This window comes from Calonectris borealis, chromosome 4 (genome assembly GCF_964195595.1).
Source record: "Calonectris borealis chromosome 4, bCalBor7.hap1.2, whole genome shotgun sequence".
Lineage (NCBI taxonomy): Eukaryota > Metazoa > Chordata > Aves > Procellariiformes > Procellariidae > Calonectris > Calonectris borealis.
Window position 1 is genome coordinate 49,182,068 of NC_134315.1, and position 144,179 is coordinate 49,326,246.

Genomic DNA, 144,179 nt, shown 5'->3' on the forward strand with positions numbered 1-144,179 from the left:
CAATTATTGATTTACAAACACAGGCCGATTAAATTTGAGCAGCTGATACAGTTATCACCTTCCAGTTTCCTTCCTTGCTCCTTTCCTGGTTGGGTCCCTGCCAGAAGGACAGCTGAATTGGCACACGGAGCTGCTGTGGGAGCACCAGAGTTCATTGCCTTGCATAGTGGAGTAGAGCAATGCCCACGCAGGGTTGCCTGGAGAGGCAGGGCTGGAAACTTCAGTGGTTTGAAAGTAGATTCACATGCTGTTCACCTGCCTACGAAATCAGAGGTGGCCACCTCCAGGAAAGGGGTGGGAGGACAGCTGGAGAAGTAACTGTTGCTGCTATCTGGCCTGAGCATGCTGGCTCACAAACAGATGATCCCTTCTAAACTGGAATGCACAGGCATTTAGCAGGCTCTAACCAACATCCCTTGCCTTCAAACAAGGTTATGCTCCTGTCCACTTTTTACATTAGAAGACTTGGTAGCTCTAAAGAGCTGGCAAGTGTCTTCACTACGAGAGTGACCTTTTGAGGATGTAGGAGGTAACTAGTGCACTAAAACTTTGCACCCTTGCTTCCTTTGTGATAATGTCATTGTGGCAGCTTCCCTCCATGTCTTATGTGATGCCAGTTCTCTTTTTCATGTAGGTCAGCATGTCACTGAGAAGATGGGGAACAGCAGGGGTAGCTAAATATATCCAGGAGACGGCAAACAGCTCCTCAAGATTTAGAAACTTCTGGTTGTGATTTGTGGAAGAAAAGGAATGAGGTAATGAACATGGCAAAAGAGAGGGAGAGAAAAAGCCTAAGAAGGGAATGGAGGAAAGAAGAAAAGGCTTAGAGAAGGCGGAAAGGCGAAGAAGGTGGAGGAACACTTACAACGCAAGGCTCACGCTCACGTAGACAGAACATCTGTAGTGTCCCAAAGATGTGGTATTTCTGGAAACATGCTGTAGTTGGGCAGTGCTTTTATACAACTTTACTTGTTATAAAACTGTTAAAGTGCCCTGGTCTCACAAAATACACGGATACTGCCAGAACCACAGATAACTACGTCCATCTCATTTTTTCCCCTGCTACCTTCATGCATGCTGTATCTGAATACAGAACTTTGCTCTTTAGGCACTATTTGACCTTGGCAACAGAAGGTTTTGTTTAGTTTTTCAGTGAATGTGCCTGATTGAACATGATTCACATGTTTTCTTAGTGACTGCATGGGCTGCATGGGACATGGCTGTTTTTCCAAACTTGCTGTGATTCAATGGAATTCAGGCATTTTCATATTGAACATCTGTGACTTGGGGAGGATCCATGTGTTTTCTCAATGAATATGAATGAAACTGGCAAGGGCCTCAGCGTTTCCTTCTTGCTTCTATGCTTGTAATTATCACAGTACATAAATATACAGAGACTTTCTCAGAATGTGCCTAAGAAGATCCGACAAAATCTAGCTTTTGCTCAGCCCTGTCTCTCTATGTAAGGAGGCAAGCCAGATACAGTGGATACAATCTCGTGTGTCTCCCCTCCCGTGCATCCAGACACATACGCGCACTAAGACTACTAGACTTCTTTAGAACCTAATTCTCCCTCTTATCTGGGTATGTGGAATTGTGAGGTCCTCACGGTGTTGGAAAAAACACTTCTCTTCCCCTTCTCCTCCCCTTCTCCTCCCCTGTGTGAAGGGCTGTTACAGCAGCTTTGCCCCCTCCTCAGGGAATGGGTGCTCTGGCAGCAGGACTTGGGTAGTTCTTCCGTGACTTGGAAAAGCGGCAAATAGCAAAACAGCTGCCCTCTCAAATGCCCCTTCGTAGGAGAGGACCGAGCTACAGTAATGCCTCCTGCTACGATATTGCCTTTGCCCTGATTTTATTTGTCTGTCCTAGGATGAATTTACTTTTCTCTGCCCGACTGCCAGACTCTCGCCAGATAGGTGAAATTAAGTTTGGTAAAGGACCAGCGGGAACAGCAAGAGACTGGTAACTGTTGAAGTATCGTACTTAGCTTTCATGGAAAGATGGATGGTTGGTACTTAGCATTTATATGATGCTGTATATTCTCAGGGTCACCGAAGAAACACTAATTCATCCTTAGACCATTCCCAGTCAGATATGGGAGGAATAGTGAAAAAGGAAGGAAATTCTGGTCTCGCTGAAACTGATGGAAGTTTCCACTTCAAGCTTATTTCTAGTAAATGCTTCCCTGCCGTGCTGAGCACTATTTAAAGACCTAATGCTAGGATAACGAGCGAGCCTTTTCATGGAAAACGAGGACCAGAATACTAAGGCGAGAACAATCCTTGCTGAATTGAGCAAACCCGTTTATCCTCCCAGATTTCTGTCTCATTTGAATTCTCCTCCTTCGCGAGGCATGCCTCCGCACCTAGAGGCAGCCCGTGCGCTGGTCACCGCTTTCCCCCATCAGCAGCTAAGCCAGCCGATTCCCCGAGGAATCAGTTTCGGCGAAGACCCCTCCGACTTCAGGGCGGCCCTAGAGCGGCGCCGCGCCACCCAAACCCGTGTCCGCGCGTGGGGGACGCCAGCCCCCGGGCGCGGGGTGGGCGGGCGGCGGCCGGGCAGCGCTGCGGGGGGTGGCGGGGCCCGGCGGGGCGGGGGCTGCGCGGGGCGGTGGCGGCGGCGGGGAGCCGCCCTCCCCGCCCCCTCGCAGAGGCTCGTCCTTCTCAGCACCGGCGGCGGCGGACAGGATTTCCTCCCGCGGCGGCGGGGCGAAGCCACCTGCCCGGCGGCGGCGGGGAGCGGCGCGGCGCAAGGCTGCCCGCGATGCCGGCTTAGCGGCGGAGCATGGCGCGGCGGCTGCGGGGCGGCAGGTGCCGGGGCGGGCGAGGCGGCGGTCCCCCGACGGGGCGGGCGCTGGCGCTGCTGGTGCCGCTGTGGCTGTGGGCGGCGGGCGGCGGCGCGGCGGCGGTGTATAACCTCAGCCTGGCGGTGGACGAGGGCCTGCCGGCTGAGACGCTGGTGGGGGACATCCGCGCGGGGCTGCCGGCGGGCGCGGGGCCACCGGGGGGCTTCCTGCTGTCGGAGGGGAGCGGCGAGTCGGCGGTGCTGGCGGACTTCCACGTCCAGCCGGAGACGGGCATCATCCGCACGGCGCGGCGGCTGGACCGGGAGCGGCGGGCGCGCTACAGCTTCGCGGCGGCCACGCTGCGCGGCGAGGTGGTGCAGGTGGAGATCGCGGTCACCGACGTGAACGACCACCCGCCGCGCTTCCCGCGGGACTGCCTGCAGCTGAACGTCTCCGAGCTCAGCCCGCCCGGCACCGCCTTCCGCCTCCCGGCCGCCCGCGACCCCGACGCTGGCCGCTTCGGCACGCAGGGCTACGCGCTGCTGGAGGAGGGCGGCGCGGCGGGGGAGCCGCCGCTCTTCCAGCTGCGCTACGGGCCGCCGGAGCCGCTGGAGCTGGTGCTGCTGCGGCGGCTGGACCGCGAGCGGGCGGAGGCGCACCGGCTGGTGGTGGAGGCGTGGGACGGCGGCAGCCCGCGGCGCCGCGGGCGCCTGCGGGTGTCGGTGCGGGTGCTGGACGAGAACGACAACGCGCCCGCCTTCAGCCGCGGCGAGTACCGGGCGCGGCTGCGGGAGGACGCGCCGCCGGGCACCGCCGTCTGCCGCCTGCGGGCCACCGACCCCGACCTGGGCGCCAATGGCGAGGTGCGCTACGCCATCAACCGCCGGCAGAGCGACCCCGACGGCTACTTCGCGGTGGAGGAGCGCAGCGGCGTGCTGCGCCTCCGCCGCCCGCTGGACCGCGAGGCGCGGGCCCTGCACCGCCTGGTCGTGGAGGCGCGGGACGGCGGCGCCCAGCCCGAGGTCTCCAGCGCCCTCGTCTCCGTGGCCGTGCTGGACGTGAACGACAACCGCCCCGCCATCCGCCTGCTCTACCTCACCGAGAGCGGCGGCCCGCGGGTCTCCGAGGGCGCGCGGCCCGGCGACTACGTGGCCCGCGTCTCCGTCTCGGACGCCGACGAGGGCGGCGGGGCGGAGGGCGGCGGCGGCATCGCGCTGGCCCTGCTGGGCGGCGACGGCGCTTTCGCCCTGCGGCCGGCCGGCGCCGGCGTCTTCTTCCTCTGCGTGGCTGGGCCGCTGGACCGCGAGAGCCGCGACCTCTACGAGCTGCGGCTGGTGGCCACGGATGGCGGCGCGCCGCCGCTCTCCGCCGAGGAGCCGCTGCTGCTGCGCGTCGCCGACCTCAACGATGAGGCGCCCGCCTTCCCGCAGCCCCACTACCGCGCCGCCGTCTCCGAGGCCGCCTCCCCCGGCACCGCCGTCCTCCGCCTCAGCGCCTCCGACGCCGACGAGCCGGGCTCGCCCAACGCCGAGGTGCGGTACGCGCTGGAGGGCGAGCCGGCCGCCCTGGCCCTGCTGCGCATCGACGCGCGGAGCGGCGCCGTCAGCACGCGCGCCCGCCTGGACCGGGAGCGGCAGGCGGCGCTGGAGCTGCGCGTGGTGGCGCGGGACGGCGGGCGCCCGCCGCGCGCCGCCGCCTGCCGCCTCAGCGTCCGCGTGGAGGACGCCAACGACAACGAGCCCCGCTTCGAGCGGCAGGTCTACCGCGGCCGCCTGCCCGAGCACGCCGCGCCCGGCCGCTGCCTCCTGCAGGTGAGCCTCCGCCCGGCCGCGGCAGCGGGCTCGGCCCCGCTGCGGGCCCAGCGAGTCCGCCGCCGCGTCGAGTAATCCAGCCGCTGCGGGGAATGGCGGCGCGTTTGCCGTCTGCCGGCGAGCGCCCGCAGCTGCCGCGACACCCAGCGGGCCTTGGTTTCAGCTCCCTGGCGGGCGCCCTGCGTGGCTTTCGGGCTGCTACCCGTGAACACGGCGGTATGGCCGCCGCCACTGCGCACTTCGATTGAGCGCTGGAGCGCGACCAGGGGCGCTCGGTTGCCCGGTGCATCCGTAACTCATCTTCACAAGCGCCCTTAAAAGGTGCATCCGTAATACTGTCATCTTCACAAGTGCCCTTAAAAATGTGTTCCTCATCCCGTAAAACTTGTAGCATGGATAATGAGCAGAGAAGTTCAGATCTTCAGGGAGAATCACGTATCAGCTCTCCTTAAATCCCAGGGAGAGTTAAGCAGCCTGTGACACTTTTGAGGACTTGTGGTGGTCCTCGGAGTGAAATCAGTAAGACCCATGTCTGGGGGCAAGTGTGACCCACGCTGAAGCGGAGAGAAGGGCAGACAATGTAACACAGAGGGACCTGGAATTAAAAAGCGCTTCTGGGGCTTTGTAATATTTCCAGAGCTCTCTGGTAACGAAGAGAATCAATTCAGTTGCCTTCACAGAAACTGATTAATGCTAATAGGAAAAATGTTCTGCTTGTCCGTCAAAAAAACCCTTTACTCTTTGCAAGTGAGATCGAATGGAGGCTTTGCAGGGCCAGGAGTTGCCAGATAGCGCTTCTGCTCTTATCTTGGAAGGACAGTTCAGAATTTATACCTTTGAACTGAGCAAAGTCTTTTCCATCAGTAGAAAATTCACAGCAGTTGTTCCTACGTGAAGGTACAAACGTTTCAGAGTTTGTGCAGAAACTTAACATGAATTTGGGGGAAAACCGTGCTTGAAGAGGAGACCTAGGGAAAGTTGCAATCTGTTTTCTCAGTACTTTTGAAGAAAAATCATTCTGTCTTTATCTCCGGGTGGCCTACTTAATTTTTTTTTTTTTTTAAGCCGGGAGTCATTGATGATGTTTTGGGTCTAACAATCATTGATTCAACAAAAAGCATTTTCCTCTCTTTTTTTTTTTAATTGCACTCTGAGCTCAAAACGTACACAATTTGCACAGCTCTAATAAAAATCAAATCTATAAGAAGTTTGGGAAGGGTGAGCTCATGGAGCTTGTTATTTCGTATCCCAAACTGAAAAGAAAATCCTATCAGTGCCCTTTCTTTTTCCTTCATCCCTGGGGAAAAAAAGGATATCCTGCATCGGTGGCCGCAGGAAAGCCCAAGAGAAAGTTAATAACGTAACTTCAAAAGTTCACCTTCTGCCGGGGAGGAGCGAGGGGCCTTACGGCAGCCCCGGCCCCTGCAGGTGGGCGCGGGCGCGGGCGCGGACGCGCCGCCGGCGTCCGTGGTGCTGAAAGGCAGCGGGACAGAAGCCGTGGGGGTGCACTGCCACAGCCTGATGCCGCGGTTGGAGTTGATGAATAGCGATTTTTTGCTCTTGATTTAATCAGATAGAAGCATCCTGAAGGATTCCTGACGCGTTTTAAAGAAAATAACCTGTGATGGTGGTTGTATTATTTTTTTCTTGTAGGTTTTGATACACTAATACTGCGGATTTTCTAGCAGGTCAAAGATGTCACGAACTGCAGATATCATCTGTGGTGTACTGAATTTTGAAAGTGTCACTGTGCTGCCATAATCCTGTTCCAAGAATAGAAAGAAATAGTGAGGTCCTGGTGGCTGAATAATCAAACCTGGGACATTAAAGCCAAAGGTGAATGAGAATGAGGCACGAGAGACGTGTGTAGGAAGAACAGCAGATGAGCATCCCATGGCCTGCCAGGGAAGGAAGCTGGTGTTTCTACTTGCAGGTTAATCCTGGATCATCATAGTGATGTCCAAGTTTCATATTGCATTGCATAATAGGCTTAAGCTTTAAACATACCCAGCTTTTAAACTTTAAACATACCCGCCTTTTGAAACTATCCTCATACCTTTTCCCCCATTTTCCTTCTACTCAACCATTGTGAGCAGGAAAAGCTGTCGTGAAGCAGGTGGCTTCATTTATGTTGCTCCAGGAGTTGCAGCTAGTGATAAGAAGGAAGAAAATAGTTTTTGGTTTGGCCAAGCCGTTTTTCAGGGTCTGTGGTATGAGTCCTGTCTCTAACTGGGCTCTTGAACTTACAAGCTAGCGTGAAGAGGAGGTAACCATGGGCTGTGTTATTGCTGCTGGAACTGGAAATGAACCAAAACACTGAAGGAGGCTGATCATGCCACTTAGCTTCCTCTGCTCCACAACCCAGGGGGCAGCAGAAGAGGACTGCACTGTTTTACGTTTGGATCACAATCATAGTAGCTGGAAGTCTTCTAAACCTTCCAGTCTTTCCCCTCTGCAAGCAGAGGGGCTCTTGCAGTAGTGCATCACTGAAATCTTCTTCATTAGTAACCTTTGCTTAGGGACCACAGGTGACAAACTATCGCTTTATAAATCGTGTGTCTAGAGCTTTCTGCCCTAGTGCTTTGCTGTAGCTCTGCCAGCCACTAAATACTGGGCAATTTATTGCCTTGTGTTCTTGACTGCATGTTGATAATAGGAGATTTCTTTTACTCCTGCTGTGATTATTATTTAGGTTATCTTCATTCCACCCCTACTCTCCACAAATCTAGCCCATAATGTGGGCTAGATTTATGAAGTGGATCAACTTGCATAAAAGTCTGTCTTTTACCAGTTTCTCATACTCTGTAGGAATTCACTGGTTAGAAGAATTAGCTGTGTGCTTAGAAGACACAGTTTTCAGCCGCTTCTGGAAACACTGCTTTATTCCAGGCATACGACACAGAAAAGCTTCTGTGTTGACAAAAGACTCTCCCTTCCAGTGCAGATTGACCAGTAAGGGAGAATCCGCATCCTGAAAAGTAAGTGGAATGTGTTTGCATCAGCTATTATAAGAAAGAACCATGGCAAGGTAATGATTGCATCACTGGGGAAAATAACACAGGTGGAGATCAGAAATCTGAGCAGCCAAATGGGAGAAAGTCTAAATGAAGAAAAGGGAAAATCAATGGGAAAGTAATGGGTTATCGGACTTTAGAAAGTAGAGCAAAGGTATGCAGACACATAAGTAGATTTCTGAAGATGTTAACAGCGTTTATCACATTTTTGTCCATTTTTGGATACTGAACTTCTGGTTTATTACCAGTTGTTATAGACACACCTTTGTTAAAACTTAAGCTTTACTGGTGGGATGATTAAAAAGAAGCAAAACAAAAAAATATGTAGGCACAGGGAGGAAAAGGTGAACATAGTTGGAGAGAAATTGTAGAGCAAGGCAATTTGCAGTAACAAAAGTGGAAGCAGCAGAAGCACTTGTGTGGTGTGATGTCAGCACACGTTTTAGTAACGCTTTGATTTTTGCGGATGTGTCAACATCCCTCTTTCTTTGTGTAGAGGCACTGTATGTTATTTTTGAGTGGTCACTGGCCTTATTGGTGACATTTCTTATTCAATTATAATGATGAACTTTCAGCATAATATGAATCTGTTTCCTGAAGATCTTCAGCATGACCTAGAAAGGGGATCAGATGGAGGAATGAGTGAGAGCACCTTGGGCTTTCTCCTTTTTTTCTTACTGTACCTTTCATCCCATTCTCAAGGACCAACGTGATTACAAATGCCTGTGGACTGTTGAGTGATGGTGATGATTATGTCCTATTTCTGCACTCCTTGGTGTCAGCTTGGCAGTTTTAGGTGGATTTAGCATCTGATGATGTATACCTCTGTGATGATTGCACCTCTGTGGCCTAAGAGTGAGGAGTGTGACAAAGTGTCTCTCTTCTGAGCCATTCTCTTAATCCTATGAATGAATTAAGGAATAAAGCTTTGCCGTAGACCTGCCTTGCTAACATGGGTTTAATTCTGATTACAAATTTTATTTTCAAGCTTTTTAGGTGATTGCAGTGCTTCTCAATACTTATTGTTATGGTTCTCTTTAGGACAATATGTCTCCAAATTATAGTACTGAGTTGCCAGGTTTGTCAGGTTTTTCAGTCTTCTAGCTGAAGCAGCAATATATTGTATTTCTCTCTGTCTCATGGAGCAGGCTAAAACTTGATCTAAAGGGAGATAATTGAGCACATCAGGTTGGCACCAGTGACCGTGGCAGCTCTTGGCTGAACTCATATTTTGAACTTGATGAAGGTGTTTGTGTTATACAGCATAGTACATTCTGTATACGTTTGGGGCTTGTAGGTTAAACTTGCTTCCAGGGTAAACTGACTGCCAGGGTATGCTGTAGCTTGTAAGGTACTCTGTGGCATAAATGTTGTTCACTTTATACTGCACATGCATTCTTATGAAAAGTATAACGAGTTACGTAGCTGTAATTGCATCTTGAAGAGAACATTAATTGTCATGAATTAGTGACAGTCATGTCAGTAGTTTTTTACTAAATTTATTTTCTTTTATGGTTTATTAGAAAATACATGTTTATTGGCTCTAGAGTCCTCTCTGACAGAGCAGAGGAAGAGAAAAAACATATGTTATCTGTCAAATGATAAAGACCCATACGCATTCCACTGTTATGACAACTTGCACTTTTCTGGTCCATTAAGGAGGCTGTTTTAACTCACTGGTTAGAGCTCCTCGGTTCCTTTTATTTAAAAATAACAGACTTTCCGATGCTGAGATTGTGGGAGGTTTGTAAATGCAATGATAGCAAAGAAAGATTTTGTTTAAAACTCTTAAAACTAACCTAGGTGTACCAGAAATTATGCAATAATAAACCTGTGGATTTTTAGAAAATAATATTTAAAGGTATAATATGTGTAAGAAGGATGCATGGGTTTTGAGGATTTTTTTAAGTGCTCAGTATACTCGAGAGAAGTTTTTCATTCTTGCTTGAAATACACATTTCCAAGAGGTACTTGCAGGATGAGAGAATTCTAAAAAAGATATTTTAACATGCATCTTTTCCTAATTTTTCTCTGCCTTCTGCAAAAGAAAGAATAAAACTAAGAGGACAAAAAGGAATGGAGGGTACATCCCTGCTGTGAGGGACGGAGACTTAAGGACTGTAATCTGTCATTGAGCTGCTGAGCAGGTAGCAGCATTGGCTGCAGACTGCATTTTTCTTCCTTTTCTTTCCCTGAATGTTGAAGCAAGGAGCTAAAAGGACAGTCCTTTCTCTGATGGTTTTGGTTCTGGATCATTTAGTCCACATTGCAATTACTGAAACCAGAAATTAAGGCAGCAAACTAGGTTCACATAAGTTATAAAGAGCTATAAAATCCAACTCATCCTAGATAGAGGTAAGACAAAAAGAAGCTAGAAGAGATCAGGCCATGTATTCCTTTGTTGGCTTCTTGAGTTTTCCAGGTCTAATTCTCACTGCATCCGATTTAAAGAAGTCAGCTGCAGAAAAGACAGGTTTTGTTTGTTGACTTGGAATGCTACTGTGTTTTAAAACTAATACAACTGACAACAGGAAGGCCAAACCCCAGACTGAACTACAGTTACAGCAAAGAAATTTATCATCTAACCTATAACTATAATGCAAAACTATTTATTTGTTAATCCAATATGTATTATTGTTTTACTGAGTCTGAAAGCAGTTAACATGTCATCATTTATCTGTTTGATACATGATTTTGTAGCACTTATTTCTTTCTAAATTCACAACAAATATCCCTTTGCACTCCAGAAATCATTCAGTAGATTCTCAGTAGACTATCATAGCTTTGTGGCTATAAGATCACTTTTCATGGCTATGCATAACTTTTTGTAATCTGTTAATATGTAGCTTTAGAAGTATGAATGGTCTGGGCTCAGAGATTAATAAATGTCTCTTTGAATCTGTGCAGTAGTCTCCTGATTGCAGTGCTGAGCTGATTGCATGAAGGGAGAAAAATGAAAAAAAAAACAGAAACCAAAATATATTATTTAATCATTATTATTAAGTAACTTTAAATTAATAGGATTTCTACATATTCTTTTGCTTAAGAATTCTAATTACAGTGCCCGTCTAGCTTTTTAACAAGAGGAAAACCATTCCGTTTAATAATTGAAATGTTTATAAGAATGAGAGTCTGTTCCTTGATGCAGTCCTTTCGGTGCCAGCATCCAACACCAAATGGATGCTTTGCAGATGCAAGAAGCTCTGATCCTGAAAATGCAAGGATGTGAGAAATGGGAGGTGGAAGCCCTTGACTTTTGCTGCTCTTAGTTTGTAGTTACTCTTAAAATGTATTTTCAGTGTCCAACACCTGCAAAAAACAGATCTCTGGAGGTAAGTAATTCCCTCCCGTCCAGGGAGGGAGTAATTCCCTCCTCGTCCTGTACTGAATCTACAGCTGTTTGCTAACTAAACCCACCACTGGGAGAACATATGAAACATTGAAACATCAAAAACATTGACGTGGAAACATTTGGCTTTTATTTGAGAATTAAAAATTATGTGAAAGTTTGAGAACAAAAACATTTTTAAAATTACTGCAGAAAATGACCTTTTTTCCCAGTTCTCAGGGAAGTCTTAATTGATGTCAGCAAGCTGGGTCTGGGAAGAGGGAAAGTTTGAAGGCTTGCGCGTGGCTAATTGTCTGCACACTTCAGTCTATAGCCATGATGAGAAAAGAGACATGCATGATAAAAGTATTGTTGTTGGAGAAATTAAACATATCCCTAGCTTTGGGGTAGTGGAAGAGGAGTAATGATATTAAATAGTCTTAATCATGTGCTTTATATTGCAGAGATCTCTGTATTAAAATCTTGGCTAAAAGACTACTCGGAGCACCAGTGACAAACATAGAGTCCTTGAATACCTTTGGCTGCTAAGTTTGTAGAGTTTTATGCAGCATAAGGAATAAACAATCAGTTAAGTGTCCAGCAAGTATTCATTCATAGCCACTGCCACTGACCTTCTGGAGTAATGATTGTGAACTACTTTTTTAGATGGAAGGCGTTCCAATTCAGAAATATAGTGGTTTTGCTGGTGTTCACCTTTATACAAAGAGCTGACTTCAGCAGTTGTCTTATAATACACTTGAGCAAATTATTAATAAGCTGTAAATGGCTGGGTATGGCCTGTCTGTTCATTTATCAAATATTAATGTCAGTTTATCATCCATATAGATTTTCATAAATTGCTAGGTCAGCAGAAGGCTTAGTCTTTCCTGGAAGGTTTTAAAGCATTGGGAAATAGATGAGTTAGGAATCTCGTAAGTTCCAGCTTACTATGCAAACAGATTGACACACTACAGAATGAGCCTTTTTATTTTACTTTGCTGCTCAATTCATTCTTGAAAACAAACTTCTAATTGCATGCTGAAAAAACATCAATGATTTACAGAGTCTGCATTTCTCTTTTAAAATGCACGAGTTTGATTTAGAACCTAGTCAGAAGCTTTATGGCTTCAGTGTGCATGTAGATAGCTTGGAGAAACTTGTTTGGCAGTGCATTAATGATCGAGTTTGTCTGAACAATCCCTACTCCACATTCAGTGTGAAACGGTGAGTAATACGAACACTGCGGTAGCGAGGAGTGGGGCTCTCTGTCCAACTGATGATCCAAATCCTGCTGCAGGTGTCAACAGCACGGAGGCACAGATGTCAGCTAACAAAACACTTGGGGGAAAATATCACACAGCTCACTTGGCACAGGTGTTAGCCTGTGTATGTGTTGTATCGGACCAATATCCCATCTGGCCCCATATCCTTGTTCTCATAGACGCTAAAAGCATACGCCCTGGACGAGTGTCAGAAGAGGGCAAACATACGTGTATCTTTCCCTCATGGATTCTCGGTGTTCAACCATTTTCAGCTCAAGGACATCTCAAGCAAGACAGAGTTTCTATGTATTTGTAACCCTGAACGGATTTTTTTCTGTGAAGCATACCTAGCCCTCAGCTTTTCCCAAGTATCATCAGCCACAACGTACGGTGGCAGGGGGTGTGCCAATCAGCTACCTGCTCCATGAGGAATCGCCCCTTTGCTTTGAACCTGGGGAGAGAATGATCGGTCCTGACTACTCATGATTTCACACATCTGTTATATCACCTCTCCATCTCATTTCCAGGTTACTAATCTGTGTAAAAAGGCGTTTCTTTTAGGAAGAGTAATAGCTTTTTAAAATACTACGTATAAATCACAGTTCATTCAATCAGTTCTAAGCTCTTTGAGACTCCTCTGTAAGAAGCTGTATAAAATCAGGAGCTTTTTAATTTCATTGGCACTTAGGTGAAATCATTCTTCTCTGGTGAATGTTGCATTACAAGGGATTTACGTCATGCCTGGAGAACATATCCAGCGGTGGTGTATTTAGCATTGCAACAGAAGAGGTGCAGATACTTCTCACCTTTTTGTACTGAACTGCTCTCCTATATAAATTTGTATATATCATTTTATATATATATAAGAATGTGCAGCAGATTCAACAGTTGAATCCTAACACACACACGACCAAATGTAGTAACTCTCAGCATTTACTGTAACTGCTAATGCACTGTAATGCAGAAGGGATGTTTGTAAGGAGCCGTGTGCTGGCTGGCAATGCTTGGATGTAAAATCTCTGCCGATTCCTCTTGATAATTACTTGGTTAGGGTTTTCAGGGTAGATGCAGGAACTATGTACCAAAGTAGGCGGATTACTGATGAAATTGTGCTGTGTACGAAGTCAGTTCCTATTCCTCACTCAGTCCCATTTAAATCAAGTAGCGTAAAGAAAGTTTTAACTAAGCTTTCTTTACGTGGGTAAACTTGACAGTACAACCCAAAGCCTCCCGCTTCATGGTAGCATCTGACAGTGAGAGTTAGCAGAACACATTTTAAGGGACGATGCTTATGTTGCAACCCTTTTTTGTGCCTATTTCCTCACTTCCGCAAGCTTCCCATTGATACGTAGGTTACTCTAGATGGATCAAATGTATGGACTTCGAAGTAGTCCTTTGTTTAGAAGTGGGTTTTCATTCTGTAACTGAAAGTATAGCATTAGAGACGCAGCTCTAGGTTCTGTGTCTTCTCTCCTTTGCACTAAACGAAACCAAGCATTACATTTATGCCAGACTCTACTAGCTCCGTTTCCTGCTGGATATGACTTAAAATAAAAATCTCGATACTGTCATGGCTATTTACTTGTGCTCACAGGCTGCACTGCTTTAAGCATAAAACTGTTGCAGTACCAACAATATTTGCTGTAATAAAAGCAAATGTACTAACTTCCAGCCTTGACAGATGTCTCAATCTCCTGCACTGACCTTGTGTAAAGTGGTTTTGTCTCCCCTTCCCCCACCCTGTCCCCAGCTACTTCCCTTATGCAGAGAATTAGGTTGTCATGCTTATGTCTGCTCCGCTTCCACTGGCTTGTGCCTACATCTGGTACTGGGAAAGGGGTAACAGGAAGGGCAGTTTTTTAACTAATGTCTGACTAAACATATGCGAGACAAACAACTTGTGTATGCTCTGGTTTTCTTAACAGTTATAAACAAACACATATGGTGTAATGCAGTGTCCAAGGAACTGGATGTATCTTACCAGTCAGAGAAACTGCTGGAGACGACTGCACTCAGCCTCTGGTACCTTACCTTCTACGTGACCTTTTGTTTTCAAACGTGTAAAACCCCAATTTATTGTATTCAGTTTTGTAGTTGCTTTGAATTCTGAACTCATGTGCAGACATACCAGAGTAATGATTTACCAAAGCCTTTCCTCCCAAGTGTCCTGTGGTGTGGCTACATTGATGATAGACGTATTGTTTGTATGAAACGATGTTTTCTTATAGATTGTTACAGTCACAGATGTATTGATATCTTTATCTCTGCTTCCGTACACAAATTGGGTTACATATTAAACATTCTCCATAGATATATAGGCACCTAATTATTTTTACTGAGGGATACATTATTAATCTTTTGATAGGCTATTGCCTTGAACATCTATCCAGTTTGATTCTCTAAGAAATTCCCAACGTTTTTATTAATTAGCTGATTTTACAGATACATTTCAGTTTGGTATTTTTATCACTATGATGCTTAATGACATTTCTGTAGGATCGATGTGCACTTACATGGGCATGGACTCAGTAAAGCATGTCCATCGTTCTTTTCTGAAAAGATTTTCAGTTGTCTTTAGATGCTCCCAAATGGAGGACAGTAAGCTCTTTGAGACAAGGATTATCCCTTTGTTAATGCTTACGCTGTACATTGTACCGTAAGTGCATGGGTATAGAAAAGTTTCTTAGTGTACTATAAGAAAATATTTTAATCTCAAGAATGTATCAACACAGAATTTAAAGCTTAAAATTTGCAGTTACGTTTGGGGGAAGGGGAGCAGTAGCCTGCATGTCCCAACTCAGTGCTTGCTCAGTTTTCAACAGGTTGGTTCCTGTTTTGAGTGTTTTGTGGGCTGTACTGTTACTCTTGCTCATGAAGACATCGAATAGAATTTGATTTTACAGCGTTTTGAGAAATCAAATCACTGAAAGCACTTCAGATTTCTTGGTACATGCTGTAGTTACTCTAGTGTGGCTCTGGGGTACCTTTTTAGCACAATTAGTACCACAAGGGTCAGTCGGTGTTCGGAGCCCCGTCAGGATCCAGTCTCCAGCTCATGGTGCAAAAATAGGACGGGGCAAAAATTGCTCACATTGAAGGTTGGCTGTTTAACTCGGAACACAAGATTCGGTAATGCTGGATTTTAAAAATGACCGAACCTGGTAATCCCTGCCTGCCTTCTGCTTTGTGTAGATCTGTAAGCCTGTGCAAAGTAAGTGTAAAATGCTACCATATGTTAATACTATACAACAAAATTGCGCCAATTGATGGCTGCACAAGTTGTGAGGCAGTGGGGAACTGGGAGGCTCTTTTCAAAAAAGCTTTTGTTGCACAAGCGTACAGGGACCTTAGGAACATAAGCTGCAATGAAATCAGCCACGACTTGTTCTTTGGGGGGGGTTTCAAGTTCTCTGGATTTTGAAAATCCCAACTAATTTAATGTGTGTCTGTGGGTTTCTGAGGGGGAGAGCGAGCTCTGTATGCATGATGCTGTAGGAGCAAGGGGATGAAATGAACTCCAATACAAATGTGACCTGCTTTCTCAGAGCACAGAACAACTTCTTAATGTAACGTACTTTAACACAATATGTGCTGCCATCACTAGTAATAGTAGCATAATTATTTTCCCCAAAAGTTTAATTTGAAAACAAAGTCACAACTTAGAAAATTCTTTTTCCTTTAGATTTACGTTTGTATAAATTTTAAAGAGGATCTAAGAGAGAGCGTTTCATTCTGGTTTTAAAAAGAAAGAAGAAAGGCAAACCCCCATATATTTGGCCTCACTTGTTTGTTTGTTTGTTTGCTCCATTTTGTTACTATTAAAGTAAAACTCCATATCCTGGAGTTTGTTTCTTCTTTTCTTTTTTTAGCTGTCTTTGAAGTTGATGACTTTAGCAATAATTTTGGCAGTGCTGCAGTCTTATAATGATTTTGCTCTGATACCAGGCTGCTTTTGTGTTCTCTTTCCATTGAAAAAACCAAACCCCAAATCTCTTAGGTTTGTAATTTGCAATTAAAGGAGTAAGGTTTAAATTTTCATGGAACTAATCAATAATTACTTTTTTTTTAATTTTAATCTCCATTTGTGCCTGTATCTGAGGATGGGGAAAAACCTGACAGTTGAAACACAGTTTTTGAAAGGCTGACTGCTTTTAATTTTCAGAAATGTTTGTCTGAAGGGAGGATCCAAGCCAATATTTGGGAGTTAGACCAGAACATGTGTTACATTTCCAGAATCCTGCCGTTTTGGGACACAAGTTATCCCGCAGTTTCTAAAACTCTGTTGTTGAAACGCCATGTTGAAAAAAATTTATATTTCTTGGAGATTTCTGAAGTCTATTTTATCTTATTGGAGGCCACTTAAAGTGTACTTTTTGAGACTTTGATGTTATGCTATGGCATTATTCTTACTAATTGCTCATAATGGAAACCATGTTTTAGGCCTATGAGCATGCACTAAATCGTGGTTATTTTTCCTAGAAAGTGTGGATGAAAGTTAGAAACATTGCTGGGGATTATCAGGTACAAATCTCAGGACCCGTCATCCCCAAAGGCTCCCAGTGACTACACCTCCCCTCGCCCACCCCGCATTTCTGGGAAGCGGAGCAGAACTGCCGCACCTTCGGAAATGCGTGGGCAGGCAGGTGGTGTTCATCAAGTCTCTGGCTCTAGCTGGACCACTGGACCTCTCTGTCCCATCACCTGTACTCAGTATTTTCCAAATGACAAGTTATTTGCACAGGAATGTTAATACTTAACTCGTAACATCGCACCTAAATCAGTTTGCATTTGTCTTTTTTTAGGCTGGATCACTTTGACTCATAGTCATCCATGTTTTTTTTTTTCTCCTCTTCAGTTTCCAATGAATAAATTCCCAGCTTACAACAAAAAATATTAGTTTGTAATTTCATATTTTGACATTCTATTTTTATTACTTCAGTCTTCGATTTCTTCTCTATAAAGATCCTCTTGATCTTCTACATTGACAGCGCTTTCTAGTTTCAAGAACTGGTGAATGTTATTGAAGTGCTTACATTCTGTTTTTTTTCTGGTTAATGAATAGACTTAACAAGCTGGTTATCAATACAACCAACCCATTTGTTACTTCCCTTTTTCAAGGCATCTTGTTTTCATTTCTTCTTTATCTGGTTTCTTACCATATGATTCTTTGACTAATAGCTGTGTTGTCTGTACTAAATAAAATGTAAAGAAATGTGATTTCCATTGGTTGCTTTACTAAATCCAGATCAACTTACTTGTGTGTCTAGAAAAATCCATTTTCAAAAGGATACTGAGGTACTTGGCAAAATGTTTTATTTTATCTTCTTTTCTCTCTTCTCTTTATTCTTTGAAACTTGTTCTAAAATTTGTATCTGTTTAGGTCAGGCTGATAGGATTGTAGTGCCCACATTCAGTTGTTCTCCTTTTCTAAATGTAGTCCCTCCATTTGATATTTTCGAGAGAGATGGTTTTGTTAAGGTCTAGAATGGTTATGGCTGCAAGCTTGTAGTTTTATTTGTCAGTTCTTTAATAGTTCTAGGTTGGGTCCTCCCACTTTGAATGGTGTTTGAATTTTAATTTTAAGATGCGTAACTTCCATTCCTGTATTCTCACTCTGGTTATGATGGCCACGATCATTGTTGATGGCAGAAGCGAGGAAGGTACTCCTTCAGCTCTAGCACAATGGCCAATTTTAACAGCGTGCTATCTCCTCATCTCAGCACACCTTATTCTCTTCTGTTCATGAATACCTATATATTTTTATCATGATTGACTGAAGTCCCAGATATCCAAACCCCCAAATCTCTGATATCCAAACCCCCTTTTTTGTCTTTGTTAACTGTTTATTTTTAACATTATGTATTTATCACTTAAAAACTTTGAGATACAGACTAACTTGTTTATTCCTCCATTTAATTTAAACTTAAGTTATAATTACATGGTCTGAAGTATTCATGACCAATGGCTTTATTATTTTCACTGATTTGTTAGTCTCTGAGAAGTTAAAGCTCCTCATAAAGAAATGATTCCTGGTGATATTCTTTCTCCAAGAGCATTATAATTCTCTCTGTATATCTTCAAATCTAACCCTGGGGCCGAGGAGGCCTATAGCAGATACTCAGCTTTATTCCATGTGAAGTTGGGGAAAAAGTCCACCGAACAACATATCCTCTGAGCATTATCTCAACACTTTACAGCTGTTAAAATCTCATCTTCTTGCTCTGAGGACTAACCATCTATGTTTCTCTTGGCTCATAGACTTGCACATGAATTCATTCTGTTTTTTTTCTTTTTTTCAAAACATACAGGTTAACTGGGGTTGCTAGTAGAGTTCCTCCTCTGGTGGGACATTTCACGGGCTAATGTGTTAGGGATTTATTACATTAGGCTATTCATTCTTTAAGCCCCTGGAATCTGTACCTCCGTGGGGTCTCTAAGCACCTTCTGGAGATACCATAAATCTTTCAAGCGACTGTTGGGATTCAGCCCAGCTCCTCTTGGCTTCTGCACCTTCCGGCTTTTCTTCATAACAAAGCTTTTCTGCATTTTGTTCTCATGAGAATCTTACCCATCTCCAATTAAGTAAGACCACATCTTCTCTCTCCTCTCTGAAAATTACTGAGATTGCCCCCTATGTAGGCTCTTCTTTCAAGTCTTTTTGAGCTTGTGTTTTATCCGCTCTTAGTGAATTTTTCTTGCTTGGGTATTCTCCGCTCTCTCCAATTCCTCCTTGTGGACAAGCAGGACAAAACTCATTCCTGACTCTAATCAGCCTCACCCAGTGAAGCAACTGTTGTTCTTAGCGGCCAGTCATTCTGTCTGGTTGGGGTGGTATGGTTGGAAATGGTGTGTATGAGAGTTATTTGATGAAAAAACAATATTTATAAAACAGTTTCCAAATGTCAGACAAAGTTCAAGTCAGACAAAGTTCCCTGAGTCGTTTACAGGGAAGATTCTTGGACTGTCACAGCGAGTGTGGATATTGTCACTGTGCAGTACTAAAATTGCTTTTCTTGGGTGGAATTGTTAATGAAGCCTGCAGAGAGCCTCAAAAGGCAGACACTCATCTGTCCTATTCCTCATCCTGCTTTTATAAATGCTCTAGAAAATTCAGGACTTCTGAATATTTAGAATATCTGTAATCCCTTTTAGAATTAATATTTACTGAATTAAATAAGATGCATCCCTAAAAAGCAAGAAGTAGGAACTGTGACTGGGGAGAATAAACATCTCAGTCCTATTCCTTTTGCATCTGTGAAGTTCTTAAGTATGAGTATGAGATCTTTGGTGGCTATAATTCAGCCTACTTTTGTTTATAACTTTGCTGTTGCATGTACCGAATGGGAGAAAAGAAGAAGATCCAAGTAATTAAAGTACTGATGGAAGATAAAAACAGTCGTAAGGTATAAGAAGGAGAGAGACTAACAGAGGCAGAGATGAGTCTGGAATATTAAGCTGCCATCAGCAGTAGCCAGGAAAAAAAGGCATTTTGTCATTATCATGACATGGTGGTCAGAAGAGGAAGATGACCAGAGCCAAGGGGAACATGATGAATTGTCTCTGAAAAGAGTCCTGCGGAGTGTTTAGGTTTGTGTGAGTTGTGTTGCAAATGTAGGCGATTACTGTGCTTAAAATACTGGAAAGGAAAAAAGAAAGAATTGTAGTTTGGGGATGAATGCTATTGTGAGAGTTTCACATGGCAGACAGGATTGAAGTAGAGTCTTACAAACTGCCAGAAATTCAATTAAGCTTTCAGAGCAAAAGGATATATCAGTTTTCCTTTTGTACGTAATTGAACACTGTCCAAGTGAAGGACGCTCACCCAGAACAGTTGTGTTACAAAGTTAAGGATTTGTGCAAATGGTTTTGTAATGACATGAAGCTACATATGATTAGCATTAAATATACTGGTCTCCAGACTGATCTACAGGAACACTCTTCTAGCTGTGAGACAGGAACTGACCATAGTTGCAGCCGCATCTCTCGGAGAGAGTCACAGTTACAGGCACTTATGTGCTCAATATGTTCTGGTCATTTAGAACACAATAATGTAAGAGTGTATGTATACGAGGCTTCTGTTTGACACAAATTTCCATTGTGTGACAAACTGTGATCTAAAAACAAATTCTGCAGTGAGTGGGTGGGGAAAAGGAGAGTAGCACATTTCAGGGAAGAGATCTCCTCTAAAGTAGTAAATATTTTTGTTGCAAACCATAGAAGGGGACATGCTGATGAAGTGATAGGCAGGCTGGCTTATTTTTGTTTCTTGCTGTAAAAAGGTCCATTTCCAGAGCTAGATGTTAAGCTGATAGCCCCATTTAATACCATATACATCTAGAACAATTTCTTCTCTTTAGGTATCTGCGTGCTTTTTACCAAGATTTGTAATAATGGACCAGTAATCTGTTCCTTCAAGATTCTTGTCAAACTCCTTTGCAAAAATAAAGTGGTAGTGTTACTTCTCCTTTAAAAGATAATGAAAATAGGATTCAGTCAGATACAGACGCATAAGCCAAGCTCTAGTTATTTGGATATTCTTGTTTAAAATGTGAACTTCAAGAACACTTTTTTGCATATAACTCCTCTAGAATTATTCAGCTTGCTGGAATAGTGCACGCCCTCCTCATATTTGCAGTCATTGTAGACCTTCTTGCAAAATGTAATGTAGTACACAGATTTAGATATTGGGAACATCGTGTGTATTTGTGACAATTCCAGGAAGATTTTATATCTTCAGAGAGTTAGTAGGCTGTAAGCGTATTAATCTCTTGTAGCTGCGGCATCAATAATATGGATAATCTTTATGGGATAAATTATTCAAAAACTTAAAATACAAACATTAATTTGGTAGAGCCACCTTTAATTTGCTCTTTCAATCTATGTCTTTCAGGGTAATTTATCAATTTTCAGTAACGCCAGCACCATCAGTCAGAAGTTCTTTTACGTGAATTTTTTGGATCATCAATATGGTTTTGACATTTAGACCAGCAGGACAGAATAAGTAGTAGCAGGATTAGGTTGTTGTTGATATCTGCTCTGGTTCACATCCCCAGAGCCGTGGCTTCTGTTAGCTCTTTTATCACACTTATTCTGGTTCAGTGCTTCAGATCTCATCCTACCTTGTCTGAGCTGAAAAATTAATACAGGCTTTCAGTTAGAATGAACCTGAAATTTATTTTATTGCTTTTTCCTATTTCAAATCAAATATGAAATTAACAAGGTGTTGTGTTGCAGGCTGAATGAAACATTGGTATTCTTTGGAAATAAAGCAAATTTTTTGATCCTCAAGGAAAGCAAAGAAATTAATAAAGTAAATGTTCTCTCTTTTTTTCTGATAGCTCAGTTGTTAATTCATGCAGACAGGGACTGAGGCAGAAATCGAGCTCCCATTTCCCATTTTCTGGAAGGGTGTGTGTGATATCTATAAGTGAAGGCTTTTCCTGATCATTAAAAACAGGCACAATTCAGACTATGTTTTCCACAGTCACAGCTTGTGGTGGTGCATTCATACCCCCCCTTTCTTCTCTGGGCCGCTTGTTGATCTCAGAAATTTCCATGAAACCTCGGCCTCGGTGTATTGAAGTCTGGCAGCTGAGCGCTCCTCGACTGTATCAGAAACTCTGCATGGCTGAGGCTGGGAACATGCTCCTACTGCCTGGCCCAGGTGTCCAGTAGAACAACACCGAAACCCTGAGAATTTTTTAGTAATTGCCACCTGGGGCTGTAGCCAGGATGGAAATTTACGGATGACTAAAGCCAACCATCTTGCGAACCTATAAACAGTGGTCCTAAGCGAGGCCCTTTGAGCTCTCCTGGACCGCAGCGGCTGCACCCGGCATCTCCCTCTGAGTGGGAGCCTCTCAGAGCTTGCCATCTTTCAGGCCTGCGATATTTGGAGGACCGCTGGGTCCTGGGTGAGTCCCTTTCGAAGCTCAACCCTTCGCCCTTTGAGAGGGAATGCCTAGACATTCGACGTGAATATTTCTTCACTGAAATCGAGGGGAATTTTTAACAGGTACCTTCTGTATATTTTTATATATATATAGGTTTCTCTGTGTGTGTGAACTAATAGTAAGCATAATCTGTAATTAAGTTGTGATTGTAGTAGACTTACCAACTCACTTTGCAAATATTGAATTAGTTAATGATTAATTGTTGCTAAAGTTTGTAAATGATTAGTTGATAATTGTTGCTAAATTGTGAATGAAACCTAGACTGCTGCCGAACACATATAGTCCCTGAAATATAAACCCTTAGATGATTTTCCTTTATATGTTTCATCCATGTAATAAGTAATAAGAGTGAACCTTGCCACCGAATTCTGTTAGGTCGCACCTTTATAAATCTCTGTTAAAATCACTTTCTGCTAATATCTTTGATGGTGATTCTTTAAGCGGCCTCTAAACCACTCATTCGCGACACAGCTGTAGACTTGTGCTTGGAAAACACTTCTAGTCTTGAAGGTGTTCTTAATCATTGGGATATTATTCTGGTGAGACACTGTAGCATGCCAGGATGTTTCCCAGGGAACTGATGATAAGAAAACCAGAACATGGAATTCATCTTGCGGAAAAAAGACATAACAAAGGAAAGTTGAAAGAGAAAGAAAAGTCCTGGACAGTAAAGCAAGGTTCTCCTTCATCAAGGAGAGGTTACCGTGAAATTTCAGTTTCTTTCTTTGTACTGCCACCCTGTCACTGCTGTTGGTTTATTTCCCCCAGAGGCCTCTTTAATACTGAAAGCCTGACTTAATTACCTTGAATTAATTAGTTCAATATAAAGCGGAGGACACTGAATATCAGTGGTTGACTTGGGAGGCACCTGGGAGGCAGTGAAGTTGTAGAAACAGCATAAAAATGTGGAAGTCTTCAGGAACGCTTCTGCAGGAGTACTTGCTAGGAATGGTAACGAGTTACTTTGGAGCCTAATTGCTTTGTCCAGGTGTTAACAATCTTAAAGGGTACAGCCTCAGCTGCATTCACTGTAGTGGGATGTAACACTTTAGGAATTTAATTGATTTAATTTCTGCAGGAGAGATTATTAATGTATTCATTCCCATTCTCTAGAAATTTCACCTGTTCAGCATTTAATGTGCCCCTTGCCTTTGCTTGCCACTTAGTGGAGTATTACATCACTGACCTCTGTGTTACGTGTTTGTCGTTCTTTGGTTAGTGTGTGCTGTGAGCAGGAAAAAGGGATTACTGGAAACTTAAACCAGTGTATTGCAGTTAAAACCTCAGTAAGTTTAGATAGCATCCTGAATGTCTGTTGCTAACAAAGCTTTGCATTTTGGTAGTTGTATGTATTTTTAAGTCTCGCAGACGGTATTTTCCTTTGACAAGGATCATATTTTAGTGAACTCTCTTTACTAGAGTTCATGCTGTTGTTCCCTGTGATTAGAAATAGATGGGTTTAAGCAGTTAGCAGTAGATGTCTTTGTCATCTTTTTGTCTTTATTTAGCCATTTTGATGGTATCTGAAAGGTATTCTTAAGATACTGAGATGTGTAAGTGCATGCCCAATTTAAAATCCCTGGGTTAGGCTATAGAGATCATTAGAATAACATGTTACAATAAGCCTGCTACCACATGGGAGTAGTCAAGTATTCTGCCATTCACAAGCTTTATTATTTGATTGGAAAGTCCCTTTACATATAAATGTCAGGTTGTGGTGAGCCTGCACAGCAAAAGTTAGGGTTTTTTTACATCTTAGCAGAGGTGGTACCTAGAAAACTTCTAGAAGTCCAGCAGATACTTGAAACAGATCTCTTGGTGAATTTTAGTCATCCATATTTTCCATAGGAATTGTGCAAAAAGATACACTGATTCTTCTCTATGACATTGATATTTGTAACAAAGGGAATTAAAAATAATAATTAGTTGCCTTTCCCACTCTTATCTATGCCAGGGTCCAGCTCTGACACACATCTAGCCTCATTTAAAGCTTTTGGCCTCTAAACCCAGCAATACAGAACATAGAGCATGCCCAGGTTACCGAGGCTTTTCTGCAGTCGTGCTTTCAGGTAAGCCAGCGTTACTGAGCAGTGAGCGGGATGATGGATAGTGCTTAAATTGGAATGTGAGGGAGGGTTTTTTGCTCCCAGTCCTCTACACAAGCTACAAAAACTGTTTGTTTCTTTTGTATTTTTAATATTTTATCAAGGTGTGTAGTATTTCTACCCTTTGACCATGTGACTAGTTTATTTTTCTTATTTGATATGCAAATGAAGCTGTTTCAGCTTCTTACATCTGTCTTGTACATTCTGGACAGATACTTTCCTCCCAAAGTCACTCACACAAAATGCATGTATTGCACTGTGCTTTATCCTATGAAACTCTTCATGTTGTAAGCAATAGCATAGTAAACTGAGATACATGAACTGTGAAGATCTTGATAGAATAATGTTTCCAAGTATATAAAGAGATTTTAGTTACGTGGGTTTCTTTCTAGTTGTTCATGTTAAGCTTTTGCATTATAATACTCATCAGCTCAATAGAATGTTAGAATTTTTCATAACATGAGCCAGGATGGTGACTTGTTCTCTGTGCTGCTAACGAACTTGCTCATATGAAAAATGTGCTTTTAATAATACAGATGGCAGCAGATTATTGAAGAAGCTTTTATGTTTGTCAGCAACATTTGCATTTTCATGCTTTAACAGTCAGGAACACTTAGTAACATCAACGTGACAAATGCAGAACATTTAGTCCTGTCATAATGCATTTTTGGTGTGTGGCAGGGTTTCTCTTTTTCTAATTAAGTCAACCAAACACCCTGTTTTGTTTTTCTTGTCCTTCTGCAGCGTGGTGGGTAAGTCTCAAACAGTCTTATCCAAGATAGTGGTCAGTCTGTTTCATTCCTGCAGAGAATTGCTGGCATGTATCAGCAAACTTTTCCAAACGTCAAAGCTTAGTCTATTAACCATCACACTTCTCTGGTTCTGTCAGTGTTGTTATATTTTTATATCAAAAGTTACATTTTTTCCTGTGTTTCCTGGCCATGATGATTCTCTACTTCTAGTTCAGTAATTGCGGAGTTCAGTATAGAGTCCTATTTCTGAATTCCTTGTCCACTCAAGTTGAAAGCTTTAACTGGTAAAAATGGGGTGAAAATAGGCACTCAAGGATGATTTCTCAGCCATTTGTTCCTCTTACTGCTGTCGTTCTTCACTTTCCCTTTTAGTACTGTCTGACTTGAAAACAGAGCAAGTGTTTTCTGTCGAAGCTGTTGATTACCCTCGTTGGACAATGCTGTCCAAAGTTTTAGAGCAAAACAAAAAATTTCTCTTTCAGTCTAGTCCTGTCATATGCCCTTGAAAATGGCTGGTGCCCAGGGCTTTACTGAGACATTTAAGTACCTGTAATTATATAGTAATCTAGGCTTTAAGTATAAAGATGAAGACCAGTTTTAATTTTATCACTATCGCTTCTCTGTTGTCTGTTATAATTGTACTATTCCTGTTTATTTAAGTCTAGCTTTCGACAGTGTACTCATATAGCAGTTTAAGCTATCTCATTGACTACAGTGGTACCAGCCATGAAGAACAGCAAAATTTAACAAGGTGGGGTCTAGCATTTAGATTTTCATTTGTTTCTGGGACTTGACAGTACCATTTTCATTAGCATTATAGTATAAATTCCTTATAATTTTAAGTTACCTTTGTAAGGTTTTCCACTTTATCGTTTTTGCCATTGTGAATTTTTCTCTACATTTCTGTGGTATTGTGAAGAGAGCTACTTTGAATAAATTTTCTGATTCATCGCAGCCTGTCTTTAGATGCATATATACATGAAGAGCAGCTTGATTTCACTGAGTCCAAGGATGCTTAACATAAGAATCAAAGCTTGAATTCTTTGATAGCAGTATTTCAGCAGGAACTGAAAAACTGTGAGATTATTTTAATTGACAGTAACTGTCAAATTTCCAGGTGTCTTTCTTGCAGAAAAATTCCACCCCAGCTGTGTAGACTGCCTGTGCATCTCACAGATACAGTTCCTCAACAACTGTCCTAAAACAAATTTAAAGCTACACATTTTATACCTTCAAAATGACCATGGGCAGTATTTTATTACAGAATGAAATTTGCTTTCTTCCGGAGCTGAGCAGCTGTGGTGTGTCCCACTGCCTTCAGACGAGGAGCTCCAGAACCACCAGGTCAGGTCCTATCATGAAAAAGAAACCAACCTCCCACTTTCTTTGTAAAACAGGATACTGGCTCCTCACTGTGAAATGGAGGCTCAAAGGAGAATGAGAAATTTAACAGCTGCTTTTTAGCTTCTCTTGAGAAGGCTCACATGCTTCCACAAGGCTTGTGTTCATTGTGCTTAGGCAGCAAGAAACCTGACTGCTTGAAAAAACTCTCATTCCCTCCACTTGTCTGGATATTATTCTCTGTACCCGGGTGATGACTGTTTCCACAGCTGCTTATCCTCAGCTCTGACTGTAGAGGTTGCGTAGATGTGTAGATGAGTAGGTGTGAGTAGACTTGTTTTCACAAGCAACGTTGTTATTGCGGCTACATGACAAAAGCAACCGCGGATTTCTTGGGGGGCAAGAGAACTCTGCAGGGCAGAACTTGTGATAAACCATAAAGAGTAGCTGGCACTAGAAGCATGGAAGATGTAGTTACAGTAAAGAAGGAATTGTGCAGGCATTATCTTCTGGGACAAAAGCAGCCAGTGTAGCTGAGCTGCTGCTTCTCAGGAATAGGAAGTCTTTACGGAGCATGGCAGAGCTCTGGTGCCACCTTGGACTGGAAGCCTGGCACTGCCAGATGACATACACGAAGAAGTTATTAACGTGTAAAATGAGACACTACTGGGTAACATTAATGACTGGAGAAGGAGTACATTAATTTATAAAACTTGTCAATGTTCTGGGGTTTTGTTGGTGTAAGGAAAAAAAAACTCTTATTTTTCTTAAGTATGTTGAATAATAATACTATAAAAATAGTTTTCATAATACGTCCTTGTGAGATTTTCATTTAGTAGTTACATAAATGCTTAGCTTGTTGAAATTGCCATATTGAAAAGATGCACTTCTGACTTTCTGTGTAGTGAAGTAATATCCTAAAAAGTTTTAAGCTCTCCTTTTCAACTATGTTCAATTCAATGTGGTTTTGAAAATGAAGGTTTCTTTATGTATATCTGTAAGAACACATGAACTTCATAGGTAGATAGAGTAGGATAAATAGTGTTAAAATTCTTCTCCTCAACATGGCATCAGATCTCCTTCCTATAATGGATGTCGGCAACATCTTATCTTTAGGCCCCAAATAGCAGTAATTCTTTCTTTGGCTGTAACTCTCCTTCAGTGATTCTGTTCTTTCCTTTCCCTCTCTCCCACCTGCTTGTTTAGAAACCTGTGTTATCCCTGAGTGTCCCCCAGACGCTCCAGAATCTGCCAGTGCTTCTGGGAGCCACCATCCTTGTAGGACCTGACGGAACCACAGCTGCAGATTCTTCCTGCTGAACGGCTACTTCAGTGTGCATTGCTTTATTGAGAAGAAGGGAAGTTCTGTAATCATCTGGAAGGAGCTTAGTTTTGTTCATGGGAAGGTCTTATACATAGGTTTCTTCCAGAAACTAGTGGTGCCTTTGGCCATGGTGCTTGTTTGCCTAAGGGAACGCAGATATGTTTCTTTCTCCTTTCTTTTGGTGGTGCTGACCAAATATGGTTTACTTTAGCTGTTACTGTCAGAAAAGCAGTTTAAGGAAATGGGTTTTGCTTTCTGTTTTGATTAAGCTAGGGTTTGCTGTTGTCCTCATCCCTTCTGGAAATGATCTCCAAATATTTTGTGCCCATCATGGGGAAAAAAGCATTTGAACAGGTAAATTGAAAATGATGGTTGTGTCATTCTAGAAAACCAGTTTCTCCAGTAGGTGAGCCATTTCCAATTAAGGGGTCTGAAGATACGAGTAGGAACCTTGAGTTTGACCTCTTATTTAACGGAGAGTTAGTCAAAGGAACAAACTGAGAGGAGGTGTGCCGAGTGACTCTGTCTGCTGAGCAGCTGCCTTGCTGCGTTTGGATCTGGTTGGAGCCTTTGCAGGATTTGAAGCCATGGTGTGTTCAGTTATCTGCTCCATTGCAGTTAAAGTTGTGAGGCCTAAAGGTGAAAAAACTTGTGATCATTGTGATTAAGTCCAACTGTGGTAGGAATGGGACCCTGTGAGTTGCTCTGGCCTTCTGAGTGTTTGGGAAGAATGATAAATTCAGATGAATACCAAAGTGGGTAGCCTAAGGTTCTGTGGGGAGATTACGTTTGATATGGGTGATACTTGAAAGGTGGTAGGGTTTTTTAACAACTTTTCTTTTTCACCAGCACCACCTTAGGATTGCTAGGGTTCAGCCAGCTCTCTAGTATCCGTATGCAAATCTTACTCACATCTTGGATACCTAGGAAACAGTGCTTTTATATGTGATAGCAGAGAGGGATGTTAGCAGAACATAAGCCATTATATTTAATTTTTCCCCAGTGGTTTTGTGGAGAGGAAGAGCAAGGATGTTTTATGATTTTCTGAAAAGAGCTCTGAAACCAGCTCAGTGCAAGCCCCGTAACCCCTGCGAGGTGTTTACAGCAGCAACGTCCCCAGCCGGGAGGAATCCCGCTTCTTGGCAGTTCCTGCATAGACTTGGAGGCAATTCTCGTCAAGTCTTTTATTTGGCTTCCTCAGGAATTGGGAGGTATATTACAGATGGTAAGTAAATAGAGGAGTTGAATAATGGACAGTCAAATACGGTATGCTTCAAAGGAGACCCTTCTCAAGAGAGTTTTGAAAGAGAATATGACATAACTGAAAAACAAGGAAGAATTTAAGTTTGTCCTTATCTTAAAAACCCAGATTGTTAGGAATAGCTTTGTAGCATCTTACTAATGAATATTTTTACTATTTGCTCCTTCTTAGCCTTCAGGAATGGGACTGAATGTCTCAGGCTGGTTACTGCTGCTTCATTTGTCTTTGTCACAGAAGCCACTGTGAAAGAAGCTGCTCCTTTTGGAAGCCAAGAAAAAAAAGACCAAGAGTGTACAGATCGTGAAATCTCTGTACTAAGAGTGTGTTCCTTTGTGGTTGGCACAGATGCACATCAACAGGAACTTGTTCTGTCAGAAGAGAGAAGGGTTTTCATTTTGCCAGTGCTATTAGTTTGGGGCTTTTATGGGAACCAAATGTATGTTAAGGAAATGTCTGAGAGTTTCCCACAAAACTAATGAAGTCTTATTACAATTGTTTACATTAAAAGGTCCAAATGCAGTTGTTCACATGACATTATCTGGTCGCACACAAAATGACTGCTGTATGACCTTTCAGACTGGATAAAAGTAGTATGTAATTGTGGACAGGTTAACCCAATAGACAAAATAATCACTCAGTAAAGTAACTATTATTAAAGCCCCCAAAAGAGGGAAAATAGATCTGTTTAGATATTACCCAGCCAAAGCAAATAAGGATCGAGACCTCAACAGTAGCTGAGATTTATGGGATTCTGATGCTTACTGAAAAAAGGGCTTATATCGACCATATACTAGTTTAAAATTAATTCAACATTTGTAACTTTACATTTATACTGTAACTGTATTTATTTGTTTAAGCATGTTAATGTGAGACAGATGCTACAGCTTCATACAGAGATGAAGTCCACATGATGAGCCTTTTTGCAGGCAATAGAGAGGATCTAGTACTATTCATACTTCAAAATGTTGTAGCAAAATGCTGTTTCACCGCAGAACTTTGTCTTGGCACCAAGCACGCAGTGAGTTGTATCTCGCTGCAGGTTTTTCTGATTTCGACTGGTTCGAAGTTCAAAACTGTAGGTGCTTGTTATCTGCAAACCAGCAGAGGCAGCTTACTTTCCTGTCTAACTGCTATTGCTGACATGTGTGACGAGGACAAGCTTTTAAAGATTACAAGGTGTCAATCAATGACCAATGTGCCTGTGGATGAAGTCAGATGATCTTTGGAGTTATCAGTAGTGCTAATTCTTCAAAGAATGCAGAGGGGCTGCATGTAGAGTAAAGCAGATGGACATACTGCAAACACGCTCATCACAGGACTTGTTCACTAAAAACTGCTCTTCTACACTTATCTTTTCAGTTGTGTCATTTGCTATCGTGTAATTCTTGCTTTTCGAATTATGAGTTTGTTTTGAAGGGGAGTTCACTCTGACAAACACGCTTAGATGATGAGGGAGTATTCATTAAGGATTTACTTATTCTGCTGAGTTCTGTGCTAATTTTATGTGCTTGAAGAGCGCTTTGAACCACTGTATTTTGCAGCAAGAGACATTTCTCACTTCAGTCATAAAATTACCCCATTCAGTACTGATATACCCTCTTTGCTTTTATTGGTGGAAGTCTAGAAATAAATAACCATAGAATTGAGTTTTAGAAAGGGAGTGTTTATACTTAACACACGAATCCTACAGCTTGTTTAATTCCTGAAATGCATTTTTTCTCTCCCTGTTGCATTCGATATTTGGGCATTGGTAGCCTGAGCTCTGGGCAGGGCTCTTTGTCTGTGGTATTACCGTCCATAGCAGCAGTCATACCTGCCTGCTGCTGCCTGAAAGCTGAGTGCTCTCAGGGACTTTTAGTCCAAAAGACCTGATCGTTCCAGGCTTCCCATAATTTGTCTTTATCCCTTTATTTTGCAAAACATTGTCAATACTTAGTAGTAATTTATTTTCATTGTCTTCGGGGAAAATTATCTCGACATGATTGATTTGGGCGCAGTATCAGATGAATACATGCCAGCATGACTTTGCTCACATTTTATCACTGATACTATTGCTGTGGAGTGATGTTACTTTCTGTACTGGGTGTGAAATAAGCCTTGATAAAGGCACAGAGTCTGCATTCCTTTTCCTTTAAATGCCAACGTGGTGAATTATAAAGCTAATGATCACTCTCCTGAAATTTCCCAGTCTATTGCTAGCATATTAAAAAATAGTGGAATTCTTTGCAAGGGGAAAGATTATTAAAGGAGGGTAACTATACCACAGAACAGTTTGCCTCGAATTTTGAATTAAATATATTTTTTTTATTATTTATATTAATACTTATATTATTCTATAATAAACAAGAAATCGTGTAAGAGTGTTTATTTGTGAAAAATTGTAGTTTAAGAATCTTGAAACACTGAAGGTGGCATTGAGACTGAAGGGAAGCTAAAGCTAGAGTAGTTATTTTTCATCATGCTATAGATGTTATAGATTAGATGGCGGGACAGAAAGGAGACACTTGCAGGGGGGAAAACAATACTGAGAGTGAGACCTTTTTCTGCATGCTGGCCTGCATAAAAGGCTTTTCTTTTGTCTGGAACCCACAGGTGGTGGCAGTGGGGCTAGTTTCAAAATGTGTTGGAGTGCAGTCATGGTCAGTTCAAATCAGTCCCTCAGGATTTCATGCTGTAATAGAGAATACTGCCTGTGCTGGGAAATGGATTTTGACATACATTTTGTAAATGCCTTTGCTTGCTACTATGATAGTGTTATTAAAATCCTGAATTCCTCGTGCTGCAGAACAGCAGAAATTCACAGTTTTTTTAATCTTCGGCACAGAAACTATCATGTTGTTTTTATCATTTTTATCTCTGTAGTATAATTTTCTATTAATTTTACAGTGGAATTTTATAACTTCTTTCCTGCCCTTTCTTAGAGCTGGGTGAAAAAAACTTTAACTGTATTTCTTTCCTGTCCTGTCTCATGGCTTTAGAAGGTGTTTCTATTTTTTTCTCCAGAGAGTTTCCACAGTTTTCTTTTTGTCCTTTCTTTTGTCCTATCCTTCCTTTGCTTTCTGTTCTATTATGTACTTTAAAAGGTATTGGCATGTGGCCATATAATTACAAAACAAATATTAACTTGAATTTACTCCTGGGATTTTGAGTTTGCTGTGTGTGTGGAGCTGCACATCTCCCTGGCATACAATAGCAATGCTTAATCATGTCGGTGTCTTTACATGAAAGCTCATTCTTTTTCCCTTCAGTTGTTTCCGTTCTTTACACACCAGCAAAATTTGAATGGAATTTGCCCTTTTGACCTGTTCTATTTACTCTATTCTTTTGCTTTAAAGTTGTCTTTCTAGGGTAATTAATTTAGGCTGCTAAACTTTCTTTTTCTCTTGAACTAGAGAGGCTTCCTTCCCCTCCCCCCCAGTAGGCTGAGATGGAAGAACATAATGATTTCAGAAAGAGTATTTTTTTGGCTCTGAAATGATCTTCGAAATTGATACTATTTTTTATGAATGGATGAATTATTCTAATTTGGTGGAAATGGATCTTTATGGGATCAGAAAAGAAAGACCTTTGCATTGTGTGCTGTGAAAAGCCTGATGCTGTAACCCATATAGTGTTAGTATTGAGGGCAGTTTTAGTACCAAGGACTGTACCACGTGGTACCCATGATCTGTCTCTGTTGTTTTCTCTGAAGGCTGAAGACCTGGATTCCTCTGATCATCTCATTTTCCCGGAGTTTTGTGCTGAGTTTCCCCTTTGCTCCTTTTTTGCTTTTGTAATGAAATTGCACAGCATTATGCTTCATAGTGCTCAGTCCATGGGTTGATGTTCTCATAGTTTGTATTCATTATCACCACTCGTAGTAACTCAAGTGTTGGTCTGTCCTGCAGAGTATGACTAGGCAGCTCCCGATTTTGCTGTATTCCCTAGCTGTTTACGCACTGGCTATAGAAGGTCCCTGTGGAATTTAGTGGAAATGGAGTAAGTACTGTTTCACAGAAAAGAGGGTAAAATACCATTTAGTAGAGGATCAGTTTGCAGTTCTAGCTTTTTGAACTGCCATATAGAGTAGCTTTTTATAATTACATAGGAAATTATATAAGAAGTTAGAAGATAACTTAGAGAAGAAAACCTGATTTTTGTTGCATTCTGTAGTTTTATTCTCATTCTAGATTTTATTCTGAAAATAAAAGGAAACATTATTTTAGCTACTTCTTAGTCATGTCTTTCCAGGCCAAGTATAGGACAACATGTGTGCCATGATCCTGCTACGATGTAGGAGGGGTGGGAACCATTGGTGACCCAAAAATCCCACTGCGCCTTCTCACCATTATTTGTAAGAAATAGAAGAAAGGTAGAAGAAGAAATTAGAAGAAAGGTAAATTCAGTTTGTTACGGAACAGATGAACTGGCTCTCAGTACTTGCCTGTATTGTCAGCCATTCTACCTGTCATAACGTACAACACACAGCGCTCCAGCAGATTTAAACTTGACCAGGGGTTCATGAAGAACTGCGTGCATACAGAGCATTAGTGTTGTCACAGAGTTGTGCAGCCAGTGGTATCAAGCTTTTGTCTTTAACTGGTGTGAGTAAAGTAGTAAACCAAATCCTGCAGAGGAGGAGTGGGTGAAAGGGAGAAGGCTGCAGAAAATGAGACCATGATATCGGCATTGGACCAGTGACAGAAGAACCAGGAGATGATGTGGAGAGTCTTTTATTAGTTATGTTTAACTAACGAATCTATCTCATTTGGCCTTACTGGAGACTGCTTAAATAGTTTGAACGAGTTGACACAGTCAGCTTCCATTAGCCACAATTGGGCCTTCCCAGCACAACAACTAGGCGAAAACTCTAGGCACTTCCTTGCCTTAGTCAGCTTGAATTTTGTATTACAAAGTACAGTAGTGCGTGTATGAAGCAGTGCATTTATTTGCCTGATATTCTCTCCCGATGATGACAATCTTTTGTGAGTAAAGAATGCCTCAGTTCCTATGCACAGTTCTCAAGACACAGAGAAACCGTTTTAAATTGTCACTACCGAGAGAAAAGAAATGTAAATCTTACTGTTCCATATTATAGTACTTTCGGAGACTGCCTCTCTGGCAGATGGAGAATGCATTGTAACTTCGAAGAAAGTTCTGCCACTCAGTGAGAACATAAAGTATTGGTTTTTGTTGTTTGGTTTTTTCCTCTATAAATCTTTTCTTTACCTTCCTTACAAATCTTTTTGAGCATATTGCACAGCTTAGCAGATAATTATTATAATCAAGTACTTGGAAAGCATCCCCTGCTGTGTGGCAATCCTGTTTAGCTCAGCTGCTGTCAAGAAGGAGCAGTTTCTTTTTTTCCATGTAGGCTATTTATGAGTGTGTGTTAATGGTAAAGTAGCTCTACCAAGAGTTATTAAAGACAGCTCACTGTTCATGATCTTCGGCTGCTACTTACATGGTCACTGTGTTCAATTATTTCTAGATGTACTTCCAATCCATTCTGCGTTCACTTCAGAACACACTAATTTTATATCATCCCACCTGTGTTCCTGGTGCATGCAACGTGCATGACATTACCAGATGTATGTTCAGGCTGGGCTGCTGGAGCATTAGGTTACAGATGTGAAAGGAGCTCAAATGACAGAGCTGTGAATCTTAATGGAGCACAGAGCATGGTGGCTATGTGGAGATCATGTTTCTGTTTCCTGTCACAAAATCTGCGTCTGTACAACACAGCAGTTGACTGCTAAAGTGGGCAGACTTCTCTAATTCTCTAAGTGCGCATGTGTAGAGCTGGTGGGTCAGATGGACTATACTTACTTTGTGGTAGAGCAGGTGCTTTCCCACCAAACCCCATCACTCTCAGCATAATTTATTCTTTCATAAATTTCTGAAGTGTCTTTTTTAAACACCTTATAAGAAGAATCACATTTAAAAATGTTATTTCCCTGCCTTTTTCCTGTTAAGATTGCTCTCCTCTCTTTTCATTCTTAGTTTTCACCTCTTTCTGAAAAGTCTAGTTCTTTGATGGTAGCACACATATATATATTCACAGTGGGTTTTTCCCCCCTTGGAACTGACTTTTTAAAAATGTCAGTTTTTAATTTTAGCTTTGCAGTTAAGACAGTGGGTTTCCTCCAACTGCATGCGTTTCCCTGCCCTCCTCCCCCCCGATCACTTCTCCGCTGGAGTTAATTTGAGCTGCACTGGTGCCATGCTTGCTTTAGGCCATACGTATTCTTCCATTATTCTCTAATGTCAATTTGTATTCCTTAGCCTTTCTAGCAGTTGATTTCAGTTCTGCTCCGTGCACCATTATTGCATCCTACCTTTAAATCTGCCCACTGAATGCTTCTAGTGTTACAGTAAATGGTGTATTTCCAAACTTGAAATATCTGCCAGTTAAGCGAGTTCCATACTTTATGGTGAACTGAATCTAAATGTGAGAAGTTGTTGTGAAGGTATGTGTCTGTTGATGCCAACTCCCATGATGGTAAAGGTCTGAAGAAGGTACACCAACCAGCTCCATCTTCCTTCTTGGCGGAGGACTCTGGCACATTGATTGGGGTCTTTGTTTTAACAGATAACTTCATGCTTTTTCACCTTTCATGAGTAAGTGATCATTAGCAGTGATTAGTTATTAGTCATTATCAGAGTTCCCACAGGCTCAAGAGACCTGACTGCAATCCCTGTGGACAGAAGCTTGGATGGACATCAAGGATTACTAGAACATCATCAGTGGAGAAAGATCTTTACTGGCACTGCTCCACCATTTTCTAGGCCACTGTCAGAGGCCGAGGTTTTTCTTTTCTACAGTGCTGACCAATGCCAGCTTCATACTCGGTCAAGGGGATGGGTTTTTTTCAGTGCTGAATGATGGGAGTCTGCAGATCCATTAGCCCAGCTTCTCAACACAAAGTCTCCCATTGGAGAAATGGGAAAGAGAAAAAGAAAGATTAGTATTGTTTATCTTGGCCAGAAAATGGACAAAGGGAGACTGTAAAGGAATTATGAAATAATGAATAGTTCAGAGTAGGTATTAGGAGCTTTTCACTCCTTGTCTTAACAACATAAAATACTCCATTAAACTGAAAAGGCATAAATTAAAAAATGATGAGAAAATCCTTCCTGAGCAGAAAACTTGTAGCCATGGCTTCTCTTGGCGAATAGTTTAACATCTCTAGAGAAAGCTTGGACATTTATGCATGTAACACAAGTAAAGGCAGTTCATTCAGAAAAATTTGGGAAAGAATAAAACCCTGACCTTTGCTGATTAGCCTATTTAACGATTAAACTTATGTTGAAACCTTCATGGGGGAGGGGAAGAGAATAGTTTTATCAACTCTGAAGTTCCTGCATCTTACTCTTCAGGCTCTGGCACTGGGCATTGTCCAGGAACAAGGTCCTGGACTAAAGAGTCGTTCTGCTCCAGTCTGGAAGTTTTGTATCTTTAATGTTCCTTCAAAAGCTAGTTTCACTTGGGAAAGAAAGAAGGAAAAAAAATAAGGTTATAACGTGGCGGGACAAACTAGGAAACAAGGTCTGATTCTGTGCAGTGGAACAAGATCTTGAGAATAAAGTATGCTGGTGTATTTACAAGCGAAGTGGAAACAGTACTGCAAAGTGGGAAGAGCACACCCTGTAGCCCAGACATCCCAATCTCTCTACTGTATATTCTCCAGTGTCTCTTGTGTGGCTGAAATATAATAGTTCTGTTGTGAAATTTTAGCTGCTGTGATTCCTCTTTGTGTAGTTTAACAGGAGCCAAGTCTCTGTAAGAAACTGTTTGTTTAAGAAGTTTAGGAAAGAGACTGTTGCTATGTGTCTGCTGTATAGCTGCTGGTGAGGGGGAGCTGCCACTCTCTGTACGGGAAAGGATGGGACCCAGGCTAGGGATGAAATGACATGGCGAGGGTTGGGAAAAACAAGCAGTATTTTGGCCAGATGGTGAAAAGCTCCGATAAAAGCAACTGAGGTTAACTAGCATCATGGGCAGGTACCAATAGTATGCATGAGAGATGGAAGCAATTGAGAGCAGAATCTCATTATTCAGCAGTTCCCTATTCTAATGTGTCTTTGTAGTTTCTCCAGAAAATGGAGGAACATTACACAACAATGAAAATTAAAGAGCTACAAATTTAGCACATAGATGTGACAACACTGCAAGGATCCTTTTGGCTTAATAAGAATATCTGGTCTGTTTATAGTTTAAAGACTCTGCTACAAATGGTCTCATCCATTAGTTTGAGAAAAATGTAATGAGGAAATAGGGAAGGGATCATCTAAAAGTAGCACATGTGATAAAGTGATTTAGTATTAGAGACATACTGTCTGAATATTCAGGGAGGCCTCAGTCCTCCCTAAACATATGGATGTACAAATTCTGCATACACCAAGTTGGACATACACTTCTTTTTGGAGTTGCTATGTTTTTAATTTTTGTTTCTGCAGAGCAGATACTGAAGAGTGCTTCTACTTGCCAGCACCATCTTGCTATTCTGATCGCTGAAGCTGAAGTTCATTCCATTTAGCTGTTTTGATCACTGAAGGGGCTACATCCAAAATGTTCAGAACTAGTCCCCAGAACAGAGTATTTCCTTTTCCTAAGAGAAAGCAAAACACTTCAGAGAATTCTGGAGCTGAGCAAATGGACCTAGCCATCTGGTTTTCATTATCTCCCACTTCAAAACAGCTCTGACTACTTCTGCTGTGCAAGAAGTATAGGAACTGTGTAGGATTCCAGTGTCCTGTTCGTGGGTGAATTCCTTATCAGAAGAAAAGGGACGCTTCTGTCTCTATCAGTGGTGTGGCCAAATTATACCCTGTCAGCCCTTCTCGTTTCCTTCCCGGAACTTAATCCATCTGTTGCTTTTCCTAATTAAAATTTGCTGCTGGTACACAGTGTATTTTCCTTAGATGTTATGCTATAAAACTTAGCTGCGTTCTGTGCTCGTAGATGTGCCTGAGCTACTCTCACATGCAATGTTCCTTTTGTTATGTGGTATATTTTTCAAAGACTTAAGGTTCGTCAGGTATTAGCTCATGCTATTTAAAAGCTCTCAACTCATGCAGCAAAAGGTGTTGATGAATAAAGTAACTGGACTCTGAAACGGATCAGCTGGAACAGCCCGGGATCCACTTGTGCTGCAGGTTCGTGGCTATGGTATTGGTTATTCTCGCCCCTTTCTCTTTGCTTCGACTCTCTGAGTTGGCTCTGGACTGTTCTGGCCTGGAAACTTTTGTAACCTGGCGTTTCTCAACTTCTCAGCTGTGCAGTGGGTATGGCCCAGCAGGACAGTCTGCTCCTGGGTCCCCATCTGATGAAGGTGCATCTGTCAGGTTGTCAAATGAAACGTGCACGTAATGCACCATCTGGCTGTGTATCCTGACCTGCATGCATGTAACATGCTGGTCTCGTGGCCGTCACGTAATTGGGGTTGTGCACGGAGGCTGTGTGGACGGAGGCAGATCATAGGAGAAGGAAGGCTGGTGGACCTCACGGTTTCATTCAGACATCCAGCCTGGTCTGCAGAGGGGATAGAGGTACTTCTGGCCCTGTAATTCTGAGATGGTGTAGTTAATGACCCGGATGTTACTGTGCTCATTTGAAGATCTGTAGCTTGTGAACACACCGGGTGCGTACACACAATTATTTTCATTATTGATATGTAAGGCTTAGTTGGCATTGTAAAGTGTATCAGGTGAATTTTACTAGCCCTCCACTGAACAGGGTTTGCATTGTATACATTATACGCATAATTCTCATAATACTAATTAGAATTTGTAGTTTGGGAGCAGGAAGTAATTTATGGTAAGCTCTGTTGTAGATATTGAGAGTGTTTAAAAGCTCTGTCTTTAGAACAGCTTGTGTTAACTTTAGAGTGGTGGTGACTTTATGGTGCTTCTGCATATCATTGCTTAAACATCGTGGATCATAGGTGATGTCCTTTAACTTTTTGGGAACGGCTCTGCCACCTCCACATATTCAAAGCTGGGCCATCTGAATCATATTTGTAAAATATATAGCTAACTTAAATTGAAGAAATTGCTGGCTTACTTACACACATTTATTGCGCACTTGGTGGGTTTTGTATTTCAGACCAAATAAAGAACTAAAGGCTTCTTTTTTGTTAGACAGTATCCCAGATTTTGCTTTGTGTCACGCGATTGAGGTTAAGATTTTGCATGTTCTGTGCCTTTTGATCTTTCTGATGATTGCTTATTGTTGTGCATTGTAGTCTGCTAGCCTCTAAATTGTGTGAGTGTGAGACTTGTATGGAGCAAAAATAGCTAGAAACTTAGGCATGCAGTGTTGGAGAGATGGGAAACAAAATTGGTGTGTATATGAAAAATTGGTTTAGAAGGAAGGAGGGGAGAAGGGTCTCTACAGTGTGTGTCAGGCTTAATTTCTGCACCAATCATTAGGAGATATATAGATCCCTTGCTATTTTTTTGTCTACAATGAACAAAATACAAAAATATTTTTTTGAAGTGCTATGAATACATTATTCAAGCTGTGAGTTTGGCCATGTTTTAAATTTTCCATAAAAGCAGAAATGAACTAAGAGACCCCTCATCTGCTTACTTCCAAATATAAATTGGCTATGATTTATAAGACTCCAGTTACACAAAATAAATGCCTTCCTTAGGAGAGAGTTTATTCTTCTCTTTAATGCTTAGGGACACAACTTTTACAGGGAATAACTGAAAGTAGTGCAGGCCATATTTCTGAGAGCCAAGCTAAGGTGCTCGATGATTAGAAGATGTTATTAATAGTGTGGTTTTGCACGTAAGCACGTTAACAGGTATTCATACGGGGACAAGGCAGTAGGGGCCAGCTTTCTGAAGAGATTCAGGTGCCACAACCTGCAGATCATTCCCCGTGGGATTTGCAAATTTCAGTGACTTCTGTGGACACACAAACACCTTAAGAATTAAAAAAGAAAAACAAACCATCACACCTCCCCCCCCAAAAAAAAACCCCCTCAAACCAAAAAACCAACCAACCAAACCAAACCCGTACCCCCCTGATTCTAAATGGCATCAGACTCGACTCCTTCAACAAAATGGTGAAGTCACCACCTTGCAGAGCAAGGAGCTGGAAACAGAAGCTCATCTTGTCTGTCATCCTAGCTGCAGGAGGACATGGGAGGATAGTTGGGCTCCAGTGTGTACAGGAGCAGTGGTCTGAACAAGTGAAAGGCATTCGCTAGTTGTTAATATTTGGCAGACTATTTGAACAAGCAGTCAGATTCAGAGCATTAGAGGTGCAAAGTGATAGAAACCTCTGTCTACCTATGCTGATGTGTCCTGTAAAGCCTGTCCTGAAGTGGTGGTGTTGGACCTCACCATACTGATCAAAACAAGAAACAAAAAACCACAGGGTGATTATAATAATATTTCTGTTATCTGACCTACATTAGTACCATGGACTACAGTCATTACAAAACCTGATTTTTAATGAATGTAAACAAAATACCTGTTTTTCAAGGGTGTGCGGATGAGAGTAGGTAAATTAAACAAATTTATTTTCACTTAATTCATTGGTTCAGGAAGCAGTCAAAAGGATAAATACTTGTAAAAGAAGTATGGGTAGAAGGAAGCCCACCACTAATTGAAGAAATAAGCAAACTGGAACGGCAGGTCAAAATCTGATGCCATGAGGAATGCAGAAGAACCTGTCTAGCTTTGATCAACTTGTTTGTTTTGTTTTTTTTAAGGAGGACTCCTTCCTGGTTTATGGAAAGGCGGTAGCCAGTCAACTCGCTGCTTCAGCAAACACTCACGTGCAATGCATAGAATAGCCACAGCTTAGTACGAGCGCGGGAGGGAGTGGGCTCTGGATGGACCCTCTCTGAGACCTTCTCTGGGCTCAAGCAAAGCTGTATGTTTTCTGAGGTAACCTTCTGCTAGGGCTCTTTGGGCCAGTAACGATATCTCAAAAGTTGCTTCTCCAGTGACAGCAGCCCTCCTGTTGGCCTGCCACGCTACCCTTTTCCCTATGTTAAACCACCACATTTACCTAATGAGTGCAGCAGTTTACAAGTATATTTGTAAGTGGCAATTTAGGCAGCCCACGCATGATCTTTGTTTACTCTAAAGGTGCAATAACAAACCCTTTTTCTCTGACAGTTAAATCAATTTAAGAGATTCCTACCCTGGCTACTCATTGATCCTCGCTAGTGTGACTCTGAAGTGAACTAGGAAAAGAATTTTTGCAATAATCTGGCTAAATACAAATAAAGGTTCTTGGGTTTTATTCTGTTTTCTGTCTCTTTAAGTGGAGGATTTAATTTCTGCTCTTAGTGATCTTGTTTACAACATGGTTCCATAAATAGTTGTATCAGTCTAGCCAGAGAATTGGTTGGAGCATTGTGGTTCGCAGGCAGGAATTAGCAGCTCAGACTGGTTTTAGGGTTGGAAAATGTTTGCACAAACACGTGTAAGTGTGCAGTCTCAGCCTGTCTTAAGTCCATGCCACTGCTGAAAGAGCTTTTAGGCTCTACCTGAACTGCACTTTCCTGCCACCCTCCTACTATTTGCCTTGGGGTCAGCTGCATCACAAACTGACTTGGCTGAAATCTAATGTTGCACCAATAACAAAGTTTTGATGATGAGCTTTTACTGGATCATCTCCCTGACTTGGCTGAAATCTAATGTTGCACCAATAACAAAGTTTTGATGATGAGCTTTTACTGGATCATCTCCCTGATCTGACTCAAAGTCCAGTTGCACAAACCTGAGTGCCAAAAGGAAGGGGCAGCAGATGCAAAGTTGCTTATCCACTTCTGCAGTTCTTGTTTCCCTCCTTTGTAGCATCTTTCTGTAATTTGTCTGTTAGAGACACGAGTATAGTCGAAAGATCTTTTTATCATTAGTGTTCGGTTTTAAGGTCACACACTGCATTCAGGATATGTATTGATCATTTAGGCTCAGTTAGCTAGTCTATCACATTACAGCTTTATAAATATAGCAATTATGTTGATTGATCTAAGCCAAAAATTGAATTCTAATTAATTTTAATTAATGTAATAATACATGCTGCCAATAAAAGTCATATTATCGATGTAGCATTCATAGTAAGGCATTCTAATGGGAAAAATGTCCTAAGCAACAAGATAGCCAGTACCTTGAGTTATGCTTTCTAAACCGTCTTGTTAAATATAATTTTAAAATTAATCCTGCCACCAAAAGTTAAAACATGCTCCAGTGCAAGATCATTAAAATAACATATTCTATGCAAAAATATTTCCTTAGTTGTGTGACAGATACTCTAAGATTATTAAACCCATGACTCCTTGCTTTGTGCAGTTAGCACAGAATATTGCACTCTGCTGTTGCTTGGCAGACGTACTCAGTCTTGGAGCTCTGTAGCTTACTGAAGTTAATGAATAAAAATGGATTTGTACTTAAACTCTTAACTGTGCATAGCAAGGTTTAGCATGTTATAAAATCTAAAATTATAGCAGAGTATGTGAGCAGCATTAATGAATGGATGGAGCTGCTTTTACTGAAAAGTAGGGGTCTTGACTTTGATTAAATAAGGCTTTAGTTCTGCAAGTACTTGCTAGTCACTGTGAAAATTAATTTTCCTTCCTCAGAAATACGTTCTCTTTTCACTTCTGTTCTTCCAGTTTACATAGGCAATAAAAATAAATGATGTTTTATTTGGTTATGTTTGCACAATAAGATGGAAGGCAATTGTAGACCAAATAAACTGATCAAGTAGATGCTGGACTGCTAGCAGATGTTTTCGGTGCTCGAACCTAAGCATCCTGCTCCCCAAATACATTTTCTAACCACTATTCTACTATGTAATAAGTAGGCATTAGCAGCACTGCTGCTTGCTATGAATTCAGGCATCAATAACTGCATTTTGTGACGGTCCGGATCCTGTTGGTGTTAAGTGTGATAAGGGCATGCCTTCCAGATTGGACCTGCCTCCCAGGCTTCTGGATCCTGGCTAGCATCAATGGAATTTAGCTGCTCGTGCTGTTTTCGGGGAGGCATAGAAACAAAACTGAAGGCATGTCAGGAACTTGTGGGTTAAATAGGAGTGAATTCAGGCTCCGGCTAGCATCAGAGCAGGGATTGCAGATTACTATATGGACTGACATGCCCAGTTCTTCCTGGATCTGCACTTGGCTTGCTGGATGATGTCTGGTTTTTAGAATGAAAGCATGATGCTGTAATGTACTTATGCTGTTTTCTCCTCTGATGATTTTAATCTTTCTCACTTTCTGTAGACTAACTGAAAGCAGTAAATCAAAGATATGTCAATATTTTTATTGGCAGGTTTGTTCATTGTCATCAGTTACATACATAAAAGAGCAGAGAAGACAAAAAGCTAAAATCTCATAATCATTCATCAAGTAAAATATGCTTCCTTTCATTTACTTGTCTCAGGGAAGATATAGAATGTTACAAAAAAAAATCAATGTGTTATTAAAAAGATAAAAATCAGTGTGATCTTTTATGAGAGAGTCATATGTGAAATGGGATTAGTCTTATCTGATTTTAAAACCTTGCAGTTTATTAGGGCACCCACAAGCAAAAAAAATGCAGGTAAGCACAAAATGCATTTGCTGAACCATTTCATAACTGTTTGAAATGCCAAAACCAAAAGCCTCATCATAATTAAGAAACATAATGCTTACTTGAGGTTACAGTTAATAGCACATTCCACATGCTGTCATTGAGCCTTTGTATGATAATTGAGCACATTGTTTGGTATTTTGCACCTTCTAACTGAGGGAGAGGAGTTGAATTCTCACTTGTTCAGTTCTCTCAACTCTAGTGGATTGTAGGGAACTCAGGTGAGAAAAACCGAGTCGTTTTCCGGGCCTTTATGTTAGAGGGGTGGGGTTTTTTTGTTGTTTGGCTTTCTTCACGCCAGAAGTGGTGAGTAGGGAAGGAACAAGTGGGTCAGAGCAGGGATGAGCGGCTTTTCCTCTCCAAATGGAGTGGCATGGCTACAAGGTTCCTCTTGTTTTCTAGGTGTTGTTTTTCTGGGTTTAACCTGCCCGTGTACTTTCTAAGGAGCCTGAATGCCATCCCTGATTGTATGGTTGACATCTCCAGTGTGGGAATTACGACGAGTCTCTTGGCACCCATGTACACTTGTGTCCAGCCCTCTCTCTGCTTGCGTTTAGGATTCTGAACTTCTAATTTAAAGGTTGTTGAGATTTAATTAATGAATGTTTCTGACGGAACTGGAATGAAGCCGTTATGCGCACCTTTGGAAAAGGCAACTGCTGCAGGAGAGGTTAGCAAGGTCATGTCTGTGTAGCGCGTACTGTCAGTTGTTCGGCTGTGGTGGTCTCCGTGCTGTAGGATGTGAAAAGAAAGCAGAAAGATTGACATTAGTCAAGTCCATTGACCTGAGTAGCACAGGAGACACTTTGCATCAGAGCAAGGATGAGGATTAAGAATTTTGCTGTTCTTTGATTTTTTGAGTATGTGGTAACTGTGGTGGTTGGCAAAGTGAGTGTCAATGCCAGTTGAATGTTCAGCTTAAATTCCAGATGTTATTTCGGTTTGTGGCTTTCCAGATAGGACCCAGTTTGAGGACGAGGAGTGGGGCTTTCTCTGTTGTTACTGCAAGTTGCTGTTCAAGGACAGGCTGTTAAGTCCTCAGGCAAACAGTTCCTGTTCTTGAAGTCAAGGCTCATGCCTTTAGGACTTAAACAAGTAGATCTGTGCATTAAACCTGTGGTACGAGGGCGATGGGCAGTGATCAAGCATGTTGAGACACACAGATAAAAATCCAGAGAACTAATGTATTTATTAAAACTCTTTTCAGGTTTGGCATCAGCATTATTGTCTGCACTGCCTCAGGCAGCTATGAGGTAAAGATCATTGGTTTGTATTTTATGTACTATTTTCTTGCCAAACAGGGTTATAAGTGAGGGCACTGAGTTAAAGACATCTGATGTGTGTTCCTGGCAGCTCATGTGCTAATCTCACAGGCACACTTACACCCAGATGACTCTTGAAGAATATCAACTACCAGTAATTCCACTACCAATATTTTTTTACTGAGAGCATGCCACCAACAGAGGCTGCTCCTCTCCTTCCCTGCTGCCAGGGACCTGTCACGAAGGTCTGGTGTAGCGGATACTTCCAAAATACTGGTGGTCAGCCATTCTGGTGGCGTTTGGGTTGCCTGCATGTGGAATTGCAGCACTCATCTGGTAAGGGTCTGCCATCGGGCATTGCTGTACCACCATGAACAGACCTGGTGTCCTTCAATCCTTTAATTGGAAGGATGTTGGATTTTGGGTTGGTGATGTCTGCAGGACAGGACTACTATTACCCCATTTATCAGCAGCGATGATGACAGAAGTGCTTCCTTTCAGTTTCGTGGTAGTTTCCCTATGTCTGTATCTGTCTATTGTGTCCTGTCTTACATTTTGATGATGAGGATTTTGGAGTAGTGGAGTATGTTTTTATTTACCCTACATTCTGATTTTCTTTAAAACTGGCTGCTGGCAATTAACTTGCTTTTCACGATACCAGTACAACTGAAAGAATTAAACACACTTTTTATGCACAAAATAAAAATCTGCCTTAAGCTCTGACGTTAAGGGTCCCCCAAACAGATTTTGTGAGCTGTGAAAGCTGTATCTTGGTTAGCTGAAATCAAATGGTGTAAACTTGACAAAATATGTGGTATGGGAGCAATCCTTGAGCCATGAAAAATTGATTTAATATTTTTTAGTCTCATTTAATTGCTATCAGAGATGACCACTGTCATGAGTTATTTGGCCAAACTGCCTGCTCTTTCCCATTGTAGTCTGCTTTTATTCTGTCAATCTGAAAGCCATAAAATTAATTCTGGTCACTCACATGTGAAATTCAGCATTGCAAAGCAGTCAGCTTTAAGGCTGCATACTCTCTAAATCCTAGAAATGGTCTTTACATAGGATGCAAAGTGCATGGCCCTGAATTTTTGATCCACACAGTTAATAAGATTGTATTTTCTGATGTGGTTTTGTGTGCACAGGTCATTTCTCCCATTTTGCATATAATTTAAAAAATTTGCTGTGCTCTTCAAAGTATATTCAGCTGTTATAAACCAGGAAATAATGCCTAGGGAAGAAAGTGAAGAAATCTAAATCAATAGACAGGAACTTTATTTTAATCTGTTGAAAAGGTAGGGTGACACAGTTAAATACATGCTTGAGGATTTCGAAGCAGTGGAAACAAACAAGCAAAAAATCAAAATGGAGACTTTGCTCTTAAAACAAATCAGTGTTTAAAACAGTCTGGGCTTTAGGAGCTGATACAATTTTCTATAATCTTGTTTGTTATTTATTGATAATATTGTTTCATGCCTGTAAAATCTGGGAACGGATTGCCCATTGCTGTGAGTTGTCATAGTTCCACTGAAGTGAATGGAACTAGCTTAGGATCTGCCAAGTGTTTGCTTTCTATTAGCTGTAAAGTCTCGCCATACTTTTAGCATAGCACTGACCAAGATGTTTCTGTTCTCTCCTATTTAAGTGTATTGCCACCATTTTTTTCTTCATTCAAACCTGCACATGTGTTATAGGATTAAAGTGTAGGTGGGGCTAATGATCCTAAATTACATAGTGGTTCTCTTTATTTTCTGTTCTCTGAGATTAGCCCCTCTTTCCATATGCAAATAAAGGTCATTTCTGCACTTTCAACAGTGTCTTAATCTATCTCTTTAAATGACTGACTGTTTTTCTTTCTTTCTTTGTCTTCTTACACGCTTCGGTGTCCACCAGTTTCCACCATTTATTCCTGTCATGCATTAATCTGTCTGTTTAAGCATCACATTGGTGCTTAATTTTTTAATTGATCTCCATAATATTTCTCTAGGTCCCCCTTTTTCCTTCTTCTGAGAGGATGTCAGTATTCTGACCATTTATTACTTTATTGGTAGTGTCAACAGGACAGAAGAAACTTTCTTTTTCTCTGACAGATTTGCAGTCTAGACAGTGTACGAACAGACTAGAGGGTGTAGGCTGCAGAAAGCAAGACTGACGGGAGAAGTCCTGCCAGTAGCTGCCCGTACCATGACTTTTGTTGGCTTTTAAAAATGTTTCTTGGGGAAATAGTTTGTCCCGTCTTTCCTTATTCCCAAGTTTACACTCCTTAATAACATGCGTCTTCAACTTAGTGTATTGAAAACATATATAGTGAAAGAATGAGAAGGGCACTGTGAGCATAACCCTTCTTTTCTCCACCCCTTTCTTTTCTCCTAAATCCCAATCTCATATTCAGCCTACCTCTCAGAATAGAGGTGTTACAGCTTGGTACTCTCTTGCTTCCCGCATCTCCACGGCATATAAATCCTTTCAGCTCTATCACCTCTGTGATATTGCTGACATACAACACTCTTGATCAATCCACTGTGAAAATTCCTGCTGCTGCCTTCATTTCCTTCTGTTTGGACTGCTGTAATTCACAGCTCTCGAGCACTTAACTGCTGTAATACCCCACAGGATTGGTACTAGCGCAGTATGCTATCATAACCCAACGTGCTTCGGACCGTGACTACCGTGTGCTTTAATTTCTAAAATCTGTGGTAACTTGTTCCTTTCATCTGTGTCTGAAAACTTGGAATTTATTAGTATGTTTTCACTGGGTTCCTCCTTCTAAATCAGCTTGCATCAATAATAGTTAATTGCTCCCCTGACCTCAGGTGTCGTGCCATTCAACCTCAGCTCTGTCTGCTACAGTAAATTTTTCATTCACTTTTAATTCCAGATTCTTCCCTCTTCAGATCAAAGGTTCCATGGTGAGTGATGAAAAAAAAGGACTAGTAAGTGGGTGGAAATGGAATGGATGCAAAAGACTTGAACAGGGAGAAAGATCATATTTTTATAAATGCAAAAATTGATGCCACTTAGTTCTGCTGCCTGAGAGATGATTACAGTAATTGAAGTTGATCACAATTAGACCTTCAAATTTGTATTGCTTTGAACTGAAGCATTTTTATTTAAATTCATCATTCATTATTCCCTTGCATGTACTGTTCAAAGTCTGAGGACTGCATAATTTACAAGAAAGAAAACAAGCCACTGAACATAATGGGCTAAACTTCTAACAATACCCTCGAATTTTACGCCTGTACTTAATCACCCATGCTCAATTGCAGACATAAATGTTAGCATTTACACACGTAACTGCATGCAGGCACAGGGAAACAGAATCTTTTAAGTATTGTCACTCGCATTAGATTGCAGGCACAAGAAACAAATTGAAATACTTTTCTTAGAAGGGCCAAATGAATTACTGTTCCATAGCATCAGGGTGGCAGAGTACCGAGAGCACACTAGGCTTATGTTTTATTATTTTTTATGATAGAAATAACAAAGTACAAGGCTGGTGAAATATGTGTGTTGTAGACTTGATTTATATACAGCTGTAAAGCATTTTTAGGGCCGGATCTTTGTTCTGCTGAAGTTGAGTGTGAGTTTTGCCTTTAACTTATCCAGAACGAGTGCTGGGACTGGGGTCAGGCGTGGCGCGCGTGGCACCCTGTGCTGCAGCCGTGGCATGCAAACTGCAAGGGCGTGAAAGAAGCGTGAAAGGCTCTGCGACCACAGGGCTCCCGTGGAGGAGCTGTCTATCTGCCGCACCAGAAACTGGTATAGCGGCCTTCAGTGCTCTGAGAAAACATTTGGAAAAAAAAGGGATGCACTGGAGTATGTGGCGCAATCACTGTCACAGCAATGATTCTTCTGAAATACAGCAAATCTCAAGCATCCCATGCAGAAGTGGAGAAGTCCACAGGGTGCTTAAAAACAAACAAATGAACAAAAAAACCCAACAACAAAAAAAAAACCCATCTAATTGAAATAACATGTGTATCTTTTGGGCTGTCTCTCATTTTAAAATTCTTATGGAAGTAACTGGTCTAGAGTAAGTTTTAGCTTTATAATTTGCTGTGGCACTTTTTACATGGTTTCCCTTTCCCCACTTCTATGCTTTTCAGCCTTCCCAAGCCATGTTTTCATTCATTTCATTTTAATTCAGTCCCAATTCATTATCTTAATGCCAAAACAATTCCTCTGTGTGCAAAGAAGTGAGCGTGTGATGAAGGCACTGACTGGTCTTTAAGGCCATGTTTGTACTAGTAGGAGAAGCAGCCAAGGGCTGTTCTGGGGCCCTAAGGCCAAATGACCTGGCACAGCTTGTGTCCGTGCAGCTAAATTCATTGACATCCCCAAAACAGGATGACTTCATCCAAACTTATTGCTAGAATAGTCCCTGGCCAGTCCTGCTTTGTCTTTTTTGAAACTCTGCCTAAAACCATGCCAGACATCGATCTGTGCAGGCAGTCATGTGCAGACCCTGCCTTTGCCCTGGCTGTGGGTCTCGCCTTACCAACCCAGGTCAGGTGCAGGTGATGGCTGGCACAGGTCTCCTTTGTGAACTCCTGCCGCTTTTAATTCTCAGGCTTTGCAATAATAAGGTTTCCAAAGCTCCGTTAAGGTCTTCAGGGATTATACTTGCACAGGTAGGCTGATGGAAAAAACACAGGATTGATCTTCTTTGAAGAATAAGTAGAAAATGAAACCAGCTGAGGAGGAGAAATCCTTTAAGTATCTCCAATAATGACAAATTAGAGAGCTCTTTTAACGTATACTAATTTTTGGAAATTATTTTCTTCTGAGATCTTTGTAAATTTAAGTGAAAACTTTCACAATGGAACATGGCAGAGAAAAGCCAAACGCAGCACAAAATATTTTGTTATCAGAGAGCTGTAAAATTGAAGGTGCAACGTAGAAAACTATTCTGTTTATCAAATACTTATTTAACCAACCCACCCCTTGTCCAAAGAGCAAGAGTTTCACACTTGAGCATCCTGTTGACGTGACTTTCAGTGGCTGGAGAAGCAGCGCAGTTGTGTCACGGTGCTAACGCAGCGTTTATTCCTTGGCCCCGGTGGGGTGGAGGGGGCGGTGGGAGGTCTCTGGCGCAGCTCAGGCTGTGTCCAGTTGGGTCTCAAAACTTGAGGATGGAGACCCCAGCCCCTCTGGGCAGGGACCCTGTTCCAGTGCTGAATCATCTTCGTAGCAAAAACACTGCCAGCCAGTACCTCTCCAGCTTCAGCTTGTGACCAGTGTTTCCCCGTCTCCTGCCCTGCACCTGAGGACAGAGCCTGGCGCTGTCTTTCCAGTAACCTCCTCTTGGGCACTGGGGGGCTCCTGTTAAATCCCCCTGAAACCTTCTCTTCTCCAGGCTAAACAAGCCGGTTCCCTCAGCCTCTCCTCACTCAGGGCATGTGCATATGGTATTGGCAAAACCTATTGCTACGGTAAACACTTATTAAAATACTTTAAGGGTTATGTTGATTTCTGTCGCCCCCCATCTGCGTAAAAAGAAAAAATTTTAGTGTTAGAAAAAACTTCCAAGAATGTTCTGTATTAAAATTTAAAATCACCATTTTAAATTATTGGGGTTTTATGCTTCCTAGACTAGTCAGTGCCTTAATCACACATTCAGCTAAAGAGTATTGACTCCCTGTGGTTTGTGCCATGCTTTGTGAGTCCTCGAAAAGCCAGCTGAGGGAAGGTGATGCAGCACGTTGAAAGTCACCCCAGGTTTTCACAGGCTTCTGAAAGCATCTTGTGTACATCCAGCATACTGGTCTAGTCTGGTCCATTGGTAACACAAGAAGACTGAGCATAGCTGGAAAAAACAGGAGGAGCTCATGTGTTTCTGTTTGGAAATAGGCATTTTGTGCCTGGGATCAGGCCCCCCCACCCCATGGCTACCCTTGCCCTGCTACAGCCCCTAACCATCACCCATTTAGGTTTTCTCCTGCCACCCATTTTCCTTGTCAGCAGGACTTAGTGTGTATATATATAATCTTCCCATTTGATGCCATGTGGTTGCAGAGGAATCTCCCTCTGAAGGCTTGCTTTCTTTAAAGTAGTTATTTACAACATTTGTGTGGGATTTCCACCAGAATTCACGCTGCTTTTTAGATGTACTTAATATAGCTGGAAAGAAAAGATGTTAGGCTTGTTTGTCATTCAGCAGTTACAGCTACATGCAAGACTACACTGACAAGGTAATTAAGTCTCTCACAGGAACTTACTGCAGTCTGTGCATCTCTTGCTTTGTGCTGTGCATGCACGTGACGGTCACGTTTAGTCGTGTTGGTAACTGTTGTCCCTGGCTCCTTGGAGGAAGGATTGGAGATTAAAACCCCCTCCAGTCCTTAACTGGTATGGATCACCATGCCACCGAGCCCTCTTTCAAATGAAATACTAAATTAAGCTCTGGGGAGTCTTAGAAAATACGTTGGGTAAGAATGTCCTGCAGCACTTTTATCATGGACATGTGATGTGGTTTTCATAAGACGTACCTCCACTGGTAAAAATAACATGAAGGGAAGGTAACTTAAGGTATGGCCTACTAACATGGCTTAGTGTGTATGGCTTTTCCAGTCACGGGAAGTCCACTTGATTGAGATAACTATTGACAGATAAACAAGTAATGTTACAGACAGGCCTAATCGATCTTTTATGCTTGTTGCAATAATTACACTGCCAGTAGCTGAGTCATTATTTTACAAACTGCAGACAGCTTAGATAGCAGAGTGTGTTTGTATTTATTGTATGTATACACGTTTGCTTTTACAACACAAACAGGTCACTTTAAAACAAAGTATCTGTGATTTTTGAATGAATGAGTAATAGTTTCGCTGGCTTCATTTATCTCTGTTGTTTCCCTGCAGGTCAAGGCAACAGATGCAGATGCCGACCACTTTGGTGAAATTGAGTATTTTCTTTATGATGGATTTCATTATTATGAAAAATCCAAAGCCTTCCAGATTGACCCACGTACTGGTCAGATCTGTGTTGCTCAAGACATAGACAGAGAAGGAGATCCAACCACTTATGATCTCTTAGTAAAAGCTACGGATGGGGTAAGTTTCACCTTTCCATACCACCAGATCTGTGAATGCATTTGCCAATTTGGATATGCTATATACTTTTAAATGAAAATGTAATGAGTATGTAAAAATGGCATGAATTTGAATAAAACTTCTTACCCCTATAGAGGGCAGAAAGTGATACTTCATGAACCATAAATTTCGACCTGAATTGATAAAATTGGCTGTGAAATCCCCAATTACTCCTAAACAAGTTGTTGAAAACTGCTTCTAGGATGTGTTAGTCCCTGCTGATTTTCCTCCTCCTCTTGGAACCGGTGGACTCAGGTTACCTCTGCTCCCTGCTTTCAAGATGACTGCAGCAGTAACAAACCACTAACTTGTGTTAGAGCTGTGTGGCTACTGTGAGTGCCAGGGATTTTCCTGGATAAATTCCTTGTCCTTTCTAGCTAGCTGCTGCCATTGCTGCTGCTGTGGCTGGGTACAGCCTCCCTGCAGCGGCACGTCTGAAAGTTTTCCCACTTTACGAGATGTGGTGCTTGGAAGTGGGTATTCACGGTACAGCGCGGGCAGGGGAGTTGTATGTGCCTGAAATAGTCCATTTCAGATCTCTGTTTGGCAAGGAGGGTGAAGAGACTTCATTGTGCTGGGAACACATGGAGATGTCTGGGTGTGGACACTTGGTCCACCTGGTGCTACATAACAGAATTTTGGTAGCACGACTCCTGAAAAAAACTGGAAGAAAGTAATTCCTGGGTTCGTTTTGTTAGGAAAGTATCCAAAGGCAATTTGCAATGAGAGGCCCAGAAGGAGACCGGCTGGTACTTTTCTTAACTTTCTTCAGCTTTCGTAGTGAACTGTGAAGAGGCTGAAGAAAAAGGTTACTGGCTGACTTCAAATGTTAAAATTAACATAAGGATACTTTCTAAAATGTCACATTTTGCAGCACAATTTGAACTGAAAAACATTGACATTAAATTATTTTGGACTATACAGTCTTTATTTCATACTTGGAATATTAACATTGCATTAAAGATATTGTCCTAAGCGTATCTAATATGAATTTTGAAAAATACAGTTGTGCTAGAAATACTGTATTTTTCATTAAAATATCTGTGCTTTTTGTTACAGTAGATTGAAGAAACTTGGTGAACTGTGATTTCCATATTCATAAGTAGATGAACTTAAATAGCTGCAGTTGATGCTTAGTATTAATTGTTGCATTTTGAGAACGTAGTAGTTGAGGATATATTTGTATGCTGTTGAATTTGGGTATATGTGTAATAGTTTAGCAAGTAATCTGCTTTTTTCTTTAGCTATCACTATTCAGTGTTTATTTCAGAGGCTACGGAAGCATTCTCTTGCATTAATAGTGACTTTAGCGGAGTGCCTTTTCTTCCCCATAGATTTATCTTGAGGAGAAACAATTATATAAGAATATATTTTTGTTTGTTTGCATATTTGTTTCTACCTATTTTGAATGTCTAATAATTTAAGAATGTAAGTCTTTTAGTTAGGATAGTGTCTGTAATCTTTCCAGCAGAAGTAAGTCTATGTGCCCATTTTGGAATTTCTCTGATTTGTGATTTCTGTTTTCAAAATTCCTTTCTAGGCAAAATTTTTTAGCATACGCCTGAGTACAGATTTCCAAGCCTTGAAGAATATAGCAGTCAGTATTACAATGTGAAACAGCAGAAAATTATGTATTCTGCTATAGTTCATCACTTCATTTTTTTTCTCTCATATACGTGGTTTGAAGCTGTATAAATGTAAACAACATATACACGTATCTGGAATATCAAGATTAGTCTTATTAATAAAGGCTAAGTGAGAGCTGGACAACAGCAGTGAAATTCTGACAATTTTCTCAGATATCCAGTCTGGTCCAGAAGATTATTTTGAAAATGTGAAAGAAGATAGGTTTACATGAAAAAACTTGATGCATTTTTTGGTTAAATTATTGCTCTAGTGATAAATGTTATGTGAAAAGTTAAAGGAAGACAGCCAATGCATTGAAACTGTAGATTATTTCATTTTTAAATCAGTCTGTCATTTATGTTCATTTATGGACCTTGTGTTTTCAGAAGCTCAATAATGGGGAGGGGGGTTCAATTTTTGATTGCCTTGTCTGTGACAGGCAGGACTTGATCTTCTTATTGGAACTCAGCACTTTGTAGATCCCATTGATTTCTCTTCTAAAAATTAGCTCATATGACACTTAAATACTAAAGCACCTAAATTCAATATTAGCTTTTCAAAATTTTCAGTGTACCTGAACTTATGTTGAGCCACTCTCCACCTTTACAGCAGAATTGTAGTAGGATATTTTATCGCCTGGCATTCTGCTGCTGATTTTGATGGATTAAAGATGTTAGGTGTGGGGTTCAAAGTGGAGGCTCTGATCGGGGAGAAATGTGTGCAGAAAAGACAGAAGAAGAGTGAAGGGTCACTGTTGACAAAGGGGAGGGAGAGAGATGAAAAGGAAAGAAAATAACAAAGTTAATTAGAAGTGAGGAGGAAAAGAAAGCATTTTCCAGGTGGTGCTCAGTTTATCTTTCAGCAAAACTCTCGGTTTCCTCCACCTGTTCGTGCCTACTCCATTACACAGTTTTGGAGCTTGTTGGTTGTGTCTTTTATGTACTGTGTAGAAAGCGTAATGGGAGAACTGAAATTGCACACGAGAGGCAAGTGGAAAACAGATTCTGTTAAACTGGTGTTAAATAAACATCCCGTGAGAGCTTGTGGGAGCACTCTCACTGATTAAGTGGGGACAAGACCGATCATAATGTTAGTATTAGCCTTTTCAGCTGGCAGCACTGGTTTTGGTCCCAAAGTCACTTCACATACATATTTGGGGGTACTCCTTGAAATGCTTTTATATGGAAAGAAATCACGTAGCTAGGTTTATAGAAAAGTGTTTGCACTGAATCCCACGGCATCTGCGTCTAGCCCTCTCCTTGGGTCTCTGTCTGGCCTGTGGCAGGCTGAATGCTGCTCCAGGAGTCAGGGTGACCCTCCTGTGATTCACGTGCCAGCTCTGCCTGGGACACCCCCTGTTCAAACCGCACCCGTAGTCACAACAGCTGTATTTCTGCACTTGTGACAGATCAGAGACCATTTCAGTAGGCATTTGGGGTGTCTTTGAATTTACAGTCAGCTGAAAATTTCTTATAATGATGTTAAAATTGTAATTTTTTTCTCTCTGGAAAAAAGAAGAAAATCAGATGAAGGTATGTTGCTTGGGAAGCCTTCACAAACACTTGAGAGAGATTTAGATGAGGCATACTGTGAAATCAAGTCTTGCAAAGAGGAAAATATGGAAAACCAGGAATTCTAATAAAGGTATTTGCATGTTCTCAAAAGCAGTATAGGGGACAAAATTACTATTTTTTTGTTTTTGAATATGTGCAAATTGGGTCTGATATGTTTTAATTCTTATGTTTGGCTTTTTTTTGTTTGCTTTCACAACGTGACTGAAATGGACACTCCATTGTGTGTTTTTCCCTATTCGCTTGGGGGTCTCCAAATTACTATATATGTAAATTTATGCTTCCTTTATGCTTGTTTTGTGTACTTCTGCCTTAAAGAATCTTAACATGAATTCATTTTCATACAGGAAGCCTTCTTTTTTTTAACAGCACGCATTTTTGCTGCTGTACAGTGGCAAATTTTATTGCTGTGTGTCACGCATAATTCAATCTCTTTGTTCATTCATTTGCTTTTTTTATGATGCCCATCACCTCTCTTTCTCTTTCAACCAAATAAACAGTAATGCCTGCAGCTGTTAAAGAAAACCTGTCACAATCCAGAGAAATTTAATTGGAATAATGCTAATTTAAATTCTGTCTAGTGGCATCTGTATAATCTGCTTACGGTTGTCTGGCCTTCAAAGCCAAAATCTGAGTTGCACAATCTTAGGGTTGGTGCACAATGAGGGGCGTTCAGGAGTGTCCAACCTTTGCTCTGGGAGGAGCTGGCCCACAGAGTTTTTTTCAAAAGCTGGGGAAGACCAGATGACTGAGGCTTGTGAGAGCTGCTACCAGGCATAGACCAATTCCAGCAACAAACGTCTATGTAGGTAACACAGTGCACGTACCAGCATACCATCTCTCTTCATCAGTGTGGCAAGAAGTTTCAAAAACTGCAGAGCACAGGCAGGGCGTTCTACTGCTCCTTGTCCCCCACCACCGTAAGGGGTGCCACACCACATCTGTGTACCCTACTGAGAAGAAGGCTCTAGAGCTCTGCAGCCCTCAGGTAGACCTGACTGTCTGACCTGGGAGTGCAGCATGGAGGGATGCTATCCCATACCGTTCATCTGCTAATCTCGGCTGCTCCTTCCCTGTCCTCTTGTTTGAAGCTGCTGGCGGACAGCAACGCAGTGGCACAGAGCTATTTTTGTATGTGGAGGCTACGGGGCATGTCCAGTACTCAAGTTCAGAGAGAGTGCTCTGACGGTCCTGTGAGTGCTGCAAGGACTTACAGGGTATCTGTTGTGACTGAGGCACAGTATGAAGGTGCTTTTGACAGCAGGGAGGTGTCTGCAGACCTGCAATGCAGGCAGTTTCACTTGAGTGAAACAGCCTGCCAATGGTGTGTTGAACCTTTTGCAATGATTATGTAGCCGCTGAAAAACTGAAGACCTAGCATTCCCGATAAAAGAAACAAGAATGCTTCTTTTCATCGCCAGTTGATTAATATTAAGATAATAAGACTTTTAATTGCCATCTTTTCTAGATTTCTATCTTTGTGAGTCTTTTTATCTTTTCCTGGCATTTTTTTTTTTTTTAAATCAGGTTTTTTATATGCTGAAAACTACTTCAAAATCAGATGCACTCGTAGAAGCTAAAATAAAAAACTAAGAATTTTAAATACAGTGCTTTAAAGTAGATCATAAGTCTCATCTAATTGCATATACAACTGCAATAGAATGCTGCTAAATATGAAGGTACAGGTATATAGAGGATTGTGATCCCATCTGTACTGTATGCTCAAGATTATCACTTACTGAGTTTACTCAGGATTACACAGATGGTTGTTATCACTTCTTGTTAGGAAGCAGTCTTTCAAAATTCAACTTAAATGCTTTGAGAGTGTTTGCATAGGTGATTCAAGTGCACATATGCGAAAAATTAAAAAAAGAGAGGAAAGACAGAGCTTTAGCTTTATGTATTGTCCATAAACCAACCTCGCTGTCACAGAACACTTGGCTAAAGCTGCCTCATAGTATTGACTCCAATACTATGCCTGGGTTTCTTCAAAACCACATATTTTGTATGTAATTGTGTGTAATGACTTTCAAGGTCTGTTGCTCAGAATAGGAGCTTTGACATACTGCGGGACAAGTAGGTAAGCAGTTCACCTGAATAGTAAGAGAATTTTTTTTTTCTTTCATGAAGGTGCGTTTCCTTTTAAAAAAAGAACAAAAAATAAACAGGCATAATTTGACGTGATGAGATTGTAAATAGAAGTTTTGTCATGGAAAAAGAGACCAGGCTTGGGCTTCAAGGCTGAAGTGCAATGATACATTTTTGGGGGAATTTATAGTGTATTCTGAACTCTTTCAATTTACATGACTTGCAGCAGATTGTGAAATTGCCTGTCAACGTAGAGTATGGCATTATCACCTTTTATGTTCGTGCTCATTTTTAAACAGGTACCAGAACAATCATTCATAGAACGTGTAAACTCTGCCAGTTACGTAGGTTGGTATTTATTTAGACTCTGAAGAACTTCTAATAATACTGAAACCTTAGTGACTCTCTTACTGCCTTTCTGCGTAGAAAAATACTTTGTTCTTCATCTCTTGCTTTTTGGTAAGCCACACTGCTTGTCCAATTTTCTTTGTCTTTTACACTGAAGCCATTGAAACGTAGAGATCAGAACTCTACACTCACAGGCAAAGCTTCCGAAGAAGTTAAGGCTTTTGAAATAGTTGGCGAAGTCTTTCCATTTTGACAGTATTGCGACTCCAAGGTGACATATCTTTTAGGTTTTACACCAAAAAAAACAAAATACATCTTCATGTCAGAAATCCTGTATATCACAGTTTAGTTAGGAACAAGAATTTGACAGCACAATTCATTGACAAAAACATTGGAGTCTGTCCTGGAAGTCTTGATGGATTCTTAAGCATTTTACAGCATCAAGATGAATAAATACAGCTATTCAAAGTAGCACCATTTCTACTTATTAATCTAAAGAGTCTCTCCTGCCAAAGGCAGGATAATTTTTTTTTTTTTTTGAGACGTGATAAAGAGGTGTGCTAATAGCTTTATATTTTCATACAAATTTTGTCCTGCCAAAGTAAAGAAAATACTACTTGCGGTTATTTTGACTTGGTGGTAGTTTCTTACGTCCCCTTTTTGTTCCATGGGACACACAATTCTCAGGATTCTGACAAAAAAGCCATTGTAATTGTGACTTTTTGTTGCATCAAACAGCACAACAGTAGTTAAAAATACTTGAACATTTGCGAAAAGGGATTTCAAAACGAACAACTGTGACTCTGTTTGTGTAATTTTGACAAGTGTAATTTTCTGTCAGCAACAGACTTGTTTAAATCAACCTTCATATTTTGGAAGATCTACTATGTCGTGCTTGCTTCTGAGTAGATGAAGTATATCCATGTGGTTAGAAATAGAAGCAGTTTGTTCCTTCTCACCTGGGATGATACTTAAAAATTTTCACAGCCAGAGCAAGAACTGGGCCATAACCAGTTAATATCATAAGTTAATAAGTTAATATTGTACTTGACTCATGTATGAGGGGATATACTGCTTCTTCAGGAAAAGAAGGATCTGTCTCCATCATAACATTTGGTCGGTCTTCTGAGAGATTAGGTAGTTAGTAGGTCTCCAACTTGCTTCCTCCATATACTTAGAATTAATCCATTTCCAAAGACTTTGCAGTCTTTACATAACTCCATAGGATAAAATTGGCTGAAGAGTGAGGGTTTTTTTATGTTTGTTTAGCAATAAGGAAACTTGGAAGAAGCAGTTTAACACAAGTTCTCATGAGTTTTTGCATCTTGGTTTCATGCTGTTCCAAACTTTGCCTTTTTTTAGGTGCTTTTTATTCTTGACCTCACTTCTTTCTTGGCCCTCTTCCCTTAAAAATGTTGGTTTTGATTCCTGTCCTAAAGTACCTGAAAGCTGGGGAGCCACAGCTTTCTGACGGTGGGCTTGAACAGAGCACGTAGGGCTCCCCGTTTAGCTTATGCAGGGATTTCCTTCCTGTGGAAATCAAGGTGTTGGGGAAGGGGCTCACCCTGAAGTGGGGTTGAGGTGTTGGCAGTGAGCCCACTAGATCTGCACATCTCCACTTCCCCATATCAGCTCAGGGTTTCATGGCTGTCTGAGTAGTTTGAGGCTGGTGCTAGCCCAGTACCATTCGCAGTCCTGGTCCCCAGGCGCGTGTCCTGGCCGCCAGCTGCATCTGCGGCAGCGTGAGCCCTGGAAGCATGCCATGCCTTATTTTCTTTGGAAGAAAACCCAAGCACGCCAGGAGGATGCGGGCCAGATCTCCTAGTCTGCGGGTGAAACATAGAAGCATGATGCACAAGATCATCTTAATTTTCCACATACTTGAGCTTTCATGGGAATGTCACTGCCACCCAACAGAGTAGGTAATATTACTACATGGAAGAAACAAACAAAACAGAACAAAAGAAAAATCCCTATGGAAATGTGGGGGAGAATGCAGGTGGTATATTTGCCCAAAACTAAGTCAGACCCTGGGGACATGATTAGCAAACCTTCAAAAATAGTTTTGGGGGAGATTGTTATACTGCAGGGCAAGTCTAAAGGAGTAGTATCCAGTCTGAATCATTGGATAGTTTCCTGAAGGTCAGGTTTAAAAATAATTGATGTGAACAATTAGGTTGCAAAAATATGCAACCTAGTTATTTTTTTTTTTTATATCGTAGCTACTGTGACTGCAAAATTAAGTTTGGACTTGCTCAGCTTGTCATGTCTACGCACCAACATCCGATCTGTGTCAGCGGTTTCGGTAAGGGACTAATTGGTACAAGCACAGCGCTCCCAGCGTGACTTTGAAGAGCGTGGGATTCTTCCCCAGTCTGTGTCCTAATGTACTGCGTACAGCACGTGCAGGCTATACGTACGTGTGCTGCCTTGTGCCCCCGCATTCAGCGTTAGCTGGGCCACAAGTGGAGCTGCTTTCTTTTAAAAATGTCTGTAGTTGTTGCGGCTGTAAAAGAACCTTGGAAATATGAACCCCTCCAAACTGATGGAGGGGGTCCACAGGGAGTACGAGGTAGTGCCTCCAATAAGTAAATTGTCCTTTGTTTCACTCAGGGCCCTGTGGGGTCTACACTTCAGCACCCACAGAATTGTCTTTTTTCCAGGTTGTCACAAAATTCAGTGCTCTGCCGTGGCAAGTCGTGATTTTGCTGTAGCATGGTTTGATAAGTCAGCTTGCAGTTGCTCCTCGCTTCTGCGGTTTCACTGCAGAGCGAGGCTAAACGTGGTCCCGTGGCTGCCCGCGTGGTATTTCAGTGGGCTCTTGGTGGGCACCTGTAGCAGGAGCTTCAGCCGCGTGGCGAGCGGCATGGCGGCTGGGCTGGGGTGCCAGGCTGCCACCAAGGCCCGGCTCTTCTCCCAGCGCTTGTGTGGGGAAAAGAAACAGGAGCAGAGAAGGTGAGTCGAGCCCCCTGGAAAGCGTGGTGAGACCTCTCTCCCTGCAAAATCACAAACACGCTGGAAATAATTTTACGTAATCGGTTACGAATTTTACATCATCAAATCGTTTCAGCTATGTGCTTCAGTCAAACTTGGTATTGTTCTGTCTCTGCGTACACAAGGTGCAGGTGTGGGTATGTAGACAAGCACATGCGTGTACATGTATATATAGAGAGATATACACACACACACACACATATATACACAAATATATATATATATATAGACACACACACACACTGCCTGAGCAGAACAGCTTAAACCTGTCAGGGTGGTAAATTGAGGTTAGGTCTTGCAGGCCACAGCTGTTGGCTGTCCTGCACTGCTGTGCTCTGTGTTCTTAATCAATAGTTGAAAAAGCCTCATATTCGCTGTTACGATGGTCACACTCTTAAATCTGGAAGACTCATAGATAGAAGTTACGCCCACTTCACTGGAGCACCACAGTCACCTGAGGGGCATGTGTTTCTGTGGCAGAAAGCCCTGACTTTTATCTGTGAAGGAATAAGCGGTGTGTAGGTGATTACAGTAAAAACAAGTGGGGGTAGACTAGCAAGGATTTGACATGTGTAGTGCTCGTTAGTATTAACAAAAATAACTTTGTGTTCAGGCCTCACCATTGTAAGAAGTTGAACTTCTTTGTGTACTCAATCAGCCTACTGGAGTTGTTCTGACACGTACCTTGCCTAAATGCAGTATTTTGGGGTATTACAGATATCATAAGTTGTTTTTAACAGTCATTTTCATTGCTCAATATTGTTGCAGCATGTTCCGTTCCCTAATCATGGGCTGAAGCCAGATGTGCATCATTCTATTGTGTACATAGAATTAAAATTGACCTTGTTTTTTGTTTTTACCTTTCTGATTTTTCCAACAGGGTGGGCTGAGTGCCCAAGCTTTTGTTCGCATCGAGATAGAAGATATTAATGATAATCAACCTGTTTTTGAACAAGCCGTCTATGTGACGAGCATCAGCAGTCACACACAGCCAGGAACAGAGATCATCAATGTTGTTGCCACAGACAGAGATTCGGGAATATATGGCGTTGTCACATACGAACTGGTCCCGGGAGAATTTTCTTCTTTTTTCACCGTGGATACATCCACAGGTACTGTACGAGTCTATGATTCAGGAAGGCTATAATTATACAACATGTATCTTTTCCTTGACGATGCTTTTTTTATTTGTAGTCGTGTCATACAGTTGAAACTTAGATTCTGCTGGAAAATAATTCTAGAGGAAGATGGAAGATTTAGGTTTAACATGAAGCCTTTGCATTCACTAGAATAAGCAGGAGAACGGGAAACATAGTACTTGCCAGTACAATACGGGACAAGCAGTATGCCACTTATCCACAATTTTCAGCCATAAATCTATTCATCATTGTAAGAAACAATCAAAACATTATTTCTTACAACAATATCTGAATTCCTGAAATGTTTAGGTCTTACTCTTGAGGAGCAGCAATACAAGACCCTTCAAGATGCCTGTCCTTTCATTTCATTTCTCTGTTTCTGTCCTAATCTTCTTTCCCCACCCTGTGCTAGAATAAGTCCCCGTTCTGCTCACAGTCTTATAATACCCAGCTGCCTCCCTGTTTGACTCAATTATTAGCTTTGTAAATGTCTTTTTCTGCCTTTTACTTTCTGATGTGACTCTTTGTCCTTCTGGTTTCTGGAGAGAGGTTCAAATAAAGGAGTGACGATGAGAGCAAAAAAACAATTACGGCAAAAGCAAATCTGGGTGAATTTTTTCGAAGACAGGTTGAGTTTCACAGATTGAATTACTTTTCCCATGACCACAAAGCAGCCCCTGTAGTCTGCTTTCTAACCTTAAAATAGTTATCAACATCAGCTGGAAAGAACACAAGTATCTACAAATGTCCATGGTGTCTTTCAGGAAGTGGTTAACTAAACCGCAGCTACCATTTTACTTGAGAGCCAGCCCTTGCATGTGAACGTATCCCCATCAATGGTTTTGCGTTGTGATGGTCACGGCACAGGGGATTATTTTATATGTTTTAAGAATTTTTGGGGGCTGTTCTACGTATGTATATATTAACTGTTTGGCAAACGAAACATCGCAAGGCTCTATTCTTTCAAAATGGTGCCTATTTTCACTTTCTTACACGGTCCCCAAAATATTCTGATGAACAGAAGAAACTAATCTTCTTAGGAAGTCGGTTTGCTTGTCTTGGCTATCTCAGAATTTATTTAACTGTGGACTTTCAACTGCCTGTCAAACCAGATTCTCTGGGGCATAACTGATGCCAAAATTATATAGGTCAATCAATAATTGGGGAGCTGGATCTCCACAGGCATTTAACTGGTCATTTTAAAACTGCCCCAGCAGGCTTGTCAGAGAGAGCCCCTGTGGATCATGCTAGCAGCACGGGCTTTGCAGCGGTCCTTTCTTTTGAAAGGCTTCTTCCTCGGATTGTGACCTTTTTGACTTTTTTTCCCAGTTTTGGCACTTTATATAGGAAAAATGTCATGCTTAATCATGAAGACCATCTAAGTTTATAACTTACTATTATCTTGCAGATCTATCATGGTATTTTATCAAAGGCAGACCAAATTCAGGGTGAAGTTGCTCAAAGACATTATTGCTGCCATTTCATGATGAGAAGAGCATTTAGGTCAGAGACACTATTCCCAACATTATGGTACTTGGAATCTGATTGCACTTAATCAGATCTCCTGGGTAATTCACCAGGTCAGGCCGTGTCTAGTTTTAACTTATTAATATTAATGGTGGGGGTGGGGGGTGTGTGTGTCTGAAGAATACACTTTTTCCTTTTATATTCTTCCACTACAATAGTGCTTATGCTCAGTCACTGGTGAGCAGAATGATTTTTAAACTCTTGGCAAAAATAAACATTATAAACAAAATAAACATTGAAATTGCCAATTTGTCACACAGAAGTTTTGTAATCTTTGTGGGTTAAATAGCTGCGAAAGCTGTTCTATATTCAGAGGGAGATGAAACAAGTGGCTTACTCTTGGGGCACAGAGATTTTGAGCTCTTCCTCCTTTCTTCCTGTTAGGACAGTGACATTTTCCAGTTTTCGTTGTGCTAAAGCTGTCTTCATGTATGCTCTGATATATGGCCTAATTTAGATATGTCTCTCTGAAGGTTATTTGAGGGACTTTTTCTAGTTATGTGGGCTGCATTTTGTGAACAGAGGGCAATGGACAAGTATGACAAGACATAGGAATTCTTCAGGAGGTGGATCCCCAAACCCATAAGCCAAACAAGATCGTATTACGGGATTGGTCTTTGGTTTTCTGATCTTGAGGACATACAGTCTGTTACTGATGTGTTCTGCAGTTTTTCCAATTTCCAGAATGGCATATTCTGTTTTATCTGCTCTTTTCATTATTAGAGGGCCTAAAAGGAGGCACAGCGATGGTGTTGGAGTCTTCCATGAATTTGCCTTCCTGATAAGTTTTATTTTTTAAATGATTAATTTTTCTCATTGATAGAGCATTTAGAAAAGAGAAATGAAAATTGGTGCATTAGTCTTTTTGACTTATGTTCATTATAGCCCTTAGCATTATACGTAGAAGTGGACAGAGATATTTTCTGAGTATTATGAGATTTAAATTAATTAGTAGCTAACAGTTTGTCACATTACACCATGATACGTTAAAATCATATGGAAGATGATGCTGTTCTCTATGGCATATATAATTTCTATTTTATGGCATCTAGATTGTGGATTTGAAAATTTATCTCACTATAGTTTTCTTCGGAAGTGTTTTTGGAGTGCTGCACTTAGAATACTCACTAAAGATTCAATTTTTCCCTGCATTCCCTTTTTCATTTTTAAGAGAAATGGATAAAATAATAAAATAAAAGCTGTAACCCAAATTCTTCACTGCTATGGCTTGCTTCTGGCTGTTCCTTGTTAAAGCAATTATATGAATGTATGAAGAAAGCTTTTAGCTTTGCATAGTGAGCTGTGTTGACAATACAGGATAGCATACCAGCTGGTCAACCACTGACTGTATAGAATATATCAATGGTGCTTTTGATGCATAGATATTATGAGCCTCTTGAAGGGGCTCCATCTTTTGTTTCAAGCAATGTGACCTGGATTCAGATAAATTCAATGACTGATATAGATAAATTCAATGGGAGTGGGAAGGAAGAGCCTTTCATTGAGCAGATAGATATTCCATTAAATTTTTTTTTGAATCTGAACAAGTATTTATTAGTGGTATTTGTTTGCTATTTTAACTTTGAGATACTGCATTTATTGTTTGTGATATGTTCTTATACTTGTAAATAACATTTATTGCATTTCCCTTTGAGAAAAAATTGAAACAAATTATTTTTCATTTGATTGATGATAGACTGTCCACAAGAAAAACCACTTTAGGAACTGTGTAACTAGAAAAATGTATGGATAGGGAACAGTTCCTCTGCTAGTTCGTGACTCTAGCTATCGTTTGTTTCTAGTGTTGGTGTAAACAACATCTTGGCTTCATTATGTTTCCTTTTGTAGATATCTGATCCATGCATGATCTATGAACAGCACTCATGAATTGATTAGAACAGAGTAAGTTGAAGAGCTCTTCTGGCTAAGAAACTGTTTGAGCTATGTTTGTTTATTTCCCCATCGTTACCTAACAAGCTATCTGAAAGACAGTGTATTTATAGCTATGACTGAGCAGGTAATTGAAAGTGTAAGTCACAGGGTACAATTGCAGATGTGGCAGAAAACCTATGCCATACTTAACTTTAAGAGTTTGGGACTAACAATTGAATTTATAAACTTTCATTATGCTACAAGCATTAATATTTTCCTTCACCTAAGGGTGTATAATTCATTTTTCCATTGATCTTAGTGATACCCTTCTTGAGACCTGGATAAAAAGATGGTTATCATCTTACCGTAGCCCTGGTTCAAGGAAGCTGTTTCAAATCAACAAAACTAATAATAGTCTTTGAAAATTATTTTGGGCCAGTGTGACTTCATGTGTCAGTCTTCAGGTAAATGGTCTGTTCATATTCTTAGAACAAGTCCCCTCGCTAGTCACTGTGTGGAGAGAAAACTCACGAAGGCGAAGTAAAAGGCAGCAGCCATTGATTTATGTTTATTTGAAGGTATTAGTGATTTAAACCTAGTATGAAAAGAATGTAGAGAAAGTAGCATTAACACAGTATAAGCATTTAACTTAGTTTCTCTGTTTCTTTCTTTAGATTATATAAGATATTCAGGCTTGTGTTTCTGTGAATCCTACCTAAATTGGATGCCTAAAACAGAGGCTGTGACTATCCTCCTTTGTATTTTACTGAGAACGTTTCTGTGAGGAATTTGGAGATCTTTCCATTGACTTGAAGATAGTGGATCAACCTTTTGTCATAATACCATCTGTGGCTTATTTACGCCAAAAAATACATATTGAGTATAATAGGCCTTGTTACAAGAGCTGGTCAGTAGTTTAGCATTAGCTTTTTTTTTTCAGCACAAAGTACAGCTTTTGCAAAATGAGCATTCTTTTGAGGAAACTTTGGCTTGCTAAAAATTCATTAATTTCCTTTGAGATGCATTCTTATTTCTTTTTATCTGAAGAGCATAGGGCATCATGCGACTAAAATGTCCCGGAAGAGATGTAGAAAAGTCTAGGAGCTTAGTCCACTGGAGAAGAATAAAAGGAGGAATACATCTGAAAGACATGCAAATTTAAGAATATAAGAATTATTAACTTAATCAGCCAAAAGGCAGATTTAGGTCCAGTATCTTATCTCTTTAACAGTGCCTGGTAATGGGTGCAAAAGGAGGGGTTAAGAGTAGAGCTTGTGCAGAATGGTCCCTCCACCGGTATATTTTTCTTGTTTTGGCAGTGTGCAATTTAGTGCTGTACTACTTGCATTACTGTACTATGGCACCATATGTAAATGCAATTTAATGTCAAACTGACTTAAAATAAACTTTTTGATTTAGTTCAGAGCACCAGAATAGATTCATTCCAGTTAAGAATGTTGACAAGTTTTGTTTTATTGAAGAAAATAGAAATGTTGTTGTTTAACAGTCACATCTTAGGAGATTTTCATTGCATGAAAAAGTTTTGCTTTATTTTTGTTACAATACAGGTTGAAAATAAAAGTTGAAATACCAACATTTCTTTTTGGGGAAAAAAAATCCAAACTTTGCTTAACTCCATGTATTATACAATGTTTAATATATAGCAGATTGTAATATGCATCAAAGTAAAATGGGGATGCATCCTTTCTAAAGAAAACAAGGCCATTTTAATGATGATTAATGATGTTTTCATATAGTATTGTAGGAAAAAATAGTTTATTTTTAAACTACTTTTGGCATTTTCATACAGCATGTAGTACATTTGCTAAACATATGAAGAGGTTCACATAAATAACATTTAAAATTAGGAGTGTTTTATTTTGGAACATTTTGAGGCCACTTTTTTTTAAAACTGCAGTTTCTTCAATTATTGTTTTTCTGATCTTTCATGTAAAATTGATAGCATATTCAGATTGCTGCAAATCAGAGGAATATGTCTGAGACATTGGTTTAGTTCACTAAGTTTTCACCTTTGAAGAATTTTGTTTGACTTAAGTCACAAAGGAAAAATTAGTGGTCTCAGCTGAGTAATTTGTGGACATTTACCTTCGCTGAGATCTCGTCTAATGAGACATCTAACACAAAGAATACAGGAAACAGTATATTCTCCTTGAAACACACAAAATTTGCTGTAGTAAGTGTGAATGTGCAGATTTTGGCCCTGAAAGCAAGCTGTGTAGCAGAACAGCAGGAAAAAATATCCATAGTGCCAGCTCTTAATGTATGTGTTTCTTTTTTCCTTTATGAATAAAATCCAATAGAATCGACCATCTACAAAGAGAAAAATTCCTGCAAGCTAAGTGCCAAAAAACCAACCATGCAATAGAGGGGTGACGTGAACTTGACATTAATTGTGCATGATACAACGCAAAGTATTTACAAAAATGCTCCAGCCCACCCCTGTTTCTTGTAGCTAAGTCAATGTCAAATCTCAGAAACAGAAGAACCCACCAGATGAGACAAAGAGCGAAATCCCATGGTATTGCACTGATTATGTGGGCTGATAACAAGAAAAATGGAGAAAAGGAGAAAATTATGCCCAAACCTCCCATTTTGGAGGGGAGGAATAACGTGAGATTTGTACAGTAAAGTTCAGACAATCAACACTTTTCTTTGATAGAGACTGATGGGTCTTAAGTACAGATGTACTCAGTGTAATTCATGTTCTCAGATAACCTAAAGAAAAGAAGAAAGTGGCAGGTCACACAAAGAGAGCAGATAGCCTTGGCAGAATGCCTTCATGCTGTTGGACTGTTAAAATGAACGTAGTAGGGGAGTGTATGTAGTAGACAACCGGTTTGTTAGGATTAAGATGAGCATCTGGAATGTTTCATAATGCTCTTGATATAAGAACAGCAAATATATCTTATTGGGCTTCATTCTGTATCTGTGCTGGAAACGTGCACCTTTTGGTACTGTACCTTCAAAGAGATACCATCTCTGGTTACCATGGCAGTCAAGTTTTGTTACCAGGTTGTGCATTGAAGTATTTTTGGATCTGCGGGCTGGCAGCTTGATTGAAAAGGTCCTTGATTAAAAAGATGGTTTTGGAAAACTTCAATAAGCTCAGCAAGCAAAGGTGACCTGGTGGGATGGTGTGGCAGTGCTGGAGCTGTGTAGATTGCGTGGGACAGGCTCTGCCTTTGTCTTTGAAAATACAGCAGGTCACCAGGCCAGAGTCCTGCCCATTTATTGGTGTATGCTTTGATTTTTGGTGTGGTTTTTTTTAAAACTCATGTTTTATGTGGAAGTGTTCTCTTTGTATGCAATCAGACAACAAACATACTCTGAGTTACTATTATGTCAGATTAAAGGAAACAAAGCAAGGCAGAATCAGAAGAAATCTCCCTGCAACAGCAAATTATGTCACTTCAGTTATATGCTGCTTTACTGACAAATTAGCATGTTTTTTTTCTTTTCTGTTAGGGAAGAATTATTTAAACATCTAATAGTACAATATAGAGAAAGCTACATCAAAGTAATACTTGTTTTTTCTGTATTAAGTTTAGTTTCAATGTCCTATGGCGAGTCATAAAACTTTTGTTGTACTAACATTAGCATTGTACTAAGCAAACAAAAAAAGCCTAGTCCTGTCCTGTGAGGTTTATAGTAGGTTGAAATAGTGAGACAGCGGTGGATTAACATGACAATCAGTCAGTTCATTATCTGTAGGTTTCTTTTAATACGTGCTGTAGAAAATGAGAGTTTTTAGGAGCTGCATGTTAGATTTGACAGTATTCTGAAGAATACAGAGCAGATATAAATTTGTTGACAATTTGATAGATAGTGGTTGTAGATAGTAAGCTATTTTATTTATATTTCCTTTTTTAAGAGGAAAACTATGAGTTTAGCACAAGAATCTGCTAGAGAGGGGCCACTGTTGAAAGCATTCCCACTGCAGGGGTACGAGGCTTCTGTAAAGTACAAATGTAGGTAGGAGATTGATACAAGATGAATCAGTTATTTACTACAAAAACATTAAAATACTGAATACTTTCAAACTTGAAATAGTCCTCTTATTCACTGAAACTCAAAACAGTGTTTCTGCCATCAAGATTAAGCTTTTTAAAGCCTTTTCCTATAAGCTGAAGCTGTGCATATTACAGCAGATAGACTGTAAATAACAATGTAATTCCTCATTAATTCTTTCCTTTCCCCGACAGCTCTTCAAACAGTGCATTTTGCAGAGTGTTGTTGTAGTTACCATCAAGAATGCAGCTGCACTAAAATATTTTAAATACAGGTAAATTGCTGAAACTGGAACCTAAATGCAATGCTAAGATTAGACAATGGGCAATGAGTCAGGTAAAGTTAAATAGAAATGTCAAGCAGAAACACTATCATTCTTCCCTAGAACAATGCTGGTTTTAATGTTAATGCAAAGTCTACACCCCCTAATTGCATCCACCTCTCAGAGGATCACCCTGTGTTCATCCTGAATATTTTTCCGACACATAAAAAGCGCATAAAAAGCAAAGCTGCACGTGTGCCTCTGCACTGAGAAGCTGACATGCTAGGAAGGGTGAGACATGCTCTGAGCAGGTCAGTGGGTCAGCACTGACCTACGCAGTATCAAACAGCAGGTTCGGCGGCAGCTTTGGATGCGAATTGGGGTGATGAACTATACGTACCTTTTTGCCATCTGCTTACTGTCTGAGCTCCGTGTCAGGTCATGCCGTCTGACCCATCCTAGGATATTTGCTGAAGAAATACTGCCATCATTTAAAGTTGTTAGGGCATTCAGTTTCGTGGTCTTAGGGAACACTGTTGATAGTTGTTGATTTTATTTCTCTTGCCATGTTCGAAGTCACTTTTTTATTTCATGAACAATGAGAAAATATTGGAAGTTATTTAAATGAGTACACATTTCTATGCAATCCAGACTTTGTTATTGAAGTTAGTGCATCCTGATTTTTATCTTTGCCCCTGTAGTGCTTGACTAGTGGAAAATGTTTTGTTTATCTACAAATGGCTATAAATATAGGGCTGGGTTTTGCTTTGCTTACGTGAGGACCCTGTGGCAAAACAGATAGGTTTTCAAAGTGGTCAGCTAGACGTATGTATGGAAATCCTATTGGGATAACCAGTATTATTTCTGCCATACAAAAAGTGGTTTTGGTTAGTAAACATACTTTGGGGATGTATGCTGTTGTAATGTTAGGACAGAACACAGGATCATGAAGATGATCAGAAATACATTTTAAAAGAATTATTATATGCGGGCCCCTGTCTCCTGCCTTTAACTCTTGAGAAACAGCACTTAGCAGCTAACCCACCTGTGGAGTAGGGTGCATCTCCACAAAAATAACAACAACAAAATCTCATGAGAAATGTTGTCATTGCCAGAGGATCGGGGGGGTGCTGCAGAGTCCCATCTTTCACTAATGCGTTTGCGTGTTCTGGGTGAATATTGGCTTCATTTATCTTTTGCTGTTGATAGGCACAAAGTGGAGAGCAAGAACTTCTTAGAAGTTGGTGCACATACAGCGGGTGAGGAAGTATGAAGCAGGTCAAAGAGTTGACAGTCATGATTTCCCCCTTCTTTAGCACTAGCTCTCACCGTACATTGAATCCCCGAAACCATTGTAACAATTTATGCTAGCCAGTAAGCACAGATTGTTCTGCAGCAAAACATCTGTAAATTCCAACGTGGCTGTGCTGAGCTAACCTGCCCTGGAGCAGAGCTGTTCCCAAACTAGCGCCTGCAATGGCAGTTGCTAGCACGCAATGAGCATTGCAGCTTCTGTCTAAAATGTGTATGCAAATCATGATAGGCAGTCTTTGGGTCATGTTTTTGATTTATAAAGGTTGGAATCTGCAGTCAGTCACACCCATGCAGATCTAATCAAGAAAATGAGATTGCCAAGGTATAAGTGAGGCTGGATGTTAATGCTTCATCTGGTATGTAATTATAGATTGTTCACCTGTGAAGCAGAATTGATTCCACCTCTCTCTCATGCAGAATGAGGAATTACCAGAGGTAAAATCTTCAAGGCACTGCAGTAATATAAAGAATAAATTTAAAAAATGGGAATTAAATGTTATAAAAGGCAGCAGATAAGACTGTCTGTATATATGGGGAGCCAAGCTATAGAAAGAAGGTGGCATTTTTCATGCAGTGACTTCTTAAAGTAGAACCACACTTGTGTCTGTGTGGTCCCCTGCTGGGATCTTTGATCTCGGTAAAATGTTCCTCGCAGAGAAGCCATCTCATTATTCCCTTTCCATCATGAGCGTTTCTAGAAACTGTTTTTCATAATGGAAGGATATATTCTGTACCACAGCAACCTAATTGTCTTTTATGTTCTCTAAAGCCACAAATTGCAGGCTGCAAATGACTATGGTAATAACAATAATAAGCCACTGTCTTTTCTTAATTACAGAACAGGAAAGAAAGGAAAACTGCGACTCATCTTCAGCCTGTTATTTAGCACGGCATACCTCTGTTGAGTTTTGCACACTGAGTGTGTGACTTACACAGCTAGTTCCTGCCGTGTGCTTCTTGCAGTTAGCCCCATGTTTCTGCCTTTGCGATGTAGTACTAGGGAATCTCCTGCATTGTACTTCAGCAGATCGAATATACCTAGCCAGGCTGCTCTGAGGTATGCTGGCAGCTACTTTTGACTCAAGAGGTCATGACTGTCCATTTTAGTCACAGTCCAGTGTTTCTGCCTAACCATATGGAAAGTAGGATCCCAGATGCTGCTTACTTCTACAGCTTCTTTCCTGTAATATGGTGCCATAATAGAGCCTAATGTGGCATGTTCCCCGACATGTGGTAGAGCTGTCTCAAATGTCTGTATAGATTATATATCACCAGATGCAAAGCTAATGCCCAGTCCTACAAATGCTGAAAGAAACAGAATGTATATAATCAGAAGTCAAACTGGGTTATAAAATTTCCTGCATACTACAGTTTTGAGGCTGGAAGGAACCATATGGAAGACATACACTTTTTACTTGGAATCTGCCACTGTTCTTAAGGTGTCCCTGGTCCGGCAAGAGAGGACTGAGTTGGCGAGATGTACTTGCCTGTTGCCTTCTCTCGTTAGGACACAGCAAAAGAATGAAGAGAGAAAGCAAAATCTTTTATCCATTTTCTTTTCTGTCTGCTTTCTGCAGCTGAACTGGCATGGACTGTGCTGTAAGCTGTCTAGGTTAGCAGAAGAGGAATTTTGGTTCTGAAATATTTCTGTTCCACCAGGTCTTCAGAGTTTCTGGAGTGGAGCACTGTTTGCTCCACCCTTTGCTAAGGGATGTTCTGAAGTCATTAATTATTGCTTTGAGAGTAAGAATTTCAACATGATGCTTTTCTGTAGAAGTTCTCCCACTCTTCAAATACATCTTGAAGTATCCAAAATGGGAATGAGATATTTTTGGCCTTGTCAGTAGAAAAATACCCAATTGGTCAAGTTAGTAAAATACAGTCCATTTGATTGGTTTCATTTAATTTGACAGCGACAGTGTTTAAAATCCATGTTTATATGTTTAACCTCTGGAAAAAAAAAGGTTAAAACCCTTTTTCCTTCGAGCTACATTTGCTCAGATTACCTCAGGAGATGCCAAAAGTTTATGTCCTTGGAAGACTACTTTGTTGAGCTGTCTAACTAATCGTAAAACCCAATCATCAGAGACAAAAAAGAAAAAAAAGACCAAAAGAAGGTTCATTCTTGGAAGTGATCAGTCATTGGCAGAGGAGCTGGATCAGCAATGAATTCTGAATCCGTCTGTATCTCTGTTGAGTTTTTGCTGTGGTTTGTCACACTGGAATAAGTGTCCTTTGTTGTTAGTGGAAAGCATTCTTCCTTGATCCTGAAGACACTTTGAATGCATTTTAAGCATGTCAAGACACAGTTTGTTATTATAATGTCCTGGCAGTATAATTGGAAAGTATACCGCATGCACTTTTGAGTATTTATAAGGATTTTATGTATTTTCCATTATTCTGCTTAAAAATGCATTGTAGGAAATTAGTGTTGTGGCTTCACGCTAAATTTTGAGTAGATATATTATAGTTGAATCATGCACTGATTCTGTTAAAGCACTTGGAGTAAAATGTAATTTTTACCCCCTCTGACAAATAGGACCACTGAATGTCCGACTTGAATGCCAAACATTACCCCTACCAAACCTGTCGTGAGAGCCAGGAAATTACAAAGGTAGCTCAAAGTTTGAAGGTTTGGTTTTACTGAGCTGCTAGAGGTTTTGTGTCTTCACCAGCTTCTACAAAAAGCATAGGTGCTTTCTTAAAAATACCTGTTGTAAAGAATTGTCCCTATTAGTTGAATCACTTGAGTTTATTGCAACCTTACTACTTAGCTTATTGCAATTTTAGCATTTAGTGTATATTTAGTTAAACTCAGTCGTAGCTAAGAAGAATTTTCTTGCATTTAGTCACTTCTTGTCTTCATTTTCGTGTTGGAAACCTTACTTTACAAATAGCTCTCCGTATGTTGCAAAATCTGTGACCACCAAAGGGTCTTAGAATATTGAGGGATTTTTGTCACCTCAGAATAAGTGAAAGTGTTCTTCCTCCTGCTCAATGATAGAGAAGATGCTGGAAAGGATAAGACAAAACACAATTAATGCTCTCTAGGACATAATTACATTTCCTTATTTCATCTTTTACCTGGCTGAAAGCACCTGTCTTCAACTGTGTGCCTCAGCTTATAATTTAGTTAGACAATTTAGGAACTAGCAAGCATACTGTGATCTGCTATATTGTTCTATGATTTGGTGTGCTCCCCTAAATTTTTAAGTATTCATGCTCACTTCGTCTAGATGAGACATTTCAGAGTGCTCTAAAGGCTAATGATTTATTTGTAGGTTTATATCTTAATTTATAAATCCTTAATTTGTTTGCAAAGTACCATGAATGACTGACTGTCTCTCACAGAACAATTAACAAGTATCAGTTTTGGATAATTGTTGTGGGCCATTATGAACATCCCGTAGAGAGCTATGGTTTGGATGTATTTCTCATTGCTGAGACTGAAGTCTTCACTCAAACAAAGCTTTCTTTGAAGTTCATACAAGCTTTTACTGTAGAAGAAGATGGGACAGGATTTCTGCCATGTTCATTCTTTCTGTCCATGCTACCATCTTAGGTAATAGTAGTTAGATGTGGGTGTCTGTAGTAATATACGGAGTATTTGAAAATAGGGCATAATTATCTGATATTACTAAAGTCTTATTTTAGCAGTCAGAAGAGAATGTATTTGGAGACAGCTAGTCTCATTCATCAGAATTAAAGGATGAAAATATATTTATCTTGAGGAAGGCACATCCAAAGTGCTGTATTTCTGGACAATGTGTTGCATTTTCTTTTCAAAGAATTACTTATTTCATATAGTTTATAAAAAACGTAATTGTTAGCAGCTTGCAAATTCAACAGACCTTGGAATTTACTATTAAAGGGTATTTTACCAGAAACTTGTGATCAGACATCAGGTGATTGCTTCCCAGATAGGAGCCCACTGCTCCTAAGATTTGTATTTTGGGGCTTCAGCCCTGTTTGTGTGGATGTTTTATTTGGGGACTTTTCGATATACTTTCAGGAATTATTTACCTGATCTCAGCTCTTGGCCAGCTGGCACGTTCTGCACTCTTCCTGACTGTTTCTGCACGGGATGGGGGTGGCCTTCCCTCTGCCACCAATGCAGCTGTAACAGTAAACATCCTTCAGACTGCTGCGGCCCCTGCCATATTTGAGAGATCCCGGTATACTTTTTCTGTTCCCGAAGATGCATCTGAAGGCAGCCCGATTGGCACCGTAAAGGCCAGAGAACCTCCAAGTAAGTTGCGTGCTCAGAGATCACATTGCATTTTTGTTGTGATCATTAACTGGAAATACCTGCAGATAATTTTTCTTTTTTAAACCTTCATATTATTCACTCGGTCTGTCGAGCATTAAATAGTATTTACTGTTGGTATTTACAGCAACTGGTGTAATCACTGCTGTATCAGGACGCTCTTTAGAACAGATGGAGATTCATGGTACTCTCCTTGGTGGTCCATGGGGATTGGCAACTGCTGCCATTTTCTTCCAGATGGATTTCTATAATTGTAAATGGAGAGATTGGAAGCATGTTGTGGAAGTGTAAGGAAGGGTCTGTGTGACAGTGTGGCTTGTGTTAAAGCATTAGCCATGCAAGACAAATCTCAGAGCAATACTCATGATCAGAGAGTGTTCAGAAGTTTCAGAGAATCTATATGAAGTGCTGCTGCAAAAAAACCCCAAATGAACAAACAAAAAAAAAAAAATCAAAAAAACCCCACGTTTTCTCAAATTAAGTGGTGAAGTCCAGAGGAATGTTTATGGGACCTTTTGAAAATGTATTTAATCCATTTGGTTTCGTTATCATTTTTAGAGGGAAATGGGTTAGCTCCTGCCAAGCCTTAGTCATAAAAAACCCTGTCCTAGCCATATATATTTGGTTCCTATGCAGAGCAGTGGGAGCCATGACTCCATGTACCAGCTTGATGATGGAGGTAAAGTGGTAGAGGCAGAAGTTTTATATAAGTTTGATTAGTTGGGTCCTTCCGTTTTCTTCTTCTTGGAAGGACAGTGCATTGACACTGTCCTCGGGGTGAGGTAGCACCTGCAGAGCGGCCTTGGTAATAAGCCTGAACTTTTAGATAGCTTTTGCTTTAGGTAGCATCTGATGTACAAGGGTGATAGCAATGGTCATCCGTGACCAGTAATTTCAGTAAAATGCAGTTCGTTCAGAGAACTGCCACCTGTTTCATTCCTTGCTATAGTGAATGCCTGTGTGTAGTGATATTACTCCCATAATACTAATTTGTAGAAGCGTTTTTTCTATATTTTAGATTGGGAAAAACAAGAGGCTATTATACTATTTTCTCTATAGAGTTTTATCATACCGGTGAGATGAAAATCAAACAGTGCACAAATGGACAAACTGTATATTTTACTGAAGGGCTCCAGGGACAGGAAGAAGGAAGCATAAAAAGCCCAAGAAAATCAAACATCTGTGTAGCTTACATTTATTCTGCTGAATTTAACAGCATGCATTCTTCACCAACCCTCATGTTATAACTTTCTTTTTTTTTTTTAACATTTTTTGTTGTTATTTGCATTTCTAGATTCTTTAGAAGTGGTTTCTTACAGAATTTCCTCCGGTGATCCACATGGAAGATTCTCTATTGACCCCCAGTTTGGTATCATCCGCTCCAAAAAACAGCTTGATTATGAAACTCAGTCTGTTGTGGTGCTCACCGTTCAGTCGCAGTTGGGTAACTCCCCTGTTTACAGTAGCACCCAGGTCAACATATCTGTGATAGATATTAATGACAACCCTCCGGTATTTCTTACCAAATCTGATAAGGTAACTATTTCACATACCCAGCCTCCTGGCACTGCTGTCTACATTGCTCATGCAGAAGACAAAGACAGTGGCCTAAATGGGGCGATCAAATATAGTATCGCAAGCAAGCAGTCAAATGCATTTAGCATTGACCCAAGCCTTGGAGTGGTGAACCTCACCAGGACAGTATTTGCGGATAAGCAGCAGGAATATACTCTACACATAGCAGCTGAAGACTGTGGAAGTCCTCCTCTGACTTCTTTGCTGATGTTGACAGTGATTATTGAAGAGCAGAAGATGGGCCCTACTTTGGTTTTTCAAAACTTGGTGTATCAAGTAGAAATCAGTGAAGCTACCTCTCCAGGTGCCCGAATCCTTCAGGTTCAAGCCCACTCACTTGATCCACGTAGTGTTACCTCCAAGCTGACGTATTCCTTAGAGCCTAGCACAGATTCTGTTGCATTTGGAATCAGCTCTGATACTGGCTGGATTTATCTTCGGAAACATTTGAACTACGAATGTGCACAGATACTAAGTTTTAGAGCCCTGGTCAGCACCTCCGAGGATGAAAACCTCAGGCAAAATGCAAGTACATCGGTAATAGTTAATGTCCTGGATGAAAATGATAATTCTCCCATGTTTATGCGTGAAAGCTACTTCTTTGAAATGGAGGAAAATCCAATTCCCAGGGGTGTGGTTGGCACCATTACAGCTGTTGACAAAGACTCGGGAAGAAATGGACAACTTTCCTATTTCCTCTTGTCTGATGGAAAGTATTTCAAGATGAATTCCAACACAGGTAGCATTTTATGATTTGTAATCTGCCTAATATTGCTTTTGGAAAGCAGCCTTCCCTAAGGGAATGGAAGTAAAGTGTAAAGCTTTCAGGAACTGCTGTGAGTTTCTTGGGTTGATATGTGAATATTCTAACTCAGAGCTTCACAATTTGGGGAATGAAATAAATCTAATACATGTTCATAAAGAATGAACTAACCCTTAGGATTTGATTTTTTTCATGACTTCATTCTGGTCACTTGGTCATAAGTTTCAGTGTTTGACTGTAACAAATTAAAAGAAGGAGTTTTAAGTTATAGCTTCAGTAGTTCATATGAGGAACTTAATTGCCTGGGATCAAGTACAGTTGAAAAGTACAGATCAGCCATAAATAACTGTAAAGGTAACTATGACATTTGACAGTTACAGTGATTTAAAATAATTGTGAAAACCTCTGTAAGTTACATCAAAACTGAGTTCATGCTGTACATGGCACCACAGAAATCAAATTGGCTGAGAGAAATTTTTCACGGCACAGGGTGTACCCTGCAGTGAATCCCAAATGCCTTGAGTAATAGCTACTATGTCCACACAGTATAACACCACAGACACAACATGGAGAGTCCAGAGGAAGAGAATCCTGTAAGGAACTCAGGCACTGTAAATAATTCGGTTTAGCAAAATAATACGTAGCGAGCAAAGATCTGCTGTTTAAAATTCCTGTTCCCAGATGCCCAGTCCTCAGGGGCAGTGAATAGGCTCTCCAAGAATTTCTCTCAAAATTGTGAATCTCAAAATAAAATTGTCATTTCAAAGCAGGTTCCTGTTGAGTTCGTTCATGGAAGTTTAAAGGCAAACAGAATACTAGAGTTAACCAAGAAGATCTTAAAATGTGGTTATCCATGTGAAGGACTTAGGTCAACCACAAATCTACATTATACTGAATATGTTTGAGCAGAGGGAGAGAAGATTCGGTCAGATTTATTCACTGGGTTTACCAGAATGTATAGGAGACATAAGTGTTCCTGATTAATGTACAGACATTGTGTTGAGAATTTCCTAACCCAAGGGCATAATAAAGGCCATTTGTCAGCAGTTAAAACCCTGTGCTCATATATTATCTGTCCTGAAGTGTGGTGAAGAAAAGGCCGGATGGATTTCTTTGGAAGGTCAGCACGTTGGTTCATACTGTTTTATACCTTTGCATCCACTGTACAGTAAAGGATGTAATATGGTACTAAAGTACAAGTGCAAACTGTGATTGACAGAACGTTTCTGTGGAACGGAGCTTGGAAAGCTGAGGTTTTAAGGTCAGCAGTAAGGTGTATCAGAAGACGTATCATGATTTCACATTAAACTGAATGTATAATTGCATATGGTAAGATGAGTGCTAGCATATAGCAAATAGATATCTAAGTCCCTTTCTCCTTCACTTTCTTTGTCCATCAGGTGAAATCATAAACTGGGTTGCACTGGACCGTGAAAAACATGCTCACCACCAGCTGACCGTGCTAGTGACTGATCACGGGTCGCCGCGGCTTAACGCCACAGCAGCTGTGTACATCGCGGTGAGGGACCTCAACGACAACGAGCCCCTCTTCCCTCAGGCGGCGCCCGGGCAGGAGCTGCGCCTCCAGGTGGGTGCTGCCGGCGGGATGCGCTGCCTTGCTCCCAGCACCACCCTGTGGCAGGAGCCCAAACCCCCCGTGCTGTGAAACAGTAACAAATAGAAACGTAACCCATTCTTAACTGAGACTCGGGTATTTTTGGGAATTTCAGAATTTATCAAACGATTACACTTCTCCACCTTGTATACTGTTAGATGTAAAGGATATACATGTATAATTTTATTTATGTATGCAGTAGAATCTCTTTTTAATTTCTGACCTCTGAATCGGCCGTACTAAAGATTTTTGAATTAGCAATATATGCAGACTGTAACAGAGGATTGCTAGAACTGTATTATTTAACCATTTCCTGAAATGCTCTTTGCAATGACTGTAAATATTACTGAGATGGAAAACAGAGCAACAGCTAAACTCTTGTGTTATGGTAAGGAATTTATTTTAAGACTCGCTGTTGTCCATGTATATTTGCAAATTATTTATAAACTGCTTGATGACAGGTTTTGGAAGGGCAGCCATCAGGGACACTTATTACCACTGTCTTTGCAAAAGACTTTGATTCTGGAAGCAACGGTGTTGTATTATATGCAATAGAATCAGGTAAGAATTTAAAGTGTTATTCGTAAGAAAAGATACATTGAAATAACTAGAGATTTAGAGGTGCCATGTATACATACAGGATTTTATGTCTATTTTGTGTCTGTTAGAATAAAGGTGCCTGTGTAAATAGGAATCGGGACCATCATATGTCTCATGAAGTATCTAAGGAAGTGCAAGCAGCTACCTTTCCTCCCTTCCCCCTCTGCCCCATCTTCCCAGGGATTTGTTTGCTTGTGTGGCCGAACAGAGAACATTCAAACAGCACTCAGAAAAGATTAGGACTGTGATCTCGTACTGTACAGTTTAGTGTTTCAGCCAGTTGTTTAACATCTCAAAGGAAAGATGATCTCCCTTTTCCCATGACCAATTGAAAATTTTCCTGCTAAAAGAATGGTTCATGACAGTCTGAGACAGGGATCAGAAGGATCAGCAGATAATCTGGGCAAACAATGAAGCTTGTGGTTTTTAGTTCATGTTTCACGCTTTGTTTAGCACTGTGTTAGCCTGACATAGCGTGGCTGCTTAAAAACACTTCTCTTTAGTTTTCCCCGTAATTCCTACATGTAGTAGTTCACTTCTGGGGTAAGCTATAGGATCCAGTTTTGTTTGCAGTGAAATCAGTAACAGAGCAGTCTTAAATTAGAGCATAAGTGGGACTGGGGCATTAATACTGGTAAGAGACATAGATGTGATCTCTGTTTTTGCCACGTACCACTTGCCACACTTTTACGCAAGAGAGAACTCCCGTCTGTAACCAGTGAGGAAAACATGTCTGTTCCTCCTGCTTTGCTTCACTATTGGTTCAAAACAGCAAGAGGTGCCAAGAACAGAACTATTTCTTTTATTTTGGTAGCTGCTTTATTCTACCAGCTTAGTGTAATCAATATCTTTTAAGCTATATGTAATCTATGGTGATTTGCATAGAGCACACTGTTTCGTCAGAGCAAGAAAACATTTCCAATATTTCCATCCACTCAGTGCATTTCCTCAGGTGTTTTTTTCTGTGTAGGCGGAGCTCAAATGTGGGCTCGGTTGGTTTAAACTCATTACAACTATTTGTCACTGCAGAGTAAAGAACCCCTCACTCTTAAAGAGCAAGGGAATCTGTAGCCCTTTCTTGCCAAGGCTGAAATTACCAAAAGATTCCCATTGATTATGTTATACTGTGTCTTTATGTACCCTTTTGACTTCTGTGGAGTAATGGAAGGACGTTAAGATCCAAATCCACAAGGGCCAGAGAACTAACTCTGCTCTGTTCCATCAAGAGATGCTTAAAAAAATGAGACATTTAACAACTCTATTGAAAATTTTGCAGTTGAAATATATGTAGATAATAAAAGACTGTAGGATCAGTTTATGGCCGTGCTATTATACCCTTAATTTGGATACAAGTGACTGCCTCTTCCAGAGGGAACTGGAGAAAAGCTGAAGTAGACTTCTGCTTTGTGAATAATAATATTTTGCACGAAGTAATCTCCCTTAAGAAAAAGGGAATGAGTAGTATCCAGCTCTTTGTTTGAAGGGTGATGGCCAGGCAACACGGGAAGTGTCCTTCAGGGGTCTCTGCCGGTCTGTATATCTAACTGTATGCCCTTCCTTCAAACAGCACATGGGACTTTCTTACTGGCTTCACTGTAGAGCCCCAGAGGGGAGTAAGAAAGAGTTCAAATTATAAAAATGACTAGCAACACAAAATATGACTGGTCTTGCAAATGCTGTCTCTAGAAAGAACAAAAGGATAAAAACAGCAGCAAAAAAAAACACTAAAAGAGCCCTTCCAGCCTTGGAACTAGATATTTTCCCGATAAACAAATCCAGAAACGGCTGAGCTTCTCTGATACTATTTTTTGTTGTTGTTGTTCATTGGCTCACAGCCTTTAACATCTGGTCTTCTTTTTCATGGTGAAGTTCTTGCCTGGTTTATATTTAAAATAGTGTTTTCTAGTTCTGGGACATTGTTCAGTACTAAAATATGAAGAAGAAATATGATCTGATTCACAGCCGTATTTGTTAAACACAAAGGCATCAGGTTAATTGGAGGACTGCATGCAGACCAGTGCTCTTTTCAACAGTTGAGACACTGCCACAAGATTAAGAGCTATGAGTGTCAGTGTCAGCTGTTAAGCTTGTAAAAGTCACTGGGTAATTTTTAATGTTCTTGAGACCTTAAAGAAATGCCAGGATAGCAGCAATAGATTAAGCTATGCAGGAGGGCTAATGACAAATGCCAACAAATTACGTAAGGAAAAATCTGTAAAAGAACTATGAGGTTTACAAAACAGATGAATTTTAGCCTTCAGAGGAGAAGTGTTTCCTTCAAAATGCGCCTCTCTCTTCCCAGAAAATCAAAACAAATAATCCTTAAACATTCATGTGTATGGAAATGCATGATCATATGGCCCTACCTCCACTCTTGTGTTATCATGGAAAGAGTAACCTAATCCCGAGGGAGGTGAATCCCAACTTAGTGACTCTGGCAATTGCAAAGTGATTTGCCTGGCCTTCTTTACGACTGTCAATAGGTTATATTATAGCACTTATAATAAAAATCAGTCTGTATTTATAGTGCATCATAAACTATTGCTTTGTGTGTTAAGACTAGCACTGGCAAAGTAGAGGCTTTTACAGTTATATTTGGACCAATTCTGCAGATACGTTAGCACTTGACCACCAGAGTGCTAGGAGAAGCCTAGTTTACACTGCTAACATACACGAATTGGCAAGTGTTCTACATATGTCTGTGGACAAGTACTTGTTCTCTAGGGTGATTTGCAAGCAGCACGCAGGAAGCATTCCTAGACTTGCAGAGGACTGCATTTCTCAGCAAGCCCTGCGGTGTTCAAGCTCTGTGGGAGCCATGGCATTGCCTTGGCTTTCTCTTTTCTGTTAAGAGAAACAACTTTTCTTCCATCTCAAAGGAGAATGAGATAGACAAGGCATTAAGTTTTTTAAAGCCTAGGAAAGGTACAGTTCTTCAGGAGATTAGGTGAAAACATGTAGCTAACTATCACTGTTTACTGAGGTCACGGATATCTGAGAAAACTCTAGTGTTGCTTTCTGTCTGCTTTCTGGGCCATTTTGCCTGAATGCTAGTCCCTGGAAAGCTTGAAATTCTGCCAAAGTTCACACCACACGTTGCCTGGAGTTTCTCAGGCCATCTTTTTTTGTCCAAAACTGCAGTTTCTTGTGATTATGTTTGAGAGCACAGAGTTGAGAAAGTGCCTGGGCGTTGGCTCAAGTAAATGAAAGCCTGGCCAACAGGTTGGACAATGCAGAGGTGGAAAACTTAAGTGAAAAAGCGTATCTGTTTATTGGCAGGTTAGGGTAGAGTTGCAAGCACAAGAAGAGACTGGGGCCATTAGAGTCTAGTTATTGAGAGATTTAATTTTCTTCTGTTCCATGCTTCATCTGCTCTTCTCAATTTCCTTCTTTCTTATCCATTTGTCCTATACTTTCTTCCTTTTCTCTTCATACAAAAAGGGACATCTTTAGGGTGTATGATATAAGCAGCAGTTGCCTAATTCAGGTGACTTATGAAGATGAAAGCTGAGCATATGTTTCTGGAAGTGCAGGGAGCATGAGCTTTTAGAGCAACGACTGACATGCTCTTTGAGTGAAAAACTTAAAACCGCCTTTTCCCTTATTCCTCACTTTGATCTTCCAAAAGACTGAGGAGGAGGATTTGGAGTGTATTTAGAAAGTGAGCAAGCTACCACTCACATGCACTTGCCCTCGGAAATCTTGGGCAAAAGTATTCAAAAGTGGTCTATCCCTTTTCTTAGTATATGTCATCTGTTAAATCAGCTGAAAAGCAAGCTCTGTCTTTAGGTAGGCTTTTGAAATTCAGAAATTGAAGAAATTGCTTTAGCTACAAAATGTAGTATAAAAGTTTGATTAGTCTGTCTGTAGATGAAGGGAAATCCATTTCATAAGGGTTTTTTTCCTTGAAGTGTTTTCTGATTTGGAATCAAATGGCTACACTTTGAAATTGTCCATGAATAAATTAAAAAGTAGACTGATAAAAATACCAAAAAAATAGAAATAAGATGTTTCAGTTTTGACTGTCTTTATAGTGCAGTACCAGATAAAAAAGATGAAAATGAGAAATACTTTCAATATGGAAGTCCCAAGGGGTTCTGGTTTTATACAATATCTCTTTCCAACATTATCAGACTTTTCTGTTACTTTATCGCCCCCAAAATATGTGCAAAACTGACCATTTCATGCAATATTTGGATTTTAGTGGAATTGTAGTCTCTAGTGAATAACGCTATTAGTAATTTCTTTTCTGACCAGCATTCTTTTATTCAAAAATATAAATTCTAACCATTCCTTTCTCCTATCAAATAAGCTCCAACCCTTCAGAAGCTCTTTGGACTGACACCTATTTCCATTGAGCTTAGCTATCTATGTTCTGCTGCTTGAAACAGAAAAACAAGTATTGTTTTTTATGCTAAGAGGTACTGACTGTCCTCATCACTGCTGAAGCAAGGGTGAATCCTCATAGCCTCATGCTCAGATTGGAATTATATACTTGCAATGTTTTTGTTCTGATTTTTTTTTTAAACTATTTTTTATTTTTGATTCGGTTTGGTAACTGCAGCTCCATTTTGGTAGAAAAATGAAGGGAATAGTTTTCGTGCATTTCTGTTTACTGTTTTCTTTTTCTTGTTAGTTCTCCCTATCAGTTATTTTAAATGTCAGTTTTAGCAAAATGTTAAAAATACATGCATGCAATTCACGTTATGTGTTCTGTTTTTCATATCTCCTCTGCCATTTGCTTAGCTGGGATTTTGTGTCATGAAATATTATATGGAACAAAATAGTATATCTGTGAATGTAGACATACTGTTGGGACCTAAACCAGGAAAGTAACCAAAAGCTACTTATGAAAACAGTAATATAGCAGTATTAATATTTTGAAACTATCATGAAAAATGCAGAATGCAGGACTGTCTCATTCAATATAATTGTCTCTACATATTGTTTCCTTTTGTTGGCAATTTCCTTGTTACGTTCCAGACTGCAAGAGTCAACCCAGAAGGGATTCACGGAGCATTCGAAACCTATAGTCAATCAAAAATAGCAGAACAATATTGGAAAAAACTCCTATTTCTTGATTGCGAAAACCCTGTTTTCCAACTAGCCTGCTCAGTGTTTTTTCAAATTGTACAGGTGCAAATATTTTACAGTTGGAGGTGAGGTGATTGGATAAAAAAAATGAACATCTATATGTGCAGCTAACTAATTTGCATGTGCAGATTTGGAGAACATAAACAGCTTCATGCTCACTTAGGTGCCTATGGAAATATAGTTCTTTATGGGTGTTTTGTGTACTACATCTGCACTGAATTTATTTTTACCACAGTTGCTTATTAGAGTAGCAGCTGTACACTGCATGACTTTGTTTAACCCGCTAGCACACCTTATTAAAAATTCACATAGCAAAAAGTTGTTTGCATGGTATTTTAAGAGAGAAGTTGTTATGACAACTTCGATTTTCTCAGGTTTTGGTAAGGTATACCAAGTAATAGATACTTTCCCATTTTACTAAAAATTGGAGAGTAATTTGTATTGCATTCCTTGAAAATGGGGGAGGTGGGTCTTTTTTCCCAGGTAATAAGTGATAGGATGAGAGGAAACGGCCTCAAGTTGTGCCAGGGGAGGTTTAGATGGGTATTAGGAAAAATTTCTTCACTGAAAGCATTATCAAGCACTAGAACAGGCTGCCCAGGGAAGTGGTTGAGTCACCATCCCTGGAGGTATTTAAAAGACGTGTAGACGTGGCACTTGGGGACATGGTTTAGTGGTAGACTTGGTAGTGTTAGGTTTATGGTTGGACTCGATGATCTTAAGGATGATCTTAAGGGTCTTTTCCAACCTAAATGATTCTAAGTCACAAAGAGCTCTTTACTCTTTTGTGGAAGAATTTTTCTTTGCAACTCTAGAATAAATGTATTATGATGTAGCTGCAAGTAGTAATTTTAATTAGAAGTTGCTTGCATTAGCATGCAGCCAGTCCTTGATGAAGGATGTAAGCATAATTTCCAATATTCTGCAACAATTTACTGTAAAATTTTAGCTACCCCCAGTTAGCTCCTGGTTCAGAGCACAGGCAGGGCAGGTGGCATCACTGCTGTTTCAGTGTCTTAGGGGTAGATAGGGCTCTTTGCTGCCCCATAGTCTGCAAGAGACAGGAGCCAGCTGTCTATCCAGCATCACCTACTTGATGCTTCATGCCAGTTCAGAGACTAAGACTTAATTCTTTCTCTGGCCCTGCCTGCCAACTTATGTTGGAAGCAGGAGTACCAATCCTGGGGTGTCTGCTGCTCTCCTGATGCACACACCGTTGGTACAAAATTGAGCAGTTGCTTTAGTAGTCCATAGCGTTTCTCTCTCTAGCTTTCTAAATCCAGTGTAAGTGGGTTATAACAACTATGTACTCAATGAAGGAAGACGAGGTGAACCAAATGAGCCAGAGAGATCCAAATGAGTGCAGCAGGTTCCCTTTCCTCAGGGTCCTGCTTTCTTACTGTTAATTACAATGTTCAGTACTATGGAGGCAAGCTGAAGAGATCTGCAATAACTCCTATCCACTTTTTCCCCACAGAAGAGGATATGGGATACTTCCAGATTGATGTTCTCAGTGGGGAATTAAGAACAACCCGGTCTCTGTCACATGCTGAGAGATCAGACTACAGAATGATGGTCACAGCCAGGGACCAGGGGATGCCTTCACTTCAAGGACATGTTGCTGTTTACATCCGGGTACTTGTTTACTGTTGTACGGATAGAACAGTTATGTTAGATACTTAGTTTCTTTGAAAAAACAATTCTGGGAGAAGCTAGGGAAATAAGCTGAAGAAAGGAGGAAGTTCAAAATTATAAGCACCTTGTCTCATGGTAATTTTCGTTAGCCATTTTTCTGTTGAGTGAGGAAATGAGAAGGCAGACTCATTTTGATTTGTTAAGAATACACAACAGCATTCTGGGTTGTCTTGTAAATAGATGATGTTTGTGCTTTAGTTGGAGATCATTATGAACACTGGAAAAGAGAAGGAAAATATCCGGGTAGGCAGAATGAAAAGCAAATATCAGGAGGGACTGAGAATGGGGGAGACAGTAGCTATTTTTTTTCTCCACTATGTTACTCTCTTTTCTAAATTCTGTCTCTCTAACCCAGTTTAAGGACAGATCATTCTGTTGTGCTGGTTTATAAAGGGCTGCGCTGCATGGGAGTGTGAAGTCCAGCGTGTGCTCTTTCCACAGCCAGCCACCTACTGTTCGTCGAGCTGCAGTGGGGCTGCTTTGTCCAGGCTGCCTGTGCGCTCCTTTATCAGAGGCTGAACATCACCGAGGGTGCTGTTTTCATGTCACCCAAAAGATGGTTAATTTTGGATAGCTTGGAAGAAAAATGCTTCAGTCAAGATAAGGCAAATGCAGTTCCCACAGTTAAAGAGATCCTTTCATTTTAAAGCATTAACTTGGAACACTGCAGCAATCCATAATGAATGAAACATGATGATGACATAAATGACATAAACAACCCTCAAAAAAACCCCAGCTCTCTGTTTGTGTTTGGCAAACTGCATAAAGTACCGTGCTTTCTTTGTCACATCTGTCCCTGTGATGCTGTCCTGTGTAGAAAGACAATTGAAGTGCTTCAGAGTAGGGGCAGAGGCAGCAGTATTCAGGTCGTCTGTCTTTGGACTGCTGTGATTCAGAGGGTGAGAGACAGTCTTGTCCCTTTTTTTAACGTGAGAATGAAAGATAGAGTTATGGCATGACTGGCCAAGGACTATTTGAACTCTTACAGAGTATGGTGAGTTTGTTTTCTGGCTTTGAGGCATACTTAGGATAAATATAGTCACAAATAATAAATGATTAAACTCTCAATTAAGGAAAAAAATTTTCATTACACTATTCATAATAACAATGGGAAAATATTGCAGTCTTTGTGCTTTTGTTGCAGGTAATCCCACTTCCCAACGGGAGATCTGTCTTCTCTCAAGATTTCAAGCACTTCGTCATACCTGAGAATTTTAAACCTGCACAAGTGTTGAATTCTCTGAAGTGGCCTGATAATCATCTAACAACTAACAGAAAACTGCATTTCAGTATCGCTAAAGATGATGATGATGTTCATTTTGAAATAGATAGCTTGACAGGAGACCTTTTTCTTTCCAAGGAACTTGACTATGAAACAGCTTCACACTTTCTTTTGCAAGTTATTATAAAGGATTATAACAATAATCCTCCACAGAATAACACTGTCTTCCTAAGTATCGACATAGAAGATCAGAATGATCATTCTCCATATTTTCAGGATGACTTCATAGTGATTGGCATAGAGGAAAATGCACCTGTTGGCACTCTGGTTTACACATTCAATGCAAAAGATGGAGATGGCAGTTTTCTGAACAGCAAAATAGAGTATTCCCTAGAAATAAGTAACATGGGTGAAAATCCATTTCTTATTCACCCTTCGTATGGCACCTTGACCACAGCTTTTCCACTAGACAGGGAGATTACGCGCTCTGTGATCCTTACAGTGTCTGCGGCAGACCAGGCAATAAATCTGACTGATCGTAGGGTTGATTCCCTGGCTGCGAAAATTGTTATTTTAGATATCAATGACAACAGTCCCAGTTTTATGTCTTCGCCTCTTTCCTATGTCATGGAGGATGTGGAGGTGGGCTTCCTTGTGCACCACATAATTGCAAAGGATCCTGATGAGGGAAGAAATGGACAAGTTACATATCACATTCTTTCAGGCAATGAGAACAAAGCATTTGTATTGGATAAAATCACAGGTATTGTAACTTCTGTTCTCTGGAGTTTCTTGTACTGTGCTTCTCACAGTAATATTTGGGAGCACATACAATGCAATATTGAAATACCACATTACTATGGTACTCTACCTAGGTGACTTATTATCCTCAGGGGTGATTACCTTGGGCAGAGCACCACACGAGCATGGCAGTACTACGTGCAATAGGCAAGCTCGGTGAGACTCAGCTCAAAAATTTCTGCATGACACCATTACTGTGTTGTGTAGATGTAGTGGGTCGCCTTCCAATAGCGCATTAAGGAATGTGGGGAAAAAGTGTGTGCAGTGAGACACTTCATTCTGATTTTTGCATGATGCATACTTAAAGCATGTGTACACACATATGTTGCTATACGTACACATGAGGAAAGGCAAAGTCAGTACTGAAGAATGCACGTTACACTGTGGGTAGAACATGTTCAGTGGAGGCTCAAAGGGCTGATGAATTTCAGTCTTCAGCCCTCTGAAATTCTCTGGGTCCTGAATGAGTTCTGTAAGTATTATACCATCTGGACACAAATGCAAATCTCACCCTAATAGTTGCATATTTTCTGGTTCTTACTCTGATTTTGAATCCATTATGTGATACAGCTGACACTGATTTGTAGAGCTCCTAATTGCATAACTTATGTGCAAAAGGTGACAAATATTTATTAAATGAAGCTGAAAAGTTAAGCCCAAAGTTAAATAAAAAGGAATCTCTGAACTTGAATATTCCATGAATCCCAGTTTCCCTTGATGTCAAAATGAGTATTTCTGGGCCAATTAGCACTCTAAAGGGAATCACAGGTAATGATTGACTCCAAAGTCTTGCGGCAGTGGCACAGCGTACACGGTGATACTACATTGAAGCTGTGAGTGCTGGAAAAACTGGGGTGCTAACCTGGACCAGAATATTTTTTTAATACCTTCTTTCTTTATAACAGGACTCTTAACTACAGCCCAGCTTCTGGACCGTGAGATTCAGGAGCACTACAGTTTGACAGTCATGGCTCTTGATGACGGCAGCCCAGCTCTCTCTGCCACGCAGGTTCTAACCATCATTGTTCTTGATGTGAATGATGAGACCCCGATATTTCTGAAGCAGTTTTACGAGACTGCAGTTCGTGAAAACCAAGATCCGGGGGAGTTTGTCATAATGGTGGAAGCTGTGGACAGGGATACAGGTAATTTCTGTCCTTTTGCTATTAATTTCATTGGGGACCATAGTAGACCGATCAAATCTTGCTGCCTGCTGTGCTTGCATGTACAGCTGTTGTGCTTTTCCCTAGGTAGTGTATGATTTTTGAGTTTCAGAACATGGCTTTTGGTTCAGACCCTCAACCTTTATTCAGGGCTTGGAGGTATTCTGACTTGCACACTGGGGTAGCTTCAGCTCTGACTGGTATGTTAAATCAAAATGTGCGCTTGCATGATGCAGAGTAGCTCAGCGTACTGCAGCTTTCATGTGAGGACAGCCAGCGTGCTCTGGTTATAAAAGAGCAAACAGTGGTCAACTCAATTAAAGTTAATATTTGAACATTTTGTTACTCTCAATCAGAGCGTTTTGAATAGTTTTAAAACAGTTCACTAAACAGGGGTTCTGGTTTTGTAACAGAACCAGCAAATATGCACTAATCTTTTCTGACCGGAGAGGGGCACTGTCATCCAAGATTTTCCAGCTAGTTGAGCTGTGACAGGATCGTGGAAGCCGCTCTGGATTTCAAATAGGATTTTACATACATAAAACTTATGTAAGTGTATATGAATGCATTGCTTTTCAAACATATGCAGAATGGATGAGTAAGAAGGGGTGGTTCATATGCTCTTTGAATCACCGGTAAGGACTGAACGTGCTTTGCTAAGCAACAAAAAATTCCCTCCAGTTCTTCAACTACCTGCTCTTTTGAAATATCTAAAATGCATATGATGTTAGAAGTAGTCTGTGTGCTGGAGGGAATCTTATCTTAAGTAACACCACGCACAGTGCTTGCAGTTGATGTAACATGAAACTGTTACACAGAGTCTGTGGTCTCCAGTAAAGATAAAATCTGGGAAGAGAATTAAATATTTAAGTACTGCTGCAATTGGCCCAAAGGTTGTCTCAACTCTGTGAATAACTTTCTTTTTACTGTGGCTTCACTTTCTGCCACATCTTTAGAATTGTTTAAGGTTGTGCTATCCAAAAAATAGATAAAACAATAGGTCTTGTTAGCAAAGTAATTTTCTGTATTCAGTAAGATTTGTCATTTTAATGTAGAGCACATATTGATTACAAAAGGCTGGTGTGAGCTCAATAGAGGTGCTATATAGAACAGACATTTCCCCACAAGTATGGAAAGTATTTAGAAATTAGGAATGGGTGGGTAGCCCTGTCTATGAAAATCTTCATGACAGCTGAGCAGCGTTACAGTCTACCTCTGTACCTCACTCTTCCAAGTATTTTCTTTCTTTTGTGGATCACACTATTAAAAAAAGGCAGTATTTGAAGTAAAAATTTGCAAGATCGTAGAGAAAAGAAGTGGGAATTTGCTTGAATTTCTCTCCGTCCTTTCTCTGTCCCTTATATTTATTTATTGCACATCTTGTGGGAAATTTTGGGAACTGCTAGGAGGAGGGAGCGGGGGAGAGGAAGGGCATTCCAAGTGTACTGGGTGGCACAGTGTGTGCCTGCCTGTGCAGACACTTTGGACTGGAGCACTGTTGTGGCTGTTGGTTCCTTCCTGCTTTTTTTTAAAGTACATTTTCCAGTAACCACAGTCCTTCTGTTGGGTCTTTTTCTCATGTTTGCCTGATTTGGCCCCATGTCATGTGCATGTAACAGTATTATTCCAAACAAATACTGAAGTGATGCTCATAATATAAGAAAGTAGGTTTATATAGGAGTCATATAAATATAATGCTACTCACTTTTCTTATATTTTTGGAACAGAATTTTTGAATAAGATGACTCCTCTCATGGTGTTTTTTATTTTTTTCATCACATTTTTACTTTATTTTTATTCGCTCTTTAAATTGCAGTTCACATCCCAGTAATGTTTGCATCGTCTCAGTGGAGGACTTTCCTCCCATCACAGATTTTTTTTTTGTTTGTTTTCACTTCGTATGTTCCCTGACTGACCACAGGGAGGAATCATTTTTACTGACAATATCAGCCATCATCCATCTTTCGTTTTAATTGTCTTTCTATTTCATTCCCTGTGAGGAGAAGAGGGAAAGCAAGCAGCTGTCACCTTCTTTGTGTTTGACCCAAGCTTTAAGCTTGATTCCAGTTCAAAAGGTCTTTTTTTCTTTTTTTTTCTTTTCTTTTTTTTTTTTTTGAAATCACTACTGAACTTTTTGCTTGTAATGATTTTCTTTCACGTGGATATCCATAAAACATCTTGTTCGGCCAACTGCCTCCTGCACATTACAAGAGCTGCACTTATGACAACTCTATGTTGCGTCACTTTCTCTAAGTTCTGTTACGCTGTGGGAGCTCTCCACCTGCCCCAAGACTGACATCTGACAGCGGAACACAAGTAAATGCAAGTGTAAAGTCACGTGTAATACAGGTAAATGCTGGAAAAAATGCATAGGAAAGCAAAGATACCCACAGCGTATTTAAGATAGGTCAGGGGTTTGTCTTAAGATACGTCTTTGCAGAAGGTCTGAATGAACTGAACGAGCATTTGTCAAGGTCTGCTTTTAAGCTGATGTGCATCTCTGTGGTTCAGTAGTTATGTCTGGAGCCTTAGGAGAAAAATCTCAGGTTAATAGGGATCGCTGACTGAGAGTTATGAGACAGGGCTTACTGCTATTCACTAGACATTTTGTCTTGCTCGTATTCATGGATTATCATGGTCTTAACAGCACTAGTATTATAAAGATGAGACTTGAGCCTAGATTTGGGCCACGGGGGACATTTGTTCCCATTGCTTCTTCACTGGTGTTGGCCCAAGACATACCCACAGTGTAATGCCATGGCTGCTGCTTCCAAGAAGCTGTGGGAGCACAGGGGCTGCCTGTGCTGTGGAGGGGGAATGGGAAAAGGGGCTGAAGCTTTTCCCTGGCTGCAGCTCAGGCACCATGCATCCACCCTGCCATTTGGCCTGCAGGGAAAGGGGTCCTTGCCACTGACTGGTGGCAAGGAAGGAGCTTAGCTCCTCTGCCAGCTTGTAATGCACAGGAAGAATAGTTTGTTTCTCATTTCGGTTTGTAATTTCAGCCCCCAAAATGTGACTAGCACTACTGAATAATTAACCAACAGGTTGGATGAAGTGCAAATGTGTCAGCTGCTGTGCCGTGGTATGTGAATACGTAGAGTCATTATGCTCCTCTCTTGGGCAAGGTGTGCAGCTTTCTCTTACTGCTAAGTGTACGCTCCTAGCAGCTGCATGTGAGAAAGGAGGCAGTAAGTGCTTGGTAATTAAATGTAATTAAGGTGTCACATATCTGTGTCCTTTAACGGTTAAAAGTTTTAATTTAACAGTGTGTGAATAGTCAACTTGGATGGCACCTGTATGTTTTTTCAGCACTGTCTGTAAATAATGTCCATTGTGAAATCTGCCAGTGAAGGCACTGGGTGGAAGCAGTTCAGTTGCAGGAGACCAAAGGCTAATAGTTAATATCAGCCTCGCAGTGTCATGTGTCTTTTTTTCCATCTGTAGGATATTGGTGATCAAGGATAGATAAATGCAGGCACAGCTATATCTTTTTAAATGTAGTTGAATGGTATCTAATATGGGCAGATCAGATAGTGTTGGTAACCTTAAACTTTCAAGATCTTCTCCTTGATTGTCCTTCCTACTGTGATTTTTTTTCCTTTCTTCGGGAAAGCTGGAAGGATTTCTCTAACTCATTTTTCTGCTATGTATTGTATGAATATGTCCTTCCATTGACTTAGTTTAGGTGCAAATGCGTTTACAGTAGTAATTCTCTTAATCAAATTTCAGTAGTGTTGTCAACTTTTTAGCAAAGCCATTCAAAGGCAAGGAAAGGAAGTAATGGATGTTAAAAACTGTAGGCTCTGTTTCTTTTTTCACACTGGTGTTTCTCCATCAATTCCAGTGCAGACTGTCCTGTTCTCGACTGCAGCAGATGAGAACAGGCAGGCAGTGTTTGAGTAGCAGTTTTCGTATGACTAGGAGTGCTGTAGTTTTCCAGATGCACCAACTGTCCCTACACTGCTAAAAGACTGATTGTTGGTTGGAAAAACACAGAATGATTGAATGAAACTTAGAAAAAATTGAAAAAAAAAAAAAAAAAAAGCACAATAGTACAAGCCCTTGAAGTATAATGTAGGATTAAAGTTGTTAAAATTAATAAGATAAGTGTGATGGAGATGACATTATACTTTCCTCAGGAGGATGTTGAAACTAGATGAAATATGAAAGAAATTATTTTATAACCATAATAGGTAAGAATGTGGAGTCACATTTCTTGTTCAACTCAGGTGGGCAACTTTGAATGAAAGGTTTTTAAAAGCCTGTACAGTTTTACCCTATTTCCTAGAGAAAGACTGGAGGGCTAATATCCCTGTACTATATACAAATGGTAGGTCTGATTAGGAACTGAATGGAATCGGCATTCAGAAAAACTTGCAGGGAAGGAAACTCTTTAACCTTCCCTTCTGTAAATCCTGCATGACTTCATAAAACCAAGCAGTATCATTTTAGAGACTGGCTACAAGTGGGAGCAGTATAAAAGGCCTGAGATGTGCTGTGGGAATGACCACCAAATTGGCTTTTCTGTTGAAGACAGCTAGGAGATGGCTACCCTGTGAGCCCTGATGGGACTTAGGCACTGCCTACTCAGTGTTGTGAATATTTAGAACTGGTGAGCATGCCAAGAAGTGGATGTTTTCTCTGAAACTTATACTATTCAGTGTCATATTGTATAGAGATACTTGCATTGGCTCCGAGTGAGGTTAAGTGGAGAACCAGAGTTGCCAGAGCAGCCTGGTACTCTGCCTCACAGCCTGTTGAGAAATAAACTATTTATCTTGGGGAGAGCAGAAGACAAACACATGGATTCCACAGTCTTAAATTAATGCTCTCTTGCACTGTTGATGTGTCAGGTTGTTTGGAGACATGCCCTGAGTGCCTAGAAATGTTGCTAGGGTCACTTTGAGTGGCTGGAAAACTTAGGCACAAAGCAGCATCTGGACAAGGATTTAAAATTTAAAATTTGGATCTTTTGTGTTAATGAAGAAGCAGTTACTCACTGCATTAAAAATAATAATTTCATCCATAACCCATTTCCTGGGGAGGGGGAGAAGAAAGAGACAAATCTGTAGACTTGAATGTGAGGAGAGCGGCTGTGTTTTAGTAAGACTTCCATTCTGCTTTTAAGGACTGAATTCATTGCTTCGGTATGAAATCTTACCGGGAACTGATTATGAGAAATTCAAGATGAACTCGGACAGTGGAGAACTCGTAACAACTGCATCACTGGACAGGGAAACCCAGGAGGTTTTCAGTATTAAAGGTAATAGTGTGAAATACCTATGAGTGCCTGTAAAATGGGAAGTGACAATGGGTGTGGTGTTACTATCAGCATTACCTTTTTTCATGCCATCTGAATTAGATGGAAGAGGTAAGATTTTTAGGTACGGAAGAGCATGTGCTTTTTGCATAGCACAAATAACTCTCCTATTCTGCTATTGTTAAGAAACATCTATTGTTGCACCCACAACCATTGTATAAAATTTGCTTTCTTTTTATTAATCTTAGTTTTGGTTCGAGATAGTGGAACCCCGTCTCTGTCGAGCACAGTGACAGTTATCTGCACAGTGCTGGATGAAAACGATCACTCTCCCATGTTTCTTTTTCCTGCCTCTGAGATCCATATTCCAGAGAACCAACAGCCTTCTGTCGTTTACATTACCTGGGCTGTAGATATGGATGCTGGCAACAACGGAGCTCTAAGATACAAAATAATTGGTAAGTTACACTCCATCATTTTTGTTAGTATAAATCAGGAAGTATATAAACAGCAGTATCCAAGTTTTAGACTAGTCTTGATTTTACCAGGCCTCCCTAGCTCCCATCTTGTCCACATGCTTCTTTCATGTGGAAAAAAAAAAGATCTTTCACCCCTTTGTCAGCGTTAATAAGCACTTTCCAGGCATATTTTCAGTCTGCTTTCTGGATTTAAAATAGTACAGAAAAGAAAAACAAAAAACTACCAAATGCTGGAAGGAAGCATTAATTACAAAGGCATATTTTTGTCCTTTTTGTTATAGTTGTGGAAGTTCTGAATGTAAATACACCCTTGCAAATAAGTACAAGAATTAATCTAATTTTATTTATTTAATTCTATTCCATGAGAGCTTCTTTCACTCAGCAATTAGTAATGTCATACTTGGTTTTCATATTGCCAAACTCTCCCCGTGTCCACTATGCCAGTGTAAGCTCCACAGCTGTACAAAGCCTCCTGTAATATCTTTGCACAAATACAAGTTTGCTGTGCTTACTTTGGTTTGTGGCTCTCAGCAGTAGCTCAAATGCAGGCAGATAGCTACTGTGGTAACAGCCAACACATTTTTCTTTGAAGAAAGAGTTATGAATTCCTTTATGTTTTCTTGGTTTTAATTTCATGATCTTTTATGATCTTTAATTTAATTACCTTTGGTCTCTTTACATGTTATAAAGCATGTATGCCATTCACTGTTACTAAAAACGCTGACTTTTCTGTCGACTGCTTCATATTTACCTCCCTCTCCCCACACCTCCCAAATCAAGACCTTGCACAACTATTCACTTCCAAGAGACGGGTTTGTAGAAGAGAACAAGGAGCAAGTAATTACAATTATAGGTTTCTGGAATTTGTAACCAAGGTTGGGAAGAGGTCACTTTATGCAGCAACATAGTTGTAGGAGATTTTATAAGGTGTGCTGCTTTGGGAAAAAAGACATGCATCTGGCAAAATAGCCACTCTGTAAATTGATATGACATTCTGTATTTACTGTCATTGCCACCCACTGATTTAAATGAAAAGCAGGTTTTAATTCGTATAAGAGGAATAAAATATGTGAAAGGCACATGAGCGCACCAGCTGTACGAGCAATTGGATCATGTTATTGCAATTAACATAGCGGTATTCACAAGGGATTCTTTTTTCAAAAGCAATTGTTTGTGATCATTTTATTTTTTATGTGTTTGAAAGGTGGAAATGTTGGAGAATACTTCACACTGAATAACACTTCAGGAAAACTGCTGGTCACTCGTAGCTTAGACAGAGAAGATGTCAGCAATTTCACTCTTGTAATTGAGTGCCATGATCTAGGCAGTCCCTTGAGAAGTTCCACTGCACAGCTCTATCTAACAGTCTTGGATGAAAATGACCACAACCCGTTGTTTGCAAAGACCCAGTATCAAATCTCCGTGAGAGAAGACCTAGAGGAAGGCTCAGCTATCCTGGACCTCTTTGCTTCTGATGAAGATGATGGCCTGAATGGCGAAGTTACATACTCCCTCATTGACGACACCTTCGGCGTGTTTGCTATTGACAGTGTAACGGGGTCTATAGTTACTACAAAGGCACTGGACCGGGAGACCAAATCCCAGTATACATTTAGGGCCGTGGCAAGTGACTGTAGCACCCATTTGCCAAGAAGCACCACTGTCAGTGTTGTGGTGCACGTCGATGATGTCAATGACAATGATCCTGTCTTTTTGCAGAATCCTATCAGGGCCTTTGTGCCTGCCGAAACCTGTGTGAACGAGACAGTAGCCACTGTAAGAGCAGAAGACGTGGATCTGGGATCAAACGGAGCTGTTGTTTTTAGTTTGATGATAGCGGAAACTGTATTTCAGATTGACGCAAAGACAGGTGACATCATTCTTCAGGAGCCCTTGGCTTCCAATGAGTTCAGTACCCAGCTGCTAGTGATGGCTTCAGATCAAGGTATCCCACCTCGAACAGCCACAGCTATGGTCATTATCTTTACAGAAGAACAAGAGGAGGAGATTTCATTCAGCCGTAGCCTGTATGAAGCAAGCGTGCCTGAGAACAGTGCAGCAGGTGGGCATCAAATCCCAGTTTGTGTTCTTGTGGTTGCCAATCTCCCCTCCTTTTGGAATGGTAGCTGTAATGAATAGTATAGGGAAACCTTTTTTCTGTTCAGCAGCAGGGAAAAGTTAATTTGGATGTAGCAAATACCCATCTGTCCTTTTCCAGTGCACCAGCATGAAAAAGAAGCATGGTCTGTTAGTTGGAGGCATTGTCTGGCTCTTGAGTTTGCTGCCCCTATACAACAACGATGCTTACATTAAACAGAAAGCTCCCTTGTCAAAGGTGGTGTTTCCATCCCTCAGCCTGGGAAGCCCTGACCATCAGTGGGTTCACTCTTTCAGCAAAATGACTTTAATAATGGGTGGACAGCATTTACTTGTCATTTCACTTGTCAATGCATGCAAGCTCAGATGAGATGAGTGGTGTGTACCTGTAGCAACGTGACATTTCTTGTTTTTGCAAAACCCTTCATGAACTGTAGTAGCTTTCAGAGGTACTCTAAAACCTTACTGAAGTTTTGGAATTTCCAGAAAAAGGAGAATGGGGGTAGGGTGGGACGAAGGGGAGAGAAGTTCAGAAGCTCTGGTACATTGTCACTCGGACAGGCTTCTATAGTGTATCTCTAGGTAGAACCTGTGCTATTGAATGTTACCTTATAGACAAACCAGTTTCAGTCACAAGGTGCTTACAGATTTATTCATTTTTGTTCCATATAATGATGAGAATTACTGCTCTACTTTTTACCATTCAGAGAATATTAGTAGTTATGCCTCCTGCCAATTAGATATGGTAAGTACCTTTTCCTACTTCAGGGGATGGGTTCATCCTAATGAGGGGCAGAAAGGAGTGCCTTTCGCATTTTTCTGCCCACAAATCCCACCATACAATTGACCAGACATATTTAGAGTTCTGACCTGCTCTGTATTCTTGATTCAAACACTTCCTTATGAGATTCACCTTGAACAAGTCATTTATCCTCTTTATAGTTCAAATTTTCCTCAGTAAAATGAAAGCAATATTCCTTTATATCCTAAGGGTATTGTCAGACTAGTGAAGTCTTAAGTAACAGCCTGTATATTTGCTTAGGAATCGGTAAAAAAGAAATGTGTTAATAATTTTGGAAAACCAATCAATATTCTTGGATAATTACAAACAGAATAGAGAATGAAGGGTGAAGATGGCTGTTGCGGTACTTACAGCCGTGGTTCCTCAGCCATTCTTTCCTCTCTGCCTGTTTGGGACTACAAGCCAAGTTTTCAGCAGTGTATTTTAAGATAAAGATAATGCTGTAACTATTACTGATGTTTCAATCAGCAGATCGAAAATAGGCAATAAGATGAAAAAAAATTTTTTTAATTGACTTTTTTTTTTTAAACCATAGACGAAATATTTTGGTTTCAGGCTATTTTTAAAAAGTTGTGATGAGTGATCAAACCACCAAGCTAGAGCATCCTTCTAGCTCTCTCACTGTATGTCAAAAAACCTGTGGGATTTTGGAAGAAGTGGAAGGCTTCCAACAGGAAAGAGTGGAGCCTGCAGTAGCCTGGTGGCTAAAACACTCTCCTGAAATGTGAAAGGTCTAGATTCAGGTCTCCTCAGGCAGAGGAGCATTTCCCTTTCACTCCATACTGAGCACTCTGAGTACGGAACCTATGGGACAAGAAGTTCTTTAAAGTTCTTTAACTTTTTTTAAACCAGTGCTTCATTTATTGCTTCTATTACAAATGCAAGGAAAAAAAAAACCCCTAAACACATTTGTCCTGACATTTAAAAAACGCTTTTTATTCCATGAATTTGACGAGGATTTACAAGTAGTTTTGGACACCCTAAAATTGAATTTTTCTGCAAATGTGAATCATAGATACCCCAAGGCCTCCAAACCCTGTTTTACTAGCCTCAGCACTGTGCAGTAATTAATTGTGTGTCACTTTGCAAAGGAGAGTCTGCCTTGGGAGAATTGCTGCTTCCAGAAGATAGAGTTGGGATGTCCCAGCAATGTGTGTTAATCTCTTGTTTTCTGTCTTTTCACTGATCTACCCGTTGAGAGTCAGTTGTGGTGATGTACAGAGGCCCTCGATCCTAGGTGTCCGGAAAGCGGGGAGACCAGGGTGTTCCCAGAGGCGAGCCCTGGGCTCTCGGTTTTGTCTCTCGCTTGCTGCAGCAGGCTTGTATTTTCAGGAATTGTCGTGAGAACCTGTTTGTCAGGCTTCCCAGGGAGTAAGGTCGAGGCCCTGGGGTCTCAGTCTTTTCAGGAGAGACGGTCTTAACCTGCATTAATCCTGCATTAAAATTTCTTTCTAGTCAAGAAAAAATAATAAGAGGGAAGATAGGCTTTATTAGGAAACAAGGATTGGTTTAAAGAAAGAAAAATTCAGAGCTTTATGGCAATAGATGAGCTAATCTGATCCTAAATTTTCCTAGGTGTAGATACATTCGTGGGTCAGGCTGAACAATCCAGCCTGAAATTATGGAAATGCCCCAAGGAACTGAGGTAACAGAATGCCATAGTCAGATTGTTCTCCCATTCAATCTATGGAAAATAAAAATAAGATTCAATGTAAGTTGTTTTGATTAAAGGAAATTTAGTGAACCTTCAGGGTAAACAGGAGGGTTTCATCTCAAAATTTTAGTTTGTATATTTAATAAAAGTCTCTTTGCTAAGAAGATCAAATTCTTTTAAGAGTATGAGAGACTTTACCAAATTCCAGTACTGTTTTGGCTCTGTTTGTAGTATTTTCTTACTTATGTAAGCATAAGTAAATATCAAATATTTTACATTTCAGTGGAGAAAAAAGCATGATTGTAATTAAAACTCTCATGGAAGTTAGCTTATAGGATATATGTGATCCTGGGACCCCTACAAGTATGAATGGTACCAGTGTATTCAGTCCAGGGGAGATTTACATTACATACTGATTATTTGTAGAACTGGTATTAATAAATGTGGCTTTTCCTCCTAATTTTATTTCTACCTTAACTAATAGAGTGGGAAAACTCTTAAGTTTATTTTAAAAAGAATTAAAAAACCTGAATAGTATACATGACAAAAGCCAAAGCCAAGGGTCCTTAGTTTTAATTTAATCTAAACCTGTCAATTGGGCGAGTGCCTCAGGAATTGGTCCTTGTGGTCAGATTTTCTTTAAGTGTTTGACCTCCAAGTTTAATGACCTTCAGGAAACCCCATTCTTCTACTTTTTGTTAATATTAAATATTTAATGTCTTAAAATATTATGAACTGCATTACAACAGGCACTTAGAAGCCAGTCAATAAATAATCAAGTCACTGCGGTCTCCAGAGGGTACGAAACCTTTATTATTTACCAAGCTTTCACTGGAATGGTTGTTTGCATAGCACTTCACTGGAGACAGATTCACCAGTAAAACTTGATGACTCCTCTTTATTTTTCTAATAGATATAAAATATGTCACCTCTTATTCTGTAAGTCATCTCTTACTCTTTATACTGTTAGCTTTTTCTTTCATTAGCAATTAAGAGGTCTCAAGGATGAACTGGAGTTAGATGACAAAAGAGGGAAAAAGAGACTACTATAATGAACACAGAAGAGAGAAGAAAAACAATGATGTAGATTATAGTGTAGCTCATTTCTGGTATATATGTTATGTCCAAGCACAAAGTACAACAAAAGTTTTTTGAATCTATTTGGCCAGGTAGGCAAATACTGTCCACGCTGCCATACTTCAGTTTCAAGTCAGTAGGCATAATGTAAAGGTTGATATGTTGGCTATTTAAAGCACTTGAGACGCTTCCAAATGCAATCAGGTTGTCTGATTGAACTGAAAAAAACCCTAAATACAAACATTTTAAATCACTCTTCACTTCCTTTAATATTCTTAACTAATCCGTAAGTTGATTGCATAGCGTTTCAAGCCAATCTGACTGCTTTCTGCTATGATCCTCTTCTCCCTCCTTCCTTGCACTAGCTTCAGTGCTGATCTCATCCTCATTGCACCATTTCAGTGTGCTTTGCAGCCAGAAAGCTACTTTTCTCTTAATTTTCTCCAGTTTAAGTGTTACATGTTATGACCTCTGCTTGAAGCAGTATTTGAATCACGTATACTTGGTATCGCGAGCTCCGGCAGATGGGTACTGTCTTTTGCTGTTTACCTGTATAGGGCCTGTTTGTGTCACACAGACCTCAGAATTCAGTCATATTTTTTTGACAATGAACTGTAAAAATTCACTGTTTGAAGGAGTAATTTTCTGTGAAAGGTATCAGAAACAGAAGAAATTTGTTCTCTGCCAAAAAGAAGTTGTAAACAATTTTGAAAACAAATCATAAAAATATGAAACTTAAAGGATTAGGATTTGAGGGCCCAGAGCAACAATTTATTAACCTAACCCCTGAAAAACAGGGATTCAAGTAGAAATGCTGCTGCTTCCTTTATTTCAGGTAGTTTTTCTTCTTAAAACACGCAAGCAAACAAACAAAAAGACTGCTGACAGCGTTAGAAGATAAATAGTGACATTCTTCAGACCTTGAGTTTTTTTCTTATCTTTAACTCTGCTCTGAGGATGCTATGAATAGAAGCATCGCAGGCTTCTGTAGTAAATCAAAGTTGCCCGGCAATGAAAATTCAACCGACAACCCCCTATTTTAGTTCCTAAGAAAAAACAGTGCAGCATTCATATCAGTCTTTACCTATTGGATGGTTGGATCTTACTTCCAGAACTTTTCTAGTAAATATCTTATAAATATATTGACTAGTACAGAAAATAATATCTGTCAAAATCAGCATATTTTTGCTTTTGACAGTTAGATTTTAGGAACAAATGACAAACCACTTGAAACAAAATTTCCTGATTTTAAAAATTAATAAGTAACAATGCTAAAATAAAAAAGGTAGCAGATATTTTAAGAGCACATTTCCTCTCATTTTTATACTAAACTCCTTTCCTCCTACATCCAGGACACTGAGTGTGAACAGCATGCCCTTTGTAATGTAATAAAATAGCTAGTTGTCTGTAATGCTGTTTGGAAGAGTTCAGGTTGCACAGTAACCTCATTCCATCACAGTTGCATGGAATCAATTACTATTAAATTAAATAATTAAAATCTATTAAAATAAATTGCCATATATACTGAACAATTTCATAATTCACTTGAAAAGAATAATTATTTGGAAATCTTAATAATGCTTTTTAAACTTGATACATTTTTGTTCAATGTGATGATTCTGAGCAGGATAATGTATTCAGTTCCACATTTTTCCTCTAATCCTATTTCAAAATGATTTTTATTTCATGTCTCTGTATTCTATATTAAATGATTTCTTTTTCATTGAATCTGGATTCTGCCTGAATTGACACATAGCTATGCATGTAGTTTCATCTTTTCATTCTCTCTGTCAGAAGATGGCTAATTAAAATTTTTAAGAATATTTCATTTAAAATATTGTTCAAAAATCCAAATTGAAGTCAGATAAATGAAGGAAAAATAAACTCTTTATGGTGATTCAGGGGTAACATACATTCCTATGATGCACACAAAAAAAGGACTATTTTTCCTTAAAAGAATTCACGTTAAAAGGTGAGATTTAAATGACCAAAGACAGCATAACCTGAATAAAAGGAATACATACAACTTCAGGTAAGAGGCAATTCCAGTGGTACATAAGAGTCTGCAGTTAGGAAAAGTTAAAACTCATAATTTTATTTAGGCAGATGATGAAGTTGTGATCAGATGAGTACTGGGCAAGGAGGGATAGACGGTGCCTTGCCTATGAAGCTGTAATGCAGTGAAAGTCATGGAGTTGTTGTTTTTATTGTCTACTATTTTATTTCATGAATAAGCACCTAGCCTAGTACATAGGTGTTTGGCTGTGCAGCTGCTATTAGTCACAGTAATATAAAATTAGAATAAAACCTTCTAAAGTGGACATGATGAAAATGTCTTACTGCTTTCACAGGTACATCACTTCTAACTGTAGAAGCTTATGAACGCAAATTTAGAGGAGAAAACATAAAATACAGCATCTTCAGTGACAAGGAAAGCATATTCTCCATACACCCCATTACAGGTACATTTTTATAAATATTTTTTTTTCCAAGTGTCTGTGTGTAGCTTAAGGAGTGTGGTCTCTAAAATATAGCAAGTTCCTACCACAAGAACAAAGGTAGATATCTTAGAATATTACTCTCCTGTTACAATGAATAAATCATTAGTAAAACCAGGGATGTAGAGAGACATGGAAAGAAATTGAACACCAGTATACCTGTTTAAAAGGCTCAGTTCTGATTAACTGATTAATGATCACCAGGTGTTGGGAGTTGATAAACTACTGCTTTGTGATCCAAGCCAAGACTCCATCTTGCTTCTCATCATAAAGTTGCCCAAAAACTCAATAAACACAATCCTTCAAAACACTCCTAATGTAGGAAGCATTAGACCCTTGTTGAGTTTAATGCTCTTTGTTTCAGGCAAACCTTGACAAGTCTGAAAGTCAAGTTTGTTCATTTTTTGGTGATTGTATTTGCGTTCTGCAGCAGGTCTGCTTTCATCTGCTCTTCAGTCAGGAACTTCTGATGGCAGGAGAGCGGCGCATTCCCTGTGTGCACTTATGTGCTCTCATCTAAGGTGCTTAAGAGAGCATAGTTACTCTGGTTGCCTCTCAGCTCCTAAACATCTGCAACAAAATAGTTTGCCTTCTGAATACATGGAGTCTGTCTGGGATGGCATAGACAGAAATAGTTTAAATAGGTTTCTTCAGAAATAGTGTAAATAGGTTGTACTCTTAACAAATGGCTTTCTCCCTGAGTTCCTGGAGGCTTTAATCGGTGATCATTCTCCAGGCATCAAGTGGTGTACTCCTGTCAAGCTATCACCTTTGATGCTGATGGACAGTTAAAATTATTTTGTTTTGTTTAGATGAGAGGCAAAGTGCATACACTTGATTTCCAGTCCTTCTTATTTCACTGAAATAAAGCTAGAAAGATTGATCGTAAAGAATGTCTTAGAGACAGACAAGTTTATCCCCAAGAAAGTGAATCTTCTCCAACACCACCTCCAAAAAAAAAAAAAAAATCAAATGGGATTTTCCTTTTTTTTTATCAAGCCAGTCTGAAAAATGGTTACATGATGTTTTTAAGAGTCTCAAAGCACTCTCTTCACAGACAATAGTGGAATTTCTATAGCAGTGTCACAAGTCGTCTTTTGAGATATTTGAGCCATTGTGGTTTCTTCTGTTTCCTTTCTTCTGAAATCTTTCTTCTGTTTCTTAGAAAACATTAATTGACGTGCAGCCTTTCAGGACTTTTTAAGGGCAGTTTTTACCTCAGCATTAATTTTGACACCAGTAACTCTCTACCCATTGTTTCTACAGCAGAAGTATTTTGAGCTATATTGATGCCCTTTCTATCTTAGGTATTCTAAACAGCCAAAGGTCTGCTCTACTGGTCTTTTCAAGCACTGATGTTAATTAACCCCATTTTGGAGAAGATGTTCTCCCATTCCAGGGGGTTATATTATATTGTAAAATCATATAAGGTATAGTAGGAAGTGACCCAGAGACATGAACTAGTCTCTCTTCTAACACTGAAAGGGAATCAGCTGTGCCTAAATCTGACAGAAGTTTATCTGTTGTGTTCTTAAAAACTTCCAGTGATAGCGATTCTACAAATCCTCTCAATAGCCTGTGCAAGTCTTGGCAGTTGGAAAGTTTTTATTTATATTTATCTGAATGTGTATTGAAACAATTTAAACTTATTACTTCTTAATCTAGTAACAATAGACATAAGACAAAGGCAAAAAAAGCTATTCTTTACATATTTGAAGACTGTTGCCCTCTTTCTTCTTTGTGTGCACTTCTCTAGAATGAGCAACTCTGGTTCTTTCACTTGTTCCTTCTAGGTGGTGTACCTCAAACTTGATTATTTGCTCCACTCTACACTAGAGTGTTTCCGTTACTCTCTGTCATCTTGAAGTGTATTCCTTCTGGCACTGTCTATTTTGCTTTTTCTGTATAGAGAATGTGATAATTTTTAAGTGTTGTGCTGAAGAGAGACCACCTGCCAGCTTTGAAATCTTTATGTTCAAGACGCAATTCTTCCATAAACAATAGCAAATCATTGCTGCTTGTCTTAAAAAATAAAAACTAAAAAGCACTAGCTTGGAGAGCCACAGTAGATGGGTTCTTATGCTATCACAGGTTTGGGATATAGATATTCATGGCATTATTACTGAAAAATCCATGCAAACTGAATTTAAATTCTAATGAAATTAACATTAAAATGAACTATGTTTTGATGGTTAGATGTCATGAAGTATTTTGAATATATTAGTATATTACCTAAAATATTGAAACAATGACCACGGATTTCCAAGGACATTTTGGATTTAATGTGGAGATGTCTAGTTGTGCTTGCAGTCTCAATAATTTTCACTGATTATTTTTGATAGAATAACAGTTGCGGGGGGCTCACTGCATTAGGAGGAGTCAGTGTTTTACCTGTATGTCAGTCAGATACAGAAATTGATACAGCTATTGCCCGATTTGGATATAGATGGAGGGCTAGATGTAGCCACTCTCAGATGAGGGCCAAGAGTCTCTTCAGACACAGCTGACTCACCGTCACATGTCAAGGAGCACACGTCATGCAGCCGCTTTCTTCCTCTCTATCCCTCTACAAGTAAATCAGCTTTGTTTTAGGAAATTGCCAGCTTGGTAGTTGATCAGTGAAAACTTAGCTGTCTGAGATTTGTACAGTAACTAACATGTGGGGGCTTAGGTAGAGGAAGGAAGGACACGGCGGGGAGCTTGCTGGGTTTCTGTCATGTGTTCAATGAAGGAGACCATATATGTTAGGGACTTCATAACTGCATTTGTGCATGTTTTTTCCTGAATACATATGTCGCATCTCGATATTTTTTTATTCTTATTTTAATAAACCAGGTGCAATCACAGTAAAAGAGCCAAAGTTTCTTGATTATGAAGTTAAGAATAAAATACATCTTTCGGTTTTGGCTGAAAATGGTTTGAATTCAGCGATCTGTGGAGTGACGGTTTTGATACAAGATGTGAATGATAATGTACCTAAATTTCAGCAAAGCTATTACAAAGCATCAGTATGGGAAGGCCAAAGTCCTAAAACAGACATCATACAGGTAAGTGGAAATAAATCTTCCCAAGCCCAGTGCTGTAGTTAAAAAGAAGTTTGGTTGATCTGCTCATGACTACAATCCTGCTAGGTCTTTTCTGGACCACTGCCTCTTAAAAACTGAGAGTGGGGTTCTTGGTGTTGCTACTACTTTACTTGAATATCTAAAATATTCAATGACTTTTCTAGACCACATTTCAGATCTTTCATTCAGGTTTGTTAAGGTGAAGGAGAATTCTTTATCTTCTTAATAATTGTGCAGCTGGACTTTAAAGTCGTTTTTTTTTTTTTTTTTAATTTTCCGTTTCTCTCTTCAAGTAGTTGAAAAATACCATTCAAAGCTGTAGTTCTGGTTACAATATAGGCTGGGTCTTGCGTTAATGCATCTATTGAAAGGGATAAAGCAATAAAAAGAATACTTTCAACTCGTCAGACTAGTAGAGTCAAACCCAAGTGTTCAATTTAAAATCTGATGCCTAAAGAGCAGCTTGTCTCAATTTGAATGTGCAAACACTTCTTCTGAATGGATCCATTCTCCGAAAGTGTTTCCAGCTGGCCATGTTAGAGCAAAAGAAGACATCAGTTGGACTGGAAGAACGCATAATTTCCTCTGTACATGTTCTTGCATTGCAAGTCAGGTCACAGTGAGCGTCATGTTAAGTACTAAAGATATTCCTCCTCTAGAGAATAAATAAACGGAAAGCTACAAAAGCCTCCAGGGCAAAGTGATTAGAAACTGATGGACATTGTATTTAGAGAAACATATGTCCAGGAATGGAGAAAAATCAAAAGGCAGTCAACCCAGATGTGTAGTCAAAATTTTATGACAGAATGCATTCTACTATGTTTCCTTTATTCAATCTGACTGGTTGCCTCTGCTATGGTTTGGATCCCATACTCATTATAATGTTTGTTCAGCAACTAGAAAAATACAAAGACGACTCTTCAAAGAGTCAGAGGAGTCTGTGAGAAACCTGTTCACTGCTGTTGAATGTTATTTATTCTGTTGGTTTTATAGCTTGGCTCTGCCCTTTTTACATTTTCTGGTTCGTATTTTAAAAAGTAAATAATGAACTATTCCATGAAAGCTCTGAAAACTTAATAATTTAATTATTTTATCCTTTATTATTTATCTGTTTGTATAGCAGTAATACTTTAAGGGCCAGTTTTGGACCCCTGAGAAAGTGCATTTTTATGCACTAAATGGAGACAGCATTCTAACAGCAACCTTAAAGTAATATAAGAAGTGTAAAATGATTACATTCAGTGCTAGTGCTTTATGTAGCTGAATTTCAGATTCCTCAGGGAAAGAATTCATGCGCGTCCTATTGCAATTCACAAGCAGATTTTGTGACCCCACATGACACTCATCTTTGGGACCAATGTGATTATTTGCTTAAATCTGTGCAGTGGAAAGTAACCAGAAATAGATGACTGTAGTATAGGGTTTTTCCTTTCTGAAATCGCATTCTGCCATTTTGAATTAAGCCTCAGTTTTGCTCCCAAACAGGTATTTGCAACTGACCTTGACAGTGGGTTGAATGGAGAAACTGAATACTCAATTTTATCTGGTAATGAAAATGCAACATTTCTAATTGATTCAGCACGAGGGATTTTAGCAACTAATACAGTCCTAGATCATGAAACCACTTCATCTTTCAGGTTTGTATAAAAGGTTCTTATAAAAATGTATTCTTTTTGTTCACTTTAACTTGAGATTGCTCATGGTAAATATTTTATAGTTTTCTATTGATATCCATTACTCACAGAGCCTGGGTGCAGGCCAGACAGCATTGAGAACAGCACTAACGCTGCCCCTTTGTACCATGGATTCTTGCGTACTTCTCAAATTTAGGGGAAGAAATATAGTCTTGTTCAATCAATGGCAACACTTACTGATACAAGTGAGCGTGGTGATTCACTATAGGAATGATGACAGTTCCTGCATTTTAGTTTATTAGGAACTGTACAGCCATTCCCTCTCTGGAACCATTTTTTATAAATATGTAACGATACAGAGAAAGCACTCAAACCAAATCCAAGAAATAGGGACATGTTCTGTTCTTTAACTAGAATATAGTTCAAATTTTCTTCTCCATAATCTGATAAAGATGCTTTTGTAGGCTGTTTCCATCTATAAGCTGTCTTGTACTAAGTATTAGTTTTTTCCTGTTTTCTAAGAAACTGTGAGTAAATATGATCAAGTGGACATGACCATTTTTCTTTACAGGTCATGCCGTAATTGGAATTAGAAAGCAAATAAATCATGCCTTGAAGAGAAAATAAGAGTATGCGGATTCATTAATACACCCTTTTTATGTACTGCAATCTCTACAAAAAGTAGATTTCTGTGTATGTGTCAGCAGAAATTAGCTCTTTTTTTTTTTTCCCCGTATGGTTGTGGCATCAGTTAAAGTATTTGCAAGTTTTTCCTATCTTCTGGGGCCTCAAAGCTTTAAACGTTCAATCAGAATTCTTATGAACCAGAATAACTTCTAGAAAACCACATCAAAAAGATCAATGGAATATGATTTTTTTTTTTTTTAAAATATCAGTGTAATTTGATAATAGCGTCCTAAAGGAAATACTTTGTTTTAACTTAATATACAGGACACTTCATTTGGAGTTTGTTTTTCACTGAATCAAAAAACATCAGTTCTGATTTTTAGTCATTTAAATAGCGTAATACATTTTATTTGTAACTTGCACTTTAAAAGAATGCCTGGAATAAATCCTTCAAAGGAAGGATGTTTACTGTTGACGAAGCATTGAACATCTAAGCATAATAATTATCATATCTGTCTTTAACTGGGGGCCTGGTTTATTTCAGTATTTATGTTGGAATTTAGCGCTTTAAATTGACAGTTTGTTTGAAGGAATATGAACTGTCATATTCCTTCATATTCCTCATATTCCTTCTCTTTATTAATACATTATTAATCTGTACATTGTTAGGTGAAAAGTGAATAGCAAAAGAAGCTTTCAAAACTGTTTTCCTGTTTAATTTCAAAATGTTAGCCTTGGTTCTTTCAAATTTGCAAGTTGTTGTTTATTTTATCTAAATTGAACATTTTCATCCCCAAAAGTTCTAAGTCCCTTATAATAGGAGGTATAATGAAAGTGTTGACAGAACCTTAATTTTAATGCCTTGGCTGAGATGTTTTTATAAGAGTTTTTTCCTGAAACTTTAGAAAGTGATTATTTTTAGTAAAATATTTCCATATGTATACCTTACCAATATTCATTCTAGAAAAAATACACTTTCTGTATGGAATTATCAATGGTCACCGATTGAATACTAGCCTGCAATTTAAGTTATGTGTTCTGTTGGCGTCAGAAACCACAAGGACACCCAGACCAGAGCTGGTGTGGTTCAGGAATGGAAGTGCTGCAATCCACAGCTTGAGTTACAGCCTTGGTATTCCATATTGTCATATGAACATTTAGGAAGTAATATCTATTTGACACTTTAAACAGAAACTGTAACTTAGAAGAAAGAGGGAGAAATAAAGCACTCAGAAGATCTGCAGGGAGACCCAGAAAATATGATGGGACATGCAAACAGTTGTTAGTATACAAAACATTTAATTGAGATGCCAGACTCTGACTTGTATATCCTTTTGCATAGCTTGATGTTTTCTTTTTTTTGGCTGTTCCTTTTTTTAGAGCACCTGTTGAGTTAGATTTAAATTAGAATTCCCTTCTGGATAATTTTTAAACTGGGGAGGGGTAAAGTCTTCCAAATAATCTTTTGCTTACAATAAACATTTGCTCTTTATTGTTCAGAGTAAACATCCTTTTATCCATGTTTATCAGGTCATTGCTTACCATTTTCTTTGCTATATTGTTTGTGGAAATCAAAAGATTGTTAACAGAATCTACTACCCATCCTTATGCAGGTGTAAAATGGAAGCATACAGGTAAACTCTCTTAATATGACAGTGAAATTCTGGTCCTGCTAAAATCAGTGTCAGTTTTGCCACTGTCAAATGGTGCATGTATTCAGGTTTTTCACTTTATCATTTACATTTATAATATAATAGGGGGCCTATTCTATATCTCTGCAGACATTTTGGCTGAATATTACTTTGGATGTTTTCATATTACCCAATTTTCACATTCCTGTTGTCCCTTTATAAACAATGAGGAGAGTCAGGTTCCTCCAAAGGACAATTTAGTACTTAAGTTTTAATTCCTGCTCTGAATTACCCACTGGAGAAATGTGTCTTATTTGAAAGACACATTGCTAGCTTGTTTAACCTCCTGTATTTGATATGAAATTGGATGAAATGAATACAGATGAATAATTCCTTTTCTTCGTATGATTTTGTTACATTTTTGCCACCTAGAATCTCCTGGATATTTTTTCTGCAAGACACAAAAAATAAAACTCCACACAGTCAACCTTACAGAAAGAAAGATGGAATTTAAGAGTTGCAGTGAGGAGCAGAAAGGGCTAATCTTTTCGTTTGTAACTTTTCCCCTGCTTATAACATTGGTGGATAATTCTGATTTCTGACCAATAGTGACAATTACTGCTTCCTTTAATTGTAGATTGGTTGTACAAGCTGCTGATAAAGGAAACCCCAGACTTTCTGCTACAAGTATTGTGAGGATACAAGTGTTAGATGTTAATGACAACGCTCCAATTGTCCTACCACTAGATGAAGTGGAGGTCGCAGAAAGTAAGTGTGTTAGTACAGCTAAGTTTTATTAAAACTGGGATGTCAAACAATAGTGCTTTTGGTGATTTGTGTAACCAAGTGACTCTAGTAATAAGGATAATGGATCATATTAATACTGAAATATCAGTATTAATTGTGATCTGCTTTGGTTCTCAGAGGTATTATTCTTAATCTTTAGACATTGTGTTTAAGAATACTGTGGAGCAAAACCGTAGGCAATTCAGAAAGAGGAAAACAAAATCTACAGAAATACATCTGTAATCTGTTCATTTTGGACTGCAGTGTCATATTCTTCAGATGTCTTCAATTTCTGCTTTTCTCCAATAAAAATACTTGGTGTTAAAACCAGTATTGCTAGAAATGAGACATTTTTAACTTCATTATGATGAAATAAATAATTTCTGTAAATTTGAATGAAGCTTTAAAATGCTTTATAGCTTGATCCAGTTGATGATCATGAAAAGGAGGACCCAGGACCTCCTGAGTTCTCATCCCAGCATACCTCTGGTATATTGTGTGACATAAGCTCAACATTTGCAGACCTTGAATCTTAAGCCCAGCATTTTCAAATACAGGCATCATATATGTGATGCATTAAGATACACAGCCAAACATTTATAAAGATTAGGTGCTGAAATTCCGGTACTCCTGTTAACAAAACATAGCAAGGCTGTGTTTCTAGTGATACTTTTTTAGCCTTTCCTAATTTTAGCTCCCACTGGCAATGACAAGTACGGGAGCCATGGATGCCCAGCAGCTGTAAACTACTGGCTACTTATTTAGGTTTTTGTATTCTGTTTAAGAACATTTGCTTTAGAACATCACACCACATGTTTGAGGCTTAATGCCCCAGGCACGCAAACGGGGAATGGTTTAGTTTCTGTTAGCTCCAGGCTTTGTTATATGATCACTGATAGGTTCAGTTTGCAATCCCTGCTACTGTCAATTTGGCACATGACAAAACCTGTCTGTATCTAGTTCCTCAATCTCATAGGAATACATCTTGAGCTCTTAAGATTTTTGTGCCATGTAGGTCTGACTGGATGTCTGTGTCTCCCTGGTGGCCTTCTCCTCCTCTGGACAAGCTTCAGAATTGCAGTCACTGGCTCTACGAAGACCAGGGGACTCTGATACCTCAGTTAAACATTCTTGTGGAAGTTTGACACTGTTCAATAAATTCATGTCACCTAAATGCATGTGGAAAACCATGGAAGTTCTTGTTGCTGGTGAAGAAACAGGAATCTGGGAAAGTCTACAGAAAATCCGAATTAAAATTGGGATAAAGCAGATGCATTTGTAGAAATCCACTACTGTTTCCATAGCATGTCTGGATATTGCTCTTATTCTAAAACACAAAGTCAAAATACACCAAAAGCTAATACAGAAAGATTCAATATTACAAAATCGGCAAAATCTTCAGAAATTGTAACGTCATCTTTTAGCCATGACTTATTCTGAAAATTATTGTTTCAGATGCCCTGCCTGGTTTTATAGTGACTCAGGTGCCAGCAAGTGATGCGGACTCCAGGCCAGCACTTCAGTTTGGTTTTATTTATAATAGTCCTGGAATGAAATTTGCCATCAATCAACACACTGGTGTAGTCACAGTGGTGGAACCATTAGATTTTGAAGAAACTGCTGTGTATAAGCTGAGCATCATAGTTTCAGATTCTATACATCAAACAGAAGCAGAACTCACCATCCTTGTTTTGGACATCAATGATAACCCACCAGTGTTTACTCAGGATTTGTATCAGGTGGGAACGTGGCAAATGCACAACAAACATGTGATGTCTTTCCATATATCATGATAAATAGTAGGAGTGCTTGTTTATATTTGTCTTAAAAATGCATTTGAGCACCAAGAAAGAAGATCTCTGCAAACTATTACTGAGCAGAGCAGAGCCCTTCTGGGAAACCCCAGCCCCTTCCTAGGAATTCTGCTAAAAGGACTGAGGGAATTATTGAGTTTTCATGTTCACGGTTTCTGACTTCAGAAGGAAAGTGGTGTGAATGCTAGCTGTACTCCATACACCATGCATTCATCACTAGGAGTTACGGATATAATCCAAACCAGTTTGGGGAGCAGGGTCCAGTGTTCAGAACTTCCTTCTTCTGACAGAATGGTAAACAAATTGGTGCATTTATTCTGGGCCTGTTACTATGGCATGAATTTCTTCATTTTCAGTTACACAGCTCCACAGAGGTGTAGCAAATGCCCCTGTGGTAGGTTATGCACATGTGGTTTGTAATGTGTAACCCTGCCTTATAGCAATGGCACTCATCTAGGAGTGAGGGATATGAGTTTTGATCTCCCCAACATCCCCTACTAGACTTGAGGAGGGTACAGAGCTCAGCTTTTGGACAAGCATTTGAACTGCTAGACTGTTGTAGAAGTCAAGTTGTCCAACAATGTTTTGAAACAAGCTGTTTTAGCAACTATGGACAGCTATGGGCCACTAAGATGATTAAAGGAATTGGAGGATATATCATACAAGGCTCTCAAGAGTGGGCTGCTAAAAGGGTTTTGCCCTGACTTCATCAGCCCTGAGTCTGTGGGGCTTGGGCTAAGGCTCAGGACATGTAATGGCTTGGCGTTAGGGTTAGGGATGGGGGAGAGACAAAGCCTGGAGCTCCAGTTGAAGTTAGGCTGCAATAAGGCTGCCACAGGAAAGGTGGGGCTGCCAGAGGAGTTGTTTCCTTAGGAATTTTTTGGGGGAGGGAATGGGGGTAGGCCGTGGGGCTTATGCTGAGGCCCAAGAGAGCCTAGAGCATGGATCGTTCAGCATGGAGAAGAGAAAGCTCAAGGAGGATCTTACCACTGTGTGTAAATACTGGTGGGGGGAGTAAAGAAGACAGAACCAGACTCCTCTGTGGTGTCCAGTGACAGGGCAAGAGGCAGCAGGCACAAATGGAAATACAGAAAATTCTGTTTAAACATCAGGAAAAACTTTTAAAACTCTAACAGTGGCTGAGTACTAGCACAGGTTGCTCAGAGAGGTTGTGGAGTCTCTGTCCCTGGAGATATTCAAAACTCAACTATACACAGTCATGGGCACCCTGCTCTAGGTGACCCTGCTCTGAGCAAGGGTTGGACAAGGTGACCTCTGCCATTCTATGATCCTGTGAACTGAGCTGTTTGCTTGACTTGGTGCTTTTTGTGTGTGGTGGATGTGCTCAGAGCCAAAAATATGAGGCATCACAGAAGACTTGGATTTAATAATGCTTCATTTATAAATCTCAGACAGATTTAGTCAAGAAATAAATCTAAACATTTGGCTTAAAAGAAATGTCAACCTCTGAGCATGTGCAGGTACAACAGTTTAGTCACTTAGATAACTATGGGACAGACTGTAGGCACCTGTGAAACTTTCAGGTGCCTGAGTTGTCAGGATTTGTGTAAACTGCCCACTTAAACTCATAAGTTTAAATTCTGGAAAAAAAATGCACTATTAATGCTCAAGTGATTTTTAGACCTTGCCTTAAGTTTTCCTCAACTCTCATATGTGTCTGATTTTGGAGAATGGTTTAGGCAAGTACTTACTTGTGCAAGTGCTAGGAATTGTTTTGTAGATCAGGGCAGACATTACAGGCAGGGTTATTAGCTGATGCAAAACACTGTAGCTCTATTGATTATGCTAACGTAAACAGCTGAGCTTCTCTCTCCACAATCCTGATGTTTTGATGTGTTGCTTGGATAGTAAGATACACTGCTTGTTTTCGGTCAATGATACGTATAATTCCCTATTCATCATTCTGTAATTTTTACCCTTTTATTGTCCTTTCAAGTGTTTTCATATTTATACTTTTCATATGTAGTTTCATATATATATATATGGCTATTATATACATATAATTCCTCTGTTAAAATGATTTAAACTAACACTTTAAGTTATGACAAAGGTAGCTGCTGTATCATACTGTTCATTTGAAATTGGATTTTTAATGCGGAAGGAAACTTTGGTCACAAAAATACTGTATCTTCAAATAATGGAAGCTCTTAAGAAGGGAAAGGACTTTCTTGGTTTCCTCGAGTCTATGAAGAAAAATGGGAGCATTTTGAAAAACTAAATTCTAGGAACAATCCAGTGATAATCAAGCTCTGGTGCTGGAATTTTTAGGGTACATGTGTTGGTTTTTTTAATGGTTAATCATATACTCCAGACGGGGACTGCAGACTGTATTCCATGTACGAAAATCAAGGTGTTCCTGAAAGCAGGGAGAAAAGCCAATTTTAGTTGCAGTCCATTGTAGGTATTCTTTCCATTAGTGTACTATTGAAAAAAGAGATTCAGTGGTTCACTGCACTCATTGTCGTAACGAACTAGAACTAGATGGATTTTACTACTGTTTAAAGTTTACTATAAATTTTGGCTGTATTGTATGCATTGTTTTCAATATCTCAATTTTATAGTTTTGTCCCAGAAGAAAATGGGTAGGTGAAACTTTTTCCAAAGCTTTTTCATCCAAAGAGAAAACTTTTTCTTTTTTTCCTAATAAGATCAAATGAAGGAAAATGTGGTTTTTATTTTCAAAATCTTTTATTAAGCTCTACCAAAATTGTAATTTTGCTTTTTATGTCAGGTGAGCTTGCCAGAGCTCATTTCTGTGGATGCCACTGTTCTGACAGTCTCTGCTGTGGATAGGGATTCAGAGCATAATGGAATGATTTCCTACAAAATCCTCTCTTCCTCTGAGGGATTTGCCATTGATCATAAGAATGGTGAGTCCGTAAGCATGGTTTATTTTTCAGCTTTTTCAGTGTAAATTGAAGAGTCAAATTGCACTTCCTCACCTGTTGCCAGTGATCACTTGAGTTCTGGAAATCTTTGGTGACTAGAGTCCACCGTATGTTTTGGCTAAATCTGCCATTATCGCTGAAGAACTGATAGCATCAAAGACCAGAGTTCTCAGTTTGTCATTGAACTGTGCACGAGGCTGCTAGTCACAACATCTTATAGGTGCTATTCCTCTGACGTGATTTAATAGAAAAGTTGCTGTATGTTTTACGTTGTTTCATAACATTTCAGCTCGTGTATTAGGTTTCATTCAATTTAAGTTCATACTTACTATTTTTCAGTATAAGTTGAACCTATCATAATGGAGCTTCTCTACAGCTTGGGCAGTATGTTTTTGAGATTGCTTCTTTAGAGAGCTTATGTTATCCTATAATCCTAAATGGAATTTAAAAGTTTTCTAAATTGAGAACATTCTCTCCAAAGTATGTAATTTTCTTCAAGAGATTAACTATTTCACATTTTCTGGCCTAATGTAACAGACTGGGAGGTACAAAACTGTGTGTGTGTCTCTCTGTACGCATGGGTACATACAATTTTTGGTAATATCATCTTCAGAGATTACTAGATACTGCAAAAATGATATGCAACTATTGTTCAGTGAGCAAGTTCTTATCACTTATTTGCTGTTCCCATGAGGTAAAATGCTGTTTACATGAGGTGAATTTTTGAATGCAGTGTTTGTTCGGTGGTGGTAACTACAAACACTGAAAATATGAATGTCTCACCCAGTTAAAGCTGTTTTCTCTTTTACCCATTTGTTACTCTGTATTCACCAACCTGTCTTTATCTTTGGCTAATGGTTATTTTTAACTGCGGTCAGAAAATCAGCACACAGCGTTGTCTCTGGTGCTTAGCTATACACTGTGAAGAGTGAAGTAGATGGCTTATGAACACAGAGTCAGAATGGTTTGGGTTGGAAGGGACCTTAAAAGATGATCTAGTCCAACCCCCATGTTTAGATAAGCAATTTGAATGAAACATGTTTATATAACTTACCGGCAAACCTATCTAAATAACAAACATGCCTATAATGCTGTTACTGGATTGCAAGCAAAACAGGAGAACTAACGACCTTCAGTAATTTTCCCTTTTATTTTCTGCATTTGGCATGTTCAGCCTGTTACAAGGAAGAGAAATTTTTGCTAGTCTAAATGCAGTGTGTGTATTTGATACTGCGCCATTGTGGGTAGGCTGTGCAGTATTAGCTCTGATTTCTCAGAGTTACTTTGGGGTGTGCAGCCATTACATGTGAGTCATTTTCAAATATGACTGATGAGATTCAGCTTTTGGAATCACATTTACTTGCCTTAGTGAGTGTGGGGTTTTATTAATTCTGTTTTATTTTCAGGTTCGGTGTTTGCTACAGGACCAGTGACACAGCTGGAAAAGATTCCCATTATCCAGCTCCTGATAGAAGCCACGGACAGTGGCAGTCCCGCTCTGAGTGCAGTTACCTCTGTAGAGGTGCACGTAGAAGATGTAAATAACTATGCCCCTCAGTTCACGCAGATGCTGTACAATCTCAGCATGAGCGAGGATGCCTCGGTTGGAGAAAGTGTCCTTACGTTTTCAGCCATCGACTATGATTGGACACAGGAAAACACATATGTTGAATACTCTATTATTGATGGGAATTCTGACAATTTATTCTCTGTGGAAACAAGTGTCGTGGAGTCAGAAACATCTTACAAGCTTGTTGGCAATCTTGTTTTGAGCGATACTCTCGACAGGGAAACGGCTTCTTCTCACTGTTTGGTCCTCCTTGCCTCTGATCGTGGAACACCCTCCTTGAATTCAACTGCTATGGTGCTAATAACTGTACTGGATATTAATGATAATCCTCCAGTATTCAGCAGCCCGGAGTACCATATTCATGTCAAAGAAAGCATCCCTGTAGGTAGTCACATCACTGAAGTTTCAGCAAGTGACTGCGATGCAGGCACTAACGCAGAGGTCACTTATGCCATGATCTCTGGAAATGACAGGGGACATTTTCGCTTGGATGGGAAAACGGGATCAGTGGATTTGATGAAAACGCTGGATTATGAGGATACCATGAAATTCACTTTAATCATCCAAGCCACAGATGGAGGAGCTGATGTAAAAAATGTGGCTTTTTCTGTTGTTCTTATTAGCGTCCTAGATGACAACGATTATGCCCCACTGTTTTTGTTTCCCAGCCTGAGCTGCATTGTCAGTGAAAATCTGCCTGCCTTTTCTTTTGTGTGTGCTGTTAATGCGCTGGATTTTGATAAAGGCTCCTATGGCCACCTTACCTACTCCATCCAGTCTTCGTGTTTGGCTCATCGTGAAGCTCCTAGAGACCATGACATGTTCTTCATTGATCCTTTGACAGGAGATATTCATACAAAGCAAATGTTTGACTACGAAAGTCAGAATAGGTACTGTCTCATAATCCAAGCAAAAGACAAAGGTGACTCACTGGCCACTCTTACAGTTCAGGTAGATATTGAGGGGAAAGATGAATTTGACCCAGTGTTTACACAAGATCAATATTTCTTTAATCTCCCTGAGAAGAATGAAGCAGGCCAGTTGCTTGGCAGAGTGACAGCATCAGACAGCGATGGTGGACTGGACGGAGTTGTTCATTACTCCCTGCTAAAAACTTCTCCGTTCTTTTCTGTGAATCAAACCAGTGGTAGTATTTATTTGACTCGGACTGTTCACAGAAAGAAAAATGGCAGCAAAAGGAACGATGACACCCTGGAATTGCTGGTAAGAGCTCATAGCCCCAAAATTGAGTCAAAGTTCACAGTATGCACCGTTTTGGTAAATGTTTCCAATTCTCCTGAGAGTTACCCCATAGTGTCAGCATACAGCCTGACCATTAGCGTTTCGGTCTCCTTGATAGCGTTCCTACTGCTTGCGGTCAGTCTTATTGCACTTATTCTGAGACATAGGCGGAAAGATCTGATGAACTCTTGTGTGAAAAAAGAAGCAGTATCCTCCTCAGCTACTGATGTGAATTCAGCCAGCGAAGATAAGGACTGCCAGAAAATCCAAAGTACTGAGAGCAGTATGCTTCCCATGGGTGCCATTGCAGAATGGCTGAGCTTAGCAGGAATCGAAGAGGGGAAGGATGATGGTGTCCCCTGCAGGCATTCAGACTCCAGTGGCCACGGTTCTGCTGAAGGAGAAACTGCAGAGGACGAGGAAATCAAAAGGATCAATGAGCATCCTTGCAGAAAGAGCTCTGGCTCAGCACTGAATGAGCGCGGCTCACGGGTGCCAGATTCAGGGATCCCAAGAGAGTCTGATCAGCTCTCCTGTCAGTCTGGAGAAACGGATGTCGTGGCTACCACACAAAGCATGGAGAGCGTGCAGGCCACTAAAGGAGGAGGCGGAGAAGAAGCCTGTCATGGAGCCTATGCACATAACAAAATGTTATCTCAAACGCTTAAGAAAATTGGAATAAAAGAGAAAGACATGATGACAGACCTCACAAGAGAGTTTGTCTTGATGTCAGAAAGGCAGGACTCTGGGTATGATTCACTTGCAACTCTTGGCACCTCTGGTGAGGATCTCGGAGGTGGTTATAACTGGGATTACGTGCTCAGCTGGGAACCCAGATTTCAACCTCTTGCCTCAGTGTTTAATGATATTGCGAAACTGAAAGATGAAAACGTACACATTCATAGCTTCCCTAAGGAGAAGAAATCTCTTGTTTTCCCTCCTCCCTTGATAACATCAGTAGCTCAGCCTGGCATAAGGACAGTGCCACCACGAATGCCAAATATAATATCAGGGCAAGCATTTAAAAAATACCCTCGTTCTCCCCTTATCCATAATCTTGGATACCCTCCACCAACCATGACCCCCAGTTTTTCTCCTTCTCTCTCTTTACTTACCATGCAGACACCTACTGCTTCTCCAGTAATGTCTGATGGGAGAATGATAGGAACATGTCTTATTGATCCAAGCCATGAACTTGCAACAGAGGAAGAAATTCAGGTCTAGGTTATTAACTGACAGTAGTTTATGGTAAAAAAATATGGCTTAAAATGTATTTTGTTATTGTTTAGCAAGCAAAATATGCCTGTCAGAGCTATATCACCAGTATTTTTTCTGTTTTCATGAGCTGAAAAAGTTAAAATATAAAATAGCCACAAACTTTGTAACTATCCATTTTGTTCTTCCAGGAATACACTGTGAGGCCATGAGGCTTCTCTTCTTTCAGCTCCCAACAACTGTGGTTTCCTATGTAAATCACACAGCCAGGTGCCTGATAACCAACTTGACCGATTTTACTCATAAAATGTCAATATGTTTTTCTCATGAAATGTCAATAACAAATAAATGGTAGTAATTCTTTACTGTGGAAAAACTTTATTAGCATGCTGGTGGGTTCTGACCGCTTCTGTGGTGGTATTAGAAGAGGGTACTAGAGAGATGTGTAAGTACGGCAGGTTTGGGGGTGGGCAAGGAAGAAAGCAAGGATTCCTGTTGAGCTCTTTCTCGAGTGTTTTCCCAGACTTCCCACATCTCAGCCCCTGGTTCCCAACAACCTGTTGGGCCTGGTGCAGTTTCATTATCTGCCATGGCTCCCCGGTGGGCTTTATTAGCTATCTTTCTGCTGTGGAATCCCATTTAGCAGTTTCTGTGCACCTTTCGTTTATCTTCTGGTGTAAAGCCAGCGAGTCATGATTATCTGAATAATAACGGATCACCCTTGGAAAACAAAATAACGAGTGGATAGATAAAAGCAACCATCTTCTCTATTACTAGATCTAAAATAGATAGATACCTATTGTCTTTCTGTCCTATTACAGAAGCTGTCCTGGTACCCAGGCAGCTGTAAGGGTGGGACAGTGTTACAGTTCTGAAGGGCTTGTATGCCTCCACCCTGGTCTTTGGTCCTGTGCTGGGCATATCTGCAAGACCAGATAATCTGGCCTTGTTTGTTGTATGTATCATACATATGGCATTTTGTGTACGTATGCATATCCAGACACATACACATGCCTATACTGCTGTGTATACTTGTATATTGTATCAGATCAATAAAATACACAGAAAATACATCTAGAGTAACTCTGGTTTCTCTTCAGTGTATATTTAAAAGTCTTTTGCATCACGTGTATTAAAACTGGGCTATAGGGAAGGGTCTAGTTGGTGCCCAGGAATCTGTTACAAGTTGGATGTGTACAGAGGTATATATTGTACAGGTCATAACAGGTGGAAGAATAGCATACCGTGCGGTTAGACTGAGTGATCTTGTGGGATCAGCATCATGTGTGCAGTGGCTTTTGTTGTTTCCTCAGTCGTGCGTGTCAAAATTTGCAACCTGTGGGCTCATAACCTGCCTTTGAATAAGATCCAGTTTCTAAGGCTACACCTGCACGGTACTATCATGCAAGAGGATCCATGCTGCTATGCAAGAGTGCGTCTTTTAAAGCTGTCATTTGTTCTTTGTACTGCCATGGAGTATGAAATGATACGTAGCTTAGGAATTCATCAGGATAGACAAATATTACTAAGAAAGGAGACAGGATGGTAAGTTTTGTAGTCAGACAAAAACCTGTGCCAGGAGGAAGAAAGCAAAGAGGAGGAGTCATTCATATCTGAACATGGAGTATCAGTTTAAGGCCATTATTTCAGAATGAATATTATTCTCCACCTGTTAACATTATGCTATGTACAGCCTGTTCGGTTTTGACTTACATGTCTTGTAAAGTAATTTCTAATAGAATGAGAGGTGTTCTTTGTGGTGTTCAGTTCTGTGCAGTTACGGTTTCAGGAGGCACACATGGCACACAGAACTACCTTTTCTATATAGTCAACAACTTAGCTAATCTGATTTCAGTTTCAGGTGGTCATGGTCAAGTGGCAGCTATTGCTCTGAGGAGCAATGAGCACATGCTGTCCTGATAGGGGTCGTCTTTCCAATGGGTGATTGGTGGAAGAATAAATGCTTTACACAGCAAAACTGTGTTTATCTTTCACATTGATGGATATGAAGTGGTAGCTAGGGCCTCATTTCATGTACAGAGTCTAGGCTAATGGATGACTAGCTTTTTCTTCACTAATATTGCTGTTGCAAATGGAATACTATTAGCATTAGAAAGCATTCAGTCATCATATTTAGCACAAGATTTGGATCTCACCATGCTAATGTGTGCCCACTTCGTATAGTTCTGCTTGAAAAGGGAGAAAACCTTGTTTCTGTTTGTGCCCTTTTTGCTCCTTCAAATGCAGCTTGGTTTTGATGCCTTTCTGAGAAGATTAGATATGACTTGCATCCTATTTATCTAGTGTATGAGATGATAACCAATGCATACTTTGTGCTCCTCTTAAGTGTTATAGCAATTTTTTCCTTGTCTCTTGCGTATTTGCTCATTCTGTAACAAACAGGAAACAACACTTAGCTGGTATATTGTTGTTTCATATATAGTCAAGCTTAAAAATGTGACCATTGAAACAAGTGTCTGCAATAAATCATGTGTAGTTCTTTTAACCTTACTGTTTTTTTCCCTAAGTAAACAGTATAACTTCTGTAATTTACCATGAGTTTAATATTAGCTTGCCTCGAAGAGGCTGTATTACTTTGCAATTCTGCACACCAGTTTTAGCACTTTGGAGAAGGTACAGAACTTGTTAGTGGAAAATCATATTAAGCTCAAAATGCATAAGCTATAAAATAAAAGACAGTTGTCTCTTCTGGAATTTTGGCTGCCTGCCTTCTGGATTTGCTTGTTGGCAGCCTTGAAAACACTGGTGTAAATCACTACCAAATGGATATCAAAATTCCATCTACCAGTAGTAATCATTAAATTGACGTTCAAGCAGATTCCTGTGCAAAGAGGAAAAACCTTCATATTTTTAGGGAATCCATCATTTACAGATCATAAAAATATATATACCTATTTTCTAAAATGATACTGAAAACACTAGTTGCCTACACAAGTCCATATTTAGTTTGTATTTTATCTTCAGCTGAAGACAGGGATTGTTCCTAAAGCCGTTTTAGATAAAAATAGTTCCGATTAAAAATGAACCCTTGTTGCTAAGCCTATTGCACTGCCGATTCCTACTATCATTTATCTTTGGTTGCCATCAATTCTCAGTGCTGTATGTCACTTGTTTTCTTTAACTGACATGTAGCTTCCTGAAGAACGACGTTTAACTCTTCTCTTTGGGAGACCTATAAGCCAAAAAATGCTACCCTGACAAAAAATGTTACTAGAACATCAGCTAGCACCAGACGGACAGTTGTGCCTGTATAGCTTTATACTTCTACAGCTCATGGAGTCAAAGGCCAATGGGCAATCCAGTTGACCATCGTAGGCGTGCAGGGCCCTTTTGATTAGACCTCCTCCCAATGTGCGCTGACTACATCGCTCTTTGAAAACCAGCCCCTGGGAGTGAAGGGCGCAGGGGAAAGCTTGCAGAGAGGAACCTGGCACCAGTTTGCTGAGCATGGAGGGTGGTGGTCCCTAAAATCCTGTAAAAATGCTAATTGGAATAGGAGGCAGTTGCAACTTTGTAATTGAATATACTGTGGTGGGAGGTTTATATTTAGAATTTGGCTTACTTTGCAAGTGAAATGGATTTGCAGCTTCTTGGTTTTAGTATCTGGCACAACAGAACCAACTCGCTATGGCAATATGTGGCCTAGTTCACTTTAGATGATCTGGTGGGAATAACTAAGGTGTTGCAGAATCAAACTGAGTATACTTTTGGGTGTTGCATAGCTGCTAAGTGTTCACTAGCACGTATACAAAGCCTAATGTATATTCAATCTGTGTACGGATTTGGATGTTCAGATCTCATTAAAAAGAGCTGCAGTCTGGCATCCAAATCCTCTTGGTGGCTTTGAAAATTCCACCATAAATACATACAACATTTTTAAAACGTTGGAAAAAATGTGCATGCCCAAGCAAAAGAAAAGGAGCCTTATAGAAAGGAAAATTGAGGATCTAAAACTTTCTGTTTTAGACTTGCACTTTACGTTGCTGCTAGGGCTATTCCTCATAAAATGTCAGATGCTTTTCTTCTAAAATGTGTAAAACGTAATAGAAGAGCATCTGTAAGGAATAGAGAGAGGCATCAGGGTAGGCTGGAATTGTGAAATGGTTCTGTTTCTTGACACGTATGAGTTACTTGAGCAATGTAGAAAATACCAAATCCTTTAGCTGATGATAGTCACAAAAATAAAAATTGCTGCCCTGTTACTCTATAAATATTTGACAGACCCAAACAAGTCCTGTGCCAGATGAAGAATTAGATGCCAAACCACATGCCTGAAAATGCAGATATCATGGTAAAGGACTGAAGTGATCCACCATGGTATTCAAAACATCAGTTGAAAATCTCATTATAATTAGAAAACTCAAATTTCTTGAGTATTACATTCAAAACAGAGGATTGCCACACTGCAAACTACATTTAAAACTGTCAGCCTTGTCCATGTCACCTTATCCACTTGAAGATAATCTTATATTTAACACTTTTTTTAAAGCTAGAGTATTTAACACAATCCTGGTCACCCTCCCTAAAACTGCATGTTAATTATGCAGAGGTTATGAAAAGCTCTCAGAAGACTCAGAAAATAGAAGTTGAGCTGTTGATTGTGAGAGCTGGTCAGCCAACAGTAGCTGTAACATAAAGGTGACATTTGAGAATGGATGCCGACTCACTAGCCCAACCTGGAGGAATACATTGCTGTTACTTACATATGCCTACAGCATTTTGTTGAAAACTTTCAAATGGGAAATTCAAACGAGTTTCTAAAATGGTGTTACTGGTGCCATAACCAAAAGAAATGAGTAGCAAGTCAAGCCTGCTTGTGTTGACCTCAGAAATTCCTGTCTCAAGCCCTGTCTAGCTGGGTGTAGACTCATTTCCAGCATCTCCCTTTTAACAAACTGTAGGGTTCATTTAATTTCAAAAGGTTTGAAAATACTGGGTTCTGATCCAACACCCCAAGACTTCTTCCACTGATTTCAGTGGGACTTGAATAAAAAACGCACCTGGAAGAAATGGACAACATGTGTGCCTCCCCGGTACTGTAACAAGAGTCACTGGCAGCAGAGAGCTGGCTCCCCGGCGTGCGGGGCTGTAAACCAGCAGGAAGGAGCATTAAAAGAAGGGAAATCAAGAGCCTGGAAAAGAGAGTAGAACCAGCATGGGGTGGGGGTGGGGGTGGGGGGGGTGGAATTTGGAGGGGAGGTTCCTCTATACTGTACGGTGATTGATGCAAGCCTTGCTTTATATGCTTATTTTGGAGTGACTTTTAGAGAAGTCTGAGGAGGTCTGTAAGGGAAAGGTCACTTACTGTTTCCTCGTTCTTCCTTTTATGTAAACTACAGTCTGCTGCCCGATTTGCTACTGCTTTTACTGAACGCACAGAATAATCATGCCTTCAGACGGGGATTTCTCCACCTGTCTTTGTCTTGTAAGCCCTTCACCTGAGGTCAAGTGCTGGGTAGAATTAGTCTTCAAAATGATCCTAATAACTGTTAACATTAAGGTAGCCAGGAAGGGTTTGGGGTTTGTTGAGTGGGTTGTTGAGTGGTTGTGGGTTTGTTTGGGTTTTGGGGGGTTTTGTGGGTTTTTTTGAAAGGTATATGTATTCTTTCAATTTTAAGCTGAACTCTGCAGTCATATAGCTTTTCACTTTGAACTTTGGCTTCTGTCACACTAATGGAGCATCTTGTGCCATTGAGTGATCACACATTCACTAGGTAGAGACTGATAAGTTTCAGCAGCCTACTCTGTTCTCTGGCAGCAGAATTGCAGAAAAACACATGCAACTTTGTTGGATATCATACACTGTGCTTGATCAATGATACGTTTGAACTCGCTCACTTGTCCTCCAGATTTTTTCCATATCTAGCTAAAATGATCCGGTGTCCATCATTTTCATCCCTCACATGTTTCTTGTAACTTAGTTTTAATAGCTGAAAATTGAGGATTCTGATCCCTAATCAGTTAAGGTGTGAAACCAAGATGTGAATGTTTCCTATTAAAAAAATGTGGTATGTTCCATCATTATAATTAGATATAAATGAGGGTTTAGTAACACAAGCCTCCTCTTACCAACAGTTTCTGGATGGGGTTTAATGAGGTATTTTGTGACTTAAAATTGAGTTAAGCAGTGATGTTTATACCATAGAAACAAAAAGCAACAAGGAAATTTGATTACTGGAAGTAGTGTAAAGATGAAATGACGAAGGAAGGAGGACATCTTGGTAATTTTAAAACATGAGACTGATTAAAAGGCACATCCAGTTCATCTGCCTGCTTGAGACATTAACTGCTTAGGAAGATCTCGTGATAGTCAAGACTGCTAGGTAGTCTTTTGGGGAGTGTAGAGCTGCTGGTCCTTTGTTACAGCTCTTTTGTTTTGTAGCAATGATAATGCTCACGTGTATAAACAGAAGTGCCTGGTATTGTATCCCATGGCAGAATCAGTGATGCTTTGTGGCACCATCGAAACCATCACCTGCTGAGCTGCTTAATTTACCAAAAAACTGCCTCAAATAAATAATAAAATAATAAATAAGACAGATTTGGGGGTGTTCTTCCTGAGAGAGAAATTCATTATAAATAATCTGAGCAAAATCCTTCCAGTGACTGCTGATTACATGCTTCTGAAATGTGTGTACATTTGTCTATTGCGTGTATCTCCTAAGCAGAAATGTTGTGAGTCTCAGCAATGAACAAAGAGGGTGATATGACAGTCTGTGACAGAGAAGAGAAGGTGGGATAAACTGCAGTCGAAAGGAAGAGCGAAGATGCGTACAGACATGGAGCAGATCTCTGTTAGTGAGGAAGATCTCTTACGAAGAACTGAGTGCCTGCCAGCTCAGCTGGTCCAGAAGACAGCGTTGTGCTGCCTGCCAGGAACAGAATGGCATCTTAAAGACCTGACACTGAGAAATAATCTCTGAGGAACAAAAAAGCTTCCTTTGCTCACCTGTGGTCTCACAACAAAAGAAACTGTCTGCTGGAGTCCGTCAAGGATAGTGATGAGAAGTTGAGGCTTCAAGACCTTGCAGCCTAGATGACCTTCAGCAGAGTTCTGCTGGTCTGTCAAGAAGGAGAAAAGGATAGGGGAAGACAGTGCGGAGAAGGTCACTGAGGACACACATGATTTCTCAAGCCTGGTTCTATTAAATGGAAGAGAAGAATCAGGTGAGTGGGGAGGGGATAAGGGAGAAAGGAGTCACAGAGGCAAGGAGAATGAACAAGAGGTTTGGAGGTTTGCAAAACTGAATGGGGCCCTGATCAGATTGATACAACTTTGAAGCTCACACTGCTTTGTGCAGGAGGTTGAATTATAGACTTCAAGAGGTCCTTTGTGACCTAAATTATTCTGTAACTCTGTTATGGTAAGGAAAAAGTGTTACCACCAAGAATTGTGATCAGGTAGATGATGCAGTGGGTGATGAAAGGTCAGATATGGTATTGAATAAGGTTAGACAGACACAACTGAGGTTCCTGCATGTTTCTCAAAAAGGTACTTCGCAGCACAGTGAAACTTCAACTGCTCCTGCAGGATGTGAAATCAAGTATAATAATTACAATTGGAACACAAGTATCAAAAAAATGTGTGCTGTCCAGAGAGAGCAAAACTAAAGGCAAAAGGTGATGTGGTGGCACCGTACATTACTAATGTGGTAGTCTGTAAAGAAATGGGAAGGGACAGCAAAAATAAAGCTGGTTTTGTCACTTTGGGAGAATGTAACCAAAGAGCTACTTTTGGTTTTGGTTGGTTACAGAGCCTGCTGTAGTCTCTAAGGTTGGCTTAGACACAGGTATATACGTACACACAGGATTTTCTGTAATTGTACTGCTGGGGTGTTTCTCTGTAATAATATATGCATGGCTGGTGAACAGATACTACTAATCATGCTAGGACCATATAGACCTAACACATTTCTTCACACAGTTAATGACAAAAGGTGACCTATATTAATTTTTATTTTGATAAGTAATTAACACGCTATGGAAGACTTGACTGTAGAAAACAAGCTTGTATCAGTAATGAAAAGTTAGTTTTGTTTAAATTAAAAAAAAACCCCACACCTGTTCAGATAAAAGGAAGAAATATGTCTGTGACTAAGAACTATGTCTACGCAGCAGTATCTAGCCAGCAAAGAGAACCAAATTAGTTCTGAATGGGCTAATTTGAATATCTGAAGCTGTACTGCCACATGCTTTGCTCTGGCTAACAGATTCAAAGTATATTAGCTCAAGTGGAACATCACACTGACATAGCTACACTACCTGAAATAGCTTTGATCATATTCCCTACTGTGTCATGTAAGCTAAATTCTAGGATTACTGACTTCAAAGAGTAAACTTCCATAAATATAGAGGTGAAGACATTGGGACCTAGCAGTCTGAATGCTGTGGAAGTTTAGAGTTGTATCAAGCCAAAGATGTGAACATTAGCTGGAACTGTCTGGATAGCAAAGATTATCCAGGGTGAAGAAAACAGGGCACGGACTGTCCAGTGAGAAGTATTTATGTTTTAAAGGGGACAAAGTGTAAGGATTGCAAAAGGTCAGTGAATAGACTTCAGAAAATTACAACAAACTGCCAAAGGTTCTTTGCTCATAAAAAGGAAGAAAAGAAGTAGGACCCCTGAAAAATGAGGTGGAGGTTAAAAATAATCTCTCCTGGCTCAAGTGAAAGCATTTTTAACTTTAATTTGCAGTAAAGCTAGTGATGATGTTGACCATGGGATGAATGACAGGACAGAGCTAATAGTAAGGGCAGGGAAGGAGAAGAGATCACACATAAGATGAAAACATATCTCAAAGTGTTAAGTGAGCACCTTAATGTGCTCAAATAGAGGGGAAAGAATAGTCCTTGTCCTAAGATTGTGAAAGAGTAGGTGTGTGTGTGGAGTTAACATTTCCAACGGCATGGCATGGCATGGCATTTAAATAATTTCATCAAGGAAGGGATGAGAGCATGCCACTAGAAAATCATGATGGAGTCCCGCTAGCAAAGAAGGGGAAAATGAAGTGACACACGCAACCTTCAAATGGTTACCTCCATCGATTAGAATCAGCTTTGGAGAAAAGTCATGACACACAGATGCAATAGTATTGTGCATGGGTTTCAGGATAGGTCACGTGCCCAAACCCTGCAATCTTTGAGAAGATAACTCAATAGATAAATTCAATGGAATTCATGTATCTGAGTTCCAGAAAAGCATTTGACACAGTGCCAAGTAAGAGTTAATTCTAGAATTACAACATTATACATTTATTGCGGAGTATATTGTCAGTTAGATGAATAGTGCGGTGGGGAGAGCCCTACTAGAGAGGGAGCAAAGGGCGACCTTTAAAAAGGGAAGAAGAGAGCTGGAGTGAGGTCATTGGTAGAGGCAGATAGATTTTTCTGGATTGTTTAATATTTTCCAATAGAGCCAGTGACAGGAAGAAACCTGATTGGAACAGAGCTTGGTCAGTTTATAAGAGAGAGTTTGGATTATTTCCATATATGAATTTGTCAAACTTCATTTTCCAGCTATTCGTTCTTATAATACCTTGTTCTGCTCTAGATTAAGGAGCACCTGAATTTCTGATATGATTGTTCATTGTAACCAAATCTATTTCAATCTCTTTTTTTTACCTACTAAAAATATTGACCTTTTCAATAGGTCAATACCGTGAGTCATTTTCTCTATCCTTGAGTAATTTTTGTGGCTCTCATCAGAACCCACTTTTTCAGCATCTTGAAATAAATAAAATTCAGTTGTTATTCCAATAGTCTTACAATACCAAAAATTATTGCAACTTAACATTTGTAGACCTGAGGCATTTGCAGCCAGTTCTTATTTGATTCTTGAATGCAAAATACCCCAGCTGTTAATTCAGCTGTATTCATCCTCGTATGTGTTCTCTGACCTTAGTAACATTACCATTCCCTTCACTTACTAATGAACTGGGTAGTGCTTATTCTCCCTAAATAATGTTGGAGGTTCTTCATGTTTCTTCAGTAGTACAAACCAGAAAGATGTATTGAACACTGCTGAATTAATAGTGCTTCACACAGTTGTATTTGAAGAAAGAATTTACCTTGATTTGCACAGAGAAAGAAAATACTATCGCTTGAAAAAGTTGCATAAAACATGAATGCAAATGCAAATACAAAAGAGAATGTACTGAGATGGTGGTGTCCAGGATCGTGAGTATTGGCATGGACTTCAGTACTCTTAAAGGCACCATAACTCACAGAGCTTTGTTTAATCCATTAGACTATCTAGAACTGCCATTTCATGATGTGAATTTTGGATCAATAGAGTTGTTTCAAAATTTGCCCAGGGATTCAAATATTTTAAAATATTTTGTTTGAATTTTCATCAAGGTATTTTGAAATGTAATAGAGATGATCACATTTAATAAATAATGCATGCAAATTCAAAGGCAGGCACGTTTGATTTAAGCTTCCAATTTCACAAGTCTACCTCTTTGTCCTCTTCTCTTTCCCTGCCTCTGTTTCTGCCCCCCCAATATCTCTTCCTGCCAAAAGTTGTTTTGGGAATTGAATCAAATTTGGGACCTGTAGTAAGATGACTGAAAGCACATTTTTCTATTAAATGTTGCATTACTGAATCATCTCACTCCATTTTAGAGCTGTGAAAGTAAGAAAGATATGTATATGGGATATATATAAAGATTATAACATATTTGGAATGTGGTTTGAAAAAGTTTTGCAGCATGTATTTGGAAAGGTGCACTATTTCTGAGTGAAGATGCTGTGAGTGAGTTATGTAGGTCATCTCCAAGAAGCAACAATAAGGCCTTTGGAGTGTTTCACACCACAGCGTGCTCTATAGATGCCTGATATTTTACAGCAGTTTATTCGTAAAATATTTTAGTAAGTTTTAAAGTTTTATTGTTTCTATTTCTGTCTCTGCCTGTAAAGCCAAGCTCCATTAATGCTACAATTCCAACTATAAAGAATTCTGGGAGGGGAAAGGAACTTACAAATAATGCATTTAGAAACCTCTAAAAACGATTTGCAGAACTTTTGACACGCTTCTTAAAGGGGAATATCTCATGATCAGCCACAGGCAGAGATTTTTTTTGACCACAGACAGTTAGGTAGGAAGAGCTTCCTGGCTTTTTAATGGCATTAAATCTCTTGTTTGCAGCCTGGGAGGGTCATTAAGCTTATTGGTAGCTTTTATTCAGAGCAGGCTAATTCCAAGGGGGAGATTCATAATTTATTTTGGGGGACAGGAATCGACTTGGGGAAAGTGGCACCCTGCTCTCAGGGATTGGGGTCTGAGTCCTCTGTGCAAATGAAACTACCACAGCTGGATCCCAAGTTCCTGGCTGCTGAAAGTCTGCAAAGTGTCATCTGTGGCTCAAGGGCTTGAATCAGTCCTTGTTATGTATTGGAGCCTAAAATCTTGAATGGGTTTGTGTGGAAATTTTGGAGGAAATGCCCCAAATACAACAGTAGTATCTCCTCCCCAGGAACTTTCCCAACAGGCTTTGTGGTTGTTTTAAATGGATTGTTGGTGGTTTAATTAACTGTTTTTTCCTATGGATGTTCCTCCTGGTCAGAGCGCTGCAATACAAACAGTTCCCTTCCCCAAATGGCTTTCAAGCCAGGGGCTCGTTTCTGTGATGGGACACAGGAGAGAGAAGTCCTTCTTCTCTCTAACATCTTTTCCGCTTCTTGGCATCATCCGCAAGTTTTTCCTCTTTTCGATATCTGTAAGTATGAAACTGTAGCTTAGCCATCTGGGAATAATTCAGTTGAATCCAATTCTCCCCCCGGGCTTCAGTGGGAATTCTCACACAGGACGGTTCTCTTAGATATATGGAAGCGTGCTCACAACATGAAAATTACATCATTTTATGCTTCCCTCCTCAATAAATCTATGGCTTTATGATTTTCACAAAACTCACTACTCAGAAACCAAATTTACGAGTCAGAAACAACTTTAATGAAGACACTGTAGAAGATGTAGAGGAATGAGAAGAAAAGAGGTAGCCTTCCTGTGGGAGCAGAAATTGCCAATGGTTGAAGTGCCTTTGGAAGCATGTGCTTAAATCCTGTGCAGTTTCACATTTAGATCTAGAAGATGTAGCTCAATGTAGCTTGAAGAATTTCAAGAATTCCCTGCTGGCTTTCACCAAAGGAAAAAAAAATCTTTAACTTCTTTTATTTCCTTCCCTTTCCTTTATTGTAGACATTTTGAATGCTTTTCTCACTTTTTCGTCTTCCGATTCCTCAGTTCTGAAGTATTTCAACACTGTAAAAGCATCCTCAGTATTTAAGCTGCCTGAGGAATGGAGGGCCAGATTCTTTTCTCTGTTACATTTCCATAAATGTTAAACAGTTCCTGTCATTTGCACAAGGTATAGGCAAAACAGGATACAATTCAAGGAGTAACTCTTTGTTTGACAGTGGCTGCTGAAGAACAAACCTGGTGATCTTGAAGGGGAAAGCAGGAGGCTGGATAAACAGATAAAAAAAGAAGTGAGCTGAATGCTCTCCCAAATTCTGTGGTTATCAGCTGGCTTGGCACAAGTGTCAGGTTTCTTTTTTTGGTGAAGTCCCTGAAACGCAGCTGAGAGTTTTAAGCCAGGTCCTGCAATTTCTGTCTTTGGAATGTGCTTTGTTCTCTGGTCGGTTCCTGAGGTGATCCACCCACTGCTAGGATGGACTTTAAAGTTGTAATCCGGTCTTTGTGGGATCAAAGGCAACCCATCAAAATGAGAGAGACTCTTGAGGATAAATTCCTTATTCTGTATCTTGGTACTTGCAGTGCTACCCACTTACTGTAAAACTATTTAGCACATGATCAAAGTCTTTCTATGGCAAGTGACAAAAATTAAGAACTCGGCTAGTGGGATTGGGAGCCCATAAAAGAAAAGGTAATTTAGGGTTTCTAACAGAAACAACTATATTATGTTGCCACAGGATTTCAAAGCTGACTCTTTTCTTGGGTCTGACTTGGTTCTTGCTTGCCTTTGCTGAAATGCTTCAGAGTATTCTGGTCCTTCCTACACCGGTAATTAGAGGTTGATTAACCCAACGTTAAAATATTTCTTGGATGTTTGGGAAAGAACACATAAGTTGCTTATTTTGTACCAGACGCTTATTATACTTCAACCTGGAATACTGGTAAAATTAATATTGAAAGTAATTCTGCATTTTGAAAGAAATAGGAATTGTCACGGATTGTTTATCCTTGGATTTATGTTACAGGTTTTTTCAGTTATAGCTGCATCTTTGCAAAAGGGTTGAAACTTGTAAAGCAGTCAAAACCCAAGATTTAACAGAATTTAAGAAATTTTCTTTTCTTCATACCTGACCCTGCCCCAGGTCATCCATTATAGTGTTTTTAATATTAAAAGTGATTCTAGCATCATGTTCTTGCATTATCTTCTATGTAATATTACCTGGCGAACCTTTTTTGTGCACTTCATTTTCTCAAAGGGCTCAAAACATGGCATTGTGTGCTTTGATGAAGGACAAAATAGATAAATATATTAAACTAGAAGAACAGGAGGAAAAAAAAAAGAATGTACAATAAGTGTAAATCATATAAATAACTTCTAGAGTTCTGTGTTTCAGTATTGCCTGCTGGATAACAGCGTTTCCTGGTGGTGCATAAATTCAAGGTAGTAATCTGTCATGCATCGTCCAAATGCTATAAATACTTTGAAAATAGGAAAAAAGCACAATAGCAATTTTCAGATGAGTCAGAATGGTGTTATCTTTCTTTATTCTTGCATTTATAAATTCTGTCAAAAAAGGGGTGCTCTTGTAATTACAAGTTGTCCAAGGAAATGATTCCCAGAAAAGGAATCTTATTTTAAAGAGCTATAAATCGACATGGCGGAAATTGCTGCATAAGAATTTTTGTGAAGATTAATGCCAGAAGTGAAACCTTTCAGACATTGTGGGAACCATTTATTCATGTAAAGTAAACAAAGATGTGCAAATGAGTGGTACCTAGGCATAATGAGAGTTTTCAGGAGAACTCTCAGAAAATGTCATTGGGTGAAGCGGGGGCTGGTTTTTGTTTGTTGCCTTGCTGGACATTGTCTTACACACTTTCTTATATTGTTTCAAACACAACCAAGCTTTAAAAAGAATCCCACCATTAAAGGAAATATTCACTCCAAAAAGCAGAGGGGGAGGTTCAAGTAGGTCACTGGCCTATCAATTTTCTAAGCATTTGGCCCCTACCGACGTTCTTGCGTAGTCTGAATCATTTACTCAGTCAGTGAATTCCTGACAGAGGCAACAGGTGCCCCTGGAGATGTGCAGATAAGCAATCAGCTGTTTAACTTTGTTGATTCCCTAGAGAAACTGGTCGTGCTCAGAAGATGTGAGGGCCACTGTCAGTGTCCCATGGAGTGCACAGAGAACAGCAGGAAACCCCAGTTGCCTCTGTTCACCTGGGACTCGTTCTCTTCCCTGTCTGCAAAGGAGTTAAAGCACTCATCTAAGAAATAAGAGTTATGAGGTAAGACCTATCTTAAGGGGTCCCAATCGCCACCATTTGTATCCCAGGGGAGTGCCTGACCACGAGGGGACCACTAGGTTTTTGAAGGGAGGACTCTCCCTTCCCCTCGAAACTGAGCTGCAAGGATTTCCTTCCCAGAAAGAAAGAGTGAGAACTGTTTCTTTCAGATGCAGTAGTGCTCTTAGGAAAGATAGTTGGTTTATGGATTCCTTCCCTTTTACCTCTGCTACTCTATTCCCACAGTCTGAGTGTGCACAGGGCCCTCTCACACCTGGTGGACGTTGGAGGAGGTTCAAGGGCTGGAGAGCTTGCTTGTGAAAGCAAGCCCTGGATGATATTTTTTTAACATCATACCCATAAAAGAGAATTATTATTCTACGTGTTGACTTCGGTGAGTGGCAGATTCTGCAGCAACGTAGGGATCTCTCTGAAAGCAGTACACACACTCATTGATCCCTGTAGTATGTCCACCTGTAGCCATGAGTATACAGCACACTGTTTTTGAAAAGCCACAACTTTGCTAAATTAAAGCCAATTCCTTTCAAAGCATGCGAGAGCACTAATTTTCATTGATTACTCAGTCATGGCCAAGTTTCAAACTTCATCTGTTTTTACTGTAGTTCTTCTGGAAAAAGTTTGGTTAGAATCACTCTCCCATAACCTAAAAATGGTTGCAGGGATTTTGCTTTGACTTTAAGGGGATAAGAAAAAAACCTCTCTTTAGGCATGGAAAACTTCAGCCTGAACAATGAATGATTCAGAAGACTGTGGTTGTGAGAAAAATGGGCTTTTAAGTGGATTCATTTTGCTTATGTAACCATTTGGCCCCTATCAAGCAGCTCCTCTAATAATAATTTTGCTTATCAATGATACGCGGTCTCCTCTAAACTAATGTATCGATAGCAACAAAAATGTGCCATACATATATATGCCTGTGTTTGTATGTAAGGTTTAAACAGTTCTTGCAAAAGTTTGTGGAAGAGAAGTCCGCCCAGGGGTCTTAATAGAAAGACATTGCTTCTGGCTCAGGAAATCCTTCAGCCGCAACAGGCTGGAACTTGGGAACGTATTCTGGAAAAACTAGATTTGCTGGTTTAGATGAACCTTTGATCCAGCACACTCAAACTTGAGTGAACAAAACAACAGCAGCGTGAAGAGAAACTTCCTGTGAGAAGGTTGAATGTTGTCCTGAGTTTCATGGAAGAATCACAGGCTTAGCCCTCCAGCTATGGCTGCTGTCATTGCAAATATCCTCAGCGCTTTTGGCACCCTGCTCCGGAGTTAGATGGACATGCTAACCGAGTTTGTTCTCGGTGAGCTCCTGCACAGGATGGTTGGCGAAGGGTCTTGCCTTCTTGCAGCTGTGTGAAGACGAGGAGCTGGGGATTGGTTCTTGGGTTTGCGGCTGGCTTCGCTGTTGAATGACTCAAGCTGTTAATCCTGCTGGGTGAGCCACAGCGGATGAAGCTAAGCAGAAAGACTTAGTACTGAAGTTCATGTCAGGCAAATACTGGAGCTGACAGAAGAGGCAAGCAGGCGATGCTTCTATGCCAGCTGATGGTGAAATACCTTCCACTAACATAGTAGTCAAGAAGGTTAAGCTACAGGTCTTAATAATTAGATCATAAGAGTTTTGAAAGAGCTACCTGAGAAGGGGCTGGCCTTTAAATGTGGTGGTCCTCCACACCCTGGGGGACTCATATAAATGTAAATATTAAGTCAATGTTTAAATGGAGACAACTGGAGTCATCTCTGTGGTCTTGTTGGCCTGGCTGAACAAAACACTGGAAAGGCCGAGGTGTGACTCAGGAGGGAATTAAACAGCAGTAAAATACATAATGCCAGTTCACAAGGGCTGAAACAGAGACTTGAGGTGAGGGAAAAGAGAATTTACCAATTTAATTTGATAGAGCTTTGATGAAGCTGTGGATTTACTTGCTAATTATTGCTGTACCGATATGAAGTTCCTGGTATTTTACTTGTTTTTCCCCACTATATTTTAGTTTCAATACAAGAAGAGTGCAAAATCTGTATGACCTAGTCAAAGAAATGACCAGGATCAGATCTTTGACCAATGCAGTTTCCTACCTTTTATCAATGGCCTGAAAATGTAAGTTGCAGTTAACCCAGAGACCGGTGAATGAAAAGTGGTCAAGGGACATGTTATGGCAAAAGGGACTCAGTCAGATACTTTCTCCTCTGGTATGGCACTCTGTCTTGGCACAATGTTGACCACATTTGTCATAGTACTCAGTGATGCAAGGAAAAAGCTGGGAATCACAGTGGCTAATGACTCAGGTTCCCTGTACAATCCTCTGGCTAAAACAGATGAGCTGAGTCTTCAGCCCCGCATCTATAATCAAGGAGATACTACGTCGTGTGCGGATATTTTCATGTTTGTACTTGGCATAGTGACTGCTGTGCAAATTCTGTCCTTTTCTGGCTCTCGTTACTCAAGAACATGTTGAATATGAGTTGGGTTTAGAGGTGAGTCACGAGAGTGATAACAGCATTGTTAAGTGACACTCATTTCCCTCTGCTGAAGTTGTACCACTGAGCACCAAATAAATCCAGATTTGGTTGGATGAGAAAGGCCTTATGAGAGTGAGCCTGACCCTCTAAGCTGCTGATTAGGGCCTTTACCTCCAAGGTAACTGCTGCATTTAAAACCCTGAAGGCACTGATAGGAGGCAATAGCATGACCCCATTTCACGAGTGAGAGGCTGCCTCTGCTGGCATGAAAAGTAGGGCCAAGAGGGTATTAAGAAGTTCCCGTGTGAGATATTTAATGAAATAAAAGAAGCTCTAGACACGCAAACAGTCTCATGTAGGTAAAAACAGACCCAACTCGAAGAAAACCTGTGCACCCAGGTTTGGAGCATAGTGGCCATAAAGCAGTGATCGTAAGTTCCCTGAACGTTGTTTTCAGCACTGCCACTTTGCCTATGAACTCTCCTCTTGTGGATCAGCTGGATTAGGGAGTGTTAATGCTTTGCAGCAGCAAGTCTCACTAGGAAGGCATTCCTAAATTGCAGTAAGCAGGACAAATAATTACCCCTGACTGCCTGGATGGCAGAGTCGCTAAGACAATAAGCTTTTGGTTTTGGTAGACAACCCCCAAAATTGGAGGAAGGGGTGAAGAAGGTTCAGTGAATTGAGTAATTGTAAAATCATCACCACCATCAAAAATGGATTTAATTGAGAGCTGAATAAAAGCATTTTTATTTTTAAAAAGTCCTTAGTAAAGCAGGAAGCAAAACAGTTCAAGTTAATGACAAATCAAAACATTTAAACTTCTGAAATGTTTGAAGGTTTAATTATTTTTGGCCAAAAAATATCAGCCAAATCACAAAGAATTTTGGTTGACTTAAGTAAACATTTTTCAGAGGAAAAGCATTTCTTCCAAAAAAAGTCACCCTTCTAACAGAACATTATAAATAAGCCAAGTAAAATCATTAATCTGTTATGCAAAACTACAGAAAGACCCACCAGAGAATGATATTCCCTCTTGAGTATATCTGCTCCATCTGATCAAAAATGTGAGCAAGAGCTTAGATATGATAAAAAACTAAAGAGTTTAAGGCTAAAGTTCCCTCCCCCCCACATCAAAATGATGAAGTTAGGCAGTTTAATCCAAGTGGTCTAGTTCTCAAAAGCTCAGAGCACATCTACTGATCTGCAAGTTTTCTTGGTTTTGTTTGTTGTCGTGGAGTCTAATAGGTTATTTAGTTATGTGACCGTTGAAGAGGATGGTTAGGATTACAGCATGTGGCTGTTTGCCTTCTCCATGTGGTGAGCACGTTGGACTTGCATTCAGGTCCTTCAGCTGGCACTTAACTTGGGATGCTGGCTGAGGGCTTAGGCCCCAGGCCCCAGTCTTCCACCATGTTGATCAGTCAAGTCCCAGCTACATTAAAAGGTTGAATTTCAGTCTGTGAGCCACCAGCACAGCTGCGACATTGCAGACCAGCACACCCAACTGCATTGTGTAATGGCTCAGTCACAAGCGTCTGGAAGAGATCAGGCAAGCGTAGAGAGTGGCTCTCTTGAGGAAACACAGCAAAACCTCCATCTTTCCTGCTTTCAGAATTGCTGTGCCTAAAACTTGTCTCCAAACCTCCCATCAACCACTGCTTGTCCCCTTCCAGTTGCTTCCTCCCTCCAGCTCTTCTCAACTAGGTTTTCCTCAAAAAAGAAACAAGTCAGAGATTGTAGAAAGGCCCTGGTGGATTTTAGTAATATTTAAATAATGTGTGCTCAGATTTTTTTTTTTTTTAGTGATGGGACAGCATTAGAAAACTCAAGCGTAGTTTGGGTAGACTGTGAAGAGTTTGGGAAAACAGAGAGGACATTAAAACAGTATTTTAAAAAGCAACAGGTTATTTCACAATAAAAATGTCATCTTTGGAAATACATCTCCTTTTTATTATACCTAGAGAGATAAAGGAGATGGTAGACTCCAATATTTGGCATTTCAGGCTGAAGGTATTTAGATTAAGGAGGAAGAGCAAAAAGAAATACTGCATCTCCAGTTTGCTGTTTCTTCAGATGTGGCTGCGGTTTGAGAACCGAGGCATCTCTTAAGGAACTGCCAGATACATCAATGTCTCTGTAAAAATGAACAAAATGGAACTGTCAATTATTTAAAAGTGTAGATGCAGCAAGTAGTGAGCAGTTTGCTGTGTCTGGCATTCCTCAGGAAGAGGGGTGCCAGAAATTTACTGGCAAAACGCTTCAGTTAAGTGATCTCAGATGAAAAAATGACAGCTTCTGCTAATGAACAGTCAGTGCTGTGAGCATAAACATTCATCAATAGTCTCAGAGTGGAGGGACCGTGCTAGTATCTGGCTTTGCAAAGACTATCCTTTTCTTTGCACCCATGTGCACATCTAGCCCAATCTTACTCTGTGGTGGTACTGGGGCTGGAACGCATACCACCAGAAGAAAAAGCAAAGGGCATCTGCTCCCAAGGATGCAGCTTAAACATCATGGTGGTCTCTTCCCAGAATGTCGTCACTTTGCTCCAGAGGCAGCTGCAGGAAGGCTTGCTGTACCCACAGCTCCCAAGGAAGGCGGCGAAGATCATAGGAACCATCCCACGTCCTGCCCCAGCCGTGGCCAGCAGCAGATGCCCGGGAGAAGAGTACCCAAACCAGCACAATATGGTCCATTGGAGGTCTGGCATCTGCCGTGACACATGGTAAGCTGCAAGCTGTATGGGCAAAATTGTGTTCGAGAGCCACTGCGCTAACCTGTTTTCTGTTAACCACCCTAATCTCTTTTTGAATCCTTTTAAACTTCTGGTTTCCATAAGGTAACGGCAGTGCAATTTCACCATTTAATTATGCGCTGTGTGGGAAAAGGCCTTCCTTTCTCTTCGTGGCATTCAGAATGAATTGTTTTGGGTGATGTGTATGTTTGGGAATATTTCTGTGCAACCGCAAATGAACTACTAAGACTGATACAAGTGTCAACTTGATTTAAAACCTAAAGCATTAGATCAGCAGTTTATGCACTGCAGACACTAACAAATACTTTAAAGTGTTTTACAGTCAAAACTTTAAAGAAAGAAGGCAGCTGTGGCTATGGTGCTAAAGGTTTAGTGTCTTTATTTGTGGGAAGCCCATGTTAACCGGCACAAATAACATCCTGACATTGCCAAAAGGGGCCTTTGCAATGCCTTCCCCTCACCTCCAGATGACAAACACACAGATGTGCACAGTATTTGCAAATTGAATGCAAGCCTGGAAGAGGCTTGGTATTTGCAGGAGGATTTGCTACAGCATTTGAGGAAAAGAACTAGGAATTGTACACATCAGCTTGGCATAAGAAACCTTGCAAAAATGTCTGGTCTCAGGAAGTATAGGCTGTGGTGGCCGGTCATGGCGCGGCCTTAGAAAGTCGTCGCTGAGGCTGTTAGCGAGGCTAACCAGGACTGCACCTCCCGCCTGCCCCACGCAGGACTTCCTTAGGATGCCTGATGGGTGATTCCTTGGGCACGGAGGAAAGCATATTCAAAATCGTAAGTTTGGGTCAATTGAAAAGTGTAAAATTAAGGAAAGACATTTCATTCTTTCCTTAAAAGAATAGATAAACCAATAAAGCTGATCACACATGCCAAGAATATGTACCCAGGCAAATGAAGGAGCTAATGTCAGTGGCCAAGAAAAATTCCTGCTCCCTCAGAAGGGGCAGAGGTGAATGAAGTTCCTCTCAGTTAGTTTACATTTACTGCAAAAACTATGTTCTCATTTTAAACAGGTATTGTTGGTCCCCTGCAATAGTCCCCTAGCATAGTCCCCCTGCTAGAGAGGACTATAGCTGAACAGAAATAGGATGCATCTAATTCAGTCAGATATGATTCAGCAACTTATCTTTTTTAAGAGGATAATTAAATATTATCCACTTCATATTTAGCCTTTGGGATTTTTTTGTACTCATACAATGCTTTACATGCCCCTTTTCAGGCAGGAGGCATGATTTTAGCCAGTTTGGATAGGTAACTATTAACCTCTGTTGTGCTCAATCCACTGCACGGGGGGAAATGTTAGTAAATAATATAATGACTCCTGAAGAAAACCGCACAGCCATCTATCTATCTATGCACATCTAATCCATATAGAAATGTCAGGACAGCAATAACAAAACCTTGCTTCTCATGTGTATTTTTTAAACAAAAAACTGAGCTTTGGCAACTGAGGCCAGAGCAACTGGAGCGAGACAACAGTATGAGCTGGTAACGGTTAAACCCAATAACAACAGACCACTGTGATTTGTTTTCTCAGGACACAACACATTCATAATGGGTTTCTGCAATGATTGCAAGCAAGAGGGGTACCACAGAAAGACACCCATAACAATATAACACACAAATAGCACAAGATATCCACAGCACGTAAAACATGACCAAGCACAATTGCCGACAGCAGCAGACTCATTGTTTTTTGACAGCTGCTCTGGTATTCCAAGGGGAACGGCAGTCCAAGCAACAACAAAAGGCACTGCAGGTGTTGGCTGTGCCATCAGCAGTAAGTTTAATTAGTAAGAGGTAATAAATAGCCTTTGTAACATCCAATGCAGTCAGTAAATATAATTCTTGGGCTAGCTCTCTCCGTCTACTCACCAGTTATAATTTCTCATTGACCCCAGCCTTCAAACTGGCCACAGGGCCAGTCACACTAAATAAACTGATTTAGCCTCACCCTCCGCCCATGGCCTAACACAGAGCTCGTACTGCAGGGTAAGTGTCTGTCTCAATGCCCCTGTATGGAGGCACCAGGACGTATTGTCCTTCCATGTGTCTCACTTTTGTTGCTTCAGTAAAAATAACACATTCTTGCAGTTTCATAAATAATAGCTATTAGATGAGGTAGTTATTAGCACATCTTCTCTGTTGTAGAGATATTTGGCATACCAAGGATGGACTGTTTCCTCTGGTTTTATCCAGACCGAGAATATTTTCCAATTTCAGAGAGCTCAAGCTTTCCCCAAACGTTTGTTTTCTCCGAGCAATTCAGTCCTCTAACTTGAATGTCCCATGTGTGACATCTACAGTCATCCTCCCTGAAGAACGGGGAAAACACCCTTTTTTTTACAGAGGCTTGGGAGAGAGTCCCCTGGTCCTAGCTGCAAATTGAATGGTCTTTGGCAGTTCCTTTCCCTGGATCATTTGGGGGGCTTCTGGGCAAAACCACAGCCTGTGGATGTAGGCAAAAATCCACATTAAAACAACTACAAAACACCTCTCTCCAGATGCAGCAGTGCACTTGAAGAGCGAGTTTTCTCCACGGGAACGGGGCTCGTACACCTGCCAATGAGGTGGGCACCATAAAAGGCACAGGCTGTGAGTTAATAAATAATATTTTACTGGTCTTATGGGCTCTTTCCTCTACTGATGTTTACATAAAAATGTTTTATAATCCTTGCTAGGTTTCTGGCTTTATTTACTCAACCACCATCTGTTCTTTGTCTTTTTTCTCTTTTTCCAGGGTTTGCTTCCCATCCTCCTGCTTGTTTATCTTTCAGGGCAGCCCTTCCCCGCTGCTCCCGCGCTCTTCCCAGTGCACTTTCTCCCCTTGCTCTACTGAGCTGTGGCATTCTTTCCCATGTTTTACATCTGTGGGGGTACTTATGCTGCAGCCTTTTCTTTCTTATTCTAAGAATGTGGTTTTTACTTTGCGGGCTTGGGCTGATTTAGCTCATCTCGGTGGATTTTGCACCTTTTTTTGCGCTCTCTTGCAATCTGCTGGTGTAATTGCTTTAGTGCCGGGCACAGAGGGGCCAAGCGAGGCTCCTCGGGCTGGCGCGGGGCGGTCATCGAGCAAGGAGCGCGGTGGTGCTCCTTGCTCTATCCTGCAGGAGAGGCAAGGGCAGGGAGACAAGGAGAAGAGGCTTGAAGTCACTCAGCTGTCAGATGTGACAGCAGGAGTAGAAGTGGGGCTTCCACCTACTTCTTTCTTACCTCTGAAAATACCATGAACTGTCACTCTCGTTGTAGTGTCCTTTAGGCACCTTCAGATACGGGCTGGGACAGGTACATAGGAGAAACATGCCTGAGGAAGCCACCAAACGTTGAAATTAGTCTGTTAGGTGTCAAATATAGACATTTTTAGCCAATATGGCAGAAAAGAAGTACTGTAGCCAATTTTCCTCGCATCAATCACTTGCAAAGTTGTGTTTTCAAAACAAATGTTAAACACAAAAAGATTGATCTGAGCTGTCTGAGGTGATCCATTGCATCTTTTCTGTAGCTATCAATTAATAGCATGAAAGTTATTGTTTGCTGTCTCACAGCCAACTAAGTAACAAAATTAATTGGCCATATGTAAGACAGCTACTCCCTACTTGTGAAAATTTTGGGAAAATCACTAGGAGGAAGAAAAATAGGCTTTGAGTGTTATTGAAAATAAATCTAGTTTTTAGACAATGAAAACATTTTATTCTCTAAGTTAAAACAGAATGTATGCAGCCTGTTTCTAATTCACATTGTCCGTGAAATTGAAGCAATGTATTCATCTTGACTTTCATGCTTGTTGTGCCTAGTAAAAAATGCTCTACATCAATTGCTCATTATTCGCTGAGATTGTTTACTGTTAACTTTGTGTATGATTGCAAATTAAACAAGCGCATTGAATCTCCATCATCTAACATATGGCCACTATTCAAATCTGGCAAGCCCTGGTTTTCTCATTGAGCACTGAGAAACCACCTCAGATACAGTATTTTCCTTGATATTGAAAAAGTGCTGTGTTTCAAATCGTCTGCTGGACAGAAAATACAGGACATAAGCAGGGCTTTTGAATATAAAACTGAGCTATTTTAAACCTAAAATAATAATTAAACCTGTTGTATGCAAGCAATTGAATGTTAACATTAGCTTAATAAGAGGTAAGAAAGTAATGATCTTGTCAATCAATGACTGTATGTGCAAACATCCAGCAGAATTTGATTAATTATTGCTATGTGAAAATTATAGTTGAATGATTCCCAGGTTATAGAAACATTTTTTAAAATAAACTGTTATTTTAGGGATCAAATTTCTTGGATACCTATACCGAATAACTTTAGAAAGGATTCATTTTCAGAAGGTTACTGCTTGATGCTCTCTGAAGACCTGACACTGTCAGAGCCTCTCATGTTGAACTTCTAAGGTGTGGTATGCTCAGTGCTATTATTTCTTTATTTTGCCCACTTTCATTTATAATAATAATGAAAAAAATTCTTTAGAAAATCAGCAGATTTATCAAAGGGGAAAAAACTTTTTCTTCACCACTGCTTTTCCTTGCTGATGGATGACTCCTTTCTAAGCTTCAAGCCATGCAAGTAGATGAAAACCAGTGTGATCTCTTCAAGGTTGTGTTTTCAGAAGTT

The 144,179-nt window shown here is 40.2% G+C and overlaps 1 protein-coding gene across 1 annotated transcript; it reads left to right on the forward strand.

Moving 5' to 3' along the window:
* Window positions 1-2,784: 2,784 nt before the first annotated feature.
* On the forward strand, window positions 2,785-119,812 carry DCHS2 (dachsous cadherin-related 2). The gene is given in 20 exon segments (XM_075150206.1): window positions 2,785-4,596; window positions 51,648-51,839; window positions 61,386-61,617; window positions 74,661-74,897; window positions 76,210-77,326; window positions 78,622-78,841; window positions 79,330-79,429; window positions 86,040-86,197; window positions 87,402-88,242; window positions 89,186-89,425; window positions 94,572-94,706; window positions 94,952-95,161; window positions 96,387-97,244; window positions 103,164-103,274; window positions 106,146-106,357; window positions 107,861-108,012; window positions 110,905-111,035; window positions 112,509-112,792; window positions 115,620-115,758; window positions 117,183-119,812. Coding segments are annotated over 20 exon segments (10,011 nt in total).
* Window positions 119,813-144,179: the final 24,367 nt, after the last annotated feature.